This window comes from Neolamprologus brichardi, chromosome 3 (genome assembly GCF_056152115.1).
Source record: "Neolamprologus brichardi isolate AB-2024 chromosome 3, ASM5615211v1, whole genome shotgun sequence".
Classification (NCBI taxonomy): Eukaryota; Metazoa; Chordata; class Actinopteri; order Cichliformes; family Cichlidae; genus Neolamprologus; species Neolamprologus brichardi.
Window position 1 is genome coordinate 26,834,510 of NC_142106.1, and position 111,826 is coordinate 26,946,335.

Here is a 111,826-nt window from a genome sequence, read left to right on the forward strand (position 1 = left end):
TTTCCCCTTTTTATTGTTTTTTTGTTGTTGTTGTTTGTTCACAATGTTATTACCTTGAAATGGCACCCTGCTGATATTATTTATCTTGTGGCAGTTAGTGGAGTTAGGTTAATTGGTTATTCTAAATTGCCCATAGGTGTGAATGTGGATGCGAATGGTTGTCTGTCTCTATGTGTTAGCCCTGCGACAGACTGGCGACCTGTCCAGGGTGTACCCCAGCTCTCGCCCTATGACAGCTGGGATAGGCAGAAGAGAGTGGATGTATGGAAAAGCTGGTAATGGTTAGTAAAATGATACAGATGGTTAAAGACTCATGCAGTAAAGAGGATGTATTTTGTCTCACCAGACAACCAATGTACTTACTTTCAGTTCTATCACCCCAGTGTCCGCGCCCGGCTAAGTCGGAAAAGCGTGAGTCTGGGTTCGAGCCCCACGTTGGGTGTTAGTGTTTTGTGCTATGACCTTAAATCATTCACAAGTATGATGCTACGAAGCTACAATGATCTACTGTGAAGTCTGGCTTATAGTGGAAGCTAGAACTCAGAAAGAGGAACAAGTTCGGGTTCTTCCAGTCTGCAGAGTGTAATGAATCCCGATCCATAGATAAGGCTGTTTTTTTCATCGGAAGGCCAGTGGTTCATTCCGAAATCCTCTACTCTACATGTTGACGTATCCTTGAGTAAGTTACTGTATCCCGAGTGCCTCTGATCACCTGCACTGTAAATGTTTTTTTGTTTCTTTAGTATTTCAGATTCAGAAGAATTATTACTTTATATTATTGTTAAGCACTTTGTGATTTGTATCTTTGAAGCGCCGTGTGAATACGTTTTACCTACTTGTGTGTAAGAAACCTATAAAAAAGAGTAGACTTTTATTTTGAAGGACAGATCGGAAGTGGATTCTTTGTACGCCAGATTGCAGCTTGGCTGTCATCGGGTTAGACGGACGCTGCCTTGGAAACGACATAAATCCGGTCCACGCGAGCAGGGACCCAGATTTCTCCACTTCAAAGGCTTCCGCTCCTCTGCCCGCTCCGCCTCTTCTCCATCCAACCATCCATCCTCCCTCCGGCCCGAGCCTCCAACACGATCGTTCCGAAATGAAATGCGGGGCAGGGTGAGGAGAAACGGTGAGAAGCGTTTAAATAACCGAGAGAGGAGAAGCGGAGAGGAGAAGGTGACGGGAGAGCCCGAAGCCAGGTAAGAAGGGGGTGGGGGGTCTAAAGATCGGTTTTGCGTTTGACAGCGATGGTGTGGACACATGCCCACTCCCCTTGGGAGCTGGTACACGGGGGAAAGGGAAAGGGAGGGCGCATTTGTTGTTGTTGTTGTTGCATCGCGGGGCTGCACGCGCAGAAAACACGAAGCCCTTTGATAATCGAGAGGAAAGAGATGCATGCTTCTTTGGGACGGCCGGGTTTCGCACCATTTTCTCCCTCCTGCAATCGTGATCGTCGCTTCTCCCCCTCCATCTCTCTCCCAGTGCGGTTGGTCAGGTGCCTCTCCTCCCCTCTCTCTCTCTCTCTCTCACTGGCTGCAACAAAATGTCAGCAGTTGGGAGAATGTGTTGTGGGATTTGGCTGCAAACTAGCTTGTGGCGGCTAGAAAAAAGAGCAGTGGGGCTTATGCAGGAGGTGTGCAGGGTGTGGGGGGGATTAGCGTGTGCAGAGGATCTACTTTGTCTCTACATAATGCTACAACAACGTGTGCGCCCCCCCCCCCCCCCGTTTTCTGTCTATGCGTACCTGATTTTGGAATTCCTGCAGATATTTTAATACGTCCATACTGAATTAAATTGCCCATTAAGCTGTGCTTTCATGTCTTTAACCGTGAAACAGGCCTCAGTCAGATCACAAAAAATTCCAGATGAGTAAGTTTCTATTATTGTGGCTCCTCTCTTGCTGCTTCTGCTCCCGAAGATGCTCCTGTTGCTCCTGTGTGTAATTTAATTCATTAATTCATTTCATATTCCCTGTATGGAGGCCTGCTGCAATGTGAATCCAGCCAACTCAGCCACCTGGAGGGATTTGTGCACATTACTGGCTCTCTGGCATGTTTTATTTAAGCAAGAGGCAGGGGATAATGGTCCGAAAAATGGGGTGGGGCAAAGGAATTAGACACTTGTCTGGTTGTCATCCAAATCTTTATCATTTATTCTGTAAAAATTAATCTGTCGTTTATTTGTATCTATATGTTCCCAACAGGCAACAGTCTTTTGTAAGCCCGGCTAGCTCAGTCGGTAGAGCATGAGACTCTTAATCTCAGGGTCGTGGGTTCGAGCCCCACGTTGGGCGTTGCACTTTTAAGACAGAACCTATTATGGATGGTTTACAGTTTAATGCCTCTTTTCCATTTATACCTCCTTGGATTTACTCAACTGGTTTACCATTACAATCAATGGTTGTTGTCAAAGCAACATAGCCCAGCGTCCTGTGACATAATTGGTATGAGTCATGAACGCTTCAACAAATGTCGTCGAGGCAACAATATACCTGCTGCTCGCTCTGTGGCTTTTCGTGTATCTACCACATCGTGTGCTTGTAGCCATTTTCCTCATTGCCGGGTTTCAGAAATGGACGTTTTGATTTTTTTGTGAATGAGACGCTCTAATCCCTCATTGAGTGACGCCACTTACCAGCCAATTGGTGGCATGCATGACCTGCTCAGATTGCTTGGAAGCCCGGGCGAGCAGGCACTATTTAGTACAAAGTACTATGACCTAATGGAAAACCCTTAAAACCGTGGCGATCTGAGTAAGTACTAATGGAAAAGGGGCTCAGCAAACTACAAGTAATTACTATAAAGTCTGGCTTATGTGCAATCTGTTACTCAGAAGGTAGAATAGGCCACACTCCTACCACTTTGCAGAGGAGAAGCTTCCTTTGGCGTAACACCGAGTCCTGATGCATCAAGTGGAAGGTCTTATCGTTCAGGGCATAGAGGAGGTTGTTTCCTCCTTGACAAGGGTTGGTGGTTCAATCCTCAGATGATGACAGTAGCTTTAGACCTCTCTAAACACTTGGTTTCAGATTTCTTTTTTCTTTTTCTTTTTTTTACCAATAACTCTATATGATGTCAGTGAGTGCAGAGCACAGAAGCCCCACCCACTTCTAGTACAAACCTTCTGTTTACATTAAGCAGCCAATCAGAATAACAGCTTTATCTGCATGGATTGGATAGGATCTTAAAGTGAGGCCTCTACCAGTGTAAGCAATCCAGGAAGTGGAATGACTTCAAGATTTGGCCACTGAAAATAAGTGCTCTGTTATGAACTAATGCACTGAGTCCAGTTCTGTGAATCCTTTCAAGTCTAGACTCCAGCCTGGGTGAACAGTGATTAGATAATAGGCTTCTTTTATGTGCGTTTGTGTAGCTGCTGTATTCATTGGAGACGGTGCTCAGAGAGGCTTGCGCTGATTTCTTACATAAGCGAATCATCGAGGAATAAGGGCGAAGAGCGGTGAGCACTAAATAAGCATAAACGCTCCAACAGGGGACACACAGCACAACACACACACACACAGATGCCTAACTGTACACACATAAACACATTCGTACACTCGTACACAGAGTTACTTCAGGGCTTGAAGCAAAGACAAAGGAGGGCCGATGCTGTGCTGGATGACAAAGGCATGCGCTCTGCTGTGGGCACAAAGGCTAGTTTTCTGGTTTTCAAGGGCTTTTTACATGCATAATCCCCCCTTTCCCCCAAAGGTATTTTTAGTCCACTTACAGTTACTGATGCCCTGACTACAGCCAATTAGATAACACTTGTGAAAATACATTATTAATGTGTACAGGCACTAAACTAAGGCCTGTTTTGAGGAAGTTATTTCCTAAGTGTTTTTACTTAATGCATTATGGTGCTATTACTTATTAGCCTATTACTTAGCAACATCCATTAAGACTTGTTGAGCTTATCTAGTAAAAATCCATCCGCCCATCCTTACACAGTGTTTTGTACTATTTATTTGTTTGTAGATCCACTAATTTTTTTTGTCATTCTTAGAACTTTGGTGTGTTAGAACCTTTGTTTTCTTTCTTTTTTTTTACATGAGAACTGAGCCAGACTAGCATTTTCTTCTCTTGAGTAATGAATTAAACTTCCTGCAGTGATTCAAATATCTAATCAGCCACCTGGCAGTAAATTGATGCATTTATTCATGTAGATGTGGTCAAGATGATGACCTGCTCATATGGTATGTTATACCCCTGGAAATGAAAGTAGTTTAGGTTGTGTAAGCCTGGCTAGCTCAGTCGGTAGAGCATGAGACTCTTAATCTCAGGGTCGTGGGTTCGAGCCCCACGTTGGGCGATTCTCTTTTAAGACAGAACTTACATCAGTTTACTGTCATGTAAGCTGCTGAAAAACAAGATTCTTTGGGCATCATACTGAATCTTGGTGTGGATTCAGGAGTGGAGGTTGTCTCGTAATTGTGAAGGTTTTTGGTTGAATCCTCAGATTGTGCATGTTGATAAATTCTTGAGAGTCAGTGAATCCTCTGAATGTGAACTTTTGGTTAATAAAGCTTCTGTGTGTGAGTGAGGCTAGTGGTAAGAAGTCATTGCAAGAGCTCCTATCAAGTACCAGTCATTTACCACTAAACCACCAGCTCGTAATCTGCACACTGGATTAACTGTGGATTATAATACATTCTGACTAACAGCTTTCACAATTAGGCAGACTTTATAACAATTATCTGTACTAGACTGTAAAGTCCTAAAACACTAACGCCCAACGTGGGGCTCGAACCCACGACCCTGAGATTAAGAGTCTCATGCTCTACCGACTGAGCTAGCCGGGCTTGCACCTCTGAAAGAGTTTTCGAAACACCACTGGCTACTTGAATATTGTCACTGACAAGGTGTACCATCTTCTAATCACTGCTTCCAGCAGGATAACACACCATGGCCCAGAGCTCAAATCACCTGAGACTGGTTCACTATACTTAAATGGCCTCCACGGTCACCAAACCTCAATCCAATAAAGCGGGAGACTGAACAGGAGATTCTCGTCATGAATCCTGAATCATGTCAATATTTACCTGAGTCTCGATTTCCACTGCAGCTTTTGGAAGATAGAGTCTGAATTTGGCATGAAACAACATGAAAGCACGGCTCCATCCTGCCCTGTAGGGTTCAGGATGATGGTGGTGTCATGGATCCTTTAAACACCACAGCCTTCCTGAGTGTTGTTCCTGACCGTGTTCCAGCATGTGACCAGCAGAATAACACACACAGTAAAATTACTGGAACACATCTTTCCTTTAATCTCATAAAAGAAACAAGTTAGTTTGACTTGTCCTTTATCCACGCTTTGCGATGAAGGCTGTGTTTATGTTCAGCACCAGGCCTGTTTATGAGCGTTCTTTTCAGAACAAGGATCAAATATAGCTTCACCCCTTTGTTTGTGCCTCACTCCTCTGAGTTTCTGGTCTTTTAGAGACCTCACGGCCCCCTAGATTCAAATGAAGGTTGTTGTCTAAAAGTCACATATGAGTGCTTATTAGCTCTGATTCAGTGATGTTGATGCTTGAACTCGGTAGCTTCCAGACGGAAACAGCCTTCCATCTTAGATGAGTTGTGCGTGAGTTTTTTTCTGTCTTTGTGAGAGATTTAACCCTCAGTCTTCCACGTTTGCCTCAGAGGATGATTAGGATTCCATCAGTAAGTGCCGTGTTTTCACCAAAATCTGTATTTCAGGAGTCAGCCGTTCAGGGGATCCTCTTTTTTTCTCCGGTAGAAGGCACATTATTCATTTTCCAGACATGCATTTGCTGTTCTTTCCTCCCTGAGGGGCCTGTTCTGGTATTGAACCTCCAGCCTGTTTCTCTGCCTCTGAACCAGAGCTGGTCAGCTTTAAACATTTCCAGGTGACAGGAAGTGGGGATTTTATTGTATTATTGCAACAGATCTCTGCCTTCCTCGGATTTTTCCTCCAACACATGTTCCGTTGTGGTTAATGGTTTGAATTACTTCTGAAGATACACAGCAGGCTCTTCAGGGTGCACTCATGCTGAGTGATGTGGCCGCTTAGAGGTGGACTCTTGGGCTTTTTTGTTGTTTGAATAACCATCTGACATGCTGAATAGGATCTGGCTGTCGTGAATTTTCCATGCTCTGTTCTTACTTAAAGGTGGTTGTATCGTATTCGCTTAGAGCCACTGCCCCATTTTCTTCATATGAGTGTCTTATTTTTGTCTTAAAACATAAACAGAGCTCTGCTCAGATATGTTTTTTAAATATTCACTTGGCAACTTAAAAGAAAGCAGTGTTTTCCATTAGGTCGTAGTACCTGGTACCAGGTACTTTTTTAGTGCCTGCTCGCTCGGGTTTCCAAGCGATCCGAGCAGCTACTAAAATGTGCCATCGTCACACTGCATGCCACTGATTAGCTGGTAAGTAGCGTCACTCGATGAGTCATGAGACCATCTCGTTCATAAAAGTTAAAACCACCATTGTTGAAACCCAGCAATGAGGAATATGGCTACAAAAACCAACACCCTGATCCCAGAGTCTAATGAAGCCACAGACCGAGCAGCAGGTATATTTTTGCCTCAACGTCCACTTTTTGTAGCGTTAGTGTTGCATATTAATTATGTCGCAGGACGCTTGGACGCATTGCTACAATGGCGATCACGCACGTTAGGTAGTACTGGATTATAATGGAAAACCAGTTGATCCGAGTCGAGTCGTGGCGATCGGTGGCGAGCCAATAAGAGTAGGTACTAATGGAATAGGGGCTTTAGACTGCGTTGCTATAACAACCCTACCCACATTGCGGTGGTACTCAGTTGTAATGGAAAATGATCAAAACAGTCGAGTCTAGTTAAGTAGGCGCTAGTAGTGTGAATATGAGTGTGACCTGTCCTCGGTGCACCCCACCTCTCACACTATAATAGCCGGGATAGGTTCCAACTGGAATTGAGTAAGCAGAAGAAGATGGATGGATCAATGACTGCATGTCGAATATATACCAAGCCTAAAGTGGTTGAAAGTAATTTTTTAGTTGAATTGCATGTTATAGATGCTGTTCTTTCTATCTTTCTGCTGTTTTCTGTGTGTACAAACCTCACATTCCCCGTTTCTTACTTGATTTCTCCTGCTGGCTGCACTGTCAGAGTCCATTTATTATCAACTTACTTCTGGTGCACCGTTCTTTGGGGAAATTATTTCAGATTGTTGGCGGGAAATATTTACTTTTTGTCTCTGTCAGCTGGATGCGTTTCCAGGCCGTGTTTTCCCTCAGAATCTGCAGAATGTGATATTGTTTTCTCACCTGGTCGTCAGGACCTGAGTGCTTCTGTTCTCAGTGGGAAGAGCCACTGCATTCATTTATGCACAGCTCTCTGAAGGTTTTAATCAGCTTGTGGTCTGGATCGTTGCAACGCCTTGAAATGTTTTCTTTTTCAGTCATTCTGTTGTAGATCTGCTGTGTGTTTGGGATCGTTGTCCTGTTGCATGACCCAGTTTTAGAGTGTGACATGTTGCCCTTGGGTTGTTTGATTATTGAGGGTTTCTCTCTATTGTAGGGTCTTTACTTTTAACTGTTGTTGTCTTTTGATACTATATAAATAAAAGCTAATTGAATTGAATTCGGTTGTTTGCAGTTTCTCTGAATATTGCACAGTCTGAATTTTGGGTGAATGTGCTGGGACGTGCACTCCTGGTAGGATTGTTTATTGTGGTATCGCACACCTGAATGCTCCAAACCACCAAAACTTGTGCTACAGCGGCGCTCACATTTGCTGATGATCAGTTAATCAAGTGCATTTGATTATCTTACCTCCTTATCTCCTATGAAAGCAGTGAGCGTGTACTTGTATCACAGGACGTCATTGCTTTAATAAATTTGTTGTCTCTTGTTGTTTAAAAGATGGGAGCAGTTACCATGGCGACATGGTGGGAGCTTGACCTTATAATTCAAGTATTTTCTTCCTACTTTTTTACAATGTAAGATTTTACAAATTTACTTGATCTAATACTTTATGAAATCACTGTTTTCTGCATCTACTAAACCAAGTAACACACTTAATTAATTACTTACATCTGTAAAACCTCCAATTATTGAGTTTTCTGTTATTCCATACGAGTCATTTTTCATCGAATATGTCGTGAGACTACGTGTCGCCTTTCAGCTCCACAGAAGAGGCCCGTGTTCTGCAGCTCTGCGTGTCTGAGGTGTTTTCTGCCAGAGTTAATCAAAAAGTGGAAAATGTAATGTTGTAAAATGAAGCTTTCTGTGGGCTGAGACTTGCACACTGCTGCTCGACAGACAGCTTGGATTTCACTCAATTCCATGCTTCCTGTGAGTCTGACGGTGCTCTGCTGTGCAGCAGCGTTTCACTTGGCCAGAAAAAGCAAATCTGTGTGGGATGGATGGTCTGCTGTGTTGCAGCTCTGACTTTGAACTTAGACGGGTTTTTTGCATGAACGCCTTCATCGCCACGTTAGAGCAGAACATTCAGCTGTGAGCGTGTCACACATCGTTAAGGAAAGAGCAGTTTGTCAGTGGAAGTACTTGTTATATGTGCAGTGCAATAATGAGAATGATGAACCCTTCAGTTTTTAACAAATCCAACGTCGTCTGTAACACTGCAGCTCTGCAGTAGAAGAAAACGACGGGGTGTGGTGAAATAGAAGCCCTGAGCCTGACCGTTCAGCAGTGCTGACAGGCTGCTGGGCCAGGGTCACTCACCTCTAATGCTAGCTTTGCTTTAGCATGCTGTCTGCGTGCACGGATGCCTGCAAACAGCCAAAGTTGTTCTGGAAGTGCTATAAATATGTCCGCGACGCAGTTTACTGTCACGCTCTTGTGCTTTCATGCATTAAAAATGACAAAATCACCCACCCCACCACTTCACCCTTTTCCTCCTCCCTTCCTGCACAGCTAGCTTAAATCAGCTGATAGCAGTGCGTGTACACAGGAATAAAAGCCACGTTTGAAGGTTTTTTCCTTTTCTCTCCACCCATTGTGCAGATAATTAAAGAGCCTTTGTAATGACATAACTGTAACTGTTGGGTAGTTAATTGGAAATTTATCAAAACAAAGGGGATTTCTTTCAGTTCTGCTAATTTAAAAATATTCTGTTAGTATTTTAAAAGGCGAGATATGCTGTCTTTAATGAGACGACCCCCCCCAATCACTTAATCGTGATATTGATTTTTAGACTAGGCCTAGTAACTGTAAAGCAATTTCATTTTTTAGAAGAGAAGAGTAACAGAAATGGGGGAAAATATAGTTTTACCAAAATGTCATGAGCAGAAAATATGCTTCAGCTGTGGTGGAGAAATGAGGAGTCTTTCAAAAATGATGAGTGCTGAGTAGGATGGAACGCAGTGCTGAGGTCAAACACTGTCAGGAAGTAAGTATATCTTATTCACTTATATTGTATTATTGTCTTTAAAAATAAATCAAACTGAATTGAATTGAAAAATTAAAAAGTGCTTTTTAAGGACAAAAAATCCATTTTTTTTACAACACAAAATGAGATCCAACAGTTAAAGTGACACAAATGGATAAAACTAAAAAAAGGCAAGTCTGCACAGGCCTTATTTTTCCTTGAATAAATTGTAAGTAAGTAAGTAAGTAAACTTTATTTATTAAGCGCTTTTCACAGACAGACAATCACAAAGCGCTGTACACAAATATTAAAATATTAAAATAAATAATAAAATCAATAGACATTATATACAATGTAAAAGATTAAATGTAAATAATGTAAAAAATATAAAATATGTAGATCAACAAAAGGCTTGTTTGAACAGAAGAGTTTTTAAGTGTTTTTTAATCAGTTTGCATAATCAGGCAAAAAAAAAAACGTCGAGCGCAGCAAAAATGATACAAATTAAACCATTTTCAGAGATTCTGATTTTCTGATGTTTCTACTGTTAGCATGTAGCTCCTCAGCTTTAGGAGTCAGAGAGCTGGAACCAGCAGATTTTCTCGCCTGAGCTCGCCGCGTTCCAACTCCCCAATTTTTGAACTGGGAGCAGTGAAACTGGGACACTGTGAGGCATCACATCCACAGCTTTAATGTGACCCGTCTCCCCTCGCCTTCGTCCCAGTATCCGGGGCTCACCGCCCACCAACCCTGCACCAGGAGGCCCAGTTTGCCTGTGTGCTGTAAGTGTGACGGTGTCAGGTCACACGGTTCTGCTGGATGACTTGTTGCAATTGCGCTGAGGTCGGCACATTTAATTGTGAGGGTCGCAGAGGGGTGCGAGGGGAGTTTTCACAACACACACACACACAGAGTTGTGGACTGAATGCAGCTCAGAAACACTGCGCTCACTGCATTCATTCTGTGGCTGACCTGTTTACTAACCACATTAGTGGAGGATAAAAGAGGGCATGATGGAAATGATTGTGTGTCTGAAGCGACTGGCATCTGCTATTCTGTGGCCATATCTTTGGAATAACTGTTCTCTATATTTATTAAGGGCTTAATCAGGTAGTTCCTTAATGCACCCCACGGAGTTTTAAAGCAGTCCCTGCAGGACTCCATGAGGAAAGCTGTTACAGCTGTGGTCATTGCGCTCTTCCCCCTCATGTGTTGCTGATTCCATCCTCACTTCTCCTCCTCTGTCTCACCTTCAGCTGTCACCGATTGCAGCGGTGTCCTAGTTCTGCTATCCAGCTCCAACACCAATCATTTGCTGTGAGAGCTTCAATGATTTATAGTTAATTCATACTAGGCCTGGTTACCTCGCACCGTGCCCGAGCACAGTTGGCCCCTCCTCCTCCCCGTCTCCGATGCAGGCCCAAGCACGCTCCACCTCGCTTCAGCATCTCAGCTCCTTCCTGTCACGCGCACTCTCCTCATCTTTAATGCACACGCGTGTTTCTAAAGAAGCGCTCTGGGGGAGCACAGAAACGTTTATTATTTAGAAATTCTGCGGTTAAGAACGTTTTTGAGGTCTGTGCTTGGGCAAGGTTAGTGACCACACTACATTTGTAACGTGTACAAATGTTACCGACTCCACACCCCAACCCACGTGCAGCAATCACACCAGATACAAACTGGACTTCAGGGGTCGGCTGTGCTGGGGATCAGCGAGCATGAGTAAAGCTGTAGTGTAAGCAGCGCTCCTCTCTCTGTTTCATACTTCTGTGTGATTTAGCTCGAGGCTGCTTGGTAGCTTTTTTGTTATCTAACAAGCTTTGTGCCTGTAATCTACTTAGCATAGGTGCTTGCTTTTGGTTTTGGTTTTGCTTTTGGTTCTAAAACCTCTTCTGATCACTAATCTCAAGAGACTGAGGCAGTGTTCATTACCTCATACACCACACCTGAGTCTGCTGTGGTGTATGGGTTGTGTCGGTTAAGCACCACCTTTTTCCCCAAGGTCACTGAGGCCTAGAGACTGGTTGGCAATTGGTTGGAGGTCGCTGTGGAATTTGATTACTAAAGACCCGGTCACGCAGTCACACACGCCTAGAGACCTGTTAGTGGTAACCACCAATCAGTACGGAAAAGGGCTGTAAATGCACTGCATCTGCTTGAGCACTTAAAGCACTTTGTACTACAAGCCTCGTTCTCCCATTCACTTTTTTCCTTGCCTAAGTGCTTTCTGTGTAACACTCACACACTGATGAACAGGAGCACACACCAGTGTGTGAATATTAGCTAAAGCGTACCCAGTCTGCATATTTTGGCATGCAGTTAGCGAGTGCTTGCAGACAAGGAGGCGTCTTCCATGCAAACAACCGCGGCAGTGACTAAAGCAGTCATTGGCAGGTTTTTGGTGTTGCATCTAAATAACCTAGCAACTGCCAGCAACCACTGTCCAACCGCTCAGGGAATACACATTTTCTCCCTGCCAACCTCCAGTCCCTAGGTCTGTGTGCCTGAGGCCTAACCAGGCTAGCTAGTGTTAGCTGACAACTGCGTGCTCCGCCCTTTTGAAGAATGTAAATGTGTCCATGAAGAATGTAAAGATTAAGGCTTTAAAATATGTTCATCACATTGGATATATTCATCTTTTATCTACAGTCTGAGTAAAAAGGCAGAGCATTTGCACACTTTAGAAACTGCACAGTTGGCCTCCACAGCCATGTTTGTGAAGAGGGGCGAGAGAGCAGTAACCGGGTGCACAGCCCACTCGCAAGTTATAAATAGGACTGGATATTATGATTGATTAAGCTTTATCTTTCAAATCCAGACCATCAACAACTCTTTGTTTAAATGATCCATGTAGCAAAAAAGGATGATGAATTTAGGAAACGGAGCCAGAACCCTGATTCTGAATGTTATTGCAAATGCTGCTGGACAGTCAGGAGTGTGTGCACTTGGTGTTTATCTGATGTGTTTTGTTCAGCCTGCTTTAAAGTAGCTGTTTCATAACAGCTCATCTGCATTCAGCCTCACTTAAGAGGTACTGTAGGCACACACACAGACACTGGTAACAATGAAGTGACTGAGATCCCTCGCAGAACTCGATCGCCTCGGTGTAAACTCTCTTCTGTCTCTCGCAGCCCTGCTCTAATCGCCAAAAAATGAAAACGCTTCCCAGGAAACCATGACAACAACTCCACAGAGTCTGCTGGTTCTTCTCACAGAAGGAGGGGGGCAAAAAAAAGAGAGGAAGTAAAAAGAGAGCGTTAAGTCGCCTGTCTCTGCTTCTTCTCTCTTTTGCATTATCTGTTTTTAGTGAGGATTAGCGCAAAAAAAGGTGTGCATGTGTGCTACCGCTGTAATTGCCATCGTTTTTGCAGAATGGCTCCTCATCCAAGAGCATCAACAAATGCAGACATCAAAGAGAGCTGAGTCTGAGCGGGGGGGAGGGGTTAAGGGATACAGTTAGTTAAAGGATGAAGGAAGAGGGGAGGAGAAAGGAAGCAAGAGTCAGCGTGCTGGGGGTTGGGGGTGGTAGAAATGAAGCTGTAACTGACATCGCTGCTGTTAACATTCAGCGTGGTTCATGTAACATAAGAAACAAACACTTTTCTGCTCTTTTCGTTGCATCAAACCCAGCGAGCCTGCCTTTTAACACGTGATTTTCATACAGCACTCGTCCAACTCATTTTATTTATACATAGTTTTGTAAATGTTTTATTATTTAGTGCTTTGTTCTGCTGCGGATGCCTTTTGTTAGCTGACATTTGGCGTTCCACCAAACTGAGAGCTTCCCAGGCCTGCAGAGCAAAAACCAGAGTAATCCTGACTCAGAATAAAACATTAGCTCTGTTTCACTGTGTTGGCTCGCTTTGCTGTTGTCATAGCTGTGCGCTCCCAGACTGTCAATCAGGCTTGGCTGTACAAGCCTAGCTGTTAACATTACACAGATATTAGTGTTTGCTTCTTGGCTCCACGAGGTTCTGAAGAGCTGCATGTTTCTTCATCCAGAAAAAAGACGTTAAATTATCTTAGTCATGAAAAAAGAGTCGTTTATGATGTTTTCGTGTGGCTCCAGAAATATTTCAGATTTCTGGTTGGTCAAACTCCATAAGAAGAACTCAAGGCATGTTTTACAAATTGTTCATCTGTTCATCAACATATCTTTCTCTATGGATTTTATACATAATGGGTCTCTTTACTGTTTTAAATGTGAATAAGCAATAGTTTTGTAAAATTTCTGTCACTTGTGCTTAAACCCTGAATTCAAGGTTCAAGGTTTTGCTCTCTCGCCGCTTGGCAGCCATCTTGAAATAAATCTGGGCACTTACAGCCACTGGTCACTTCATTAGCTACACCCATTTGCCTGTTTGGTAACTTGAATAATGAGCCGTATCACATGGCACTGCTTTAAGGCATGTAGATATGATCAGGACAGCCTACTCAAGGTCAAATTGAGCGTCAGAGTGAGGAGGAAAGGTGATTTAAGTGACTTTGAGTGTGGGATGGTTGTCGGTCTGAGTAATTCACAAACTGCTAGTCTGCTGGGATTTCTCACACAGTCATCATGAGTCTGAAAGTCAAGTCTGAAAAGGAGAAAATATCCAGTTGGTGAAAAGTTATTGTTCAAGCAAGAATGCAGAGGAGAATTGAAAGAATGCAGCAAGCTGACAGGAATTACCGCGCATCATGTGTCATCCTTGAACTAAGACCACATTGCCAACTGCCCTCATAATCTCACCTGAGAGACACCTCATAAAGTCATCGCCCAACGTGGGGCTCGAACCCACGACCCTGAGATTAAGAGTCTCATGCTCTACCGACTGAGCTAGCCGGGCTTGTATTGGGATTCAATATCCCTCCCAAGGAACTTTCTCTTCTGCAAACTGGAAGAACTGTTTTCTGAGTAAGGCCTACAATAAGTCAGACTTCATAGTGTCTTGATGCATGCTCAATCATCCAGGTAAGTAGATCCCAAAAGGTTGATTCGGTTCATCTAGACGTAGCGTTTTCAGTGGGAGAAACCTTTTGTCACTCATCCAAGTAACTTCTTCAGTCTCAGCTGACTGCAGCTTTCCCCAATCTTAGTAACAGTACATTTGCATAATGACTGAAACCAGCCCACTGAAGGAACAATGGACTGTGAGTTCCTTGATCGTTAACATGCAAATTATCATAGCCATTGATCAACTAGATTGGAGCTCACCTAACAGTACATGTGGGTTGTTAGACTCTTACCTGAGAGCAACTTCATAATTTTTGACCTAAAACTACAGCACCCAACGTGGGGCTCGAACCCACGACCCTGAGATTAAGAGTCTCATGCTCTACCGACTGAGCTAGCCAGGCTTGGTTAGTCTGAGGTTGTGTGAGGGATGTTTTCGTCGCACACCCTGTAACACTTAAAATTAACTGTTGTTTAAACCCCAGGGCCTACCTGGATATTGTTGCTGACCATGTTCATCCATTTATGACCACAGTGTACCATCTTCTGATGGTTGCTTCCAGCAGGATAACACACCATGTCACAAAGCTCACATAATCTCAAACTGGTTTCTTGACCATGACAATGAGTTCACCACACTCAAGTGGCCTCCACAGTCACCAGATCTCAGTCTAACATGGCACCCTTGGAATGTGGTGGAACGGGAGATTCTCCTCATGGATGTGAAGCTGACAAATCTGCATCGACTGTGAGATGCTGTCATGTCCAAATGGACCCAAATCTCTGAGGGATGTTTCCAGCACCTAGTTCAATCTACACCATTAAGAATGAACCCAGCTCTGAAGGCACATCATGTCAAACCTTGAAGCAGATGGGCTACAGCAGCAGAAGACCACATTGGATGTCACTCCTGTCATCTAAAAGCACAAAACTGATACACTTCATATTTGCTTACCAAAATTGCATGACAGAAGATTGGAATAACCTTTCCTAATTAGGTGAGTCTCGCTTTATGCTGCAACATTCAGATGGTAGGGTCAGAATTTGGTGTAAACAACATGCAAATATGGATTTATGCTGCCTTGTATTAACAGTTCAGGCTCCTGGAGGTCAATAGTCCTGAACCACAATCACCTGTCATCAGGATTCAGTATCCCTCCCTAGGAACTTTCTCTTCTGCAAACTGGAAGAACTGCTTTCTGAGTAAGACCTTCTACAATAAGTCAGACTTCATAGTGTCTTGATGCATGCTCAATCATCCAGGTAAGTAGATCCCAAAAGATTGATTCTGTTCATCGGGACATAGCATTTTGTGGGAGAAACGTTTCGTCACTCATCCAAGTAACTTCTTCAGTCTCAGCTGATCCTTGATTGTTAATATGCAAATTATCATGGGCATTGATCAACTAGATTGGAGCTCACCTAACAGTACATGTGGGTTGTTAGACTCTTACCTGAGAGCAACTTCATAATTTCTGACCTAAAACTGTATCACCCAACGTGGGGCTCGAACCCACGACCCTGAGATTAAGAGTCTCATGCTCTACCGACTGAGCTAGCCGGGCTTGTACAGTGTGAGGTTGTGCAAGGGATGATTTCGTCGCACACCCTGTAACATTTAAAATTAGCTATTGTTTAAACCCCTACCTGGGTATTGTTGCTGACCATGTTCATCCCTTTATGACCACAGTGTACCATCTTCTGATGGCTGCTTCCAGCAGGATAACACACCATGTCACAAAGCTCACATAATCTCAAACTGGTTTCTTGACCATGACAATGAGTTCACCACACTCAAGTGGCCCCCACAGTCACCAGATATCAGTCTAACATGGCACCCTTGGAATGTGGTGGAACGGGAGATTCTCTTCATGGATGTGAAGCTGACAAATCTGCATCGACTGTGAGATGCTGTCATGTCCAAATGGACCCAAATCTCTGAGGGATGTTTCCAGCACCTAGTTCAATCTACACCATTAAGAATGAACCCAGCTCTGAAGGCACATCATGTCAAACCTTGAAGCAGATGGGCTACAGCAGCAGAAGACCACATTGGATGCCACTCCTCTCATCTAAAAGTACGAAACTGATACACTTCATATTTGCTTACCAAAATTGCATGACAGAAGATTGGAATAACCTTTCCTAATTAGATGAGTCTCGCTTTATGCTGCAACATTCAGATGGTAGGGTCAGAATTTGGTGTAAACAACATGCAAATATGGATTTATGCTGCCTTGTATTAACAGTTCAGGCTCCTGGAGGTTGATAGTCCTGAACCACAATCACCTGTCATCAGGATTCAGGATTCCTCCCTAGGAACTTTCTCTTTTGCAAACTGGAAGAACTGCTTTCTGAGTAAGACCTTCTACAATAAGTCAGACTTCATAGTGTCGTGATGCATGCTCAATCATCCAGGTAAGTAAATCCCAAAAGTTGATTCTGTTCATCTGGGCGTAGTGTTTTGTTGGAGAAACGTTTCGTCACTCATCCAAGTGACTTCTTCAGTCTCAGCTGACTGCAGGTTTCCCCAAATCTTAGAAACAGTACATTTGCATAATGACTGAAACCAGCCCACTGAAGGAACAATGGACTGGGAGGTCAGTTCCTTAATCATAATTATTCTCATGACCATTGATCAACAACCACTGATCAAAACCCACTGATCAATAGCCATGAGTACCATTCACAGAGAGTTGGGGAATGGCTGCAATCACAGCATTGTAAGATTTGATCAACTAGATAGAAACTGACCTCTCAACCTACATGGGGTGTTGGACTCTTACCTGAGAGCAACATCATATTAAGTTCTGACCTAAAAGTACATCGCCCAACGTGGGGCTCGAACTCACGACCCTGAGATTAAGAGTCTCATGCTCTACCGACTGAGGTGGCCGGCCTTGCATTGGGATTCAATATCCCTCCCAAGGAACTTTCTCTTCTGCAAACTGGAAAAACTGTTTTCTGAGTAAGACCTTCTACAATAAGTCAGACTTCATAGTGTCTTGATGCATGCTCAATCATCCAGGTAAGTAGATCCCAAAAGGTTGATTCTGATCATCTGGACGTAGCGTTTTCAGTGGGAGAAACGTTTCGTCACTCATCCAAGTGACTTCTTCAGCCTTAGCTGACTGCAGGTTTCCCCAATCTTAGTAACAGTACATTTGCATAATGACTGAAACCAGCCCACTGAAGGAACAATGGACTGGGAGGTCAGTTCCTTAATCATAATTATTCTCATGACCATTGATCAACAACCACTGATCAATAGCCATGAGTACCATTCACAGAGAGTTGGGGAATGGCTGCAATCACAGCATTGTAAGATTTGATCAACTAGATAGAAACTGACCTCTCAACCTACATGGGGTGTTGGACTCTTACCTGAGAGCAACGTCATATTAAGTTCTGACCTAAAAGGTACATCACCCAACGTGGGGCTCGAACCCACGACCCTGAGATTAAGAGTCTCATGCTCTACCGACTGAGCTAGCCGGCCTTGTATTGGGATTCAATATCCCTCCCAAGGAACTTTCTCTTCTGCAAACTGGAAGAACTGTTTTCTGAGTAAGACCTTCTACAATAAGTCAGACTTCATAGTGTCTTGATGCATGCTTAATCATCCAGGTAAGTAGATCCCAAAAGGTTGATTCTGTTCATCTGGACGTAGCGTTTTCAGTGGGAGAAACGTTTCGTCACTCATCCAAGTGACTTCTTCAGCCTTAGCTGACTGCAGGTTTCCCCAATCTTAGTAACAGTACATTTGCATAATGACTGAAAACAGCCCACTGAAGGAACAATAGACTGTGAGTTCCTTGATCGTTAATATGCAAACTATCATGGCCATTGATCAACTAGATTGGAGCTCACCTAACAGTACATGTGGGTTGTTAGAGTGTTACCTGAGAGCAACCTCATAATTTCTGACCCAAAACTGCATCGCCCAACGTGGGGCTCGAACCCACGACCCTGAGATTAAGAGTCTCATGCTCTACCGACTGAGCTAGCCGGGCTTGTACAGTGTGAGGTTGTGCGAGGGATCTTTTCATCGCACATCCTGTAACACTTAAAATTAACTGTTGTTTAAACCCCAGGGCCTACCTGGATATTGTTGCTGACCATGTTCATCCATTTATGACCACAGTGTACCATCTTCTGATGGCTGCTTCCAGCAAGATAACACACTATGTCACAAAGCTCACATAATCTCAAACAGGTTTCTAGACCATGACAATGAGTTCACCACACTCAAGTGGCCTCCACAGTCACCAGATCTCAGTCTAACACAGCACCTTTGGGATGTGGTGGAACGGGAGATTCTCCTCATGGATGTGGAGCTGACAAATCTGCATCGACTGTGAGATGCTGTCATACCAACATGGATCCAAATATCTGAGGAACGTTTCAAGCACCTAGTTCAATCTACACCATGAAGAATGAACCGAGCTCTGAAGGCAATAGGGTTTCCAGCAAATCTTCAGTCTCTGCTAATGTGGCGTTATCCCAGGGATTCCACTTCAGGACTTTATCAGAGAACAGATACCCAACATGTCCTGACAGTGAGCTGGAGATCATATAGGCCACATGTGTTATTTCACTAGCTTAAGCTGTAGAGATTCAGTTTCTGGATTTCTTTTATTGCTCTCATGGGATGCAGAGCAGATGTTGATCAGTTTGGTGCTGAGTCATTAATGAAGCCATAATGATGTGAAACTTTGCAGTAAAACTTTGCACTACAACCTGCAGGGAAAAGGCCTCTCTAACTCATTTCAGATCAAAGTCAGCAAACTTTTGAAGTGTTTTTAATTAGATGTCGTTTTTATAGTCCCATTTACCTGTGAGGTCATACGTAGCATGGTTTAATAGGAGAGGCATTACTACGGCAGCTAGCACGTGGCAAAACTAGCTTCACAAGTTTTGAGTCAGAATATCCTGGCAGTTAAATGATCATTTGGCCTTTTTTGGGGCATCTTTAGCCAGCCTCATCAGTGTAGCACTCAGTCACAGGAGGACCTCGATAAATATGTCAGTAGTGGGTATTGATCGGCCTTCATGGGGAGTGGTTGGATTGTCTTTCAGTGCATACTTTGGAACAAGACCCAGTTAAAACCTTCAGATTAAATCATGTTCATGTTTGACTGCTTATGTTTACAGTTCAATATACGAGCTGTCACTTCTAAAACAACATCATGTCTTCATAATGTTTCACAGTCAGGGTGGTGCTTTGCAAATTAGCACATTTTAAGACTGCAGACTAACGAGTTAGTATTAAAAATAACAAATATGAGCTTATGCAAATCATTCCCTCAATTTACACTTGAATTCACCGCACACACAATCCGCTGTTAGCCCGGAGTTTAATCCATTTACATTAACACGCGCCCTCATAACACTCAGCAACGAGCTTCACCTCTTCATTCTCACATGAGCTGCACCGCTTGTTCGGACCAGCCTGCATGTTTTACACAACAGATAAAAGGACACAGGTCGCGATTCATTTCACACAGAGATGTTTGTGGTAGCATGTGGAAGGCATATTCTATTTTCTTATTGTTTTCTTGCTCTGTGAATCACTTTGAGGTTTGTACCGTGCAGCCATGCAGAATTAATCGAGGCAGTTTGTAAAACCTCTCTGTTTCATCATCGTGAACAGGGATGCACCATGAAACACTAATCCGCTTGCGAGGCGATGACATAACAACTCTTTTTTTCTTGTCAGGCTTTGAATGAGGCACTTTTTAAACAGCTCCAAAAAGCTGCTCTCCACTCGCCTCTAGCACTTATCAAGTAATCAAGTCTTAAGTGTGGACATTAAATTCACGATCAAGACTTTTTGGTAGAGAGTAATCCAAAAAAACATAACAGCATATTATTGATTTGCTTTGTGTTGTAAGCGGGCTCATCTCAGTGTAGTTTCACTGTACAGGGTGGGTCATTTATATGGATACACTGTAATAAAATGGGAATCGTTGAGAATAAAGTTACGTTGAAACCAAGCACACCATTGTTTTTCTTGTGACATTACCAATAAGTTTGATGTGTCACATGGCCCTCTTCCTATTGGAAAAACAAAAGTTCTATCCAAGATGGCCGACTTCTAAATGGCCACCATGGTCACCACCCATCTTGAGGAGTTCGCGCCCTCACGTATACTAATGTGCCACAAACAGGACTTTAATATCACCAACCATTCCCATGTTATAACGGTGTATCCATATAAATGGCCCACCCTGTAGATCCTAAGTATGGATTTTTACAGAGAGCAATTTAACTCTTATGCTACACCCAGTGGTGTCAAATATAAGGCCTGGGGGCCAGAATCGGCCCACTAAATGTGAAGGAGGGCATAAATTTTAGGCATGTTCAGATGTTTTACAGCTTTTCTACCTACTTCATGGCCATTCATACTACAGCAAAGTAAATAAACAATGAATGTTCCTGTTTTTTCACCGTCTACTATGGAAATTTATGATATTTTGACTGTCTGTTCATTTAAAACAAAAGACAATTTTTGTACTTTTAAGCTAACGGAACATATTCTGTAAATTTATACATTTACTTGGGCTTCAGTTGTAAGCAATTTAAATTTAAGGACAGATAATATTATTTTTATTTAACAGCTCTGTCTTCATATTTATATAAATTCTTTCTGTTACATTTTCTCCATGCGGGCTTGCTTTCTGCAGCATTAGTGGGATTTTAAACAATATCTTTTTATTAAGAGTTTTTCTTTTATACATATAAAGAAAAAGAGAAGAAAAGGATTACAGATTATCTGTACATTCTGGGTAATTGGCCTGTACATTTAAGGCTGTGAAATAGAGAATAAAAGATTAATATAAACATATGTATAATATTTAACAAAAATAACATAATCCCTGCAAAATGATCCCATTCATTCCCACCCAGGTCACTGCCCTAGACCTGCACACTGTATTTCCACGCCTGACATAAGAGAGTTTGTTGAAAAATTCTTATAAATTTTGAAGTGCATCAAGGAAAGGACCCCACATGCTTTTAAATTTCCCACTGCATTATTGGGATTTTGCTTCCCAGTCTGCTAATCATAGACGTGACTGCGTGGCTGATGTTCTTTAAAGTCACATGCATGCGCATGGTGACATTATGCAGAACCAGCTAGCTGTCGCGCAAATGGGACTCTTAACTTAGTGTTCTAAAAAGTGTTCTAATTATATCGTCAGATCGAATCAGTGCTGGTCGTTTCCATTAGTTACTGCACAAAGCTAATTAGCTGTGCTTATACAGGTGGCTCCTGTGGAGCGCGGTAGTGGAGGGAGGGCAAAGGGGGTGGAGACAGGTTGCTAACCCTTCTCAGAACTGACTGAGGCAGACCAGGCTGGGTGTAGCACAGCAGGACAAGTGTGTGTCTGTGTGCGTGCGCCTGGCTGAGCAGACGGAGCAGTAATAGCATTAGCTGACTGACTGCCTGCAGGAATGATGAGTTTGGTTGAGGACAGTAATTAATACCATCTCCTCTTTATCTGCCCGTCTGTCAGTTTAAATCAAAATGAAACTGCTGCAGGTTCCAAATTAAATATGCAGATCATTTTAGAGTAAAAACAAATTGTCGTTTCATTTCTGTGCAGAGGCTAAACAAAAATCGATTGGTTTACCTCCTGGGGAGATGTTTGGGTGCAACACACAAACTAGGAGGAGGGGGGTCTCTGCTCCTCCTTGCAAACGGGCTCCACTCAGCTTTGGATCAGAAGGATCAAGTCTTATCTGAGGACAGCTTTAAGTAAGCCCACGGCCATCTAAACATGAGGAGGATGAAGAGGTGTTGGAGATACAGAGAAGGGAGACGTGTCAGTGGACCTGCAGTGGATGTCCAAAGAGCCCGGTTGGTCGGAAAGCAGATCCGATAATGCAGACATCACATCTGGAATCTTTACTTGTGTGCAGCTCAGCAGCTCGGCTTTTAATGTCTTAACATTGGCCTGACGCTTCGGGACAGTCTTGGCTCGGCAGCTCGGTGGTTCATCATTGTGTCTTTGTGCGAGATACTGAACAGACAAAATTCCCCCAGTGCAAAGGTTAAAAGCACTGTATGTATACAGTAAGGACCGCTGTGCCAGTGAGGGACTGGGGCTTGTAGCATGAAGGGATTTCAGTGCTTTATAGTGCTAGAAAAGTTGTGGATGAATAACAAGGCTTTTTAACCAGAAATTGGCAACTTTTAAATGCATTTATTTAATTAATTTTAATCTGTTTTTCCCTTTTCTAATAGTCCTGATGTTAAGAGTTTAAAAAAATAAAGGAGAAAAAAACAGCGACTGTGCAAAACTGTAGATGATTAATCTTAACAGTGAAGGAGCTGCTCATCCCATAAATCCTGATTCCACAGTGAACCTTCATTTTCATCTCTGTAGTGATTATACGGTTCATAATAACATTAAAAAATAAGAAATTTGAATGTATTTTGGAGTTTGTGTGTGTGTGGTTGCCAGTATGGTAGAGTACAATCACTCCTCACAAGCTTTTTGATGCTTTGGCTCACTAAACAAGAGGACTTTTGCAGGTTTAAACAGAAGTTTCCATGGTAACAGCGAATTCCACCAATTGGCGGTGTTGCTGTTTCAGTTTAGGATTGTGGGTAGAGCAGGGTGGACTCGTGGTTCCTACAGGAGCATCGTTTCACAGTCTTGTAGCTCTGCACGTTAGATGGTTACAACAGTTTGTTTCCTAATGAAAAGCAGGATTTTGACTTTCTGAACGTCACTGTTGTGTGTGCACTGATGCTTTTGAGTATTCCTCCTTGAAAGGCTCAGGTTGAACTAGGATAGATCCTGATAAATGCTGCCGATTCGCTGTTTCTAAAGACCTTTAGAGTGATGTGTTTAATGACACAAGAGGCATGAAAATCACATATCTGTCAGTCCTGGTAAAACTAGAAAGTCTGTTTATGTGCCACTAATTTTGTATGAAATGAGCTTTGAATGAGCTCATGGGTGGATGTGGTTTCCAGTTTTCCTGTCCAGGCTGCAGCTTCATATTTAGCTGTGTCTTTTTTAACCCGGTGATCATAGCAAGAATCATAGCAAATAGCTGTTAGCCATTTTTTATCTTAAGATCTCTGTCAAGTAATTTCATACTTGACTTTCCTACAGTTTGAGCTGTTTTGGCTAGTAGTAGAAGTGTCATGAAGTGAGGAAATGAGTTCAGAGGACGTCCTAGGACTCCTTTCTTTTAAGGCACCAAAAGGCAGCAGTCTAGTGTGGGGTGATTCACACGACCCCAGCTCGTCTCCGCAGAGTCCTCAGACATCTTTCATCCTGTCACAAATCCTCCTGCGCTGTATCAGCACCAGCGTCAGAGTGGAGTAAATCCTTGTGGAGTTTCTCCTCTAACTCTAACCGTCTTCCTCTCTCTCCCGTCCTCTTTTTTCCCCTCTTTCTCCGTCTCATCCTGTCCCCTTCTTTCTCTTTCCTACTATTTTGGGAGTCGTGCCAAGTTCCACTTTTCAACAGCAGAGCGGAGTCCTCGCCACGTTGCCGTGGCAACACTCCCATGGCTCACCGACATACTTTTTTCCTCCTCTTCCTCTTCTTCTTCCTCCTTCTTCTTGTCATGCTAATTTTCTCTTTCCCTCTGTGCCCTACAGTCCCAGAAACTCTTGAGATGTTTAAAGTCATTTAATCCAAACTCGCAGTCGTGCCTGAACGCATCTCCGTAGGACTGAAACGCCCTGGCAGAGGTCTTCTGTGCCGCGGTTGTTTCTGTTGTGTCGTTTTGGTTTTTGGGTCAGTGTGGTTGCTGGTGTGACCTTTTCATTACACAAAGACAAATCCCATCAGCCCCTTTAAAGCAGCCCATGTTATCGATGATGGGTCATCTAAACTTTTCAGAAAATGGGTTGAGGTCATGTAACAATTTCAGGATACTGCTGCCTTGTCGTTACTGCCCAATAATGTTGACCTACAGATGGAACAGTTTTGTCATTTGATATAAGCTAATTAGCTTTGACCTTTGAAAGCACAGGCTTTGTCATCGCTCATCTCCTGAACTTCTGGATAGTTGCCCCATCCCGAACCGCTAAACTGTCTTTACTTTAGCAACAGTTACAGCAGTGTAAAGGACAGTTATATTATTCAGCTGTTTGTTTCTAGGGAAGCATCTGTATTTCCCAACTGCTTGGCAGCGGTTGTGGTTGGTTGCAAATGCTGACTAACTACTAGCTGACTACTAGCTAAAGTTGAAAACCTGAAACGGAGAAGTGTCACCTTCAATGTAAGAGCTGCATGCAGAAATATGTTGGCTGCAGCCCTGCTGCACAGCTTTTAGGTGAACCTTCTGTTTCTGGTTTGTTTTGCACTTTTCATAGTTTCACTGCAGCTCAGAGAGAAGCTGCACAGTGTTTGTAGACAAGTGCGTCACATTTAGACTACCACAGCAATATGTTCGCAACCAAAGCAGGTTTGCACAATCAGTTTGGGAATACACATTTTCCCTAGTGACAGGTGGTTGTCAGGGGTTACCGACCAGTCTGTACTCCTTTGGCAGTCGTTTTCCCTTCACCTGGCTTCAGCCTGCAGCGACCACTTGTTACTACTCAGGGAATAATGATTTTTCCCTTATGAGCAGTAGTCCCCAAATGGCAATGGGAATTTTATTTATGTAACACATTTCTTCAAAGGAAGTTAACACAGCAAAATAAAACGTATTTACTTAATAAAACACCACACAAACACTGATGATTGTAGGTGTGTGTGAACAACAAAGGTTTTGAGTCTGTCGTTGAATGTTAGCACAAATGGAACTGATTTCAGGTCAGCAGGCAGCTTTTTCCAAAGAACAGGAGCGCAGTAACTAAAAGGAGCCTCAGCATGCGGATCGTAGGAGCATTTAAAAGACGTGAACCTGCTGACCTATAAACAGTGAGCAAGTCAGAGATGTACTGATAACAGCTTTATTTAATGACCCTACTGTATGTGACCACATGGGTAGTGGTCTGTATGTTGGCACATGAAAACTTGTAATTGTACACACACACATATATATATATATAGATAGATACATATTCACTCATATATGTATAGTAAAGAAATCTTTTGTTTATTCTCTCTGTTGATGGTGTAACACGCCACACTGATGGTATTTTGCCCCACAGCTGACCTGAAGTCACTTGTTGGTTGAGGCCTTTGGGTCAAATGCAGTCAGTGTGTGTCTGCGACTGTGTATCAGACACACACAGGATCCACATATTTCATGTATGTCAACTTGTGTCAACATCAGAAGCTAGCAGACCTTAAAATGTTGCACACACACTCTCACGCGTGCACACTCAGCCTCACTGCAGTCTTATCCTGCACCGAACACACACTTACAAGTTTAAAAGCACACGCAGAGATTGGGGGGAAACCCACTCGGTGTTGGACACTGGGGAGTCAGAGGAAGAGATATTCACCATTACTGGTTTATTAATGAGATGGAGAGGAGATGTAGAGCGAGAAAACAAGCAGGAATGCGGGGAAAAGTCGAGGAGGGAGGACTCCGACAGATGAGACAAATCTGAGATGAAGAGCAGCTACCGAGGCAGCAAAGGAGGATGAGGTGGAGTGCATATGTATTATTAAATACCCAGAGTGTTAGATTATTTACAACAGCTGGAGAAGGAGGAGGGGGAGGTCGATACTGGCTCACCCACGCACTGGTAGGGACGCTCGCTCGCACTCTCAAGACGAGCCGGCGGCACAATCTGAGGTGGTTTGTGTAATTGAATGTCAGAAGCTATTAGAAGGAGGAAGGGTGGGAGAGTGTGTGAGAGACATAAAGAGGACAAACCAGTCAGTTTTTATTAAAGTTGGCATGTGAGTTTCAGGCAGGACAAACAAATTAAGGAGCATGTGAACAAATACACGTTTAGTGTCTTATAAGTGTAGAAATCGATTTCAGGGTTGAGGCACCAAAGTGGGATTATCACGTACGCCGTCATCAAGATTAAGTTTGCATCACAGACTCACAGACTCACACTTTCTGCCAGTGTTTTTGTTTACCTCCATTGTCTCGCCCTAGTACTGTTGATTGTGTCGTTGAATATATTAGAACTGTGGGAGGCAGCGCGATAACAGCAGAGTGCTGACCTGGGAAAACACACTCCTCCCACATCTACACACTCCAGTGTGCACACTTTGGGAAAATGCACACCATACACAGATGCCATATACGCACATATGAATACACACAGACTTACACAAAACCCTGGCCCAAAAATAACAAGCGTGTCCCACATTGAGAGTTCACTGCAAATGGAGAAAAGCCAAGCAGCTTCCTCTCACGTGTTAGACTCTGTCGGGAGCTCTGTCACACTTATTTTCCAACTTTTCTTTCTGTCTTTCTTCACCGCTCTCATGACAGCCTGTTTGGAAGAGTTGGGCCAAATGAGACTGCGCTGTTAAAGCATGTTGGATCCCATTTGGTCAATAATGTGATAATCTTTGAGAAGGAAGTTCAAATCTCCTAACTCCCTTTTTATACTTTATTTTAAGACTTTTATGGATTTTCTGGTTGGTTGTCTGGTTGATTAATCTGTCTTCTTGTTTGAATGACTGGGCAGTTGTTTGATTGGTCTGGTTGGTCTCTTTGGTTAGTTTGTTTTTTGGTTATTTGATTGGTTGTCTGGTTGATTATTCTTTCTTCTTGTTTGTTGGCTGGTCACTTGGTTGGTTTGTTCTGTTTGACTGATCATAATAATCATTCTGTGTGTTTGTGCGGTTGGTTATTCTGGATTGTCAGTCTGTTTTTATGTCAAAGTAAACGACTGACACGTCCCATTTTCATGTTAAACATCCGCTATTCTTTTCCAAAGTTGCATAATCTGTTTACAGATTATCAGTACAGTCTAAATGTGTGCAAGAGCTGATCAGTTATATCAAAAAACACAGTTGAACAACAGATATTGGTGTCACGGTCCTGGGTCGGTGACCCAGTGCTTTGATTTTTGTATTATTATTATGAATCTTTGCTTTCATCTTGCTTTATGACTGCTGGTGTTTTGGTTGCTGTTTGTAATTGTAGCTCTCCAGTTCCTCTGGGTTTGTGATTTCTAGGTCTCAGTTTTAGGCTACGTCCACATGTACACGGGTATTTTTGAAAACTGGAAAAGCCCGTCCAAACGTGCAGTTTTGAACAAATATCTCAGTCCACGTGTAAACGCTAAAAATGAAATGTTGGCCAATCAGAAGTCTAGAAGCCTGGGAAAGAGTACACAGGGTTTTGTACACTCACAAAACTTTAAGTACTTCTGAAAAGTTTTTGTTTTTCTGGAAAGGCAGATAATTTTGTGTTACTTTTCAAGTGCCTTCATCATTTCAGATGTTATTAACTAAAGACAGTATTTTGGTTGGTGTAGACTCACAACTTAGGAATGAACAAAATGCATACATTCAATTTAAGAAAGTACATTTATTCAAGACCGACGTCAGCATTTAATGTAGAAGCCACGTCCGAAGTTCACTCTGAATCCTCTGTCTTTCTAAATAGAGGGACAGTAACTGTGCATGTGTATGTAAGTGTGGAAAAACTGCATATAGACAGTATTTTATCTCTATCTGCCACTGCAGTAATTTATCTCATGTAAACAAACCGGCAACCTTCCAATCACAAGACGAACTCCCAACTCTTTGCCTTCCGTCGTCTCATTATGTCTGATTTGTGCCAGCTGTCTTACTTCCTGTTCCTTCCTGGCATTAATTTATTCTTAAGAGGCTTTAAGGTTGTTCATACTGTGTGATAACTTAGTTCTTCATTAAGTCCTATATCATAACTATGTGCAATAGAGAAGCAAAAACAGAACTTTTCATAAGATGATATAGCGTTACTCTCTGTTACTGTTACTTTCTGTTACTGTTACTTTCTGTTACTGTTACTAACTGTAATAGACTTACACATTTTTTTAATTACATTGACTCCCATATATCTGGGTTTTTCTTGTTTCACTCGACACAAAGACATCTGGCTTTCTTCATTATACAGGACAGGATCTGCAGTATATGTAGCGTTTCTTCGTGACATGCCCTGACTTCCTGTCTGTTCTCTCCTCTTTCATATTCAGCTCGTCTCTCCTTCTGTCACTCCGTCTTTCCCTCGTGGCTTCTCTGACCACGGTTGCTGCTCGTTAGCACCATTTAAAAACTTCTTTCTGGCTCATTGGGCTCTTGGCTCATTCCAGCCGCACTGACATTAAGCAGCGTGATGAGTGACTGTGCCCCGCGGCAGACATGACACCTCCGTTTCCATCAGCAATCACAGCTGAACATCAACCCATTTTTTTTCCTTAGCTTTCCTTCTTTCTTCCTTGTCTGCCAGGACGTGGCTGTGATGTTAGCTGTGTTTCCCAAAGGGGGATTTAAATAAAGAGCCACAGCATATTGGCTGATGTTAGAAGATATTCTGCAGACTACAGGTGAGCTGTTAGCTGTGTGGCTTTGGAGATGTAAACTCATTTCGAGGATGTCATGTATTTAAACATTAGTAGAAATCGAATGAACGTTTCGAGTGAAAATCGCATAACAATTTACCTCTTTCTCTCTCTCTCTCTCTCTCTCTCTCTCTCTCTCTCTCTCTCTCTCTCTCTCCTTGTCTCAGTGTCTTCTTCAGGTATAGACCAGCATGCCGTTGGTGAAGAGGAACATTGAGCCCCGGCACTTGTGCCGTGGAGCGCTGCCAGATGGGGTGACTAGTGAGCTGGAGTGCGTCACCAACACTACACTGGCAGCCATCATCAAGCAGCTGGGCAGTCTAAGTAAGTTTACTGTAGTTCAGCACAAGAACATCCTGTAACATTCACGTAATTTTCATTCCGACATTTTAGCATTAACATGCTAGCACGAGTCTTTAGCATGATCTGATGTGATGCTCGGTTTGGGGCTCTTTTTGGCGGAGGAGAAGAGAACTAGCATCATGTCTGCACCTTCAACATATGAAGGATCATACCTATGTTTTATTATATGAAGGGGTCCGCTTAAACAAAGAAGCAGAAGAAAACATAAAGGAAATATACATCACCGTTGGAATCTGAATAAAACTTCTTCTTGCTCCTCACTCCTGGCCTTAGCTCTTGAATTGAAGTCATAGCTGTAACACAAAAAATATGCATAAACATGCTTATTTATTCCCAATGTTGAAGCAATTACTTATTGTTAGCAGCAGGGCTGCCACAAACGATTATTTTGATAGTCAACTATTCACCGATTATTTTTGCGATTAGTCGACTAATCAGGTCATGCGTCTATTGGACGTAAAACGTACAGCTTATTGCACCAGCAGCATCTGCTCTTATATAACTATCATTAGCTTACAGCTTTAAGTGTTTCAGGTATGTGCTAACTAAACATAAAGACAAGATGATAGTTTATTAAATTTTAATGACATTTGCAGATTGTTTCGGTGAAGTTTAATAAACTCCTTGCTATCTAAAAACGGGACGCCGGAGTATATTCTCGAGCATCTCACACTTCTGATAATCAGCTGTCTGCTTGACGTTTATTCAGCTGTGTAAAAACTATAACTTTAATCTCAGCCTAACCGATTTACTCAGGAACAAATAAAATACTAAAAAAAAAGCCAAACAATAACATTTTTAAGTTATCTAAGTGACTTATATATCATGTTTAACCTGAGTAGCGAAAGACGGCGGTGGGTTTGAAAATGGTGTTCTCACGGGCTCTAGTGAGCCTTGCCCCCGGCTAGCTATCGAGCTAGTGGGTAACAGACGTCTCCGAAAACGTCGGAGCGCTTTTGAAAATATGTGGTGTCTTGATAAACTGAGCAGATATTTGAGGTTTACACAGCTACATTCTCGCCTAAAAACATGTTAAAAGTTTATTTTGTGACCCAGAAAGAATAATAAGAGTAATATTAAAACTAACTAGCTGCCGCCATTGTTGGAAACTGAGCTGGGCTGCACTATGAATTCTGGGACAGAGCTTCTTCTTCTTCGGGGTTTAACGGCAGCTGGCATCCTTGTACATGCAGTGCTGCCATCTTCTGTTTCAGTCTGTTATTACACTCTTAAATTCTACTACTTATTCCTGCGTCTTTTGTGATCTTACAAAGCTTCAAACGACGTGTCGACTATTAAATCAGTCGTCGACGATTTTGATAGTCGACATAATCATGACTAGTTGACTAATCGTGGCAGCTCTAGTTAGCAGGTTAGACATATGATCCTTCCACTCTCCAAACAGCTGACAACAACAACGCTAAACAACAGCAGCTACCAGCTAATGCTATGCTAAGTTTGAGCATCCTAAAAATCATACTTTTCCTCTGATAAACAGTTTGATTACATTTTCATTTCATAAGTGTCAAAGTTTAGCAAAATTAGATCCACTTCAAAGAAAGTTTAGCTGCTGGCTAACAGCGGCTAACAGCGGCTAACAGCGGCTAACAGCAGCAAAAATAGAAGCTCTGACCAACAGAGAAGTTCAGTATATCCTCAGCAACTCACCACACTGACTCATCAGCTCATTTCACAAAGTTTTGCACATAATGACAGCTGAGCTAAACAGCAAACTGTAAGCCTAACTCACTACAGATGAACGGCAACCGCAGTTGTTTGTACAGAAGCCACCAAAGCTACTATTATTCACTTACTTACTGACATCTAGTGGTGAGACATTACACATTATAATTTGAAAAATTGTTTTTCACAGGCCCGTGAAAAATGAAGTGCACCCCACGATTCAGGACCTCTTAGAACCACCTTTAACAAAAATTTCACAAGTTTTTTTCGTGACTGTAGTGAAGAGGATCTATGTTGTTTACCCTCCATCGCAGTCACATGTCTGTCTCTAACACTCGTGAGCAATCAGAGCCCAGCATGTCTAGGCGTTTACATGCAATCACACCTAAAATGAATTCAGAGCCATGCTCCTTAATGCAGACCACTTGAGATGTGTTGAGTGTGAATAAGGCCGTGCGTGCATATGCTGATTCGTTTGTGCGTCAGCAGTTGTTTGCTGATGAGCACAGTTGCCATAGTGATTGATGGATTGATGTGAAAGTAAGGTGAATCCAAGGTGATTTTTGTATTTTTTATCAGGTCTAATAACGTGCAGGTGAGCATGTGTTCAGAATTCCTTCCGAAGCATCGTATCCCGCAGTTTAGCGTCCTCTCCTCTGTATTCTCTTTATTGGAATTTCTCACCCTGAACAGCTAAACACATTCTTCATTTGAAAGCAATGAAGTCATTCATAGCTGATGTGCTCTGTACCAGACGAGGCATACTTTAATGGAAATGAATTGAGTGTGAGGGGGAAAAAGGCTATTTAAATTCGATTAACAGTTAGAGGATAGATTATATTCAGCGACAGCTCACTGCAAATGAGCGAGCGCTCTGCCTCTGCTCCATCTGTGACGACGTGGGCCGAGAGATGGAGACGCAGGACGAGAGAAGAGAGCGAACGAGGTGGCGAGACGCTGAAATGTGGCTGATGAGTGTGCATGTGATTCAATTTGAAGGTGACAGTGTTATTGAGGAAGGCTGCAGTTCTGCATCTCGGTAAATGCATTGAAATATTTGTGCCGCTGTCGTCACAGACGCGCAAACGCTCTCAGACAGAGAGGCCCTGTTTAAATATTCAGGCCGACAGGTGCACAGCAGGAGGCGGCTGGTCCTGCTGAGGCAGACGCCGAGAGGAGGGAGGGGAGCAACCTCCATCTCTGAATTTCTCTTCTCGTACATTTCATGAACGCCTTCTTCACAGCCACCCTTCAACTTAAACAATTCTGACGAGGCTTCACAGAACAGTAGATGGATCAAGTGAAGGTCCAGATGTGTCTCTAAGGCCCGTGTCAGGCCTTTCCTCTTAAGGACATGACATTCAGATACTGTCCATCTCCTTCTTTTGTCCAGTTTCCATGAAAACACCCTGCACAGCAAGCTGAGGTTCGCCAAGTTTTCACCTATAAAGCTCTTTGGGAACCACCTTGTCTTGTCTTTCACATTTTTCATAGATTCAGCTAAAGAAATGGGAACAAATGAGGTTTTTGTGACAGGCTGCGAGTAACAAAGTGCCCAGAGATACAATTTAAAATGATCCTTTTGCTAAGTTGTCTGGTATGTGTAGACACAACACTGGTTGAGTTGTTTTGAGTTAGGTGCCTTTTTGCACTTGAATGATTCATAGGCCAGTAATAAGTGGCTTAACAAACAAACAGGACTAAATGAAGACTAGGATCATCTCATTATTTATTTATTTTTTGCAGTTCATCTTTACACAGGAAAGGACAGACAGCTGGCTACAGCTAGCATGCTATAATAGAGCATCAGTTTGGACAACACACTGCTCTCTGAACACTTCCTCCAAGTAGAAATCCAATCAACTCATACATACAGAGCTACCTTACAGTGTTATAGTAAAGCAGAGAAATGAATCGGTTAGAATAAAGCAAAGTGGAGAATATCTGATCACAGGTGAGTCCATGCACACTGTAAACTGTATGTAGAGTGGTCCCTCATTTATCGCTGGAGCTACATTCTAAAAATAACCCGCGATATGTGAAATCTGCAAAATAGCTAACTTAATTTTTTTACAATCATTATAGATGTTTTAAGGCTATAAAACCCCTCACTACACACTAGAGATGGACCGGTCCGATATTACGTATCGGTATCAGTCCGATACTGACCTAAATTACTGGATCAGATATCGGAGAGAAATATAAAATGTAATCGATCCATTAAATATCAAAAAGCACCTCACAAAACTTGCGACATGGCTTAACTCAGCTCATAACCGTAGCACGTTGGAGCAGTGTGCATCACGTGATAGAGCGGCTGTGGTGTGCGAGACCTGTCGGTGGTCTGGTTGAGCATTTGGAGCTTCACTACCAAACCAGCATTTCATCTCCGAGAAATTTTTCCCAGAGAGAAGTAAAGCAAGTGTGTAAGTTCATCTCTGAATGTTTGTAAAGCATTCCCACGTTAAGCTTAACAACCGATATATGGAGCGACTGCCTCTCTCTCTCTCCTGCTGCTACTTCAATCATGAAACTGATCAATGATCAGCTGATCGGCTTTTCTGTCGTGAGTCCGTCTCTCTTCTTTGTTTTTGGCCCACTTCTCACCAGAAAGAGGAAACCAGCGGCTGAACAACAGCAGCACGTTTAACCTTGATAATCTTTTGTTATAATTTATTTAATATTACTTTCTACACCAGGATCTTTTTCTACGCAGCTGACGGCTGGTAACTGTGCAGGGGCGGATCTAGCAAAGTTTAGCCAGGGGGGCCGATAAGGCATTAACAGGGAAAAGGGGGCACAAAGACATACTTTTCTTTCTTATTCTCATTTAAAATGTTAGTTTTTAATAAATAATTGTCTGAATCTTACAAGCAAAGTTTTAATCTGATGTCAAATGTATAGAAGTCCATTACTGTATATAGTAACTGTTAAGTCTAATATACCCTAGTAAGCTATAGTACTTTTTCCTTTGGGAAGATACCATCTGTGCAGTCTGCAATTCTGTTGAAGAAAGATGTTGAATCTATTTAATTATTCTTGAAAAATAATTTCTTTCTGTGCATTTTTTTTTCACACTGCATCAAATTAAAGTTGATTACGTCAATTAAGCATCATGAGGTGGAGGTTGGGTGGTTCCCTATTTTTTTTATTTTTTCTTTGCTGGGAGTTTGCAACCTTATTAGTTAGGTTGCTTACTCTTTAAAATACCAGAATAGGGAGGATGGAGTAGGTTTAAGTTTATTAGATTGATCAGTATTGCTGATCTATGAAATATTTTGGGTGCAGTGTATTTTTTACATACAGGTATAACAGAATAGCTTTAGTGTTGTTGTTTATTTAAACTTGAGTATGAACTTATACAAAATGCAGCAAGATATTAAAAAAAACAGTTTTATTGATTAAAACACACTATATCGGATTCATATCGGTATCGGCCGATATCCAAATTTATGGTATCGGTTTCGGTATCGGACATAAAAAAGTGGTATTGTGCCATCTCTAGTACACACTTTATACACTTTTCTCAGACAGGCATGAACATTTTCACACTTTTCTCTCTTGTTTAAACAATCTCAAAGTTCAAACCATCCATCCATCCATCTGCTTCCGCTTACCTCTGTAGAAAAATAAGGCACCCGCGGTTGCGTCGACATTGTTGTGTTTGTTGGGGAGAAAACTTTCAAGCATACAGTGCAGCACTTCAGAGTCACACTGCTAGCGATCGAAGATTTATGTAAAGTTGACAGCTGAACACATTCTGTACTGTACAGGAGACACAGCACGAGATTGATTGACAGTGGTCTACAACCAATCAGGATGCAGAACACAAAAAAGCAAAATTGCACCCCCAAAAAATGTGCGAAACAGCAAGGGCGCGAAATGTGAACCGCGTTATAGCGAGGGACCACTGTATACATGTAGACCTTCTGTTATCACACTTTCTTTTGTCCTTTTTGGACGGAAACCTGAAGTAACTCTGAACGTCTTTGTGTCAGCTTGCTCTGCTTTTCCAGACAGTCTGACTCTCCCAGCTGATTTAATTCTCGCTGCATGTTTTATTCCTGCGGTGTGAGGCAGAGTTCAGCTGGCCAACATGGAAGTGTGAATGTAGCCTGTTAAATATCCCTGGATGAAAGATATTAAAGTGGCGAATCTGACTGTGTTTGTGTGTTTCTCTCTCTCTCTGTACAGGTCGTCATGCTGAGGACATTTTCGGGGAACTGTTTAACGAAGCCAACAGCTTCTACCTGAGGATGAGCAGCCTGCAGGAGAGGGTGGACCAGCTGGCTGTGAAAGTCACCCAGCTCGACTCCACTGTGGAGGAAGGTGTGTGTGTGAGGATGTGTGTGTGTTTGCAGCACTATAGATTATTAATTGTGCTGTTAGAGAGCACTGACTGTTTCTATGAGTGTATACGTGTTTATGTGAACTGCTATTATGACTAGCGTGGGTGTGTGTGTGTTTGTGTGGGCAGCATTTTAATGGCTGTGCTGATGATTTATTGATGAGGGGTCTCTAGGCTCTTATATTATGCCCTGTGTGGGCTCCTGGTTGTCTTTGTGGGTGTTTGAGTGTGAGTTTGAGGTCCTGTGAGTGAGTGAAGGTGTGGCTGAGTCTCACCTCAGAGTAGCCGTTAGGACTCGATTTTTGGAGCTCGAGTTAATCCTCGGCTCGGGGTTGGTCGGGATAAACAAGTCCTCGCAAAGGTAGAAGGCCATCTGCTTGGTGCGTGTCAACAAGCTGTTTCGCTTTCTTTGTATCTGTCCGCCTCACGTTTGTGTTGGAGTAAACACTCTGAGATAAGCGCATCTCTGCAAAGCTTTTAACCTGTGTGTGTGTGTGTGTGTGTGTGTGTGTGTGTGTGTGTGTGTGTGTGTGTGTGTGTCTGGCACTATGGATTATTAATTGTGTTGTTAGAGAGCACCGACTATTTCTATGAGTGTACAAGTGTTTATGTGAGCTGCTATTATGACTAATATGTGTGTGTTTGTGTGTGTTTGCTGTTTGCACAGTGTGAGTCAGGATCTTTATCTCCATCATTAAGCTTCAGTCTGTCTCTGAAGGTCAATTCTCTTAATGCAGTAATTGATAGGCCTACACACACACACACACACACACACACACGGGGAGTTCTGTGTGTGTGTTCTTTTTTAAAATCTTTGATCTCTCTCAGACGTTTATTTATCCTCCTGCGCCTCTAACCTTTTTTGTCTCATCTTTTCTTCCTCCATCCTCTCATGTCAGCCTCTCTGTTCCTTTTGATTTGGCTCCATTTTCTCTCCTTTTTATCCTTTTCCTGCCTTTCCTGTTCTCTCCTCCTCGTCACTCTCTGAGAAGCCCTCATCCCCCTTTCTTTTCTTCTGTTTTCCTTGTTTTTATTCCCCACCGTGTCTCCCTGCTATCCTAGACTCCTGTTCTTCCTCTAATGCCCTCTCCTCTCCTCTGGTTCCAATTTCCTGTTTCTTTGTTTCTCTTCCTCCTCCCCTCAGTCTTTCTCCACCTTACGCCTCCCTTTTCCTCTTTCCATCGCCTGTGCTCGTTCTCTTCTTCCTCCCGTTTGTCTGGATATATATTTTTCGTCTGTAGCTCTTTACGTCTCTCTCTGTCTGTGCTGATACTGCCGAGTCATTCTGCAGCACGCCGGCCTCAGACAGCGTCAGAGAGCAGCACAGACGAGGATAAAAAGGAAAAGCTCAGCAGTCTTCTGTCTTATCCTTTCCTCCCCTTATCTCGCCTCTTCCTCCTCCTGCTCGCCTCCTCACACTTTTCCACCCTCTCTCTCTCGTCTCTTTCTGTCTCTTTTTACCTCTTTCTCCTCCACACAAACCATTTCTCAGTCCTTTCTTTCCTTTGTTTCCTTTTCCACACATTCACTCAAATTTCTTTTCTGTCTCATCATGTCCCACTACTCATTTTTCCACCTCCTTTCTGATTCCTCGCTTCCTCTTCTTCATTGCTTCTTTTGTGCACCACCCTTTTTTCTTCCGTACATGAAGAAAGGAAAGGAGGAGAGAAGAGATGGAAGGAGGAAGGAAAGAAGGATTGCGAGAAGGAAGTGAGGAAGAAATGAAAGCAAAGAGAAAGCAAAGAAAGATGATCTAAGGTCAAAAATGAATGAAGGGAGGTAGGAAATAAGGAAGGATGGAAGAAAAGAGAAAAAAGGTTGAAGGAAAAAGAATGATGGATGGATGAAATGAAGGTGGACGAGAGGAAAAAAGAAAAAAGGGAGGGAAGAACAACAGTTAACAAGGAAAGAAGGAACAAGGGACAATATGATTGTTTTTCTATTGCACACACAAAGGATGGAAGGAAATATGGAAGGAAGGTAGGGAAGGAAGACAGAAAGGCAGAGGGAGCAAGGAAGGACAGGTAATATTATGACTTTTTTTGTCGTGAACATCAAGAAAGGAAAAAGGGAAACAGAAAAGAAGGAAGGAAGAAGGAAGTAAAAGTAGGGAAGGGATGAAGGAACAATGGCTAACACAAGAAGGAAGGACCCAAGGAAGGAAGGACATTTGACAAGGATAGGACGTTTTGTAGTGTACATCAAGAAAGGATGGAAGGGAGGTAGGAAGGAAGAGAAATGAAGGACAGGAAGTGGCAGAAGGAATATTATTTCTTTCTAGCGTACAGGAAGAAAGGAAGGAAAGAATATTAAAGCAGGAAGGATAAAAAAAGGAAGGAAGGAAAGCAGTAGTGAAACTGAACAGGTGGCTTATTTCATACAGCAGAGGGATCAAGCATAAGATAAATAAGGATTATTTTGAACAGAGAGTCATGCAAAGCTGCTCTAACAGGGCTGGAGCTGAAACTAACAGGTTCTTTTTAAATTAAGACGCTCTGTCTGTGCAGTGAGGATGCACAGAGAGAGCGTGCACGGAGAGAGCGTGCACGGAGAGAGCGTGTACAGAGAGAGCGTGCACGGAGAGAGCGTGCACGGAGAGAGCGTGCACGGAGAGAGCATGGACAGAGAGAGCGTGCACGGAGAGAGCATGTTCAGAGAGAGCGTGCACGGAGAGAGCGTGCACGGAGAGAGCGTGCACGGAGCCTACAGGAAGCAGCACGTCCCTCCAGACAGTAAAGTGATTATAAATTGTTCACATAAATCCAAATAACTCTAAATTCAGAGGTTAGGTCAGTGCAGAGTTCCTTAATCAGTGTGTGCATTACATGAAGGTGGTTATTAATGGTGTTTTACACAGTTTATGCATGTGTATGTGCAGAGAGGGAGGTGAGTGTTAAAAAGGGCTGGAGAGGAGAACGAGGAGAAGGAGAAGAAGAGGAGAGAGAGCGAGGTCTCTTTGAAGATGTGTCTGAATGAAAGTTGCATTAGCTGCGAGTTTTGTGGATTATTCATTTGGCTGTAGGGAAGGAAGCTTAGGGAGGAATGATCAAACAGACAGGAGTGTGCTCTGACTGCACACACACACACACACACAGATCAAACGGCCAGTCGCCCTTTGGTGTCTGCAGGCAGATTTTTAAGCGAACCATAGATTTTTCAGTAATAAAATACTTAAGGCCATACAAACACAGACATGCTGCGTCAGTGCACAGAGCTAATGACAGGAGCGTGTGTGACACTGACGTGGTTTAAACTGATCGTATAGGACACTGATCACGCCCTGATCGTCTGTGTGTGTGTGTGTGTGTGTGTGTTTAGCCATCTGCTAGATCCTGGATAGCACTGCAGCAGTGATAAATCTCTCACAGGATTGGACACACATACATGTCGTATTTTACTCCGACGCTCACTCCCTGTCACGTTCTGACACTTAACACACCGCCCAGCCTCCTGTTGTTGTGCAGCCACAGTTTCCATGCGTGTGTGTGTGAGATGCTTGTTAAGCTGATGCAACAAGCTCCAAGTCTAATCTGACCCTGCTGTCCTATTATTTGTGCATGCGTATGTATGCGTTTGAGTTCAAACACCGTTTAAGCTGTATGTTCTGTATCAGTCGATATGCACATGATGTGCGTGTATTTGATCCGTTTATCCGTTTTATTTCTAAAATGATCGTCTATAGGTTGCAGAATCGTAGCAAACAAATACACACACATCCAAACGGTGTCTGTTTAGAGAAGCATCTGCTGATAAGTATGTACTCCAGGAATTACTTGATAATGAAGTGTTCTAATTAGACGTCTTTGCCTCGTAGCATTTCATCTCCTGCCTCTCTCAGCAGTTTCCTACATTTACCACGCCGCTTTTCAACGACTGATAAACCCATAAATCTCAACAAGGTCAGAGCTGCGTGTGTAAAGTTACCATTGAGGGTCAATAGCTGCTCTGAGTGTCTTATGGCCTCTGCTTGAGCAGCATGTGCCGTTTTATTTGTCGACGGAAAGGTCGAAACGATGAGGTTAAAGTGAAGTGCAACAGTTTGTATACTGACGGGGTTTTGGTGAAACCCTGCTGGGCTGGTGGGCGGGTGGACACCCAAGTTTGTGATTGCGGTAACTTAAGAACGAGACGACTTGCTAACATTCTGGGACGAGTTCAAATCCTGGCGAGCTTGACCTCACAATCAGAGGTCAACTTTTCTGAAAATCTGCTAAGATTTTCACATTTATACTACATGTGCATCTACCAAGAGGCTGATGGCTAGTAGTATTATTAATATTAGTATTATTATTTTCTTTGATTAGTTGCTAACGTCTTATTCCCTGCATATGTTTTAAGGCAAGAGAAACAAAATACAGATTCTTCATCCATCCATTATCTTCCACTTATCAGAGTTATAAATTAGTCAAACAAATAAAGGAAATTTGTCCAAATTTGGTGTGAATGGCCAGAGTTGTCCCAGCAGCCTGCTGATGTGTTTTGGAAAAAATTTGGAACTTTGAAATGTTCTTTTTATAAATTCTACGGCTTTTCCTGCTGACAAAGACCTCCCCCACAGCCATTTAGTTAAGTAATTGGAGATAAATTATGTGAATTTCAGGAGCGGGACCACGCCTCCAAACACGCCTCTTCCGGGTCTTGTCTATATATGACCCCCCCAGTTATACAAGCTGTTTGTTCTCGTTTTCGTGCCCCACCCTAGTTCCCCCTTTTTTCAGTTCTTTCACTTCTTCACTTCTCATTAGTGCATGAGCCCAGGAGCCGACACCAGTCCCCACCGAGGCCTTCTGCAAACTGCAGCTCAATTCTTGATTAAGCCATTCGCCTTTACCTGCTAAAAACGCTGCCAAACCTAAAATGAAGACATCTGCAGAGTTCCTGTTTTTTCACTATTAAAGAAACTCTTTCTGTAATTTTACACATTTGTCATGTAGAAAAACTGAGACGTGTTGTTGAAATTTGTCTTATCTTGTATTAAGACATCTCAGGGTTTAAATGTGCTGTTAAACTTCTTTACACTTCTCAGACTTGAACATCATCATTGTGATTTTTTTTACATAAATAAATTGCACAAAACATTTTTAAGCAATAAATTGAAAAAGAAAATACTGAATGTAGCAAATACGATACAAACTAAAACTCATGTATGCAAATTAATATTTAATTAATTTTTAATTTTTTTTAAATTCTATAGTAATTTAAAAAAAAAAATTTCTAGCAGTTGTTTCATGATTCAGGTTTTAAAGGTTTAAAATATGAAACATTCGCACAAATCTCACGTGTCCGGTGTTTCAAGGACTCCTGGAATAAGCAGAGCCCCCTGGTGGCTGGTTGAAAAACATATTGGCCAATCAGAAGCTGCACACGCACTGAGAACGGCAGATGTTTGCATATTTATAGAGTCTAGACTTCATAAAAAGCAGATAATCTTTATTTAATGAAGAACTCTAGCAGACGCTGTTATTCAGCCCAGAGCATGTGACGTGTGATGTAATGGTGTAGTGGGTATGATAAATGAGAAGTGATTAGATGCATTTTATCTGTGAGCAGTGACACAAGATTGATTAACTCCACTGTAGGAAACTAAAAAAAGAGAGGAAAATTATTATTTTCTGATGATTATCTGTTTTTATTTTTCACTCGGATTGTCCGTAATTATCCTTAAACTAGATTTTAAAAAGTTTATTTTCCAGGTTGATGTTTTCTTTGGTCACTCCATCAGACTGAAGCTTGAATTAATTGGCATTAAAAATCTGCTAAACTTGTGCTAATTTTTTCTAAGAGCCCTAACAAGAGATTAGGCTCTTTTTCTCTTAATGCCACAAATCCTGGCTTTGATTCATGCGTTTAAAAAAAAATTCGAGGGTAGAGGAGAGTGATGCATATGAAGGAATTAGTGGCTGAAACCGGCTGTTTTGGGGGATTATGATGTCAAACACCAGTGTTTGTGACTCTGCCGGCTTAATCGCCGTGTTGTTGTTTTTCATTCTGTTTGCTTTTCATAATTTAATGCTGTCCTTCTTCCCTGTTTCCAGTTTCTCTGCAGGACATCAACATGAGAAAGGCCTTTAAGAGCAGTACCATTCAGGACCAGCAGGTGGTGTCGAGGACCTCTGTGCCCAACCCTGTGGTGGAGATGTACCACCGCTGCGACAAACCTCCACCACTTAATATTCTCACCCCCTATAGGTCAGTCTTTTAGCCTCTCTGCCAGTATTGATAATTTACCAAGCTCCGCTGGTTTTTTTTCTTAATTTCACTTCCTCCTCCTCGCAGGGATGACAAGAAGGACGCCCTGAAGTTTTACACCGACCCCTCCTACTTCTTCAACCTGTGGAAGGAAAAGATGCTGCAGGCCACTGAGGACAAGCGCAAAGAGAAGAGACGGCAGAAGGTATGATGTGTGCGCCGAACGAGTGTTTGTGAGCGTGCGCTGTATGTTTGAGTGTACGTCACCGTGGGTCTGGAAACGGTTAAAGAAATTCATCTTCTGCTTTATTTTGCGAATTTTTATTTTCCTGCCCGGTGGTGCCATTTTATGCTGTTATTTCAGTTTCATTTCTCTCTGACTGTACTCTCCATTTAGCTTTGCTTGGTTGTTTAATCGGCTATCGATGCAGCAGCAGCTGAGCAGGCCGGTTATCCAGAGACAACAACGTGATCGAGGGAGAATACAACTTATACGAACGTCGTATTTGGCTGTAGTTACATGCAGTGTAAAACTCTTGAGACACCACTCATTGCTTTATATTTTTGTCCAAGCAGCCAGACCTTTAAGTGCTCTTGAGTAATAGTTCTCCAGGCTTTCTGAAGGTCTTTCAGAGTTCTTCTTTGGACAATGTCTGCTTTTTCACTCATTTTCAGTCCAGTTGTGGAACCTGACAATTTTTAGAGGATTTTGTTTTGTTTGTTAGACCAGCGGTCCCCAACCTTTTTTGCGCCATGGACCGGTTTATGCCCGACAATATTTTCATGGACCGGCCTTTAAGGTGTCGCGGATAAATACAACAAAATAAAACTAGTACCTGTACCGAAAAAAAGACGATTTATTCATAACACACGTGAAAAGACCCAGGAAAACCGAGTTAACGATAAAAACGATAACAAAATAACCCTGAAAACCATACATTTCACACCTGAGCCTCAACTCTCACGGCCCGGTACCAAACGACCGGTACCAGTCCGAGGCCCGGGGGTTGGGGACCGCTGTGTTAGACCACTGAACCCTGACCTATGAATCATTCAAGAACAGAAAAGGCACCTAACTCAAAAAGTGTTTTAGCATTAATCAGCAAAACCGTGGCTAATAGCTGTTTCACCTCGTCCTCTCATATTGTGTGCAGTGTGTCCCTTAAAAAGTTTGAGGAAACTTGATAAGTGGAAAGAAGAAGAAGTAGTGGCGAGTCTAAAAATATATATCTATAGCAGATGAACAGCGTCTGAAGCTGTGTCCCAAAACCTAGGCCACATCCTTCGGAGGACCCGGCCTTCGCGGTCTACGTGGGCCGGGTCCTTCGAAGACCGAGAAGGCCGGAAGTGCGAGGCTGTGAAATGGGACGGTCCAGCCTTCAGATTTGCATCACCGCTGTCTCGGTGGAGTCTAATAAACTCAGCTGTCTGCTCCTTGCTATCTAAAATATAACAGGACACAATCATCTCACACTTCTGTTTAATCAGTTTTCTGTTCGACGTTTATTCAGCTGTGTGAAAACCACCCGAGGGTTTAATCAACTTTTATTTAATCTAATCTAATAACTTTAATCTCAGCCAAAACGATTTACTCCCCAACAAGTAAAACACTGAAAAAGCTAAACAATAAAGTTTTTAAGTGATCAGAGTGTATCATATGAGTATATCATGTTTAACCTGAGTACTGAAAAACAGCAGGGTCTGAAAGCGATGAAGCTGGGAGTCCGCCGTTCCATTGAACCCCCCGGTTAGCTATCGAGCTGGTGGGTAACAGACGTCTCCGAAAACGTTGGAGCACTTTTGCAAATATGTGATATCTTGATAAACCGAGCAGATATTTGAAGTTTCCACAGCTACATTCTCGCCTGAAAATATGTTTAAACTTTATTTTGTGACCCAGAAAGATTAATAAGAGTAATATTAAAAACTTAGTAGCGGCCGCCATTGTTTGGAAACTGGAATTGGCTGAGCCGTGCTATGATTTCTGGGATATGGTATGCCACGAAGGACACCCGGCCCATCAAATCTGGGGAAAAGGAGGACACATTTGTCGGCCGGATTTGGAGGAGTCTACGAATTTGGACAGCCTTCGTCGTGTCACTGTGACGTAATCGGTCTACAAATTGAGGAGGATGCAGCCTACGTTTTGGGACACAGCTAGAAAGTCATGTCTTTTAGAAACAGGAACAAAATCCAGCAAAGACCTGACACGGCCCTGAGGGATACATCTGGGCCTTCAACTCATCCACTGAAGCCTCATCAGAGGAAGGGTGGCTGTGTGTGGGCTGAGGTATGCCAGATTACACAAGAACTGGACCCAAAATCAGTGACAACAGATATGATGGAGTGATGAATCTGAATTTGAAAGTTTTGATTCAAATCCTGGAGGCTCTGTCGTGGTTTAGAGCTGCAGTGTTTTTGGAGATATTGTCAAAATCGATGGAATTATGAATGCAAAAAAGTACCATAAGGTCCAATACCATCCAGCAAACATCTGACTGGATAGAAAAACACACAGCGGAACAATATCAGAATGGATTGGCCTCCCCAGGGCCCGGACATCAATTTTATTAAAGCAGTTTGGGATCATCTAAATTCAGAAACATCCAAAGACGAGCTTTAAATGTCCTTGAAGAAGCCCGCAGAACTATTCCTGAAGACTGCTTAAAGAAATTACAAGAACGCTTCCTTAAGAGAGTTCTGACTGTGCTGAAGAATAAGAATATTTCCCATTTTCCTACAAAAATGTAAAGAAACCAGAGGTGACTCAAGTCTTTAGCACACTACTGTACGCTCACTTCCTGCTGGATTTAACTCAACTGTGTCCTGCTGTTTTAAAGTAGTGCATTCAGTTTGCAGGTCTGTGCGCTGGTCTACGTGAACACCAATAACCTGGAGCACTGAAAGGAGCTCCAGCACACCACCATTGCTCTTGTTTATTAATCCATTCAAACTAATAGGAACTGAGCTACGAATATTTCAGAGTTGAGCTTCGGTGGTGTTCCCCTTCACACTTCCTTTGGCGCTCTCTTCCTTTGTTGGTGATTGTAACTGCTGAACAGCTGCTGCTGCATGTGTTCGCTGCAGTTCTGTCAATATTTCTGTTGAATTTAATGCTGCTCACATTTTTCTGTTCCCTCCCTTCGACGTGGAAACCATGCAGAACCTCCCCCCCCCCCCACTCCCACCTCCGAAACAACGCAGCTTCAGCTGTTACTCAACAGGTCTGAGAGCCCGAGCAAGCTGCAGGAGGATGGTTCCTCCACTATTCTTTCCTCCCACAGCGCCTCCTCCTTCATTTCTCTCTATCTTTAGTGTCCTGGCCTTTGAAGACACCCCCCACCCCCACCCCCTCCGCCTCCTCTGCTCAGTCTAATGCACCAGCTTGTCTTTCTCCCATGTTTCCATAGGGCTGTCCGGCCCACCCTGACAGGCCCCACTCCAGACAGGCCCAACCCAGGAGCCCCCTGTCCATCTCTGTAAGACAACCCCGACCCCTAACCTAACCTGCCCCCGTTCTGCCCCCCCCCCCCCCACTTCCCCTCCCTCCACTTCCTCCCCACACATCCCACTAGCACACATTACAGACTCACCTATCAAAGCAGACATGTCCTAACACCACTGAGACACGCTGATACACATGAAAGTACTAAATAAATGCCAGCACACGCACACACACTCCCTCCTGTTTGTCTGTGTGTGTGTTTAATGTCACCTCAGCTTAACACCTCACCGTCTTGCTAACCCTCCGTGTTTGGTTTGGTTGCTGTCCTGTGCTCCCACAAGTTTTGGCTCTGTCATCTGTACCGGTGTTGTTGGTGTTGCCGAATAGTGACTGGGTGGTGCTTAGACTGTGTGTGTGTGTGTTGGGGGCTAGGTCAGTGTGAATTTACCCCGTGGTGAAAGAGCTGCTGATGGGGTTGAGCTTTTTTATATTTCCCTTTACACAGTAAATAAATAAATAACCAACAGCTGAGTTTCCCTCTGCTCCTCTGTCTGTCTGTCTGTCTGTGTGTCACTCGTAGGAGCAGCAGAGGCAGGTTGAAGACCCGAGCAGAGAAGTGAAGAAGGTCAGTAATCACTTACTAAGTTTATTATTAATGGTCATTTAATTAGAGTTATCAACGTTCCTCTGAAACAAGAGTAAAGCAAGCGGTTAAATCCTCTATACAACCATTTAATGAACAGTTTTTAACAGAGTATAAAGCAGATCATAGTTTTGACAGGTGAAGTGAACAACACTGATTATCTCTCCATCGTGGCAGCTCTTAGTGGGTGGGATATATTAGAGAGAAGATGAACAGTTTATCCTCAAAGTTGATGAGTAAGAAGCAGGAAAAATGGGCAAGCATAAGGACTAGAGTCAGTTTATCAAAGGCCAAGTTGTGATGGTAGACAACTGGATCAGAGCATCTCCAAACCGCAGATGTTGTGGGTTGTTCCTGGTCTGCAGTGGTCAGTGACAGGGTCGTGAACGTCCAAGGCTCACTGATGATTGGGGAGCGAAGGCTGGCCCGTGTGGTCCGATCCAACAGACGAGTTACTTACGTTAATGCTGGTTCTGATAGAAAGCTGTCAGAATACACGGTGGACCTCTGTCCACGGCCAAAAGCACCAACAATGGCAATGGTGAGTATCAAAACTGGCCCACGGAGCAATGGAAGAAGAAGTCCTGGTTCTTTTACATCATGTGGATGGCTGGGTGCTTACCTGGAGAACACCTGGCACCTGGATGCACGATGGGAAGAAGGCGATTCCGCAGAGGCCGTGTGATGCTTTAATCAATGTTCTGCTGGGAAACTTTGGATCCGTGTGCGTGTTACTTTGACACCTACCACCTACCTAAGCATTGTTGCACACCATGTACACCCTTTCATGAAAATTGTACTCCCTGATGGCTGTGGAGTCTTTCAGCAGGATAGTGCAACAATGACTTTGATCTGCTGACCTCGCCTCTAAGTTCCTCAGATCTCAGTCCAGTGAAGGATCTGTGGGATGTGCTGGACGAACAAGTCCAACCTATTGAGGCTCCATCTCACGTCTCACAACAGAACTTAAAAGATCTGTTGCCCCTTGTCCCAAACTACTGGCTGGAAGAGACACTGTGAAATATAAAACGCCCATTAAGGATTCCAAATTGGGCAGCTGGACCAGTGAATTTAAGAGGAACACAATGATTTAGCATGACAGTCCATTTAGCACAAGATGTCAGTACATTCAGTTCAATTCTGTAAACAACCATGAATCAAATACAGAGGTCAGGGGGCAGATACGATACTGAACTGTGTTAAGCTTTCGATTGGCTAGCAATACAGCTAACCAATATAGGAACAGCATGTGTCATTATCTGTGATTGGGATTACCGGTTATCTTACCGAACCTAGTCGCTAAGTCTGTTATCAGTTTGTAGATCAAAGGGGTCAAGTTAGCAATCACGCTTAATCTGTTTGTAATAATCAGCTGGTTTGGAGACAGGTTTTCTATGTGCATTTTTTTGGAACGGAGTAAACACTTGCACATTTCAAAGCACGTTAATGTCCTTAAACATCAGTCTTTTCTTACATATCTCCTCCTCCTTAGACCCCAAATGACTCCGGGCTCCCCGACGTTTGTGGGAATATTGTGTTTCTTTCAGTTTAGCTTTGATTTCCATCGTTGACACCCATGAAAAATCGCTTTAATTCAAATTTACTGGCTTACTAAGAGTAATCTGAACTTCCTCCTTCATTTACACTGATTCTGCACTTTAGCAGATGTATTATCTGAGCTGGTCTTATACAGTCATCCTAACTGCATCAGTAACATAGAGCCAAAGAAAAGTGAATTTGCTGGTAAAAAAAAATTAATAAAAGTGGAATAAAAAGAGCAGAGACCACATTGTTAGTGTGGAGAGCTCTTAATCATTTTAAAAGGCATCTCTAGTAAATGCTGTTACTGGAGTAGAGACAGTAGAAATCTATTTTCTATTAGTAGGGTGCATACAGGTACAGCTGTTCTAATGCTCCGCTCTAAAGGTAGTGACTGTGAAAGGATTGCAGGAGAATGATGTAATACAGCAGCTTAATCTTTCTAAACACCATTACTATAATTATATACATATATAATTTTACCTGTAACTGCAGTGTAACGTGTCCGTTTCTCCCGGTTTAACCCTGAAGGTGCGTAAAGCTCGTAACCGACGCCAGGAGTGGAACGTCCTGGCCTACGACAAAGAGTTCAGACCAGACGCCAGGCTCGCCCCCTCCCCTTACCACGGCATGTCCTCTGAAGGCTCACTGTCCCCAGATAGCAGGTAAACACACGTGTGCACACACACATACATTAGCTATAAGTGAGGTTTGTCTCTGAGGTCCTGTTTCCTGTTCTAGTTTATGTGTACAGTCAGTGTTTGAGGATGGGCATTGGATGAGTGTTTCTCTCATCCTTTAAAGCCTATAAATACTATTCATATACTATAAATAGTACACAGTAAGTTGGTTTTTTACACAGCCACTATAAGTGTCAGATAATTTAAGCACATACCTGCTTAATACAGAGATTTAAGAAGTACCAGCTTACTGTGTCGTTTACAGCTCTGTGCTGCCCTCTTCTGGCAAATGCAGTTCAGAGCACCTGGATTGCGTCACAGCAGGTTGGAGGAAAAGATGAGGTTGACTTTCATTAGGGACTGAAGTCACTGCTGTGGCAGAGCAGGAAATAATACAAGGAATAGAAAATCTAACATTTCTGTTATTATCATGATTCACTGCTCCTTCCTACCTGCCCTCTAATTTTCAATTACAACCCTCCAACAGATCAATGGCGTCCGACTCCTACCCAGCCAGCCCCAACCACCCCTCCACCCAGGCCTCCAGCACTCCCCACCCCGCCGACCACCACACCAGGGATCACCTCAGTGCCGCGGCCCAGACGCAGTCACTGGATCGGGGCCTGAGGCCGGCCAACCAGCCCCCGGGAGCGGGCGGTGCTGCGGCAACAGGTCGGCACGTGGCCTCCCTGGGCCGAACCCCCTCGGGACACGGCGTCCAGGCCGGAGGAGATCCGACAGTCAACGGGCCGAGGCAGCAGTCGGTTAAGGACTACCGCGCACACGGGTTTGTTTTCTGCGTGTTATTGCTTGATCTGTTTTACGGCTTTGATCGCGTTCAGTTTGTTTCTACTCATTAAAAATCTTTAATTTACTTCTTTCCATCACCAGAGGGCAGCCCTCCACCATCCCCGAGTACTACATCCCGCCGGCCCCTCCCCCACCCCCACTAACCATCCCTTCTGCCCAGACCGCCTTCGACTCCACCAACGCCCCGCCCTCCGCCACTTCCGCTGTCCCCCCGACCTCTTCCGCCCTCTCCCGTCCCTACTCACCCTCTCCTCCTCCTCCCCCAGCCAACTACGTGCCCTCCCCCTCCCACCCGCCTTCAGGCGCACCCCCAGCCGCCCCTCCTCCACCTCCTCCGGGAGCCCCCGCGGGTCACCAGGCCCATCCGTCACCCCCGCACGCCGCTATCGGTCAGTCAGCTGTGGACGCGGCACCCTCGACGAGGAAGTCCACCATGCTGGGGATGATCCCCATGAGCGACGCCCGCTCCGACCTGTTGGCGGCCATACGTAGAGGTGAGTGCGTCTGTATGAGGAAGGGACGCACAGGGTCTTTATTATTAGCTCCCACATAGAGCAGGGAAGTTAACACAGCTACGTTTCATTTTGGTTGCTTACAAACAAATTTATTTCACAAAAACTACCAGGATGGATTAGTTTGAATAACTGAAAAATGCCTTTGCATCCAAAATAGTTTGATTTTGGTGAAACAAACACATAAAGAAATTTTAAAGTTTTTAAAGGTTTTACACTATAAAAAAAAACCCCAAGAATTTACTTAAATTTCTTAATAGAAATGATCTTTTTTTTGTTAACTCCGCCCTTCCTCTGCCCCCTCCAGGTATCCAGCTGAGGAAGGTGCAGGAGCAGAGGGAGCAGGAGGCAAAGAGGGAGCCCGTTGGTAACGACGTGGCCACGATCCTGTCGCGCCGTATCGCAGTGGAGTACAGCGAGTCCGACGACGACTCCGAGCTCGACGAGAACGAGTGGTCCGACTAAAAGAAGAAAAAACATAGAGAGATGAAGTGGGGAGAGTTAAAGGGGGAGAAATGTGACGCTAAGTTGAAACTTAAGGGGTTTGGTTAGTTTTAATGTTCATCATCAACTAAAAAAGTCTGATTAAAAAAGAATATCAGTCATACATTTCTCACACACCTGTTTGTGAACTTAAACCAGAGAGGTTTTTGTGTCCAGCCACCCAGGGTGTATGGCACAGTAACCACACACACTGTTTCAGCCCCACATCTGCTTATTTTTAACCTTTAACAACACTCAGTACTCAGCAGCTCCCCCTCCCCTACACGCTCTATTAGCAATATTACAGGCTCTGTGTGCAGGTGGGCCCCTGGTGAGTATGGGGGCGACGTGTTTACAAAACACAAGGTATATAGCACAAGACAAACTAATTATAGTGCAATCTTTAACTCCTCTGCCAAATGTTGAGAAAGGATTTATGGAAACGAGTAAGGATAATCAGGGAAAATAAAGAAAAATAGCTTATTAGCAGATAACTCGCTAGCTTTCTGGGTCATGCCTGTTTATGAAACAGGCACACCTTCCTTTGGAGACACTGACCTTTTGAGAGTTTGGCTCATCTGAACCAGCGTGAGACAGCAGGAGGAGCATTATCTCTGTGTAGTGAGCTGTCATGCATGCTAACAGGATGTGGCTAATGTAGCTGTAGCTAACGGGAGATAAAAGTGCTCTCTGGTACAGACTTACTGAGATGGAGTCCAACATCCTGACAGTGCTGACACCTCTGTGTTTAGAAATTAGAGAACAGTGATTTGCAAACCTTTGCCAGTCAGTCTGAGAGTCACGTGTTCAAGTCAGTCTGCGTTTGTTTGGAGACCGATTGCCTCCCACCAGGCGACCTGTGCAGTCGAGGTGAAAGCCCAGAAGGTTGGCGGTGCAGCATTTTGAAGCTCTGGACGACCAGTTAGTTGCTGTATCTACTTGAAGTCTGTTGGTGATTGCAAAAAAAATTCAATGCAATTACCAGGTAACCACCTTTTTTTTCTTCTGAGGTTTTTACTCCAGTGTGACTGAGCCACTAGCGTGCTAAGGAAAAACTAATGGGGTTGGATTAAATTACAAAGGATGTATGAAATCACATTTTTAAGAAAGCATTTCAAAGCTACACAGCAATAAACAAGTGCTAGTTAGCTGTTGGACGTTCATGCTGTACACTCTATGAGATTTGGGCCTACCGTTAGTTAGTGAAGCCTTCCTGACTGTTACAATGATACAGGGAGAACGTGCAACATCGACACGTAAAGTCACAGAAGAAGAAAGATTAGGGGGTTTCCCATCGATTAATGTACAACACGAGGTCTCCCCCTGCTGGTTGAAGAAAGACTCCAGCTTTCATGTTGGCTTCACTTTTCAGACCATTAGCTGGGGCCATCTTTTATATACAGATTATGCTGGTGTGATATTCAGTTCCAGTGTTGTTGGGCCACCGATGAGCAGACAATCTTATTCTTAAAGCCAGATAATATGCATTAATATATTTGAGCCCTCTGGAAAATGTTCCTCGACATGATTATGCATCTCTTTTAAAGAGGTCCTATTCAGAATATCAAACACACGATCAGCAGCATTCAAAATGCTCAGAGTAATATTTTATGTCACAGGTGTGTTTATGAGCTCGCAGTACGCTGGCGTTAGCTTACAGGCAGAAACTACACAGAGAAATGTGGAAGCTGGCTCTCCGGGTATGTTTTGGGTACAAAAGTGATTGGAAAGCCAAACTCTCAAAAACAAAAAAAGGGGTTGGGTCAGTGCATTTCCTAAACTCATACCTTCTAACGTTAGAATAGTGTGATGAAACTGTGATAAAAGACTCCACCCACCCAGGATGAAGCTGGTGTGGGAAAACAAGCGCCAGCAGCCTCGTTCGAGTTTCCCTCTCATTGAATAATTGAGCCCCATCTGCCCAGTCTGAACAGTGACTATCATGAAATTAGTTTTTGGTATTTTTTGTATTCGTTCATAAAGTGAAGCCTGACATTTCAGCCAGTGACTGTGTGCTGTGCTCTTGGTCTTATTATAAACGCTTCCACACTTAAACCACAGCTGGAGCAGCTCTCACAAAGCCCAAGGGTCAAAGGTCATGTCCACTCCTTCACTCGACCCTGGGTCAGCACTGCTGTCTGTGGAGGCTTTGTGAACGCAGCCCCTGGACTATAAATACATAAGTGTAAGAGGCTCGCGGCAGTAATCTACAGTATATTCTCTCTTCTCTGTTTTCGGTATAGGTTTGGCTAATCCTCGGTATGAGCTGGTTGGACTGTAGTGTTTTTATAATGTGCTTTTTCTTTTTTCAAACGTGCTGCAGTGAGTTGTTCACTTTGATTTATTTTAGGCTTTTCTAACTGTCCAGGCCAGGATGAAGGTACCAGATAAAACAGGTATATCACAGAAGCCACGTAAAGGGTGATTTTTTGTTATTATTGTTACCAGATTGACCTTTAAACATTATCCTGCAAAGACAAATTCTAATATTTGTTTTAGTTTTCTTTTCAGTTGATTGATTTCTTTGTTGTTTTTAATGCTGCAACCTTTAATTGCAAAGCATTGTGGGAAGTGGAGTTCTACTCCTCCGTGTGATAGCATTGCAGCAGAGATCTTAACCCAACAGCGTTTCTGTCGGTTTTCAATTTGTCTATGTGAGGAAAACGTGCACTCTGAACAGTTTCTGATATTCAACGGTCCCACCTAACCAAAAACAGTACAAGTGTACATGTGGAAGATTACATTAAAAGGTTCGCTCTACAACATTTAGATTTGAAAAGTTAAAGGTGAAAATAGTTTTTTCAGGCTGTTAAGAAGGAAACTGATTCATGAATCAAGGTGCATAATCGTGGATTCATGGTTAGAATTAAGCTGTATGGTGCAAAAGTCTTGAGTCACCTCATTTTTTTTAATATTTGCTTCCAGGCAGCGTGGCTTTCTTGTAAATTTTGAGTAACAGTTCTCCAGAGTTTGTGAAGGTCTTTCAGAATTTTCTTTGACATTGGCTGCTTTTTCACTCATTTTCAGTTCAGTCCTTGTACCTGAGCAGAGACTGACCTATGACTCATTCAAGGATAACTTTACAGATAACTCACTTTAAATTGTATCTTTAGGTACTTTGTAAGTAGCAGCCTGTTGCAAAGTTTTAATGGTTTTAATTTTCTTGCTGAATCTAAGAAAAATTGACAGATAAATAGTATTTTTGTCTAAAAGTCAGAAATGGGAAAAAATCCAACAAAGACCACAAGAACTGGACTGAAAATCAGTGACATCTGATGGAGTGATGTAATAAGGTCAGAGTCTGCAGACATCTGTAAAACGCAGTGGAGGCTGTGTTACGCTTTGGAGCTGCATCTCAGCCAGTGGTTTTGGAGATCGTGTCCAAATGAATGTGAATTGTGAACACAGAAAAGTACCATTGGTAAATCATTCAATTGGCAGCAACTTAATTTTTAACATGACAATGACCCCAAACACACTGCCAATGCAGTAAAATCATAACTGGATAGAAAAACACACTCAATGAAACGCTATCAGTCATGATAGGCCTTCTCAGAGCTCAGATCTCAATATTGTTGAATTTGTGTGGGATCATCTAAAGACAGCCAACATCCAAAGAAGAGCTTTGAATGTCCTTAAAGAAGCCTGGAGAACGACTCCTACTTAAAGAAATTACAAGAAATATTGTCTAAGAGTTCAGGCTGTGCTGAAGAATAAAGGTTGTCACACCAAATATTGACTTTTAAGTCTGTTAGAATTATACAAACTCAGTTTTTTCCTTATATGCTGTATTTACATGTATGTTTGCATGAAACTAAGGTACTGCACGTACTTCCAAAATGCAAAAAGAGGAGGGATGGATCAGGACTTTTGCACAATACTGTAGTAGCCTGAAAATATGACAGTTTTGACTTGCCGGCTCAGGAAAAAAAAAAAGGGGGGCGGGGGGGGACATCAGTGGACATGTGGTGCTTGGTGGGATTCCACATTTGTCTAAATTGTACATTACAGCTGTTTTCTTTAATTGTGCAATCACTAACTTCAATGTTTAATTACTCTTGCACATGTAAAGTGTTCAGCAGCATTCGGCCTAATCTCGACCTCCATATCTACAGCTGTAATAATCTAATTCTGTATCTGAGACTGTTCAGACTGCTCAGTACTTTCACCTTTACCTGTGCAGGTTTATTCCCAATAACGACATGATTCTGAAAAAGGGACAGGGCTCAAAAGTAGCTTTAATTGTTTTGTTCTTGTATATAAACTCAATTAACTCAACAACTGCACTCTGCTGGAGATTCACAACTGGACTAAAGAGCGGACAATGAGTGGACAGGTTCTTGGTTTTCTCCCTGAATGTTTAGAATAAGATTTAAGGATTTGTGCCAAGGCCTGCGTTTATAGACATTATTACTGAAGCAAAAAAAAGCACATATGAAGAGATAGAGAGTGGATTTGCAACAGACCTGGCCAATATTTACCTAGAATTTAAAAAAAAAGAAGGTTGTATCGTAACGGAGGATGCAAAAATCTAGAGAAAAGTGGTCTGATTGGTCTGATTGTTCTGATTGTTTATTCTATGGTCGTGTTGTTGTGCTGGAGCCATAGATATACTCAGTCATGAAATTTGCCCGGAGTAGCTGGTGACCCTGCAGCTTCTAAGAATGTAAAGCTGTGACTTTGACGATTTTGCTACTTCCTGTATTGTTTGATGTGCTGACAGCTTTTCCGGTCCTGGCAACAAAAGCAGAGACCTCGCATATCAAGCGTACCTTGTGTATCTATGGCTACTGGCTTCTAAGAAAACTTTGTTATGTGTTGAAAATGTGAAAAACGAACTATGTTGTAAAGACTTTTTTTGGTAAGGCAGCCTGTAAAGTAAAAATGGGGTAATATAACCTAGACAATGAAACTAAATGAAACTGTGTACTGCACACTAAAATCAACTGTAAGCAAGTATGCATGTAACTATAGCTAATAAATGGTGAACAAAACTGTGTATGTTGTACTTTTGTTTTAGGTTTCATGCATTAGTCACAGTCCTGTTTTTTGTGTCCCTTGTGGTTAACGTAGACACACTAATGGATCATCATTTGTAGCCCACCTTTGTTTTTTTTTCCCTCAGTCACATGTGAAAACACTCACCGCAAAACGTGCTTAGAAAATATCAGCATTACATCACTGTTCGTATGAGACAGGATGGAGCCTGCCATCTGAATGTCACAGCAGAAATCGAGACTCTTCAGTTGTGTGGTCGGTGTGGTCTTTTTCTGCTACAGACTCAGAGATGATCTTCTGCATACCTTGTTTGTAACAAGTGGTTATTTGAGTTACCGTTACCTCTTGGTATCAGCTAAAAGCAGTCTGAAAGTGACCTCTTGGTATCAACAATGCATTTTCACGCAGTAAACTGCCACCCACTGGATATTTTCTCTTTTGATGGTTGGTTGTGTGGAAAAATCCCAGCATATCAGTTGGGATCGAATCACTTCAATTACATTTCTTCCCCATTTTGAGGTTAGATTTTAGCAGGTTGTCCATGACCATGCCTACATGCCTAAATGTACTGAGTTGCTGCCATAAGATTGGCTGATTAGGTATTTAGGTATTAATTAACTTTAATAAATTTAAAATAAGTTTAATAGTTGTATTTGGGCACGTTCAGTCTTCTATAACGGGAGGATATAATAGAGAGATTTTTATACATTGATAGTCGTTTGACATCCTGTGACGCACATGATTTAATGTTTTCTGGTAAGGAGCATTCATTTCTCCTTAACATCAGGTCAAATTATGTGCATTTAAATTTTGTTACAAAGAAGCAAACCTTACCAGCCCCTCTCTCACAGAGAATCAAATCTGATAAGTGTTACTCAGCAGTATCCGTTATTTCACAGCAATGACGTAAATCCAGCCATCATCACTTTATGTTCTCAGCACTGTGACACGCCTACTGCTGGTGACGCGTTTGGTCCCAGCGCCGTGCCGTTCTGGGCCATTGGCAGGGTGGAGGAGGAACCGATGGGTGCTGTTTTGGACAGAGGAGTCATTTTGGGGCACAGATGGTGACACAGCAGTGAAGGAAACAGAGAGAAAAAAGAGAGCGAGAGACAGTTCAGTGGCAAAAACAACAAGCACTGCAGAAATGCTGGAATGATGAAGAGATATCTTTTATTACAGACTAAAAACCTACAGCTGACCCATGCTCAGAAACAGAAATGTCTTGGTGATGGATAGTCCTTTTGCTTTGTTCTTTGCTTTGTTTTTGCTCCTAATTTCAGTCAGGATCTAATTTTGGAATCAAAGGTCTATAAATAAAAAATGTGCTTGATGGAACCGGTTCCCAGGATGACTTGCACAGACTGTAGTTAAGAGAGGACACGTGTTTGAGTCCGTCCTGCGCTGAGATAAATAAATATTCACCACTGATTAAAATATCACCTTCTCTAAATGATATAGAGGCACATAAAACAGTACATAGTAGTTGTGTGAGCTACTGTTGGCATTACTTCTGTAGTTGTAAAGGGAGGATAAGGAGACCAAATACAGTTTTCAAGTGACAAGCAGTTTTTGTCGAGTTGCTCTGAGACCCAAAAAGACTACAAGGTAAGGAGTAACAGTACAGGTCAGTCAGTGGCGGTCCTAGCCTGTTTGGCGCCCTGGGCGAACAATCCCTCTGGCGCCTAACCCTAATCCTAAACCCCCCCACACACACACACACACACATTAACATAAAACTGTTGTCTGAACAATACTGAATTTCACCATAGAAACACACACAGACACACACACACATATGAAGAGAGAGAGAGAGTATGCATAGTATGCAAACAGCTACCAAACAGCCATCATAATTCCTCATACAATGACAACAGGACAAATCAACAATTGACACTGACTAATCAATATCAAAATCTGTAACATAATGTATTGTTTGGAGTTTAGTCTGTTACTGTTGCTATTTTTACCATTTCTTCTTGGAGCAACTGTAACGCACATTATTTCCTTAGGGATTAATAAAGTATTCTGATTCTGATTGTTTCAGGATGACCTGCCATCAGGGGCGATTCTAGAATTAGAGCTTTGGGGGTGCTGAGCACCCAGAGAGCTGCCCGGCCAGGCAAGATAAATCATATGATTCTTAAATTCATCAAGTCTTTCTGTGCCTGGGTCCTCGTCTTAAAACATGACATCACTGTTTTGTACATTTTAACACAATTTAATCCCCACATTTGTGAAAGAAAAGCAAAACACTTTTTTGAAAATTCTGTAACAAAACCATCAAATCTGATAAAGGTTATTTAAATGCTGCAAAAGCTTAATTACTGCGGGAGAATAATGAATGATGCTCATAGTAAAAAGTAAACTGAGTGCATTTTTTGGACAGAGATTCACTTTTAATGTGTATGTATAATATAATACAGATACATAAAAAACACTCCCAAAACAGAATAAATTATTACAAATAAAAATCTTTACTGCAGATACTAATTTTGTATTGTAAGATTTATGGGTTTCATGCTTTCATAGTGGTACTTGGGAGAGCTTGACATTTTATCAGGTGGTACACACTGTAAAATGTTTAAGAAACACTGATAAGTTAAGTGTATGTGTGCTTTTGGAAAACATTTAAAGCTGCAGTACAGAATCTTTGAAACAAGCTTAAAACATTTTTAGAAACATAGCACTGCTTCTCTTTACAGCTTCTCACGTACGTATTGCGGCAGTCATACAGACAACTGAACGGTCCAAAAGTTGGCCTACCTATTACTGGCTGAGGTTTTAGTAGAGTTGTGGCTGAACCACATAAAAATATATTATTAATTTTAATCTCCCCAATCAATTACAATGTTAAGTTGGAAGGTTGTTAAAGAGGCTCAAAAATGTTTCAAACCAGTTTGTTTTGCAGATTCTGTATAGCAGCTTTAATATAGGGAGGACACAACTTCCAGACTGTATGAATAAAATCTTTTTTTTTCTCTTTGCCAGTTTAACAGTTTCTGTTTTGCCTGTCACTATTCCCTGTCTGTTTTCTTACCTGGTTCTTCCTGACTTTGTACTTTCTCCTCACATTCCCCTCTTTCCTCTCTCCCTCTTTGGACTGACAATCATACACAAATAGATTGTATTCAATTAGATGATAAATTACATTAATATAAAAAAATACTATTAAGATCACTAATGAAAAAGTCCTCTCTCAGTGTACTTTCAACCAAAAGGCAAATAACCAAACCACATGAACATCTAATAAAAGATATAAATATTGAAACACTGATCCAACATTATTCTTGATTGATGGATCATTTGATTTTACACTTTTACCTGAATGTGGCTCTTTTTAAAACAAACAAACAAACAACTTCCTTATATCCATTATGAACCTGTCTGTCTGTCTGTACAAAAAAACTGGTAAATGTCCTGTATTTGTATAGCGCTTTACTAGTCCCTAAGGACCCCAAAGCTATTACACATCCAGTCATCCACCCATTCACACACTGGTGCTGGCAAGCTACATTGTAGCCACAGCCACCCTGGGGCGCACTGACATGTGTGCGCCCCAGGGTGGCCCCAAAACACACACACACACACACACACACAACAGGAGTTATAAGGTTAATGGGCATTCAGTCAGTTAGCTAGTTAGTATCGATTTAAAACAGGGTGGTAACAACAGTAGGCTACGGAATATTTTAAGTTTTAGGTTTTAAATAGGCTATATAAATTTCAATGGGAGCAACAGGACGGTCATATGTCGCTGAATTTACTGCAGTGTAGGACGAATTGTAGGGTAGCAAACATCACCGGAAAACAAGTTTTTTTTACACCCAGGTTACCTGGTGTAATGCTTTTCAGCTACAAAGAATCATGGTCTGACTCCTACCTAACTATATAAAGAGTAACTGAAGGTTAAATGCAGCTAATATGTCCTGTTTTAAGACAGGCACTTACACCTCAGCTTCACTGCTTCTCAGCCAGCATCGCTCTGGCAGCAACGGCGCCACAGCCAGAGTAGGGGAGAGTGGAGCTGGAACAAACCATTTTGGGAGGGGGGGAGGGGGGTATCTATACTTTTGTTGTTAAAATGTTATGTCTCAACCAAGTACTGTATGCTTTTTATATTTTTAGCAGTGTGTCACACAAACAGCAAATATTGTCAAAAAAGTAAGAAGTCTTTGGGGGTGCTTTGATTCATTTTGGGGGTGCTTCAGCACCCCCAAAAATGGGCTAAAATCGCCCCTGCCTGCCATTATCCAATGACACATCTGCTTACCTGTATCTTTTGCTTGTTTCTCCTCCTCTTCTTTTCTCTTTTTTCTAAACTGAAGGCATGATGGCTTTGAACTTTTCTTGTCCATCTTCCATTGCTTTTAATTTTGCACTCCAGTATGAACACCCATCCCCCAACTTGAGGATCACAACAACATAACCTAATAGACCTACACCTTAGTTCACAGATTCGCTTTGTCTAGAGTTTATTACTGGGATTTTGCACAACCCAGGATTCAAATCATGAATACATAATCGGCTTGGATTTACAACATTATAAATGAAATGTGCTCTATTTGAAAGGAGCCGTGTGTGAGACTTTAAATCATCAAACTGTAAATTTTAAATTGTTATTGATCCCTTTACCCCTGGTCCTAAAGTGTATATTAATTTTCTTACACTGCTTATATATATTGTTTGTTTACTTGTACTGCTGTAACTGGAGCCTCGTCGTCTCGTCTCTCTATATACTGGACTGTATGTAGCGGAGATGACAAAGTTTACTTTGACTTCAGCAGCGAGCAGGCGCACCGAGGGCTCTCGCGCTCACTTTTCGCATATAGAATTTTGAAAAAACATCAGTGCAAATTATAAGTCTGTATCATAATGTCTGCTGTTTTTGTGTTTGTTGGCTTGTTTTTATTTTGTTTATTTTGCGAGTTGGTTATTAGATGCTGCTCCAGCCGGTCAGAATGAGCTAGTTTAAGATAACTCAACGTGCTCTCAGTCTCAATTTTGGTCTCTGTCAGCATAACTGAACTCAGTAACATCCACCACTCTTGCTCTTGACATCCAGAATGAAAACTAACGTAGCAATAGCACTCCACTGGAGACTAAGATTTCACTAGCTAGAAGCTAAGCTAACATAAAGAAACAAAGACTATGCTGCTGTTAAGAAAGCCTTGAAAATCTCCCTGGATAACCTCACATTAATAAATCATCTTTATCTTCTTGAACACTCTACTGTCATATGACCTACATACTAAGGGTGCAACAATACTCGTATCAATATTGAACCGTTCGATACAGTGCTTTTGGTTCAGTACGCATATGTATCGAACAATACAAAATTTTTAATTTATTTTATCAACTTTGCTTCTGGCGATGCTGTCTGTGTTGAGCGCTCAGTGGATCTGTGTTCAACTACTCCGCCTAGGCTGCACTGCGGAGTAGCTTCTAGCAAGACAGAAGCTAAGCCGGTTGCAACATGGCAGCTGCCTCAACGCTACCCGAAATTGAACCTCCCCCACCCTCATTCAGATCTGGCATTTGGAACTATCTTGGTTTTCATGTGAAGCATGACCCTGAAGGTAAGCGCGTCATGGACAAAAGTAAAACAGTATGTTGGATGTGCCACGCAATGCTCAATTGGTGGGAACTAGTGCGTTAGCGCAGTTAGCTCGTTAACGTGTTGACGCCGTCCAGCCCCACACACGGGACGATCCATGGTAACTCGTTAACGGAGATTTGCGGTGTTATGGCGTTAATGTCATTTTAACGAGATAAACGCTGACAGCACTAGTGGGAACACAACGAATATGACTGCACATTTACTCCGACATCATCCTAGTACAAAGACAAGTGGAAGCAGACAAAAACAACAAGCACGCATGCTACAAACTTTAGCCGAGTCATTTAGACAGCCGTTAGCACGTGATTCTCCTTATGGGGACCTGATATGTTTAATATGCTGCTGAGAATATAGCCCAGAAGAAGCGTATAGTATAGCTTTTATTTTGGAAAGAGCCATTTCTCTGTAATAAACTCTCTTTTCCAAAGATGAGTGATTCCTCGATCAGATAGATTTATTATTTTGTTGTTTCAGCAACATTAAATTTAAAAACTGTACTTTTGAGTTAAAATATATATTTATAATTTTAATAAATGACAAATTAAAAAGGCATGAACATTTTTTTGTATCGAAAAAATATCGAACTGTGACACCAAAGTATCGAACCGAACCGAACCGTGAATTTTGTGTATTGTTACACCCCTACTACATACCTAATATGAATTTTATACTGTAGGTGGATGAAGAGTGTGTATCACTATTATCTCACAGCAAAAGCGTCCACACCCATATGGAAAAGAAATAGTAAAAACTTATATGATTTACTCATGAAAGTGGCCACTTTCTCATTACTTTCATATATTGTTTTAGTAAGTATCCAAAACATACAAGTTTCATTATATAATTTTTCAAGGGATCTTATATGTGTTTTCACTCTTGTATGCTTTTCATACAAGTTTCACACAAGACAGATACAAACTTTATAAGATTTATATATATCTTTTCCATATGGGCAGGTTCAAATACAACATCTGGACATTGGCTTTCCGTCTGTCTGTTCTCCCTGTGCCAGTGTGGGTTCCTCCCGCAGCCCAAAGACATTCATGTGGTTAAGTTAACTCATTATTCTAAGGCGGCTGTAGGTGTGAATGTGAGCATGAATGGTTCTCTGTCTTTCTGCATTAGCCCTTTATTGACCAAGTGATAAAGGGTGACTGTGGTTCATGGGGTTGGAAGCTCATCTTGTAACTGGAAGGTTGAGGGTTCCATCCCCAGCTCTGTCTGTCTTGGTCGTTGTGTCCTTGGGCAAGACACTTCACCTACCACCTACTGATAATGGCCAGAGGGGCCAATGGCGCAATATGGCAGCCTCACTTCTGTCAGTCTGCCCCAGGGCAGCTGTGGCTACAACTGTAGCTTGCCTCCAATAGCGAGTAGAATTGTAAAGTGCTTTGAGAATGTCGAAAAGTGCTACATAAATGCAATCCATTATTATAATGTATCATTTAGGCTGCCTCGACATATTTGGTAATTTTGGCTGTAAAAGGGCCAAAAATCATATTATAAGTGAATTATTTCGCCCCCTTTTTTCAGAATACCCTCAGCTTTCAATATCTGGCAGTCATTTTACATTATTGTATTGAAATATCCAGGCCTTTTGGGGGCGTTGCCACTTCTCCACACCCGTCACTCTGCTCCATGAGTCATCAATTTTTACATGTGATTGGACCGTCGCAGCTCGTGCCTCCTAATGATGCACCGTGAAGTTTCGTAAAGCTCGTTTTCTTGTCTTTTAGTCACCATTTGAAATGTCTCTCTTGCCCAAATGGTCGAGGAGTTACGCTAGTGTGAAGCGCACCTAAGTGGAGTTGGCTTTTCTTTTTCCAGAGCAGTAGCTTGCAAACCGTTTGTGCTACCATAATACACCAAATATCCCAGTAAAGCGCAGCTTCTCTTCTTTCAGTAACGAGGGGAATTTTTTTTCTAGCTCAAATGGTCGATGAGTTACGGTAGTCCGAAGCGCACATGGTAAAACCTAGGCGAAGTCAAGTTTTCCTTCTGTGTTCACATAGCAGTAGCTTGTGAACAATTTGTGCCACAATGACAAGAGGTATGTTTGAAGGAATAAAGGTGAAGCTTTACAACCTAAAAATACTATCCGGTCGTAAAGTCTGATGTCACTAGCCGTGTCTGGGCCTAAACTCCGCTGCAGGTCCATATATCAAATAATCACTATGGCATTACTGAGAGTTGGAAAACTGTCTAAAGTCTTTCATCTTTAAGAAAATGATCAGCGTTCTGCTCTACCAGGTGTAACAATTGAGTTTAAACGGAATTTATGACATTTAACGGAGTTAGAAGTTGGCAGGAAGTTAGCTCGCTAGCTTCTATCTAAATACAATATAGCATGTCCTGACTGTGGGGTTTTGGAAACAAATTAAAACGTACAGCTCTGTTATCACTTCCAACATAAATGAAGACAGAAAGCTAAACAGCAGTGACGTTTGTAGGGTTACTGAAGTTTGGCTAGCTGGTATATAATGATGTGCTACATGACCGCTAGCGACACAGCTATGTTAGCATAATATAAACAAGCTAACTTTTTTTCCACTCAATAAAAGTTAACGTGAGTGTTCTCGGTGGTCAGGAACAAATGTAATCGCATGGCAGGATGCTGTAAAAGGACCAAACTTCAGCCAGGAGAACAACTGAGATAATCCATCCACAATACGAGGTTAGTCATTCATATACTGCTGCATGGGCTGGGCTGTAGTTACATCCTAAGGTTTTAAAAACTGAGCTTAAATAAATGATTAGCGGTAATAAAAGCTGGGGGAGGTCAACAGTGATCACTGACTGTTTTAGGACCTTTTTGAGATTAAATAGAAGAAAATACAAAACATTAAACATGTTAACAACACAAAATCAATATTAAACGCAGACTACTTTAGGCCCAGAAGTAGGATTCGTCACGTCATCACTTAACGACCGGATACCAACTGTCAAGCATGGTGGTGGTACCATCACGCTCTGGGTTGTTTTGCTGTCAATAATACTGGTATATGGTATGCTTTTGACCATGTGTGGATTAGAGAAATTCAGAAAAATAAATTCAGACTAATTCTTGTTTTCTAAAGCCTATGTGTGCTGGGCAATCATCCCACCCTGGAAAACGAACAGTTCAAAGATATGATTAAAAGCCCAAAATTACCCTGACATTCATGCCCATGAAGGGTGGATGTAAACTTCTGACCATAACTGTACGCTGATTTCAACATTTGAAACTTTGGTCATGTTTAATATGTGCATGTAGCAGAATAAATATGACAATAAACAGAGGAAAACATAACAGGTCCTCTGTTGTATATAGCCGTGCTTTTGTAGCATTAAGGCTTCTCACACTTACCAAATCCCTTGTCCGTGCATCTGAAGGGGACTGTTTTTGTATGTCACAGTGGCGCCAAACAGCGAGAATTAAATCATGTCACATTTTTCAGGGTCACGTGTATTAGATGCTCCATTTACCAAAAAAAAATCATCAGTTCCTGGAAAACTTTAAAACATGCCAGATCAGTGACTTAATAACCTTCAGCTTTACATCAAGTCCACTCGTGAATCATCTCCTCGCCACATGGAGTAAGTCATCGTCACAGGCTCCATTCGAATGTTAATCAGTTTCATATCAGGCTCAGGATGTGTGTGCGTGTCGAGTCAGACACGACAGATGCGGGAACATCACCACCTTCTGTGCGCTTGTTTCTCCCTCGAACACATGCACATACATCGAGGTGATTTGCAGCATCCTGCAGCAGATGGTGGAGAGAGTGCTGTGACTCACTGAGGGTGTAAGGGTGCATACAGAGTGAGAAAGAGACAGTAAGGATAAGGAAAAGGGGAGAAGGGCTTTGCTTCGTGCTTGTTGCAAGAGAGCTGCTGTAATGACGTAAAAGAAGCCCATCGTGTGTGTGTGTGTGTGTGTGTGTGTGTGTGGGTGGATGCTGCGTCTTTTCCCCTAGTCTCCTGACTGCGCAGTACTCACCTCTGGCCACACGGCGGAGCTCTTCGCCTCCATGTGGAGACCGCATAGAGGTGAGTCAAGGAGTTTGAACATCACCTTTTAAAGTCTCACGCTGTCACCCACACGCTAGCAGGCGAACGTGTTTATCGAGAACTTAATTAAAGGTTAAACGATAAACACGCTCACCTGCGTCACCGATTCTGCAGCGCCGTTAATTATTTATCAAGACCCCACCCTTCAGCAGCACCCTCGCTACGGCTATCGTTGTCTCCAGGGAATACACCAACCTAAAGACGTGCAGATCACACAAATGTGTGTGTTTCTTTCAGTTTTTAGGTTGCCACACAAATACATATACACTTTCTCACACCTTTCCCACCATCCTGTCCCTCCGGGCTTCCTGTTTTCTTCTCCGGGAATATCAAATGTGTTTTTTGTGTGCGTGTTGCATCTTTTATTGGAATCTGTCCCTTCTTCTTTCCCGATCCCTCTTCTCCCTGCCGGGATATCTCGCCTTCTCTGCTGTTATGCAAGCAGGGAGTGGTTTAATAATTCAGCACCATCTTTTCTTTTTTATTCCCAGGCTTTCCTTCTACACTACAGTGACCTGCAATGTTGACTCATACGCACTCATAATCCCCACACACACTCGAAAACGACACCCACACACCGATAATGTCACACAACCTACAAAGCAATGACGTTACTCCACTCCAGAATTTTTTTTTCCCTTTTTTATTCTTTTCATTTTATTTGGCAAATTATTTTCCACTTTTTCTTCTTTTAATTTTTGCAGTCTTTTTTTTCATTGTTTCTCTTTTCATTTATTTACAATAGTAAAAATAAATCTTTCTCTTCAAGGTTTTACATTCGACATTTACAAGTGCAATGTGTAACATGTCCATCTTATAAAGTGCATTTGTACTTTTTAATCATGAGCCGACCGTGTTGCCGCACAAACCCGAGAGGAGCAAAAATCAAAGGAAACACAGTAAGAAATCATAGAAATCCAGGAAGAATGATTCAAGAACATCATATTAGCTCTCTGACATCACAGTATTGTTACCCAATAACACGCTCGGTGCTGCTTCTCATCGGGACCGACAGCATTGATGCGTAAAACTACGCCTTTTTCTGTCCGTGAAGGCCATACTCGATCCGATAGAAAATTAGCTCTGTAATGGTTTTTTTGAAATCGATCGACAATCTCTGCCAGGTTGTAGGTTACAGAGGAGACACATTATAAGCCTGACTGACAGTTGAGCTGGTCCTGCTTATTTGCTGTAGGCACTCGCCCCAAACCCTGCTTTTTTTTTAAAAAAAAAACACACAAATAAACAGAACCTTCATGTAAATGCTTGTGCTCACAAGAAAATAAAAGAGGCTTTAAAGGATGGATAAGGAGACTGTATATAAAAATAGACACACGAGAACGAAGAAAACAAAGACCGGCAATGTTTTTCTGTCTACCGCAGCAAGGTGAAGGTTTGCCTCTGCCCCCTGGTTCATTTCGACTTATTTACTCCCACCCCTCCTTTTTCTTTTCAACTGCTCTTTTTCTTTTTAATCTGCTTTCGGTGGGGACTATTTTTAGACGGCGCCTGACCGACTAGCTTCCTGCAGGCCACGGATAGCAAAATGTTAGACAAGAGAAAGAGACAGAGGGAGGTGGGAGGAAGGAGTTGAGGATGGCAAAGACGGGCTGAATGGAAAGAAGAGGAGGGGGAGTAAAAAAGATTGATAGAAAGAAATGAGGAAAAAAGGGTGTTTTCTAAAGGGGGGGAGTGGCAGGCGAGTGAAAGTGATGGGGAGGAGGAAAAAGTGAAGTTTTTTCAAACAGAGGAGGGGGTGTCTTTGAAACGACCTGCTCCCTTAGACACGACTCAGACAATATGACGTCATCGGAGCCCTGACTCTGTGACGTAAAACTGCTGCTCACGAACTCTCCGTCTCCCTGTCGATCAGTGCGAGTGCCCCCCCCCCTTTCTTTTTTAACAGATAAAACCCTTCACTTTACTGCAATCTGTATCGAGGCTTGTGTTTGTCTGCAGTTAGAGCAAAAAATAAGTATATATAGGTCGGAAAGATTTACTGGTTCTAACGACTTTGCGTCTTTGCCCTCTGATTAACTTAAGATATATACAAACCAAAAAATAAGACACTAGAAAGTCAAAAATTATGGCACTTTTTTAAGCATATCCGACACACAACTTTCCCCCCCAAAGAAACTTTTGACGTTTGTTTATAGGAAGAACACAGAAGAATAGGAAGAAACACACGCTCACAACAGACTCACAGCAGCGACCATGTCTTGTAACTCATGCCCTGATGAACATTACAAAAATATACATTTCTGTACAGCATTGCATAAGAAAAATAACACACGCACGCACACATGCGCTCTACATGCTCACTTGTACTGTATTTCTTTTCTTTTTAAAAACTGATTTATAAGTCCTGTATAGCGGCTGACAAAAACCATTCTGCATGTTTGTGTTTACAGTTAGAGTTGCTATGGTTCATTACAATTGGCTATGATCCCGGGCACACGCGTTAAACCCACACACACACACATACACAAACACACAGTGAGTGGTCGCTCCACTCCTGTCCCAGGAATGGTAGACTGAGTAGTGGCATATTCACAGATGAGTCTTATTAATTGTTAAAACAACCGCTTGATGGACATGCCAGATGGGACAGTTTATAAAATACATCTGGAATTCACAGCAACTGATTAGTTGTCGCTGTGTTTGGATTTCAGCTGGCTTGTTATATTTATATATAGCAATTAAATATATATTTATATTTAAGATTTTATGCAGAGTTGGATGAAATGAACATTGTGAGTTTTGCTTTAGTTTTTTGGACACCCAAAAACTCCCTAAATAGTACTGTGAAAGTGCAAAACTGAAATCCTTAAATTTCTATCACAGCTTTTCAATTGGACACTTAAGGTCACCAAATATTTAAACACAATGAGAATTATGTTTGTTTTAAAAAAAAAAAAAGAGATTACATCTTTAGGCTTTCGTCACACAAAAAAGAAAAATTTATGTGGTTTTATTTCATAAAATATGTGATTAATATGTAACTCACTGAGATGCTAGCGCTAGTTGGCAACCTGCTAATGCCAATTAGTCACAATATTTCTCTAAGCATCTGTTTTCTTCATCTTTAATGGGCTATTTACACCATGAGTTTTTCGTTGTTTAAACTGTATATAATTCAATTGAATAAAAAGAGTTTGTGAAGGCAAAGGAAGTAGTTGAAGGTAGCTAGCCTATTAATAGCTAGCAAGCTAGTTAGCAAGGTAGCTAACAGGATGCTAGATTCATGGATATTAGTACAGTACTTTTAAACCAAGATGGCTACAACACGAGGCTTTAAAACAGGACTTTTTTTTTAAAGAACTCCTGCCAGGGTGAAGACTTTCAGAAACTTTGTTTCTGCGGCTACATGTGGACAAGAAAAACTGAGCTTTTGTTTCAGAGCATCAAAGATATTTATCTTTATCTCTTTAGCCATTATCTCCTTTCTGGACTCTGTTTATAGTAACCATTGTCCCTAATGTAAATATGTAAGAAAACTGTGTATGCTTCTGTTCTGTGTCCTGTGTACTGTTTGTTGTATATGTGTCTTTCTGGCTGCTGTTACAACCAAATTTCCCCTTGTGGGACAATTAAAGGATTATTCTATTCTCTATTCTATGTTATTGTTTGTGAGCTTTGACTTGCCAACATTTCCATATGGTTAGGGTTATGGATATCCTTCATCCTCTTGATGGAACTTGAGTACAGAGATATTTTTGGAAACAAACTTGAAAAAATCCCTGTTTTTAAAGATATCCATGTGCATGTGGACGTAGACTAAGTAATGTGGCGTTCACTAATTTAAAAATTTCCATGGTATCATTGAATTCCACATTTAGATATGTTGCTGTTTGGATTTAGGAAACTGTAGGAATGTCATAGCTTATACTAAGTCTACTTTTGATTGTTTCCACATTATGTCTCATAGTCAGATTCCCTATGGAGAATATGAATAGGATTTTCACTTCCTGAAAGTCATTGCTGAGCTGTATTTGAGTCTTTGGGAAAATGGTGCTCGCCTCAGTTTCCCTGTGACCTCTGCAAACACTCTTCTTATGAGTTTATGGTCTCAGTTCCTAGCTTCAGGTCATAGTGAATAAAACGTGAATGCCATTTTGTAAATTTTGGTCATTCTTATATAGTTAAAAAGGAGAGTCATCCAGGATTTGTCCATTGGTTGAAATCCTCAACATGTGTCATCAGCCAATGAGCCAATCCTTTATTAGGTTTCTTTATAATGGCAAGAGTTCAAAACAGGGCTTCATAAACCAATAGGTGATGTCACGTGGCTACATACATTTTTTACACTGTTTATGTTTTCCTGTTTTCTTCCTCATAAATAAGTGCTGAACAGATTAGAATGGTAAATGCTGGTGTTCCCATGCCGTATCTGGAGTCAAGACAATTTCAAATGTTGAAATTTTTAGGTGGCCTTACAGAATCTAAAACAAGCCTCAAAATTTATTTCCCTTCAATCCAGTTCTGCTTCATGATTCTCTAATAGGTTTGATTAGCCTTTAAGAGGAAAGAAGATGGGTTTAAAAGCCACATCCCTGCTAGTGCAGGTCTTCTTTTACTATTACAATTAAAGGGCCAAACTGTACCACTGGCAACACTGGCCGTCTGTTAGAAACCGTACCGGATGTGACATTATCCTCACCTAATTTGTGACTGCTCTGCATGTCCCATCTAGCATATCCAAACACAGGTGACTAGGCAAGTCTCGCATATCATTGTGCATACAAGAGAACTGTGTGCCAAAAGGATCCGCATCAGTTTCCTGTGTGAAATAGATTCATTCAACTCTTGTGCGTGGATATGTTTCACCCACCCTCGCGCACTGCTGCGGTTCACCGAGTGCCAAATTTCATCCACATCATGCTTCCAGCCTCGGAGTAATTGAAAATATTTCACTTAATAATTGATGCAGGTGGTTTACCATTAGGCAGTTCCATCAATGCAGTGATTGAGCAAAAGAGAGAGGAAGGGAAGAGGTCGCACCGGCAACTTGTTCAACTGGTGGTTTTATAATTAAATTATCAAATTAGTAAAATGGCTGCAGATGCATTTTATTTTTGGAGGTTTCTGTCTGCAGTAGATGAGCTAAGAATAGAAATTGAGCATTTATTTACTCATTAGGTTTTCCATGCTTTTTGGAAAACCCCGACCAGGCAGCCAGGATCATATTTCTTTCCAATAAAACCCAATGTGCCATTTGTTGCCTTGAAACATTTACTTTGAGTTATTCTGCAAATCTTCCAAAGCCGACCGCTTCTCTTTCTCTCTCCATTTCTTGCTTGTGGCTTTTTGTACACAGCAAAACACAGTTGGACATTATTGCGAAGGAGTTTTTGTTGTTCCAATAAGGCCAAAACCAAACAAATAGAAATCAAAAGAAGACACAAGAGAGTCTGCCGTTTCCAAAGGAAATCGTTGACAGAAACTCGTGTGGCTGTTGTTCTGCTAACAACTGCTGCAAAAACAACTGATTGTTGCTTCCTGCCAAGAAAAGTAGAAAATACTTCTACTCTAAGCTTTAATTTACATCATAGAAAAAGAAAATACCTGCTTCTCCTGTGCGCCATTTTCAGAGTTTCATTGAACACGTGTGTTTTTTGCTTTCACGCCATAATGTTGTGATTTATTTGGTAGAAAGCGTTGAATTTGGAAGTGACTCCCTGTAGTTACACAGTTTTTTTTCCTGTGCTGAGTCTTACTGTTGCAGTTTGAAACTACAGCCCAGTTTCCATAAACTATTTTCCCAAAGCCAGCACACCTCCCACACATGTATATGAGCAGCATGCCAGCAGCTTAGTCATTGAAACTCTCTCCGAGGTTGCTCTGAGGAACACGAAAGTGAAAAGTATCTCCGTAGATCATTTAAATACAGATTGAGGTTGGCAATAAATCCCTTCTCCAACTCATCCTCACAGCATTCTCTGTACATTAGGCCAGCTCCCTGTACCATTCCTGCTCAGATATTATTATCATTAGCTGGATTTACGGTGCATGATGCCCTTTCAGTGGGGAAATAACTTCATCCTGATTGGGTGCATGGTGGACGTGACCTGAGGTTGCGTTAAAGCGCGTCTCGCCTGGCGTTTCTATTTCACGCCACGTCACCTCACCTCTCTTGCTTCTCATTAACCTGCCGAGCCTTCAGAGGTGGCCCGCGGCGGAGCTGCACTGCTTCTTCAAGGCGGGGCGAGACTGTGTGCATGTCTGCAGAAGGTACCCAGCTACTGCTGACAGGCTGCACATAGGAAAATTAAAATGGAAGCCAGAGAATTTTTTTGCCATATGGTGCTTTGTTTCCTTCTTAATATATAGACTTTTGCCATTTCCCCTGAATCTATGACATACATCTATGAGTGTTTAAGTGTAAGCATTACAAATATTTAGCAATAATACAAAACACATCCATTCTTAATTTATTTTCAGAGGTGCAAGAATGGCAAGTATGACTTAAAACGTAGCGTAGCCGACCAAAGCTGCCCCCGATGAAAAACGACCTTTTCGATATGGATTGTGCTCAGCTCGGCTAATGTAAAATCAATTGGGCTGTGGAGCCAGAGTGCCGTCTAACTTTAGAGCCGCATGGCTAAAACAGCTTTATGGAGATTGCAGAAAAACACAGAGGTCCTGTTCGCCTCAGAAAAATATCAGCTGCTCTCACCTTTCCCGGTGACGACGGGAATTTCTGCTGATTGCAAACACGGGGACAGAGAGGACGGAGTCATGGTGGCATGGCAGGACCCTGAGTGGATTTTTTTGGATCATTTGAGCATGACTGGAGTAATTTTTTAAAGCTTCTGTTTTGATTGACTGACCCCTGGAAATATTTTAAGATTGATATTGAGGCCGATATTTAAATACATTCATGATTGTGCATTATAGACAGAGTTTCCATCAGAGAAGTAATTTAGCCATGTTTCTGGATCTTTAATCCAGTTTTAAAGTTTTTTGATAGTTTTTTATGTGTCGAAACATCAAACAACAAGAGCATGCTAAAAAGACACTTTGGCTAAAATAACGATTGTAGCTTTTATCTAAAAAATAATTAAAAACTGGCCTGACAGGGGTCAAATTAGGCTTATAATATGCTGGTCTTAAACAGTGCTGAACTTTTACCATAGCTGTGTCTCAGATACTTCCATACTTTGTATTTCAAGCATAAAAGTAAGTTCAAACAGAACTCAGAGGGTCACAAAACTGAGTAATGCTACGTGCACTTTGAAAACGATTCGCTTGACGCACATCGCTTTGAAGCTGACAGCTTGTAGGTGTTCCAGGCTGCGGTTGCCTAGGTAACCCTCTAACTCATTTACTAACAGGTCATATGTGTCCTGTGTTCTTATTAGTTCACATTGGTAGTCCCTTCAGTCGCTCGCCTGGGCTTTAAAAAAAAGATTATCTCAGATCTCATCCACTTTACGTTGCTTGCAGCTGTTTCGCCCATAGTTGCTAAGAGTTGCTGAATTTTCTTCGCTTTCTATGGTGTGTGTTCACCACGTCGATGCAGACACTGCCAGTGTGTATAGCTTAGGATGATAGATCATCAGAAATTTTGTAAACAGCAGAAAGCTGATACATTGTAAGGAACTATGTAAGGCCAATTCTGGCTGGCCAGCTAAATAGCTAGGAGCAAACATTTATTATGCACTTGCAGTACAGTGCATAATAGGTGTGGCGTTCTTTACCCTTCTTCTTCAAAATAGTCGCCATTTTTGCCGTGTAATAAAAGAACAGGACCCCTCAGAAAAAATCAATACATTAATACAACAATGACAGGCCAGCTAAAGAACGAGCAGCAAATCTTTAGTACGCTTTGATGTGGTATAGTGTTATTTACACTTTCCACCCCAAATAATTGCTGCTTTTGCTACATGGTAGAAGAAATGGCCAAAACATTTCAGACAGCAATACGACAGAAAGGAAATACATTCCAAGCAACGATGCTAGCTCCCAATGCTAGCTAGCCAGCTAAATAGCATTCACGAGACCAACTTTGGTTTGCTTTACTTATTTATGAGAGTTAAATCAATTTCATTATTGCAGAGGAATCTTGTCGTATGTGCGGTCAGCTGCTAAGGGAGTAGTAAATGTTCACAGATTGCAGCAGCTAGTGGGATAATCACTGTTATACACTGACAGTGATACTGATGCCAATATTTGGTTATTTAAAAATCTGAAATTCCGATATATATTTCAAAAATAATTCTGTCAGACACATGAAATCTAAACAGACTTTTTAAACATTTGTTATATGTAGTTATTTATTTACCCGTTTACGCTCTGCCTGTCTCTGTCTGAATCAGTTGATTGTCGTAATTTGTGGTGTTCCAAACACATGTTGCCAACAGGTTACTTGCAGAGTGCCCTCTGGTGGACAAACCTCCAACACTTATAACAAGTTTGAAGTTGGAGTTTCTCCCATCAAATCTTTGTTAAATTTTAATTTATCAGCCGTTTTAAACAACAATACCAGTAGATCGCCAAAAAGCTGATTATATCATCCCACTGATAGATCAGTCAGGCTCCGATCAATGTCCGGTCATCATTTCTGGAAAGTATACAGCTTGCTGTGGTCAGTTTGAAATAACATTACCACGTTTAATTTTAAACACTATGCAAGTAAGGACATAGCGTAAAATGCAAAGTGTATGGAAGTATCCAAACCAAGACATAAGGTTTGCAGATGTTAGCTATTGATACTAATCATAAATGTCTTTTGTGCTCTCTTGTGTCATAATGATTAACTAGCACTATTAATGTTGTTCTGCATGTCTTTTTGAAACTGAAGCAATCACATAACAGAAGAGTTTTAGCAAAACCAAATTTTTAAATACCTTTATCCATCCAGGGGTGGACAAAAGGGTGAAAGAAACTCCAATCATGCTGAAATGCTCCTTTAAGGCCCGTCTCACATTTCCCCATAAAGAGGGTGTAAAGAACAGCGTAGCCTACTTTCCGGCGCTCTCCCTCCCCGCAGCAGAGAGCATTCCCAGGGTAGCAGCGCTCTGCAGTGACGCTGTCCTTGGTGCTGAATTCAGCTCTCTCTGCTTCACAGTCACGGCACAGTGGCAGGCTGAGAAACCCATTTTTCTCCGTTGCGGAGCAGATTTCATTTCAACGCACCAAGGACAACACATGCCAGTCTAAATATGGAAATCCCTCTCTAGATTCTTCAAACTAGCCGGGCTTGTTTATGCATTCAGAGACTGGTACATTAGATTTCATTTCGGATTTGAATGTTTGAGGAGGGATGTTGTGTGATTAGCTTTTTTTCACTCTTTCCTGAAACTTGCATCGAAATGGGAAAAACAAATAATAAAGGCTGTACTTCTGGCATTGGGAAAAGGCTTAATGGGCAAGACTCAGCTACTTAATCTGCATCAGCTGAAGGAAACATTGCTCAAAATGTTTCCAGGGAGGAAATATTCTCGTTTTTTTTACCAGGAGAAGGTAGCTCATTGTGAATTTTCAAGGTCGTTCCTTGTGTATATTTAGCTCATTGTATTTTTATCCACACGCCACTTAATTTCAAACACATCAGTTAAAACACAAACAAGTATTTTAAGACTGTTTCACTCCTTCTGATTGCATAACCATGCAGTGCTGCCCAGCCTCAGGACATGCAGAGATTTAGCAAATTTCTTCCTAAATCTCAGCTTCACATATATGCTACTCTTGAGAAGCAGGACTCACTTTTCGTGCCCTAATAGAGGCCAGTGGAAAAGTCACCTGACACTTCCCCCACAGCCTGCCTCAGCTCCCACAGCCATGATGAGGATACCTTAAACAGGTGTTTGCAGTTGGTTTCCACACCATCTCCATCCATGATTTTGGTTTTCTCAAGGCTACAAACTTTCATATCGTTTTTCTTTTGTTTTTTTTTTGACTATGCATCGTCCTCTTCTCCATCATCCGCCACTGCCACATCTACAGCGGCCAGCTGAGTGTTCGCCATCAGCCTGCCCCGATATGAGAAGCAGAGGAAATCTCTTTCCTCTTTCCTCCTCGCCACCTCTTGTTCCTCCAACCCTGACTCGACCTCAAGCATCACACTAAGGAGACACCAACCTTCCCTGCTACACATCACTGGAGGTCCTGGGTCTTAAGGAGAGATTGGAGGGGACGCACCCACAGCAGGCCATCCATAGCGACTTCTGGATGTCTGGGTTTCGGAACGCATAGATGATGGGGTTGATTACAGAGCAGCAGGTGGCTGGGAGGACCGTGGCGTAGGTGTATATTACGGGGTAGCTGGAGTCAGCCACAATGGAGTACATGGCGAACGGCAGCCAGCACGCCCCGAAGGCACACAGGATGGCCGACAGTGTGGAGACACCTTTGGTGGTGGAGATGGCCACAAACTGGTGCTGCACCGCGATCTGCTGCGCATGGCGGAAGGCGATTTTGCAGATTTGAAGGTAGAGCTGCATCATGAGGGCAAAGACCAATAAGAAAGTGACGGCGAGCGCAACGGCGTTGTTTTTAGTGACCGGTCGGCAGATGCTGCACGTGCTCTCGTCTCTCAGACAGTTCCAGCCCAGCGCCGGCAACAGGCCGAGCGTGAGGCACGACACCCAGATAAAGACCACCATGACGTAGGTGAAGGTGACCGTCCGTTCAGTGTGGTAGGTCAGGGCGTTGTAGAGCGAGAGGTACCGGTCGACCGTGATGGCGAGGATGTTGAAGACAGACGCTGAGAAAGCCGAGATCAGCAGTCCAACGGACAGCAATGTCACGAACTCCACCGAGCTGTCGATCAGATAGGTGAAGACAAAGTTCAAGATGAGGCCAAGGCCGGCCAGGAGATCCGCCACCGCCAGCGATCCAATCAAGATGAACATGGGAGCGCGGAGCGTCGGCGTGTAGAACAGCACAGCGATCACTAGGGCGTTCTCGCAGGAAATGAGAGTCCCCGTCACGCAAAGCGCAATGTCCCACGGGCTGACTTCCTGAAGAGCGACGGCGGTGGTCGCTGGTCGGAGGTCAGGGGTCACAGTTTGCACTACAGGTTCTGACGAAGAGTTGGCGGGGTCCTCAACCAGGCTCCACGAGGTGGAGGAGTCGAAGGGGTCGAGGGGAGAGGAGGAGTTGAGGCTGCTACCGCCACCGCTACTCATGGCTGCCGCCGCGGCCAGGGAGAGAATCATAGCTGGAGAGAGGAAGGAGGGAGGGAAGAAAGGAAGAGGTGAGTCAGGAAAGAGGTGGAGCAGAGGTGCAGGCGTTTGTGTGCAGGAATGTGACATAGCAGAAAGATGGAAACAAAGAGATGAGTTAAAAACACAATGGAAGAAGTTTTCAGAAGAAAGTGGAAGTGAGGACAAGAGGAAAGCAAAAAGAGTGGAAGAGGACGTGAGATGGGGAGAGGAGGGCAAAACAAACGAGAAAAGCAAGGAGGAGGCGGAGGAAGAGGAGGCGGAGGAGGAGCAGGGACGTGTGCTCAGCCATCCCGTTTCACAAAAGAGACCAAATAAGAAAATCACTTTTTTTTCATCCATTCAGAAACTCGTGAAAACGACCGCGCACTTTTACCTTCCAGCATGCACGTCATCAGCAGCTCGTGCACCACGCTGACAGGTAATTATCAGCAGGTGTGAACACACACACATACACACACAAGGACAAGTCTTCCATAACTGGCAGTACTCTTCCTGCCATTTTGGCTTCAAGCAAACCAACACATACACCAAATGAACAACACTGTCAACAAGATCAGTAATAACAATAACGAGAGTCTAGCTCGCTCCTACCTGACAGAGTCCGGACAACCAAAATCATCACCGACTCTGTCTATTTTTAGAGCGTCTCTAAAAATGGTGCATGACGTCCTGGGGCACGGCTGCCGTCCTATTCACCGGTGGCGTGTGTGAGCGCGAGCCCAGACACGGGCGCGTGCGCCCACAGTTTTCATTTAGAAGCTGCTTAATTCGGATTCTGATCCACATATTTGCGGCCGCTGACGCTAATTTTAGCTCAGCAGCAGAGCAGCCAGCGCGCGCGCGCACGCACGCACAGCGACACACACACACTCGCAGCCGCGTGCGCCAAAGAGAGATGTGGAGCTCCATTCATAAAAAAAAAAAATTCTGTCCCCCTCCTCTCGCACCTCCCACCTCAACGCCCCCACTCACCCCTCCTCCCCCTCCTCTATTCTTCAGTTCTCTTCAGTCCTCCTCTCGCAAGCCCACACGCACGCGCACACACCGTCAATGACTGGAAACGTCCAGGGAAGGTCACCACCGTCCCCACCACCACCACCACATACACCAGCATCAAAAGCCCCGCAGCTGAGAGGGGGAGGAGGAGGAGGGAGCTCACATCCCTGCGGTAACGGGGAGCTCGTGAGCCCCAGAGCCCAGCACACAGCACTCACGAGCCTTTTTTTTTGTTTGTTTTGTTTTTTGTTTTTACGCCCCTGCCGAGCCTCCAGCACTGAGGGCAGGCTGTGTGCAGCAAAGACAGAACAAAAGCTTAAATACCTTCATCGGTTTCATTCAGCTGCAGCAGTGCAGTCCCTGAGCCAGCGCGCGAGAGCGAGAGAGCGAGAGGGAGGGAGAGAGAAAGTGGGATGGATGAAGACCACGCCACACACACACAAGCACACACACATTTACCAGCTCCGTGTCTTCTTCTTCTGCTTCTGCTTCTCGTATCTCTCTCCGTCCTCCTTTATTCTTCACTTCCCGTGAACGTGTTTTCAGTATTTTCTTCTTTCGGGGTTTCCCCCTGTCTCTCGCGCGCGCTTCTCCCCCAGTCAGCGGCGCGCGCTATATTCCTCCGTTGGCATGGTTATTAGCCTTCTGTCGGCTGCTCCGTCCTCGCGCTGCACATCCTCGGCCCCTCATTGGACGCGCTTGTCATTCTCCTCGTCTGACGTCAGAAGTCTCCGCTCCTCCAGTCACCGTCATCATGGTCTGTGTGTGAATCACGGAGAGAGGGAGAGTGGATTAACACATCGTCACCTTCACTGAGTTTATGTGTTTGTATGTAGGTCAGGTTTCAGAGCTCCTTATCGCTATTACTCTATCTTTATTAATATTGTTGTTGTTAAACAGCGGGATGAGCGTGCCTCAGAGTTGGTGTTATCTGTCCTGGACTTGGAGGGGTGACTGAGCAACACTGTGCATCACACAGTGACTGATAGCCCGCTCAAAAGGACAGTGGGAGGCTTTGCTGCCTCCCACTTTAGGTTCTGCGTCACCAGGTGTGCTGATAGAAATAAACAAACAGCTACAATATGAAAATAAATAGCTGAAAGTGCATGTGCAAAAAGTAGCTGCCCGTGTGGTCTGCAGCATAACCAGTCAAACTGGCTGTTGGTGCTGTGCAATACCAAGTAATTAGTATTACTGATACCAATACCGATACTGATACGTTCAACTTACAAAGGTGTGTAGTGTTGATCCGTGTGTCAAGATTTATGAGTGTTACTTTCCGCAGTAATTAGTTTATTAGCACTTAGTAATCTACAATAAAGCATATAGTTTTAAACTGGGTTTTTAGCCCAGCAGGCTACATATTGAACCTTCAGGATTAAATGAAGTATCAATCCTATCGCGCTAGCATCGATCCATACTATTGATATCTGGATCGATCCACCCACCTCTAAGTAGGGATGGGTACCATTATGGCACCGGTTCTGACATAAACTGTAGTAACCAGACCGAAAAGCAGCGCACATTTTGGTGCTTTATTTCGGTACTTTTTTTTTTTTTTTACTGAGATGTCATTGTCATGGTTCTGGGTCAGTTTGACCCAGTATTTTGAGCTGTTATGTTTTGGTGTGTTTTTGCATTTTGGATTCTTTTCTTATTATGATGATGATGATGATTATAAATCTATGTTTCAGTTATTCTTGTTTAGGGATTAGTTAGTAGGTTTTGTGTTCTCATGTTTATTGCAGGTTTAGTTCAGTGTCTAGTCTGTCTCAGTGTCGTGTCTGCGTCTTTGTGCAGTGTTTTCTTGTTTCCTGTTTTATTGTGAAGGTCTGCGTCTCATGTGAGTGTGTTCAGTTTACTTCCCTTGTCTCGTCTCGTTAATTACTCCCAGCTGTGTCCACCACCTGTGTGTAATCTCCCTGTGCTTCTCTGTGTGTATTTAAGTCGTGTCTTCTGTCATTGTAGTTGCTGGTCCGTCTGTGTATCCACCATGTCTCACTCGTGTGTTTTCCCTGCTGTCAACCGTCGTCTGCCTCTGCTCGCTCTCATTCTTGTTCAGGTTCGTGTCCAGTAGTTAGTTTGTTCCCAGTATAGTTTAGTCCTTCCTCCATTTGCCATTTGTCCATTTTTATTTTGTATTTAATAAACCACCTTCACACCTTTACAAGTGCCTGCATTTGGATCCTCCTTTATTACTTCCACACAGCTCATCTCACTCGCCGTGACAGTACGGACCCGCCAGATATGGATCCAGCGGCATTCAGCCCACCCAGGGAGCTTCAGGAGGTCGTTATCGACTCTGCTTCAAAATTAATCAACCTGTGGTTAGAGCATGAGGGAGAAGAGTTTCTTTACACTGTGGAAGCCAACCTACAACAGCTTATTTCCGGTTATCCCTGGCTATTAGACTCTCTGCACCCGCTCGTACAGAATTTTGTTCTCCACGAGCTTCACCTTCATCCCCCAGCCGCTACCGTCTCGGCCGTCTCCGAGAAAAAAGCGACGTTCGCGCCGTCAGCGTGGCACCCCACAGCCGGATGTCGGGACATGTAAGCAACCGGCAGTGGTGAGTGAGAGGGACACTGTTTCTGCTTTGTCAGATACAAGGACTATTTATTCTGGGGCTATTTTTTGTGTTTCCACCGAAGATAATAGTGGTTTTTCTGTTTCATCTATGGCCATTGCTTCAAAGAGCCCACACTCTGTGTTAATGACTGTTTCCACTCTGTTGTTGCCAAGCCTGGAGTTACTGAGACAGTCTCAGAGACAGTCACTCCCTCTAGGGCCTCCCCAGAGGCTGGGTGTCAGTCACCAGCCAACTCTGGACCCCTAGAGGTCAAGACGCCAGCGCCAGCAGCTCCACCGGAGAACTCACCAGAACAGTCTCGGCTCTCAGCACCCCCTGAGAGTTCAAGTGAGTTCACCCGTCCGCCTCCGTCCTCTGCTGAGTGTATTGGGGAACTCTTTCTGCCCTCCGAGGACTGCATCCCACTGTTGCTGCCTGAGTCAAGCCACTGTGCTGCTCAGCCCCAGCCAGTGTCCACACTGCCAGAGGTCTTTGTACCTGCTGCTTCAGTGTCTGTCTCCACTGGAGAACCCGGACAGCCTCAAGTCTCATCAGCTGGGGGTTCGGGAGAACCCAGCCAGCCTCAAGTTTTGTCAGCTGGAAGGCCCGAGTCGCCCGTCCAGCCTCAAGTGTCATCAGCTGGAGGGCCCGAGTCGCCCGTCCAGCCTCATGCCGCCTGCAGCATCGGCGTCGCCACCTGCAGCATCACCATCGCCGCCTGCAGCATCCCCATCGCCGCTGGCAGCATCCCCATCGCCGCCTGCAGCATCACCGCTGCCGTCAGGTTCCGCAGCCGCCACGCTGCCGTCAGGTTCCGCAGCCGCCACGCTGCCGGCAGGTTCCGCAGCCGCCACGCTGCCGTCAGGTTCCGCAGCCGCCACGCTGCCATCACTGAAGGCCCAACCTCACCTCCCCAGGTCTCTGAGTTCACAGAGGGGGAACAAGAACGAGCTCAATCTGAGAGCCGCCATTGTTCAGACTCAGGTGTGAGGCGTGAGGTGTCACACCATGAGACTCCACTCACCCCTTTGACAGAGGATATGACATCACCAGATGACGAGGTCAGAAGGACAGAGTTTATCGACCTACTGACCCCAAAGGAAGTCATCCAAGACAACTAGCTTAAAGAAGGAACGGTGGGAAGGACAAGTGTGTGGGGAAATGTACGCCGACCGAGACACTCTGGCAGAAATCATGCAAAGAGTAATAGCAGTGGAGCAGAGATTACTAGAGGAAGATCTGGAGGAAGAAGACCAAGGCAACGAGACTTCATCAGATGAAGGGACAGAGAATGCTGAAGAAGCTGAGGCAGGACCTGGAGCTGACTCAGACACAATGCCTTTGCGCTCAGGTAAGTCAGTGACTAGAGATCCAAGGAAAGGGAAGAAGCCACATGGGCCAAGACAACGGCAGTCAGTATTCCAGAACAAAGGAGAGTCCAAAATGCAGGGGACCAAAAGGAAGGAAGTGAACTTCAAGGACAGCCCAGATCACCCAGAATTGTCTATGCCCCTGAAAGTGGGCCCAAAACATGAACCAGTCTATCGAGCGTACAAGGTAGGAAATGGAATCAATGGTCAGGCAGGCATTGGACAATGCTTGGTGGCAAGCCACCCAAATTCCAAACATCTGGTACGCACCAACCTGTAAAACATATTGTATCACCTGTCTGTCAAACGACGCAGTGATACTAGAACATGAAGAAATATCGAGAACACATGGCAGAGAGACAACTGATCACCCTGACGCAGTTGCTGAACTTTCAAAGCTGCCTGTCACATTGTGGTCTGCAGGACCCACGGACGTGGGCCTAGCTACCTGTTCGCCTGTGCTGTTCCAGCTCAAGTCGGAGGCACCAATTAACAGACCGCAGTACAGACACAAGCCTGAAGCAGAGGAAGGGATTGCAGAAACCATTGAAGGGCTATTGAAAGTAGGAGTGCTTGAGCCCTCACAATCTTTTTGGAACACACCAATTTTGCCGGTGGAAAAGCACCGGACAGGAAAGTACCGAATGGCACATGACCATTAACCCTTTAAGACCTACCATAGAACCAAGTCTGCCAGAGCTATCTAGAAATATATGTTAAAAAAACAAAAACGATTTTCAATTTTTTTGTAGTTTATTGCACTTTTTTGCAATTTATGTAATTACTATGCACTTAATGCAGACATATTATTAAAATTTAGGTTGTAATGGTTGTATTGATGTACAGCAACTTGAAATGCTCCCAAAAATGGCACTACAACATGTAAAAATATAATATAAGCTCTGGCGGACTTGGTTCTATGGTAGGTCTTAAAGGGTTAAGGGACCTGATAAAGAAAGTGGGCGTTCGAAACCTTAAGGATGAATTGCCTTGGACATCTGCCACAGAAACCGCGTTCATTTCACTAAAACAAGACTTGTCGAGAGCCACTGACCTGGCCACACCTAATTATGACGAACCTACTTCTACTTAGATGTTTCTGAAACACACGGAATCGTAAACGGTGTGTTGTTTCAGAAAAAAGGGGGTGGGAGAGATGTACTCATGTATGTCAGTATAAGACTGAATCCAACAGAAACAAGACATCCCACATGCACACAACATGCAGCTGGGGTCGCAAAAATAATACAGAAAACAGTACACATAGTGAGAGAACATCCATTAAAAGTACTGACCACACATAGTGTAGTGGCATACGTGAACTCACAAGCATTCACCATGACACCACTGACACAACAGAGATTGAATAAAGTTCTAGATGCACCAAATCTGACATTTACACACGAAGGAATCAATATGGCAGATTTAATGGGGTCAGGGGAACTACACAACTGCGTCAAAAGAGCGGAAGCTGAAGAAAAGGTCAGAGAAGATCTGAAGGCAGAGCCCATCCCTGGAGCTGAGGACTGGTTCACAGATGGATGCTGCCATCAAGATGAAGAAGGACTGAAAGCAGGCTACGCCATAGTCTGCCGACAAGGAACTGAATTTGAGGTCAAATAGGCCAGGAGACTTGAAGGGCAACAGTCAGCACAGAGAGCAGAAGTAATATGAATCGAGCCCTGAGACTGGCTAAGGATAAGAGAGTGAACGTCTACATGAATTCAGCCTACACATTTGGAGCAGCCCACGTGGAGCTCACTCAATGGAAAAGAGCGGGGTTCAGAACGACAGGAAATGCGCCCATTTGCCACAAGAAATAAATGGAGGAACTGGAAAAGGCCCTGGACGACCCGGATGAGGTGAGTATGATAAAATGCTAGGGACACTCAAAAACAATGAACATGGTGGCCAAAGGAAATCAGAAAGCAGACAAAGCCGCCAAGGAAGCACCAGGTTACAAAGCACGAAGGCAAATGGTGCAGGTAACTGCTGAAGAGGAATCAAGCACCAATGTGCTGGAGGAAGCCAGACAGGCTCAAGAGGAGGCATCCCCGGAGGAAAAGGGGGTGTGGCAGAACCGAGGAGCCTGGAAAGAGGGAGGCCTATGGAGAGGACCAGATGGGCGACCTGTCCTGACAGCCAAGATGGGAGGGCGGATGCTAAAAGTGTGATTGAGTGTTTAATGAACCATTACATCCCCAAGCCTGGGTTTCCCAAACGCATTAGATCAGACAATGGGACCCACTTTAAGAACCAAGACCTGGCGGAGGTGGAGAGGATGTTGGGAGTGCAGCATAGGTTTGGGACAGTGTATCATCCTCAGTCTCAAGGGAAAGTAGAGAGAATGAATCTGAATTTTAAAAACAAATTGGGTAAAATCTGTGCACAGATGGGGTTGAATTGGGTTGCAGCCCTGCCAATTGCTCTAATGACCATAAGATGTTCTGTTAACCAATCCAAAGGTTTCACGCCCTATGAGCTGCTGACGGGAAGGCAGTTTCCGGTGGTCCCGGTGGAACAAAGCACCAAAAATAACAGGTCTCATGCAGAATATTGGAATGAATTAAAAACTCTTGTGTCTAGTTTCACACAACAGGTGGCCTCTGGAGTACACGCTGTGGACAGGGCAGTCCCAGACGCGAAAACGGTGTGCCTGAAGGTCATTAAACGAAAGTGGAAAGAGCCCAGGTGGACGGGTCCATACGAGGTGACTGCCCGAACAACAACAGCAGTTCAACTGAAAGGAAGGGGCGACACCTGGTACCATTGATCGCAGTGTGCTGTGGTGGACGAGAGCTTGGTGGAGAAAAGCTTGTCTCCACCTAACACAGGTGTTAACAAAACAGAGGCACAATAAACCCTCTCACCTGTGCAACGGGCCGACCAGCAGTCTACCTGGAAGGCCGAAGAAAGAAGAGGAGCACCGCAGAAAACCATCCGAACAGCAGAAAGGTGTGGTAACAAATTGAGAACTCCAAAGGGAGAGAAATTTTACGCTAAAGTACAAAAGAAATTCACACAACACAATGCCATCACACGAATCAGAGATACGTAATGAAAAGAAACTTATTAAAATGTTCCTTATAACCACATGTTTGCTGTATGCAATAATATTGACCATGGCCGTGTGTTTTCTTGTTTATCTCTTGCAGAGCACCCCACGTGACTTGTCCGAACACGGAGGCCATTCCAGCCCAGCACCGTCTGAGAGACCGATTACCGATACGGGGCCGTCAAAAAGATCAAAGCGCGAGGTGTCAGGTAAACGGGATGGGTGCCTCAGCACATATAAGGGAATAGAACTGGACTACGTTAAAGGGTCCACAAGATCATTCATGTTCGACTTGTGTGAGGTCATTAATTGTAAAGGGACAAATAGCAGCTGGACGGGATATGATGTGCGGGTTTGTAGCCACCCCATGATATGCACCAGGGGAGGGAGCCCTCATTCCAGTCCAGGGATTCGTCGTTCAGTGGGGACATACACGGCTGGGCAGTGGTGTTTCTGGAATAGCGTGGTGAGTTGGACAGGAGGGGGCTGGCAACCACAGGTGCCCGAAAACCTGAAGGGAATAGCAATTCAGAGGGATTTTTCTGCCTCACAGAACCCTGTCACACTTTCCCTAGGGCTGTGGAGCATGCTGCCCAAATCTAATAGCCCGGGAGGCGTGTTTTATTTGGTAATTGGGGTGGACGTGTCAGGAACTGATCCATTTGGGGTAATTAGAGTAAACTTGGTCAGTCCCAAACCTAAGCCGGTCATAGGAAACTCTGTCACAAACACAACAGGGCAATTGGGGAACGGGTTGTCAACTGTAGGACCAGAGGAGCAAGAACCAAAAGGGAGAAAAGTCCTGGCAATAGATTACAGTAGGTTGAAGCCTCAGGACCTAATTGAGCATGCCACCGGCTTCAGTGACAATAACTTCTGGCTGGACTGGGTGGCTCAAAATGCTAAAGAACAACATGTCTTTGACCACGTTTGTTCACGGAGCCCGCACCACTGTATCCAGAGGACAAGTGGGGCTATGACTGCATGTTGTGGCTGACTAGAGAGGCGGTGAGTACTGGCAACTGCACTCTCTTGTTTAGTTTATTCCCCCCAATCCAAAAGCAGACTAAAGTAGGACTATTCATGCCAAAACAAGACAACTATACATGTTTTAAATTCTCAACAACGGACACGGTAAAGTACAAGTTGGGAGAAATTGACCCAAGCTGGTGCTCTGTCACACTCACGTGGAGAACCACAAACAATGTAAGTGATGCAAACACCGTAATTGGAACATGGGCGAAAAGTGACAAGTAACACCCTTTTGGTTCGTGTTCCTGTGGGAAGTGTGGGGACGTGTGCCATGGTGCAATTAGGAGCTCCACTCATGCTAATCGGGAACAAAGTAAAAGCCATACCACAACGCAACACACGCACTTTGGCGACCAGACGTAAGAGACACATTTTGGCAAAGAGAGGGACACAGGGGACACATGCTTATGACCGTAGAATGAACTCACCTACCTGGATTGACTCAATAGGAGTGCCCAGGGGAGTTCCAAATGAGTATAAACTGGTGGACCAAGTAGCTTCAGGATTTGAAAGTATATTCATATGGATAACTCCAAATAAGAATGTTGATCGCATAAACTATGTCTATTATAATGTGCTGAGACTCTCTAACCTAACCAGAGACGCCATGGAGGGGTTCGTGGAGCAGATGGGTCTGACCTCGTTGATGGGAGTGCAAAATCGAATGGCCCTTGACATGTTGTTGGCGGAGAAAGGGGGCGTGTGTGCCATGTTTGGAGACATGTGTTGCACCTTCATCCCCAACAACACTGCTCCAGATGGCTCAGTAACCCGAGCTCTGGAGGGGCTGAAAACTTTGTCTAAAACCATTAATGAACACTCAGGAATTGACAACCCGTCAATCTGTGTTTGGACAATGGAAGGGGTTTGTTATGTCTGCAATGCTTTCTATTGCCGCTTTTTTAGGGATCTTGGTCACCTGCGGGTGTTGTCTCATTCCTTGTGCCAGAGGACTGCTGGAGAAGGTAATAACGAGGGCTATGGACTCCGGACCGATGGGTCCGGTGGTCATGATGCCACTGGTAGAGTTGGAGGCGGCCGAATGGGCCGAGGAGTGACACAACCCAAAGTATGGTGACCTTCCTGTCAGAAGGTCAAGAGAGGGAATGTGGGAATAAAGAAAATTTTACTGCTACATATAGCTTTCATCATTATCATTGCATTAAAATGTTCATTAAAAGCTACTGGCATTAGGTTAAAACTTTTATTAAAGGTGCGGCTATAATCATTTTATACACACATTGCATTGTGCTCATGAAGAGTTGATGCTCAGTCTATTTAAAGGTCTTAAGCTTCATTTGGCGCGATGTCCCGACGATCCATGGTGTAAGTGACTTGGAGCAGCAGCAGGTTAAAAAGGCATACACACTTACAAACACAAATGATCTTAAAGATAGGCCAGGCCAAAGGCCTGGAATTCATTTAGCTTCTAACTGCATTTGAGTTTGCCTAGTAACAGGTGACAGAAGAAGAGTTGAGAAGATTGCAAGCCCACAGGGATCATCTGGAGGGTGAAACAAATTGCCATGTATGGAAGAATGTGATAGAAAGAGGAACTTCTCTGTCTGTTTTTAGCTTTTTAATTGACCACTTACTGTAACTGATGCATGTCATATTCTTGTTAACGCATGAAGGGGCAGAACCCTGATGTATTAAAAGCAGTCTGAAGTGTATTTTTGGGCGAGAATCTATGCTGATGTGTTGCAGTGTACATCTTTCCATGCGTGTGTTCAATAAAATCATTGTTTGACTGCACTCTTCTGGGCCAGTGTTGGTTTGTTCTTATCCTCAATATTTAGAATTTGGCTACTGCTGCATGATGATGGCAGCAGCAGCCGTTCTTCTCTGCATGAGTAGCTTAATGTTGTTCGTGTGTAATTTACGTTGAGTAGGCTAACCACGTTATTAAATTAATGCATGTAAGGTGAACTAGCAAACACCGTCGTAGTTACATGCGGCTGTCTTCTTGTTTGATGGCAGATACCCCCTTCATCCTGGCAAAAAAGGCTAAAATGACCAAAGAAAAAGTGGAAAACAGTTAAACATAAGAAGTTTTTGGACAAAGGTTTCGTTTAATGAACATAGACTGTAGGTCCTGCTATCAAGTCGAACCCCAAGTTGGCATTCATGCTCAGCGACTATACTCAGGTTTACCCATCTCTCTGACTGCAATAATGACAATAATTTACGCAAAATCTACTTCAAATTGTATTCAAAAAGGACTTGGATCTAAAGACCAAGCACTCAGATTTGTCAGAAAACTTTCCCTGTGGCTTCCATACAGCTAGACTTCCCAACCATGAGCTCCCCGCCCCCTTGTTGGCCATTAGAAAGAACGTTGTCCTGATGATAAAAGAAACTCACAAATTGCCCCTTTAAAGAATTACGTGGCATTTGCCCTTCCATGAGCCTGGCTCTGCTGGCTCTTCCTGTTAAAAAGGAGTTTTTCCTTACCACTGTCGCCTAGTGCTTGCTCGAAGGGGGGTCGCCTGAGTGTTGTGGTTTTCTCTGTATTATTGTAGGGTCTTGACTTCGCAATATAAAGGTGATTGGTGTTGCGATTTGGCGCTGTGTAAATAATATTGAATTGAAATAGTCAGAGCCCTACTTACATTTACATCTGTAATTACAAAATCTTTACGCTATTAAACTGGGCTGATATTACTGATGTATCACAGACCAGATGTGTCAGTTTTAGACATTTCTTAGAAACATTACAGCCATTATTGAAAGATGGTAGGCAAGGTTGTGTCGTGATGTTATATTTGAACTTTTAAATATTAAAATGCCTCAACAACTCCCGGACCGCCTACTGTTAACCACTTAATGCCGTAATTGGTGTGGTAATGGTAACCCCCTCCATGAGTCTGAATATGGATGCATGATGCAAACCACCTCCTTCCAGGTGTAATAAATAAATAAATAAATAAACAAGGACAGAGCTCATATTTTCTCCAGACTCACTTTGAGCTCAATTGGATCATCACACCTTAAGTGCAGGAAACTCCCGAGCCGGTCCACAAGCACTCCGACAACCTTTCCCTCCTCTTTGACTCCTCGTCTTTTTATTCCCTGCTCCTCTCTTCTCCTGTCTCCTCATTTATCCCCTCATTCACTGTGAGCCACATGAATAAAATAGCGAACAAGCTTGTGATTTCTCTTGATGCACAACAACGCACACACACACTCATGCTGCCTTCAGTTAAAGCGTGCCGCTTCCCTTCTCTGTGCTGTGCACATCGTTATGTATGAATCACGCCGCATGATCAGAATACAGATGAAACGCGCGTGTGCCCGTGTGCTTTCATTGACGCCCTCTCCATGTCCGACTTCATTCATCTTTCCGGCAAAGCACCATGGGTAATTGTGAGCCGTTACTTCATCTCGCTGTTTTGGTATGCTTTGCAGCGCAAAGCTGGTGTGTCTGTTTCACTTTCTCCTTCCCACAGTATGTGTGTGTGTGTTTGTCTTGATCGACTCCATTTCTGCAGCACTCACACTTTTCTCGCTTCTGCTTCTGTGATGACAAAGCACACCAAAGTCAAACTGTATTACATCACTGATGCATTTCCAACATGAGGCTATGTTCTCCTCCTCCTCCTCCTCCTCTACATTGTGTAGTCTGGGCTGAAAGTCACCAGAGGACAGGCGATTCACATTGAGGAGACTGAGTTGTGTAACGTCTTGATATTTAGGGCAGTGGTGCCTGGTTATGCTTAGGTCTCACACATACTGGGAAGATGTAAACTGAATCCTTAAAAGTACAAAAACCCTAAACTGTGGGCTTGGTGGGGCTGTTAAAGACCAGGATGCACAGGTTTTTGCTGGGTTAAATCCCCGTGCACGCACAGGCTGGGAACATCTCAGCAGTGAGAGTGGATGACTAATACTACTCCCACCCATTCACTCCCCTCCCTTCTCTCTCTGTCCCCTCACTTTCACACACACCTACACATCCCTTCACAAAACAGCCGCTGGGTTTCCCTCGAGCGTGATGCTTAAAAAAGAAAAAAAAAATCACCTAATAACTTCTCTTTAGTCTTCCTTTCCTTCGCAGTGCTTTTGGGAACATCAGATGTGCTGTGCTGACATAGCGGTGGCACCCACATATCTGTAGTAATCCACATCGCGGCACTAACGGCCAGGAGCCACAATGAAACAGCATCTCATCGTTAATTTAGGAAATGAAAGTCAATGGGAAAAATTTCAGGAACAGTGCAGTAGCAGAAACCATCAAACGCTGTGATGAAACCGGCTCTCACGAGGCCCACTAAGGCGAGGGTTCCCTCTGCTGCAGAGGAGAAGCTTATTAAAGCTTCAGAAATCACCAATTAACAGCAGCTCAGCTTGGAGCCAGCATCAGCCCTTCACAGAGGTCAAATCACAGCCTCATCTCAGTGTTCAGAGGAGGCTGCGTGAATTGGGCTTGATAAAGAAATCCCTGCTGATAGATGTGCTCGGGAGATGGACATCTAGACCAGTGGAAGTTCTGAGTTTGATCTGGTGAGTACAAATCTGTGTAAGAGAGGGTTCATGGATGATATCTGAACGTATGGTTCCCACTGTGAAGCATAAAGAAGGAGCTCTAAGGATGTGTGAGTGGAGAGGCTTTTTCAGTGACCCGAGCTCCCTGAAGCAAATGTAGAAAACCCTTAAGCCCGGCATTCTTTATAATGGCCACCAGGGGGTGACTTCTTTTAGTTACAAAAAGCGGTCCAGCTCTATAGAAAAGCAAGCGTCAAGTGAGACTGAATACAACATGATGTTCATTTTGTAAACTGCTAAAAAATATAAAGCAGGGAATCACTGTTATCACTGGCAGATGGTGTCATCTGTCATTTTGGGTCTTTCACTCCCAAGTCATCTGTGGTCAACAAGCAGGCTTACTTTGCCTCAAGGCGCTTTATATTGTAAGGAAAAGACCCTACAATAATATAGAGATTACAGAGACAATCCCAACAATCATATGACGCTATATATGAACTAGTGCTTTGGTGAGAGTGTGAAGGAAAAACTACCTTTTAACAGGAAGAAATCTCCAGCAAAACCAGGCTCAGGGAGGGGAGGCCATCTTTTTCCCCTCACCCTGACAGGACAAAGACATGCTGTGGAAGAGAGCAGGTGCAAAACAAAAACAAAAAAAGTCAAGCAAGGTAGAAACTACAGAGATCCTCCCAAGGTTAATGAAACCAAACTAAAACTTTCCATCCATCCCAGGGTCGCCAGGGGGCTGGAGCCTATCACAGCTGTCTTAGGGTGAGAGGCAGGGTACACCCTGGACAGCTCACCAGTCTGACGCAGGGCTAACACATCGAGGCAGACAACCATTCACACCTATAGGCAATTTAGAGTTACCAATTAACCTAACCCCACTAACTTGATGTCTTTGGACTGTGGGAGGAAGCTGTGGGAGGGAGAAGTACCCGGAGACAACCCACGCAAACTCCGCACAGAAAGACCTGATGGTGGAATTGAACTCAGGACCTTCTTGCTGTGAGGCAACAGTGCTAACCACCGTGCAGTTAAACTGAAAATATATGTGAAAAAACATTTTAATTAATTAAAGTGATTAAAAAAAAACCCAGACTTATCTTTGTGAAGAAGGAAAGGAAGAAACTGGGATTCTCAGTTCATCCAGTTTTCACAATAAGGCAGCAGCAAGGAGAATTTCATGGGCTGATCCAGGAGTTGAAGCTGCTGTTAGCTGTGTGTCTGAGCTAAAACAGAAGTTATCAGTGTTGTTTTACATAAAAAGCACAAAAAAATGAGCAGGCAAGACCAACCACCTGGTTGGATCCTGTTCAAAATGGTACAAATATTTCAAGGAACTGGTTAAATTCATAGAAATCTAGCTGTCACTGTAAAACTTTCTGATCTGCACTGACCCAGATCTGATGAGCTGAAGCAATGACTCATCTCAACGCTGATCTTGTCGCACTGAGGAGTTCCTACACCATTCACAGGCCGCGATGATTTTCCCCTTGTTTCTTCTTGTTTCTCTTGAACTAAGGTCTTAGGGAGCTTTTTTTCAGATTGAATCACACGCTGAATCACCAGTGGCACGCTAGTTTCTTTCCCAAGCAGGAAAAAACATGCATTATTCAGCACGCTGCTGTAGGATTAAGAGGAGGACACGGACTTTTCAGGCCTACTAAATCCCTGCTGCACTGAGGCTGTGTGATTCGGTAGTTAGCAATAGCTACAGGGAGCCATAACTCTGCTTTGATTAAAGGTCTCAGTGAAAGGTCAAGAGGGAGAGGGAGGCTAAAAGAGCACAAGAGAGCAAATTGATGGACTACAGAGAGCTTTTGGTTGATGTGAATGTAAATGCCCCTCTTCACAGTCCAAGTGAAGCTTGAAGTGAGTGGGTATACTGCTGTGATATCATAATGAGTTGGAATGACTGTGCTCTAAAACCATTTTAAGATAATCTCCTTCATTACCTTTCTGGGGAGCTCGTAAAGTCCTATTTAGTCAAAACAAACAGCCAGAAAGAAAATATGTTTCTAGTTATTATTTTTTTATTCCTCAATTCCTGTGTGAGTTTAGACTTTATTTCATTTTTATTTCCCCTGTGGGTCTTGAGTTTCTGCTGCTGTTTTCTTTTTCTGTTCTTTTTCCATCCTTGTGCCCACCATGGAAGATTTAGGGACAAAGGAAAAAATGAACCATGAGTTTGGGAGAATTTTTACGACTTTTCTCTATATTTTCTCAGAATTGTATCAAAATCAGAACTTTTTTCTCATAAGTTTCTTTTGGCATTTAGCCTTTGATCTCAGAATTTAGATTTATTTTAGAATTCTGAGTTATTTCTCAGGATTCAGGCTTTAATCTAAAAAAATTTGGACATATCTCAGAATCTAGATATTTCTTCTCAGAAATTAGACTTTAATCTTAAAATTTAGACATTTTTTAAGATTTATTTTCTCAGAAGTCAGACTTATCTTTTTCTCTCAGAATTCTGACAAACTGAAAACTTTTTTCAGATTCTTTTCTTAGAATTCAGATCTTAATCTCACAATCTCTCTCAATTCAGTAATACTAAACTTTGATTTATTTTTTAGAATTCCGTTTTTCCGAGCATTAATTTCAAAATTCAGATTTATCTTTTTCTCAGAATTCAAACATTAATCAGAATTTTGACTTTTTTTCAGAATTTAAAATGTATCTACCAGTTTTCTATGACTATAATAAATCAGTCGCTTCAGTGTGTGTATGTGTGTGTGTGTGTGTGTGTGTGTGGTTATGCAGCTTGTTGTCTTTGCACCTCCATCTCAGTTCCCAGAATTCTCTGTGTTCCGCTTTCGGGCTGGATTTTGGACTTGGGTTTTGTCTGCCCTTTGCTTGAATTGTCAGCCTTACCTTACTACCTATGTTACTGACTTTGGGTTTCAAGGTAGGTATATTACTATTTTAACTTACGAACTCTAATTTCTGAAAAAAAAGGAAAAAAAGTCAAAATTGAGAAAATTTCAAGTTATCAAGTGGAAACTTTGAGATGATAATTCTAAATTATGAAAATTTCATTTATTAGAAATTAGTTGAAATGTTCCTACTATAGACCTAGTTTCCTATTTAAATTTCGTAATTTAATCAGCTGAAGGCATGTGTTTTTCATTTTATGTTTAACTGTCAATCCTGACAATCCTGCTTTTTGTTTTGTAGTTATTCCATGAGTAGGTGGTATTAATGTGGTTTTTGTATTTTATCTGGGATATATTAACTGTAGTTTATGAAAGCCTATTTTCGACAATTTAAAAAAAAAAAAAAGTAACCATAACTCAAAAATTTGACTTATTAACTCAAAAAGTGACTCAAATTTCAAGTTAGCGCTGCCAATCAGTAATCTACGTGAATGACGTTGTTTACTTGTTACCCGGAAGCTGAAGCCCTCAGCTACAAATGCTACAGCTAAGCTAGTATTAGCTTAGCTAATACTAGCTTAGCTAATACAGTATTACAGCCAGTCATGAATGCACAAATTCCTGAGTATTTTTAGCGTGGCTTCACAAATGATGAAATCCTTCTGTTATTAGCTGAATCACATGGCGTTACTATCAGCAAATGTACTCTCGAAAGCGCCAATTTGTTGCTATACATTGGTAGCTCACAATCCGGTTTTGAGTGTGAATACCGCCACAAAAAAAAAGTATCCATATCTCGAAATTTCCCATTTTCTTTTCTCAAAATTTTGAGTAAATAAGTCAAAATTTCGAGTTATTTTTGTCAAAATTTCAAGTTAATAAGTCAAAACTTCGAGAAAATAACTCAAAATTTTAAGTTATCAATACTTTTTTTTGTACGGGCTTCCACAGTAGTTTCTAAGTAAATGTACATGGAAGTAAATCAATCTTAAAAATTTTTTTTCCAAATCATGAATTCAGACGACTTTATAAAATCCGGAAAGTCATCAGTGACTCACCCTTGAGACAGTATCACTCAATTGCTGATTACAAATGTAACCTTCAGCTACTGTGACACCAGTATGAGCAAAAGGTCCACAAATCCTAAGTTTGAGGCTTTTTTTAAAATATACCCTGCAGATTCAGCTCACATCTAAATCCCATTCATTTATTCACATGGCCTATCACAGCTGTAACAATCTGTCATGCGCTCATATTTTGGCTGTTGCACTCCATTCCTCTCTTCTTATGCCCATCTGTCCATAAAGTGCAACATGTCCTCTTTTCCTGCCTCGGGGTTTTCCCCAACCGTATCTGTGCATTCATTGTGGAATGCACTACACACAGGCACAGGACTTTGTTTTCAGACACCAGCTTTATTTCTTGTTTGTACGTGATGACCGACCACAGTCTGACAGCTGTCGGACACAGCTGATCTCTCGGCCCCCTTCCGCTCCTCTCCCGTCTCACTATAAAGGGTAAGGAAAGCATCATCAGTCCAAAACGCCATCAGCTGTTTTCACCTGCGTTTCCAGCACCGCCCGTTGAGCTCACCGCACCACCCCTCCCCTGCAGCCGCACCCGGGACCACACCTCCGCCACATTCATTTATCAGTCACAGCAGCTGGACTCAGACTTGTGTGTTTTAGTGACTACCCTCCAGTTTCTGGCTGGGGTCCTCTGGATGGAGTCCAGGTCATGGTGACCAGCTGCTGCTCTGCTTTAATAGCTCTTGCCCAGACCATGTAGTCACCAGATGGCCTCTCACCTCTGGACACATGTTGCCTTCAGTCAATCAATCCAACCTTATTTCATTTTTTCCTATTTTAATACTTCTATTGTGACAAAATAATAATTTTTAGATATATTCAGCGGTTGCCATAAAGATTATGGTATCAAGACTTACACCAGCCTTTCTTATTGTTAGCTGGACCCTCTGTTTCCTTCAGAGAGGTCTTATTGGTTTGAGGCATGTATTCAACAAGTTGCTGGAAACATTCCTCAGAGATTTTGGTCCATATTGAGACGACAGCATCACACATTTTGTTGGCTGCACATCCGTGCTGTGCTCTGTTGGACTGAGATCTGGTGCCTGTGTGGAGGCCCTTTGAGTACAAAAAATCACTGTCTTGATCAGGAAACCAGCTTGAGATGATCTGAGCTTATCAACATGGTTTGTTGTCCTGCTGCAAACAGCCATCAGAAGGGGGTACGCTGTGGTCATAAAGGGATGGACACAGTCAGCAACAACACTCAGGCAGGTTGTGTAGTTAAAATGATGCTCAGTAGGAGCCGAAAATGTAGGATGCATGATGGATCCATGCTTTAGTGTCATTTATGCTCGGCTGACACCTAGTGTGGTCTTCTGCTGTTGTGCATTCAGAGATGCTCTTCTGCACACCTTGATTATAACGAGTGGTTATTTAGGCTACCATAGCCTTCTTAACATCTCAAAGCATCAACACAGCATTTTCTCCCAGAAAACTGCCGCTCACGGGATATTTCTCTTCTTGTGATCTTGAACATGTTCTGTAAACTCTAGAGATGTTTGTGTCGGAAAAGCCGATCAGCAGTTTCTAAAATACTCAGAGCAGCCTGTGTGAAATCCACAACCACATTCAAAGTTACTTAAATCACACTTCTTCCTCCATTCTGTACTCAGTTTGAACTTCAGCAGGTCGTCTGGATCATGACAGGTTGGTTAATTAAATATTTAAAAAATATATTGTGGCTGGTGAGTGAATAAAAAATTCTATTTGGTATGCTTTTTTTTTATCTCATATTTTGTTTTCCCTTAAATTTCATGTGATCTAGAGCAGACAGAGTGCACTACATGATTAAATATAAGCTCAGACCAGATCTTCAATCTTTTGCTTGCAGAGCTTGTGAAAGGGGGGAATAAAAATAATTTCTTCTCTGTTAAAACAAAGATAATATTTTAATTTTATAGCTCAGTCTTTACTCCTAATATTGCATTTTGACTATCAGTCATTCTTAAAGCCCCACAGGCTGTGTTCAAAGGGCCTGTTTTGTCCTACATACAATTAAAACTCAATCATATTCAGCTTAAAGAAATTAAGTAACTGATTAACGATTACGTTAAATAGCAACTTGTAAAAGTAGGTTTGCTTTTTTTCAGTTCACCCTGTAATCTTTTTAAGCAATCACAGAATGACAACTGTTTATTCTTTACTGCAATTTCTCTTGATGTAAAATGTCACAGCGCAGCTCAGGGGAAAGATGAATGAGACTAAATTACATATAAATTTAAGATTTATTTAACAGGCTAGAGAATGAAGAATAAAAATATAAACATCAATCACTTCAGTATCGCCTGCAACTCTTGGTTGAATGGAAAATGCATGTTGTAAAAAACAAATGGACTCAATATCTAAGTGACCAGCACCAGAGTGTCTAATTTTGTTATGACGTTTAAGAGCGTGAAGTCAGAAAGTGGTCAGCGAGCGGTAACAGGAACTCACGCCAGGCCCAGTGGCGTACTGTATACGTACATGGACGACACAAGTAGACACAGTTGTGTCTTTTTGCCCATAGGTCCTACTATTCCAGTCAATTCGTGTTAAGGCGACTGGCAGGACTGAATGTGTGTGTGGCCCCTGCTGTGAGTGATGTGGCTGAAGGAGTTTCCCGCAGAGTGCTACAGTGGTGTTTTGTTGCAAGTCAAGAGGCAGCCAAGGACCTCAGTGTGTGTGTGTGTGTGTGTGTGTGTGTTTGAGAGAGAGAGAGAGAGAGAGGTAGAGAGAGAAACTGTATAACGCTGGCAGAGGGGGAAAAAGTGAAGATAGACAAAACAGTTATTGCTACCGATATTGCTCTCAGGAGCGAAGGGATCCAGGGAAAATTACAAGAAAGATGGACTGAAAAGAATAAAAATCACAACAGGGGGAGACCATAAAGAGAGATAAATAAAGAATGAGAGAGGGATGCAATCATACCTTTCTGCAAACTCCATAAAGTCAATAAAATAACTTATAAATAAAAGTGGAGACCGTCTCAGTGTTCTGCTGTAGCCTGACCGGGAAAATCAGGTGATAGCTACCTGTAGGCAGGGCTGTGTCCTCTGTCCATACAACAGAAGGACATGTTGTCTTTAATCTTCTCATAAAATGAAATGTTGTGCTTTTGGAAATGTCTTTGTACTTCAAGGCTTCTGTTTAGGTAGATAGTAACTGTGGTGTTATACAGTAGAGAACAAGTAGAACTCTTACGTTCGATGCATAACCTATATGAGAGAGATAGCCTTTATTTGTCAGTTGCAGGTCTTTTGCCCACAGCCGAGATGACAGACCTTGCCGACCGTACATACAATACAAACATCACATTGGGGAGACAGGTCAGGCCAGGTAGCGAGGAAAAAAACATCGAAATGTGCAACACAAAAGGATAATACAGGAATGCACAGGTATCAACACACCATAGCACAATAAACACAGACAAGTAACATGGGAAAGTGTTCCAGTGTGTACATCTGATCTGGGACCGCTGCAATCTTCGACTGCGCCTCCAGCTGACCTGATGTCCACATCATGGGGGAGGTAAGCGTTGGAGGTGGCGTTGGATCCGGGGTAGGGAGGGTGATGCGTCAGTGAGTGCTTATCAGTATCAGTATATGTATGTGTGTGCGTGTCCATAGTTCAGCTGAGACAGTGTCCTTCGCCCTGCCAGGCTAAGTAAACAGTCTTCCAGCCAACCCAGGTGACCTTGCATGGAATGGGAAGGAACAGACTCAACACAGTCGTTATCAGGGAGTTTTTGTTCAGCTCCGGCCTTGAGCCCACAGCTGGGCCGAAGGGGTAGCCGCATTATGATGGTGATTTTTCTTTTGCAAACAAGCTGTTTTTAATACTCCGACACTGGTCTCTCAACCTCCCGTTAAAAGCTGCGAGTTTCTCCGTGATGTTATTAGCCGTCAATTCCGTGGTCTTGTCACTCTTTTTGTTCACATAGCAGATTAGATTTCCTGATGTAATCCAACATACATACGCTCAAAGGTGTTATTCTGAGCATTCACTGCAGTCGTAAGCACCTCCAAGCTCTTAACCATGCTGCCTTCAGTGAGCCCTTTCTGAGAAGTCCTGTCGCACCTGTCATTCGAATCCCAGCAGGCAGCCTTGTGGGGGTTTGAACAGCCGGTTCCGCTCTCTTAATTCTCCGATAAGTCAGGGCCAAGCCAGCTCCGATCAACAAGAACCCTGTTATCATGGTTCCGAATAGGTAGATATCTTCAGCGTCCTCGATCGACAGTCCCGCCAGGCACACGATCCTCTGCCACCCGTCCATCGTGTATCCGGCAGGGAAAGTCCATCCAGGGCACTCGGGTTCTCCCGAGCCCAGACTTCTCGTTAAAGGATGTCAATAGCATTCAGAGACCAGTTGATCAAATCCATAATTCTCTTTTAGGTTTTAGACACAGACTGTGAGAGAGTGTTCCAGGGAAAGTCATACAAAAAAGACACGAGACTAGACAAGGACATAAGAACTAGCAGGGAAGATAAGGGAGAGGAGAAAAAGTACGTCCGCCTCCTCCGAGAGCCAAAGAAAAAAATATATATATATGCACTGTGTTTGGTCATTGTGAAGAGGTTGTTTTCACTACATTTAGCACTGATTTGCCCTCATTTCAACTATCTCTGTGCAACCCAAACAGAGAGAGCTTCATTAGCGTTAGTATACCTTTCTAATCAGGAAGACATCAGGGCTTTTTATCTGTCTGCACACTCTGACTAGGGAGGGATTACGTAGCACGAACATCGTTTTCCTGCGGAAAAGATCTAGCATTGATGTAGTTACCGCTAATATAACACCTACTATAAATACTTAATTCAGTGTTTAGGCTGCTACAAACATCTGTTCGGTATTGAAAAATGATCTATCCATACACAGGGACAATAACTACATTTAATCTAAGAAAACTCTATTCTGTTTTTTTGGGACAGTAAATAAAAACAGAACATTTCCCATCAATGAACAGAAACTTTCTGTTTTATAATTATAGCACATTCAGGGAAATGAACTACCAGAACTTTCTGTAGTTTTACATTTTTATGTCTTGGTGTTTAAGCTAAAAGAGCTGTGTTGACAGACGTCTTTCATTTATCTTTTTTCCCTTCTCATATTTTGACGTCTCAGGGCTCAGATGCTTCAGTGCTGCATGTAAAATGAGTTTGACATCTCTGCACTGAATGCTCGGCTATGTTCACCAACTTGTGGTGAGTAGACCACAACAGCTGCTTATCTTTACTTAAACCCACTAATCAGGTTGTTAAAGCAATGAAAGTAATCCATAGAAAAGCTAAGAAGACCTACTTTTCTGTTAGCAGGTATGCTAGTTTGTTAGCATGCTACCTAGCTAGCTAAAAAGAGATTTTCATCACACTCTTCGTTTTTTGTTTGTTTGTTTGTTTGTTTGTTTGTTTTTGGCGCAGCTGGCATCAAATACGAACCCACCTTTGAATTACAAAAGCTAGAGTGGCAGCTTTTTAAAGATGGAAGAAAACGGAGGCGGAGAACATGTGCGTGTGTCGGTGTGTGAATGTGAAAGGGTGATGCGGTCGGACAGGCTGTTGTCACAGTGAGCAGCTGGAGGTTAGGACCCCACTGTGCCACACCAAGGCTATCTGACACACGCACGCATACACACAACCACGCACCTGTCGGTCCAAATTACTGTTAACATGGGTGACTTGAGAGCCACACTGGGGCGTCAGATGAAAATAGCTCACTCTTCTTATTCATAGAATGAACAGCTTTGACGCTGATTGAAAAGGGCAGTGCGGGTGCGTGTGGCGAACCAAAGCTGCGTGTCAGTGGACATAAACGTGTCACTTGGACTCTTTGTTGTGGCTTAAACGAGCTCTGAAGATCCTGTCAGTGATGCTGCGATAAGAAATTATTACTTTAGCAATAATTCAAATGAAGATATGAAAACTCTTCACTATCCACCCATCCATTATCCACTTTACTGTTTAGTTTATCTTAAAGTCAGATTACTGGTTTATCCACTACACACTATCAAAATAGATAATTAAAGCAGTTAATTTCCTCAGCATTTGTTTGTATTATTAGCTGCTCTGCACACACTGCTGTGAAAAGGAACATTTTTCGCATCAGTGTGTGCAGAAACATGCACGTAGAGCATGTAGAATCACCTTTAGCAGCAACAGTATGAAGTAATCGTTTTTTGTATGACTTTATCAGTCTCTCACATCGTTGTGGAGGAATTTTGGCCCACTCTTCTTTACAGCACTGCTTCAGTTCATAGAGGTTTGCAAGCATTTGTTTATGCACTGCTCTCTTAACGTCTTCTCGCTGGTTCTTTCTTTCTTTAACAGAGAGATGAAGCTTTCTCATGGTAACCTTTCCAAACAACTCTTATTTTTTTTAGTCTTTTTCTAATTGCACTGTCATGAACAGAGATGGGCAGTAACGCGTTACTTGTAACGCGTTACTGTAATCTGATTACTTTTTTCAAGTAACGAGTAAAGTAAGGGATTACTATTGCAAAAACGGTAATTAGATTACCGTTACTTTCCCGTAGGAACGCTGCGTTACTGCGTTACTAAAACCGTGATTTTCTTGCGAGAATGTCTCATGACAGTGAGGTAAGCGAGTGTGATGTTCGTGACAACAGCTGTGTGCAGATCAACAATGGATAATATATCGAGTGCGGAGAGAGTATGAGCGTGCAGCGTTTAAAACGTGGAAGTACTGACCTTATTTTGAGTTTGATTCCGTAAAAAGAGACAAAAACATTAGTGTCCGCTGTGCGTGGGAAGAAAACTTCTTTTTACAGCGAAAAAAACCCCCTAAACTTCCAAGCAAGCACCGAGTAGCTACGACGTAATGAGAAACTCACAGAGAAACTGCGGTATCCTTCCACTGACCGCTGCGGCACACCTGCACCAGGATAAACCTCCGCCTACTCTACTCCTGCTTTACAGGTGAAAATAGAGCAAAAGGACCGCTAGTCTTTGACTTTATTTATTTTCTGCTGTGTTTTACTTGCATCTGAAAGAGTGAGTGTAAACACAAAAAAATTATATATATAGATATATATATAATGTGATGGAATGTGCAGAAAATAGGTTTAAATGTTAAACTAATTTCTTCCAGTCAGAGAATGGTGCATATAATTAAAATTTTGCTTCATGCATAAAGTTAAAAGATTAAAACTAACAAAACAAGTTTTAAAAAGAGACTTTTCCATTTGATTACATTTTGTATGATGGATTATGTAGAAAAAGTAGAATTGGGCTGAAAGATCTATCGCTTTATCACCTATTCAGGTTGTAAATCATGTTTTTAAAAAGTAACTAAGTAACTAAGTAACTAAGTAATTAATTACTTTTGAAAATAAGTAATCAGTAAAGTAACGGGATTACTTTTTTGGGGAAGTAATCAGTAATTAATTACTGATTACTTTTTTCAAGTAACTTGACCAACACTGGTCATGAACATTTAACCTTTAACATGCTAACTGAGGCCTTTAGAGTGTGAGATGTAGCTCTTGGGTTTTTTGCAGTTTCTCTTACCATTCCACGGTCCAACCTTGGGATGAGTTTGTTGGGACGTTCACTCCTGGGAAGATTGTGGCGTTATGTTAAAACACATCTGAATCCTCCAGATGTGCAAACTTATAAACTCTTGGTTATGTTTTATTTTGTATTTGTGTAACATAGCTTTTAGTGCCACTCTCAAAAATTAATCAGCATTACATTTGTGAAGGGGTGCTTAATGAACAAATAGTTAAAGTGGTTAACTACGATGTCAAGTGTATACAGTCAGCTGTCGAATAAAGGCATATATGGTGTGTTTTAATTTGTAATAGCAGGTGCAGCAAATTATTTGGAATGTTAAGCATCACTTTAAATTTGTTTCACTGTGCTAGCATGTGTGTAGGAAGGTGTGATCTCACACAGCGTTGATGGTCTGTGTCAGTCATGCACACGCACATACAGTAAGAAGGCAGTTATTTCATGTGTAATGGGCCAGCTGTTCCAGCTGTGATGCAGTAGACGAGTACCTTTCCCCCCTTAATATAATTATGAAATTTCTCTCTGCCTTGATTCATGTGTGACATGTAGGCTCGCATACTTACATGCACATGCAATCTCCCCGCTGTTAAGGTTACATAACGCAGATGCATCAGCCATACCTACTGCTGCGTCGCTCACTTTGAAGAGCCTCATTCTTCAAACTGCCTCTTGCAGCACGCAGCTTGTTAAATGCCGACGACTTTAATAATATGACATTTTGAAATTTTGTTCGGTTGATTTTATTTTTTTATTGATGAATGTATGAGTGTGGTTCATATTTTTAAATGCAACAATCATCTCGGTTGTTTGTGTTTTATAAGAGATGCTTCTTTTTCTTTTTGTCTGATTTCTTTTGTCTGACTCACTGTCTTAATTGACAGAGTACAAATATTGTTTCACCATTAACATCGCTAACGTCATGAGAAAAGGCTTGGCATGCTGTTATTCCACTAAGGTCCTTTGTGCACGGACTGAAATAAAACAGATAATTCCCCATTTTGTTCCCTAAAAACTAGAAAAAGATTCTAAAAATATCTTTGCTGTTTCAGAAACTTCACAGAAAAGTTTAAATCAAATATTCCCAACACATGCACATGTACAAAATGCATATGAAATACTTTCATTGCTCTTAATTTGTCAAAAATGGTCCAGTTCTAGTCGGACACCCTGGTAAATAGAATGGTTCAGTTTAAACATGCTGCAAGTATGAACCTGGGAATCACAAGATTCCTTTCTATACTTTAAATAATTTCAGCTTTGAACCATTTACAGTTTACCCATTTGACAGGCTGGGGAAGCCTAAGATTGATTGATTGATATGTTTATTGATTAGCATTCAAATATCTCAGTGAAGACAGAACAAAGATTTACCACAAAGCAAGAAAGCATGAGACAAGGCTAATCAAAAGGTATTGGCTGAAGCATTTGCTTATTACGCCAACCCTTTTAACAAAAGATCTTTTAGCATGCAGCTCCTGTACACAGGGCTCGAAGCAAATAATAAAATTCAATTCAATTCAATTTCATTTATATAGCGCCAAATCACAACAAATGTCGCCTCAAGGCGCTTCATAGATACAGAGAAAAGCCCAACAATCATATGACCCCCTATGAGCAAGCACTTTGGCGACAGTGGGAAGGAAAAACTCCCTTTTAACAGGAAGAAACCTCCGGCAGAACCCGGCTCAGGGAGGGGCGGCCATCTGCTGCGACCGGTTGGGGTGAGAGAAGGAAAACAAAGCAAAAACAAAACAAACAAACAAACAAACAAGAAAAAACACCACCACCTTAGTAAGTAACTACATCAAAGCAAAAGAATCAAGAGGTTTTCTGTTTTTTGTTTTTGTTTTTTTTTGCTCTTTTCATTCTTGATATATATATTTTTCTAATACTCTATTTTTAAACATATTTTTAAACAAGGAAAATGAACTACACCTTTTTAAATCACTGTCATAACTATTCCACAGGTTAACTCCTCTAACAGAAACACATCTCTGCTTTATATTTGTCCTTATCTTGTTTTTTTTAAAGAAATCTGTTCCCCTTAAGTCATATTGACTCTCTCTGACTTTGAACAGCTTCTGAGTACTGGGGCAAAGCAAGTTATTTTGTGCTTTATACATTATCTGTGCCATTTTATATTCAACTAAATCATAAAATTTCAGGGTATTCAGATTAATAAACAAAATGTTAGTTGGTTCTATATAGTTTGATTGGTTTATAATTCTTATAGCTCTTTTTTGCAACTTGAAAATAGGAAGAGTGTTCGTTTTATATGCATTACCCCATATCTCCAGACAGTAAGTCATATATGGAAGCAACAGAGTACAATAGAGTGTGTATAATGATTTTTTGTTCAGGACATGCTTTGTTTTATAGAGAATAGCAAGATAAGGTGGAGATGCACAGAGACCCATTTAGACTTAATACTTAAATGCATTATTATTTTTTTCGGGGTGTTGTAAACTCCAGTGGGTTTGCTTTTTTGTGTACGGACAAAGTTATCGGTTGATATGTGCTATCATTCTTTGTAGATTCACCCAGCTCAATTCAACAAGATAAAAGCAGATGTTACATAAACTATCACAGCTTATTTCAAACACCTAGACAGTTTTAAGCTGGAATAAAAGGCAGAATTTGGTGAGTGAATCAGCTTAAACTGATGTCTGCTGTCTCTAATGTAACCTAACAGGTTGCTGGGGCCCTGGCTGGGCCTTGGGGGCTTGGGTCCTGGTTGGTGTGTCGCTGGGGTTGTGGGCGGGTGGGTGTATGGGGGCTCAGCCTTGGCGCGGGGTGCCACCAGTGCATCGAGCCACCTGGGGGGCTCTTCAACTGGTGGGGGAGGCTGTTACGTCTTGCAGGAGGTCTCCTCTCTCCAGGAACTCACTCTGCAGGTGAAGGAGATATAGGAGAGGTGGAGGAAGAACTCAGCCTGGGTGTCTATTGTCTTGTGTAGTCTCAGGTCACAGGCACGTCACTGCAACCCCCCCCCCAGCTTCTGCTCCGCGGCTGCTGAGTGACCCCTCATCTGGGGCTCTCCTCAGCTCTTTCTGGGATAGTGGCGCAGCTGCCCCTCTGTTGGTCTTCCTTGGTCTCTTGTGTTCTGAGGGCCTCTGGATGTCTGGAGTTTTGATCTCCTCCATACCTGCTTCATGCCCTGGAGGACGGGGCTGTGGCCCCCCACACCCTCTAGCAGATCATTACATGAAGGAACCTTTTAAATACAAGCGCGCTCATGCTCACAGGTGTACACACGGGTGCTCACAGACACAAACTACACCCTTTTTGGCTCCTACCTCAAAGCACACAGTGCGCTGTCAATCTTACGTGCTGTTTAATATTTAGTATTTACTGTTATATTCCCATAGATCATCGTGATGATGTTGTTTATTATATTGCTCTCTTTTTTTGCTTGTTTTTTGTTTTTGTCTTTTTTCTTTCTCAACAGGTGATCCAGGTGATTGATATATGTATTTTTTGTCTGTTTGTTTTGTTGGTTTTTGTTTTTTGCCCTTTATCACTGTTCCTCTTCCGCACTGTTTTTCTTTCCCTCTTTCTTTCTCCTTTTTCTTTCCCCCAGTCAAGTCTGTCCCGTGTGTAGCAAGTGAAAATAAAATAAACAATAAAAGCAAAGGTGAATCAAATAGACCAATACAGTAAGGCTGGGATGGTCCATTTGGTAAAGTAAATCCATTGGGCATCTTTCTTTGCCTTTAGACAATAATTCTGATGGCAAAAGAACCAAACGGGACAGGGGAAATAAAAGAAGAAGGGTCATCCAAAACTGACACCTGTACTATGAACAAATTACAAGAATTGGGAGGAGAAAGAGAGATTGAGGCTGCAAGTGAGACTGTGGGATGACATTACTTTCTTATTATTGAGCACCTCCAGGCAGTAACACATGAAAAATGAACTCATTCCACAGCTTTAGCCATTATTCATACCTTTCCTACATCGTTCACGCCCACTTTAACTCTTGTGTGTAGCACAGAAAACGTAAAAGTATTCTAATGGAACCTCTACAGGAGCTCTTATCCTCAAGTAGGATGCAGAGAAGGAAGCTGTTGACCAGATTCCCGCTGGAAACACAAAACATATGCAAATTTTATTCAGCAGACATTCTAAAGATACATTTAACAGACTTTGACGTGTAATAATATGTCGAATTGCCCCTTAACTTTTATGCTCTTTACTCATTGTGCTTTTAAAATTCTCAAAGGCCTTATCCCGAGCAACTCAGTGATTAGTGGCACAGTCCTTAATTTGAGTCCATGCATTATAAAAAGCTTAAGTCAAGTGCTCTTGTATGTGATACTCCAGTCCCAGCAGCTCTGTGGTGTGGAGGTGGGGTGGGTGTTGTTCAGTCTCCATTTAGCTTCGGCGTATTCCCCTGATGGGAGTAAGGAGGGAAGCTGAACTCAACAACATTTACTCAAGGCAAACTCTTCTTAGTTTGACATTTGGTGCAATTCAGATTATGTACAGCTTCATCGATTAAGTTTCCACGAGCCTGACATAGACTGAGCTCTGTCAATGATAGTTTCGTGTTTCCCTGCAGTTCTGTGCTAATTCCTGAGCTCTTGCTGTCCGGGAAATGATTTCTTAACCACTGACACATCAGATTGATTGGAGTTTTAGGTAAATGTCAGCCTGTAAAGTGACTCTATCACATTTACACAATCCTATGAGGTAATCTATGTAAACATGTTGGTGCTCAAACAGACTGATGATTTGGTCAATACTTTTTTCTTTGTTCTTGCTCCTTGGACTTTTGTTGTGTTTCACATATTGTGATTTGTCCTGTGAGACAATAATGGGTATATTTTGAAGCATGCGCAAGATCGCTTTGATCCAAAGATATAGAGGAATTAATGTCATTTTTTGCAACACAGTGTAGCTGTGCTGGATTCGTAATGACAGTGAGAAATCTTTGCAGTACTGTAACAGCAAAATTACATTTTAATTTACTGCACGAGCGCGTTGCTGCTCCTGTTTTTGGTTGTGAAATTCGCATGGGATTAGTACAGTTGTTGCTATTAAAGCTTCTTACAACAGGACTCCTCTGCTGCTGCTAGTGCTGATGATTCACCTCCATTATTTGTTGTGTCTCTTGGTAAATTAATTTGTTGCCTGAGGTTTAGTGAACTGCGCTTTGAGGTTAACACCTGCATGCTTATCTTGATACCTCTGGTACAAGTATGAGTAGTTCACTCACTGGCACCACAGTCATAAATAAAGTTTTGTGGTTTCAGTCAGCTTCTCACCAAAATGTATTGCTTTTATACTTTGGGCCAAACACAGCTGATTAGTGCATTTCTTACCATATTAGTTACACTTGTTACATTGGTTGGTGCATTGCCTCCTGCAGCATGTTAACATGAATCTACAACCAGTGAAATGTGGACATCAAACTTCTTTTGTTACATTATTCCGACTGAAATCACTTCAACACCTCTAACCAAGCACAAGATTATTTATTGATACACTGATTTATATTTATTTATTATTAAGTGGCGATCGTGGCTCAAGAATTGGCAGTTCGTCTTGTAATCGGAAGGTTGCCGGTTCGAGCCCCGGCTCGGACAGTCTCGGTCTTTGTGTCCTTGGGCAAGACACTTCACCTACCGCCTACTGGTGATGGGCCGATGGCGCGATACGGCAGCCTCGCTTCTGTCAGTCTGGGCAGCTGTGGCTACAACTGTAGCTTGCCTCCACCAGTGTGTGAATGAATAGTGGAATTGTACAGCGCTTTGAGGGTCTCGAAAAAGCGCTATAGAAATGCAATCCATTACTATTATTTGGCGACGTGAGTCCTACTAACATATTTAACATACATGGACCCCAAGTTGGTAGTAGGAATGTTAAACCCTAAGAAAAACTCACTGCTTTCCTTTTTCTTGTGTTGTTTCTTATTGGGCTAAAAGCACAAATATAGCTGAAATATGAAGGTTTTTCTACTTATTTTCTTCAGCAGTACTCAGACTAGTTATTCTGCTGGCTACCTTTGGCCCTCATCCGTTTGTAAGCCCAGCATGTTGCTTCATTAGCAGCTCTGTGTTTGTGTGACGTGTACCATTCCTGGTTGTAGAAGCCAACAGGATGTGTTGCTCTGCTCTTTGAGGTTACCACCTGTTCGCTCTCTCAGTCTTGTGTTCTCATGGAAACCAATATGGTGAAGAGCAGGCCCAGTCAAACACACAATGGCCTCTTTGTTTTTCCACTTGTGTCTCTCTGTCTGTCTGTCAGTGGATGGGTTATGTTCATCTGTCCCCTCTTGTTTTTTTTTCCCCTGCTGCTTGCGTTATTGACGAGACTCACGATGCACTCACCTAATTTCCAGTCCTCATGTTCACCTGTAATTTTCTGCCAGAGCCATTAAAGTTTGACGTGCAGTCTGCACTCGTGGCTCAGCATGGGTGTTCAAAGCAGGTCAGGTGCATTAGACCAGCCTTCAAATGGCAGATGACTCAAATGTTCCTGATCTATGTATCCCACAGTAGTATTTATAGCTTCAATAGATCGCGGAGGGGGGGATGCACTCAATTTTTTTTCTTTGTCTCTGTGTACTGTACCTCTCGCTCAGTTTCTTTCCTGCATTTTTTTCTTTATGTTTAGTTATCCTCTGCCTCTTTTTCTCCATTGTTCTTGCTTTAACAACCTTTCTCCCTCTGCCTCCACATGCCGTGTTTCTTTTTTTGCCATCAGGTATCGTTCATTAAATGTCTCTGCCGTTTGATTCAACTGTGTCAGTGGTTCTAACACCTGTAGGAGACCCCAGCTGAGCGCAGAAATAGCATTCAGAAACTGACCTCGCTCCCATTCGACAGCTATTCAGGAGCTTTTTCTGTACAAGTACACGCAAACGTAGTGTACATGCGAGCTGATAAAACCTTAAATGGACTAGAAGTTAGATTAGTTTTCCATCTGCAGATTTTCAGAATTCAGTAATGAGCTATTACAGCTTTCTTCATATGCCGATATTATTGCAGACATCACCAAACAAGTTTTTAAATTAGCATTTTTAATTAGTCTTACAATATTTTAGAGATATGGATACATTGGCTGATACTGGCTATTTGCTGATATCTTGTGTCTACATTTATAATGGTCAATGAATGACAATTAAAAATCTAAAGATAAGATGGGAAAAACACCCTTGAATCATTGGAGGAGTGTTGACATTGCATTGTTGGTCCTTCTCTGCAGGCTCGGTCCACTCCGCATGACGAAGCGTTGTTGGAAAAGATACTGAACCCCAAATTGCCCACAGTGCATCTGTTGAGAGTATGCACACTAATTAAAATGTGCATAAAAAGCACAAAAAAGCAGTGTATGGATGAGTGGGAGTGAAGCAAAGAATGCAAAACAAAACAAGAACATTATTGTATTCTTAAACAAATATAATCTGTCATCTCTCAGGGTGATAATGTTGATATTTGGGGAGAAAGTTATCTTTTTTCTTCTAAACAAAAATAGAAAGGAAAAATGAGACTTTGCAGTTTTTAAGAGACGCTCACGTGCCAAACTATTTCTTGGGGTCAACATGAGATCTCAGAAGGTTGCCTGGTGACTGCTCAGCACCAGGCAACCAGCAGATAACCATCTGTAAAATGATTGATTACTGTGTTTGCCTTTTTTACACAGACTCGGTTATTAGGCTGTGAGGATGCTGGGGTGGCTTGTCACCTTTGAATGGAGTCCTGTCAGCGGTTTATCTCTCTGTTTTTATACAGAGCTGGGTTAAGGAGGTGGTGGCTCTTAATCCCTACTTGATGCAGATTTTTCAAGTCTTTATGTTAATCTCAGGAAACCACCGCGACAGCCACAGAGATGTGTGCCACTCAAGGTTTTATGTGTGACTCATACGTTCTTGTTTTTTTCAACTGACACATAACAGACTTACAGAGGGTTTGTATCCTATGTGCGCAGCAGCCACGCATAAAGCTATTTAACTCTATGCAAGAATATGAAGAAGTTTATTTTCCAAAATGTCTGAATATCCTATTGTTCTATTCCTCACAGATTAGTAATAAAAGTACATTTTGAGATGGAAGCAGCAATAGTAAAGCCCAGCTTCAAACTCCAGGGATGGAACAGTAAATCCAAAAACTGCAGTTTCTCCAGTGGCTCCCAAAGTGAGTCAATCTCCACAGACTCATTAAATTAAATGAAATTGGACTGTTTTAGAGCACAAAGGTACCATTTTATGTATTTTTGGTTTTCTTCATAGGCTCCTAAGACACTCTGGAGTTTGATTTTCTTCATACTGTACACACAGGGGTGTGAAAAAAGTTGTTACCCCCTTAAATCTAGAAGAAAGACAGCATAAACAGTATACTACCAGTGTAGAGGATGGAAATCAGCCAAACATCTGCTTAAGTCTTTTTAAATTCAGTTGTGTACATCCACAAAGAGTAGCCTGTACACTTTTTTTGTAAATAGGTTGTACACTAAGAAAAGCTAGTAGAGCTCTCAATGAAATTAATGTGTGTTTTTGATGTGATCTTTTCCCCACACTGAGCCACCAATTTTAGGGTTCCCCTATCTGCTGAATCCCAGAAGGACGCAACCCATAACGGCAATGCTCAGTGGCTAGTGGATCTAAGAACAGACCACAGCAGACCTGGGTCCAGTAACAACCACTGTGGCAGACGTCCAAAAACAGGTCTACAGTATGAAGAGTTGGACAGTACAAGGCCCCGACACGCCTACTGGCTGAAGAAGCTGACAGCACTCCAGGAGTGTCTGGCAGCCCAAATGAACCAGCTGCTAGTTGATGAGAGAGACAACCAGAGTGGTCAACTGAAATCCGGAAAGTCCTGATCCACGAGGATCCCGAGAAGGAACCAGTTCCATCCAACTGGCTATAACTTGCCTCAGTACCGCATGGAAGCTCCTGTCCGGCATCATGGTGGCTAAGGTGAACAGGCGTATGCCTCAAAACATGAGTGGGGCACAGAAAGGAGTTGGCAGGAATACCAGAGAAGCAAAACACCAGCTACTGGTAGACGAAGCAATCACCTGAGACTGCAAAACTACGCTGACCATCTGTTCACCTGGATTGATTACAACCTGCAGAAGGTCAGGCAAGTCCTGAGGATTCAGCTGAATGGTAAGAACAGTATCTGGGCTATCAACACCTCTGCCCTCCCCCGTGATCAGATACCCTGCTGGGATAATAAGCTGGCCAAAGGAGGAGGTGAAAGCCACTGACATGAAGACAAGGAAGCTCCCGACCATGCATGGTGGGTTTCACTAGGAAACTAGGTGAGTGTCAGAACCACGGTCAAGGATAGGACAATGAACATCCACGAGTACATCAGGAAGATGTCCACAACCGACAGCATGCTCAGTGAATACCTCAGGCAGGAGAAACCCAAGAAAGAGGAGCAAGGGGAGGAGCCATCATGGAAGGACAGGCTCCTGCCCAGTATGTACCACCAGCAGATAGAGGAAGTGGCTGACATCCAGAAATCCTACCAGTGGCTGTAAAAAGATGGACTAAAAGACACTCCAGAAGAATCAGCAAGCAAAAGAAGAGGCCAGCGTTACCAAACAACAAAATCCAGAGGCCCAAAATGAAAACATGTCAGAGGAAAAGCCCAAAACGAAAAAGAAGCGCAACTGGCTCCTTAGCCTATTCACTTAAATGACTTCAACTCTGTCTCCTATAATATCACAGCCTAATTAAAAACCATATATCAAAATCACAATACCATTACAAAGGATTGGAAAATGAAATGTAGGATGTTTCTTACAGAAAATGTTTTGGTAATGTAGTTAATCCACTGGAAAACAAAAAGTAGTCAAAGTGTAATAGTTTGTTGCTCCTCATATTTGAAAAGATGGAAGCAAACACAAAATTTATTCTTTTTTTAAAAAAAATACACATAGAAAACTTGCAGAATTTACTCAAAATATTTTTCACTTTTAATATGAAGAAAAGGGATTTAAAATATATTAAAAACAACTCTGATCCATATCACAAGTAAAAACAAACACATATAGTTTAAGTCACAATGACAAAACTGTCAGACTGATAAAAGACACTTACTTCAGTTTAAAGAGGAACATATTCAGCACTGATCAAATGCTAATCACATTATCCATGACAATGTAATAATCTGTTTAAACGACTTTCATAACTAATCAGGGCTGATTATAGTCACTCACTTTTTGTAATGTGACTAATAAGAAATAATCAAAATATTGCTCGAAGTATCAGCCTTGTTGACTGATACCAGTCTATTAAATGATGCTCTCCGATGTTGGGGGTGCGTGTCGTATCACATGAAAGTTGTGCTCAAAGATAATTGGAAGTATTATTATGACAGAAAGGGAAAAATAACTAACAGCAAAAATAAACCGTTATGGAAAAAAATATCGGTATCGGTATTCTGCAAATCTGCTGTTTCAAAGACTGTATTGTATCAGCCCAACATTTCATAATCATGCAACCCTACTCTGTTTAATTCAGATTATATGTAATGACACTTTTTCAGATTTGTTAAACTCTGTTCAATGAAGCCTTTAAATCAAAGCATTTAAATACAAGAAAGCTTATTTTTTATTTTATGCTCAACATATTTACTCTGGAGGTACGCGACACTGAGAAGATTGTATTTGAGTTTTCCGATAAGCAAAATAATGATTCAGCAAGCCACTCTAATCCTTATCACAGACAGACATTGTGGTGAGGAATAATGAAATGTCCTCCTTTTTTCCTCGCCATCTTCACCTTTAATCCTCGTCTTGCCATTTCCCGATGTTATGAGCGGCCTGTCTCCCATCCCCATCCTCTTTTCTTTCTGTTCTGCTGCTCTTCACCTCCCTTCATCTCATCACATGCCTCATTAGCCTTAACCGTGATTACCCCTTCCTACACATCAAAGGAGAAATCGTAGACCACACTTAATAATTAATGCCCTCAAAGAGCCTATCGTTAGACTTCACCACCGCTTATCGAGCTTCCAATAACAAGTCAGCCTCCTCTTCTTGTTTTTTTTTTTTCATTTCCTCTTATCCTTTTTTTCTTTTTCTTGAATTTCCTCTGCATGCTGAGTCTGTTCCTGCACACCCCAGGTTCATTTCTTTTAATAGAACAAATCACTAGGTGGCAGCATAGTAGCGCATGGTGCATACATTGACAAGGCAGGAGGGTGCACACACAAAGTGAGCTTCAGGACCTGCATCATGTTGGCTCCAAACAATTTAAGATGCAGTACTGAGGGCTTGATCCAGGATTAGTGAAGGAATAACTGGAATAACTGCTGCTCAATTCCCCTGAATGTCTCTAATTACCCAGCGCAATAAGCCCGGGGTCGATTCCAGATCAATTCAAATAATGTTGCTCTCATCCATTAATGACCTTTTAAAAGCATATTGGTTCTTTGCCAAGTTTTTAACCTCTGTTGTCTTAAAGTTAATCAGGAGATCAATTGCAAAGCACTTTGGAAGGCTTTAAGGGTTTTTAAAATCTCAATTATTTGGAAGGTATAAAGCAGATACAGTTTGCCTGTTTTAACATGTTACCACGATCAGCCTGAATATGAGGTTTGTTATTAGTTGTATGTAAATAGTAAAAGTAGACATG

At 42.6% G+C, this 111,826-nt stretch overlaps 2 protein-coding genes and 8 non-coding genes across 13 annotated transcripts; 3 read left to right on the forward strand and 7 right to left on the reverse strand.

Annotated features, from left to right (window-relative positions):
* Window positions 1-930: 930 nt before the first annotated feature.
* zgc:109889 (actin-binding protein WASF3) lies at window positions 931-54,410 on the forward strand. 2 transcript variants are annotated; one of them, XM_087835483.1, is made up of 11 exons: window positions 931-1,199; window positions 28,896-29,040; window positions 34,957-35,091; window positions 41,146-41,299; window positions 41,387-41,504; window positions 44,710-44,778; window positions 45,325-45,369; window positions 47,458-47,591; window positions 48,094-48,393; window positions 48,498-48,910; window positions 49,236-54,410. In XM_087835483.1, the coding sequence occupies exons 2-11, from the start codon at window positions 28,908-28,910 to the stop codon at window positions 49,391-49,393; spliced, it is 1,659 nt and encodes a 552-aa protein (XP_087691609.1). In that variant the 5' UTR covers window positions 931-1,199; window positions 28,896-28,907; the 3' UTR covers window positions 49,394-54,410. The 2 variants fall into 2 exon arrangements, with proteins under 2 accessions (XP_087691609.1, XP_006807109.2); XM_006807046.2 differs by lacking the exon at window positions 44,710-44,778.
* trnak-cuu (transfer RNA lysine (anticodon CUU)) lies at window positions 2,221-2,293 on the forward strand. The gene has a single exon. It is a non-coding gene; the product is annotated as a tRNA-Lys (tRNA).
* trnak-cuu (transfer RNA lysine (anticodon CUU)) lies at window positions 4,242-4,314 on the forward strand. The gene has a single exon. It is a non-coding gene; the product is annotated as a tRNA-Lys (tRNA).
* On the reverse strand, window positions 4,732-4,804 carry trnak-cuu (transfer RNA lysine (anticodon CUU)). Its single transcript has one exon. It is a non-coding gene; the product is annotated as a tRNA-Lys (tRNA).
* On the reverse strand, window positions 14,100-14,172 carry trnak-cuu (transfer RNA lysine (anticodon CUU)). The gene has a single exon. It is a non-coding gene; the product is annotated as a tRNA-Lys (tRNA).
* trnak-cuu (transfer RNA lysine (anticodon CUU)) lies at window positions 14,611-14,683 on the reverse strand. The gene has a single exon. It is a non-coding gene; the product is annotated as a tRNA-Lys (tRNA).
* Window positions 15,772-15,844, reverse strand: trnak-cuu (transfer RNA lysine (anticodon CUU)). Its single transcript has one exon. It is a non-coding gene; the product is annotated as a tRNA-Lys (tRNA).
* Window positions 17,706-17,778, reverse strand: trnak-cuu (transfer RNA lysine (anticodon CUU)). The gene has a single exon. It is a non-coding gene; the product is annotated as a tRNA-Lys (tRNA).
* Window positions 18,220-18,292, reverse strand: trnak-cuu (transfer RNA lysine (anticodon CUU)). The gene has a single exon. It is a non-coding gene; the product is annotated as a tRNA-Lys (tRNA).
* A 12,581-nt stretch (window positions 54,411-66,991) lies between the features above and the next one.
* On the reverse strand, window positions 66,992-76,908 carry gpr185b (G protein-coupled receptor 185 b). Of its 3 annotated transcripts, none has more exons than XM_006807048.2 (2): window positions 76,706-76,908; window positions 66,992-75,243 (listed from the first exon to the last, which is right to left on the reverse strand). In XM_006807048.2, the coding sequence occupies exon 2, from the start codon at window positions 75,239-75,241 to the stop codon at window positions 74,171-74,173; it is 1,071 nt and encodes a 356-aa protein (XP_006807111.1). In that variant the 5' UTR covers window positions 75,242-75,243; window positions 76,706-76,908; the 3' UTR covers window positions 66,992-74,170. The 3 variants fall into 3 exon arrangements, with proteins under 3 accessions (XP_006807111.1, XP_006807112.1, XP_006807110.1); XM_006807049.2 differs by lacking the exon at window positions 76,706-76,908 and adding an exon at window positions 76,571-76,620; XM_006807047.2 differs by lacking the exon at window positions 76,706-76,908 and adding an exon at window positions 75,842-75,876.
* Between the last annotated feature and the right edge of the window lie 34,918 nt (window positions 76,909-111,826).

Bases quoted from the DNA above. Each gene is read 5' to 3' on its own strand.
- zgc:109889 (XM_087835483.1), top strand. From the start codon at position 28,908: ATGCCGTTGGTGAAGAGGAACATTGAGCCCCGGCACTTGTGCCGTGGA. The intron at 41,300-41,386 runs GTCAGTCTTTTA...TCCTCCTCGCAG, and splicing joins AATATTCTCACCCCCTATAG to GGATGACAAGAAGGACGCCC. The intron at 48,394-48,497 runs GTTTGTTTTCTG...TTCCATCACCAG, and splicing joins AAGGACTACCGCGCACACGG to AGGGCAGCCCTCCACCATCC.
- gpr185b (XM_006807047.2), bottom strand. From the start codon at position 75,869: ATGATTTTGGTTGTCCGGACTCTGTCAG. The intron at 75,244-75,841 runs GTAGGAGCGAGC...TCCTCTCTCCAG, and splicing joins GGTTGTCCGGACTCTGTCAG to CTATGATTCTCTCCCTGGCC.